This window comes from Leucoraja erinacea, chromosome 2, assembly GCF_028641065.1.
Source record: "Leucoraja erinacea ecotype New England chromosome 2, Leri_hhj_1, whole genome shotgun sequence".
Taxonomy (NCBI): Eukaryota; Metazoa; Chordata; class Chondrichthyes; order Rajiformes; family Rajidae; genus Leucoraja; species Leucoraja erinaceus.
In genome coordinates, this window is record NC_073378.1 from 103,012,131 (window position 1) to 103,113,199 (window position 101,069).

The following is a 101,069-nucleotide window of genomic DNA, read 5'->3' on the forward strand; positions in this document are numbered from 1 at the left end:
GCGTTGCGTTGGGGGAATTGGTGAGTGGTGGAATATTGCCATTTCCACGTTGCCACGCCGACTCACACCCCCCTGCCCCCCCAACTGGGCCGCACATGTTGGGGGATGGGGGCCCAATGGTCCCACGTTACGGGGATGGTCATGGGGGGAACGTGTATGACTTGGGGGGAATCGAGTCAATCAGTCAAGTCTATTCAATGACTGAAAGATTGATTGGCGTTTTACAAAATAATTTCCAGAACTTTCCTCCGATGCTGCCTGCAACCCCCTCCCCACAAGTCAAGCTCATGCTGCTCAGCCCCCCCGCCCCTGCCCCCTCCCCCTGCCCCTGTCCCCGCAACCCATTCCCCCCCACTCCCCCCATCCTGGGGACGATTGATTGCCTCCATAAATTCCAGAATTTTTATTTTGGGGGGTGAAGGGGTGATTGGCTCCAGGGGAACCTGTGTCCAGGGTGAGTGCCGACGCCACACCGACCCCCCCCCCATGTTGGGGGATGGGGCCCAATGGGTCCCACTTGGTCTAGTATCACATGTCATGGGGTTGAAATTGAACGAGTTCATGAAAATAAATTTCTTGGGGTTATAATGGATGATAGAATCAGCTGGAAATCACACATTAAACGTGTACAATCCAAACTGTCAAAAAGCATTTCTGTATTACACAAAGTTAAGCAGGTTCTGGATCACAAATCACTCCGCATTCTCTACTGTTCACTAATCTTACCCTATTTAAATTAATGTGCAGAAGTCTGGGGGCAATAACTATAAAAGTTCACTACATTCATTAACTATTCTGCAAAAAAGAGCAATACGTATTATTCACAATGTCAGGTATCTGGATCACACTAATCCATTATTCTTACAGTCAAAATTATTAAAATTAGAAGATTTGTTTGCATTTAAAACAGCACAGATAATGTTTAGGGCCAAAAATAAAAACTTACCTGGAAATATACAAAAATTATTCAATGAGCGAGTGGGGGGTTATAATTTAAGAAGAATATTTAATTTTAAGGTACAAAGAGTCCGCACGACCAGAAAATCTTTTTGTATTTCGGTCTGTGGAGTAGGATTGTGGAACAGTTTGAATGTGGAGTTAAAGCAATGTCCAAATATGAACCAGTTCAAAATGACACACAAAAACTTTTTTTCACAAGGTACAGGGATGAAGGGGATGGTTGACAAACAGGGGTTAATGTTTATTTATTATTTTATTTATTATTTATTTATGTTCTGTATGCATCTCTAAAAATTGTCTAGGCTATTATTATTAATTAATTAATTATTAAATATGGAAGAAGGGTTTAGGGAGAAGGGGTGAGATTAAATAAGTTATTCTTCTTCTCACTCCTTTTCGAGCTTGTAAAGAAAAAGTGTTGGACATTTAAATTTTGCTTTATGCTTTTCATTGCTTTGCAAATATTGCCTGGAATGTCCAATTGTTTGACTACTTCGATTTTGTTGTTGTTATTTATTCCTATTTATGTCTTTACTTGTTCGGAACAAATAAACAAATAATAATAATAAACAAATAATAGTACTTATTAAAAGTCTGATCTTAAATATGTGTGTGTATATGTGGTTGACTTTACATCTTCGCAAATACACTACGGGGTAATTTTATCATATTCCGATTGACATTTTTCCCGCCGAGGCCTTCACTGAACATTTTATGCTTTAGTTCTCGACATTACTGATTAAAGTTAAAAAAAAATCAAAATAATTTAATTTAAAATGACCAGCTTCGAATAATGATGTCACAATGGCTCGGCTATCAGTGATCAGCTTCACGTGCATTCGGGAATGGCTTGAGTTGGAGGATGTGGCCTTCCTTGGGGGCCACGGGTAGGGAACGGGTGCGTTGGGGAGCAGACCCTATGGTGTTTGGCGTCACAACGGGAACCTGTCAGGCCGCACGTGCGCAGTTTGTTTAAATATTACGTTGGGGAAACGGAACCCAACAGGTTCGCACTTGGTCTACTTTCCGCTAATTTTGCCTTATTCCACCACCTCTCATTCTGTCCACTGCCATTACTGTTATTGAGTGTTGAGATGGAGAATTAGTGTGAAATATTGAAGTGAAATATTAAGTGAGATATGAAGATGTTAAGCGACAATCAGTGTGAGATATTGAAGAATAGCTTGAGTGAAAGATTAAAAATACGAAAAGGAAAACATAGATCTTGAATAGTAAATACAAGAACTTAGTAGCATGATGTTAGGACAATAGCTTCCCCCTCAATGTCAGCGAGGTAAAGGTGCTAGTTATCGACTTCAGGAAGCATAGTGCAGTACATGCCCCAATCACCATAAGTAGTGCCAAAGTGGAAATGCTTGAGAGTTTCAAGTTCCTCGTTAATATTACCAACTATCTGTCCTGGACCAACCATATTGATGCAACAGCCAAGAAGGTGCGGCAAAGATTCTACTTCCTTAGGAGAGTGAGGAAATTCCATATGTCTCCAATGACTTTTACAAACTTCTACAGTTGCATCATAGAAAGCATAGTCATTGAACATATTACGTAGAATAGCACAGCACAGGAACAGGACCTTCGGCTCACATTGTCTTAGATGATCATGATGCCAAGACCAACTCTTACCTGCCTGCGCATAATCAATATCGTCCCATTTGCTGCATATCCATGTGCCTATCCAAAGGTCTGTTACATGCCACTATCATATCTGCCTCTAACACCTCCCTCAGCAGTGCATTCCAGGCACGCAGCACCCTCTGTTGAAAAACTTGCCTCACACATCTCCTTTAAACTTGGCCCCTCTCACCTCTGGTATTTGATATTGCCATCTTTGGAGAAAGATTCTGACTATCTACCCCATCTGTGTCTCTCATAATTTTACACTGGGTTGCATCACAGCTTGGTTTGAGAGACAGCTCTGCCGCAGATCACAAGAAATTGCAGAGAGTTGTGGATGAAGCTCAGTCTATCACAAAGACCATACGTCACACTGCATCGGATAAACAGCCAACATAATCAGAGACGTCCCATCCCGCTAATTCTCTTTTCTCTCTGCTCCCGCCTGGCAAAAGATAGAGAAGCTTGAAAGCTACACCACCAGTCCTAGGAAATACCTCGTTCCTGCCTTCTTCCCATATCCCTTGACTCCGTTATCTTAAAGAGCTCTGTCTAGCTCTCTCTTGAAAGCATCCAGAGAACCAACCCCCACTGCCCTCGGAGGCAGAGAATTCCACAGACTCACAACTCTGTGTGAAAAAGTTTTTCCTCATCTCTGTCCTAAATGTCTTACCCCTTATTATTAAACTGTGGCCCCTGGTTCCGGACCACCCCCTCCCCCCACCCAACATCGGGAACATATTTCCTGCCTCTATCGTGTCCAAACCTTTAATAATTTTATATTTCAATAAGATCCCCTATCATCCTTTAAATTCCAAAGTATACAAGCCAAGCCATTTCATTGAATGTTACTTCATTTTTCTTCAGATTTTATCACTCTTCTTTATCACAGGAGAGTAATAAATCTTTTTGTTAACTAGGTAAAGGAAGTGTGGGAAGCAAAGCAATGGTAAGTTTCAAGGGAGCATGCAAACCAGGGTACTTGCGAGTCAGAAAGGACTGTAGGAACTGGGGCCACAGTGACTTGCAAGCAAGTGTGGAAGAAACCAATAAATATTTGTGGGAGGGAAGAATTGGCATGTTGCATGGGGACAGGACAAGGAATTGAAATGAGTGAGATGGCTTGGCCAAAAGGTGATGTTTTTGAAGCATGAAGGAGTTTTCCATTCTCTTTCTATTATTGTATTATTCTTTGAAATAGGGTCTAATTATTGTGGCTGGAAATGGAATAACAAGTGGAAGCTTGTGCAATTTTAAACCATACATTGGAAGGATATCTGCCAAATCTGAATTCTGCAGCTTACATCTGGCTGAGTCATTTTATGCAATGAGTCACTGAGAACAGAATTTGTTAAGGGTGGAAAACAGACATGTAAAGAAAAATATCTAACAAATAAACTAAACAAAGAAACAATATTAACTACACGAAGCAATAATCAGATCTATTAGACTTGTTAAAGTAAATTAATTACATGGAAGTAATATTTAAGTAATAATATATGCATTAAATAAAAATATAATACAAAATAATAAATAAGTAGAACAAATAGTAAGAAACAAGAAGCAAGACTGATTAATTAAGCTAAATCCATTTAGCTAAGTAAATTTTGATCAAGTACTTCTATTTTATCCAGAGGAAGTGGCTCTGGAAGTAGTAGATACCCTGGTGATCATCTTTCAAAATTCTTTGGATTCTAGATCAGTTCTTACATATTGGATGACAAATATAACCTCACTATTTTAAAAGCAAGGCAGAGACAAATTGTAGTCCAGTAAGCCTAATATCAGTAACGGGAAAAATGCTGGCACCTATTATGAAATCATACAATAAGAGAAAACTAAAACATTAACAGGATTGGACAAAGGCAGAGTAGGTTTATGAAATGGAAATCATGCTTAACAAATTCAATAGAATTTTTGAGGCCAGCTCAATATGTATATTCTACTCTCCGTCATCACCAAAGTGATGGAAGGGATCATTAATAGTGCTATCAAACTTCATGTATAGGAAGAGTTTAGAGGGCTGTGGGCCAAATGCAAGCAAGTGGGACTTTTGCATGGAAGGCCAACTGTTGATATGGACAGGGTGGCCGAAGGATCTGTTTCTGTGCTGTAATGCTCTATGAAGCAATGACTTACTTAGCTGCAACCTGTTCGTGGAATCCCAGTTTAGGATCTGCCAAATTAACCCAGCACCCAACATTATTATTGTGTTGGTATAATCCATAGACAAAAGCGTTGCACTACCAAGGTAAAGTGAAAGTAAGTGCTCTTAACATCAAGGCAGTGTTTGATCAAGTATGGCATCAAGGAGTCCAAGCTAAATTAGAGTTACTAGAAATCAAGGGGAATACCCTCTGCTGGCTGGAATCAAATTTAGCACAAAGGAAGTAAGTTGTGTTGGTTAGAGGTCAATCATCTCAGGTACAGGGCATCACTGCAGAAATTCCTAGGGGTAGTATCCCAGGCCAAACCATTTTCAGCTGCTTCATCTTTGCCCTTCCCTCAATTGTAAGATCAGAAGTATGGATGTTTGCTGATAATTGCACAATGTTCAGCAATATTCCCAACTTCTCACAAAATGAAACAGTCCACATTCAACTACAGCAAGACCAGGACAATACCGACTTCATAGGTGGTAAGTAACATCCGTGCCACACAAGTGCCAGGCAATAACGATATCCAACAAGTGGTAGAGTTCCTTTACAATGCCAGAGACCTGGTTTCGATCCTCGCTTTGGGTGCTGTCAGTACGGAGTTTGTATGTTCTCCCTGTGACTGCTTGGGCTTGCTCCGTAAACTCCAGTTTCCTCCCACACTCCAAAGATGTACAGGTTTGCAGGTTGATTGACTTGATATAATTGTAAATTGGCCCTAATGTGTGTAGGATAGCATTAGAATATGAGGATCGCTGGCTAGCGCAGACACAGTGGGCCGAAGGCCCTGTTTCCGCGCTGTATCTGTTATCTAAACCAAACCCCCTGGCATTCGATGGCATTACCACCACTGTCACCCGCTCCAACGATCCTGTTGCTTTTGCATCTTTCCACAATCCGTCTTCATATCTGTTCATCTATCTCCTGCTGGCTATTGGGAAGCCTATCGTATGAGATGCCACGTCAACATAAATGCTACGTAGGATGCAGTATAAGATGCCACAAAAGATGCCACAAAAGATGCCACATAAGATGCTGTATTGGATCTGAGTTGGATGATCAGCCATGAACATATCGAATGGCGGTGCAGGCTCGAAGGGCCTACTCCTGCACCTATTTTCTATGTTTCTATGTATGATACCACAAAGGATGCCACATAAGATGCATAAGATGCAGTATAAGATGTTTAAGAAGGAACTGCAGATGCTGGAAAATCGAAGGTACACAAAAATGCTGGAGAATCTCAGCGGGTGCAGCAGCATCTATGGAGTGAAGGAAATAGGCAACGTTTCGGGCCGAAACCCTTCTTCAGTATAAGATACCACGTAAGATGAAGTATAAGATACCACGTAAGATGAAGTATAAGATACCACATAGGATGCCGCATAAGATGCAGTACGAGATATCACATAAGATGCAGTAAAATATACCAAAAAGGATACCATATAAGATTGCCACATATGATGCCAGGCACCACATGCAGTGCATCACCTGTGGGAGAGGATGCATCACCTGTGGGAGAGGATGCATCAGCTGTGGGAGAGGATGCATCAGCTGTGGGAGAGGATGCATCAGCTGTGGGAGAGGAAGCATCAGCTGTGGGAGAGGAAACTCCGTTAGTGCTTGGCTTGAGGTGGAAGGAATCCCGGCGGCGGAGTTACAGGTTGCTGGAACGTCACGTGTTCGCGGGACATTGTTGACGCGCGCGTGCGTCAGGGACACACCTGGGCGGCCCGGGGAGAGCGCGGAGGTTGCAGCCGGTGGAGTCGGAGCCGGAGCCGGAGCCACCTCCCGCTGCTGCCACCGCCGCGTAGATAGGTAGGTAGCTGCCAATTATTCGTCCCAACCAATTGTCATGTTGTTGCTAGGGTGGAATTTATTTAATCGTTTTAAACATAGGTCAATTAAAAACAAAATTGCTTGTAGATTTCTCTCCTCCTCTTCTACGTTGACGATGGCAGCATTAGCAAGGGAAGCTCAATGAGGTATGCACTTGAATTGCGAGGCTGCAGCTGACATGTCACAGGCTTGGTGTTTTTCTTTCGTTCGACGCGTTTGACGAGTGACGGGTCGGTTTCCATATGGAAAGGCAGCTCGGAAGAGTGCGGCTGAATTGTGCGTGAGCCGGTGGCGGATGCCTGGGTCTGTATGGTTGCTGTCAAGATGGCAGAAACTCGCATTCCCCCTCCATACGAACTGCTGCATTATCCCTGTATTTCTGACTAGAGAGAGAAGAAAAAATACACCGGCGACTCCGGCGAGAATGTATTGTCAGTGATGAAATTATGCAAAAAAAAAAAAAAAAGCATATCCTTATTGCTAATGAATAAAGGTCTCTATGCAAGATATTTGAAAACTTATTTTTTTTTCTCTGAATGGGGAATTTATAGTGTTAAATTTGCTTTGGTTGTCCATCAAAAGTAACACAGTCGTCAATTTGTAAGCAAAGAATAGCCAGACTCTGAGAAGGTGGTATTTTTTTTAATCAACGTGTTTATAAACATAGCTGGTAAAACATTTTAACCTTGGTAATTTCAAATTGAAAGTATCTGATATTGCTGTATTGGAGAAAAAAAACACAACCATTTGTACAGTGAAAAAATTACATTTCTAATCAATGTTACATGTATTCCTTACATATTAATGGTATGGACTTTTCGTGGGTTTAGTTGTGGTCAGTCTTGTAGTAGCTTATTTTTTGCAATATATAAACAAGCTATAATAAAAATATTAGTTTATATGTGCTTTCCATCAATAATTGGGATTGTGAATTGTTGCGACATCACCACTAGTAAATAAATCTAATTACAATTTGGCAAGTTTATGTCCAGTAGGTTTCATGAACAACTTATAGAGCAGTATATGGAACAGTCTAGCACAGGAACAAACATATTCCTCCATTCGCTGCATTTGTATGTGCCTTATAGCCTTTTAAATGCTTCAAGTGTACCTGCTACATTTGGGGGGGGGGTCTTTCCTCTTGCATCTCCTATCAACTTTCCCTATTCGACCTTGTAGCTATGTCCTCCAGTATTTGACATTTCCATCCTGGGAAAAAGTTTCTGACAGTTTACTCTAACTATGCCTCCATGATTTCTGATGCTTTAATAAGGTATCCCCTCAATTTCTGATGCTCATCTATCCTTTTTCTCCAGAGATGCTGCCTGACCCGCTGAGTTACTCCAGCATTTTGTGTCTATCTTTGGTATAAACCAGCATCTGGTAATCCAGGTAACATCCTGATGAACCCCCTAATGCACCTTCTCCAAAGTCTCTACACCCCTCCTGTAAGAGGGTGACCAAAACTGCACACAATACTCCAGATATGGCCTAACCAAAGTCCAATAAAGCAGCAGAGTAACTTCCTAACTCGTATTGAATATCAGGACAGATGTAGCAAGCATACCTGATGCCTTTTTTTTAAAATCACTATTGACTTGTGTTGCTATTTCATGGAGCTACAGACTTGGTTCCCAAGAACCATCTGTACAGAAGTGCTGTTAGGGGTTCATACCATTAACTATATATATATTCCTCTTATATTTGTTCTTCCAAAGTGCAACATCTCATATTTGCTGGAATAAACTCCATCTGCCATTTCTACGTCCATAACCTAACTGATCTGTATCCTTTAACAGCCTCTTTCACTGTCTGTAGCATGACCAATTTGTGTGCCATCTGCAAACTGTTTTGTCTTCTAAGGCAGTTCCAAATTCCAAGTTACTGTAGATTCCATGCATCTTAATCTTTTGACTCTGTGCACCATGAGGGACTTTGTTAAATGCTTTATCAAAATCCATGTAGACAACATCCACTGTCCCACCCTCATCTACCATCTTTATCTCATGATCAACAATCTCATTCACGTTTGTGAGACATGACCTGCCATGGACAAAGTCGTGCTGACTGTTACTAATTAGCCCATTCTCTTCCAAATGTGAGTAAATCCTATTCCTAAGAATCCTCTCCAATAACTTCCCTACCACTGATGTGAGGCTCACTAGCCTATATTTTCCCAGATTATCCCTATTTCCCTCCTTAAAGAAAATAACATTTGTTACTCTCTATCCCTGTGGCTAGAGAGAATACAAATATATTTGTCAAGGTTCCAGTAATCTAACCTCTTGCCTCTCTTGATAACTCTCTATAATTCATTTGTCAATATTTATAATGAAAACATTAAAATAGGATGTATAAATTTAAAGTTGACAATTTTAATCTGAGTGCCTTTTGTCTAATTTTATGTCAGACTCTGTGTTGCATGAAAACTTGTCCTTGACTTCCTGCATGATGCCTTCAGAGGATCTATACTTTATATTGTGCATGGAAAATGCTTCTCTGCAAATATATTTCCTGATGCTTTTCAGTTGTGCTTTTGTGTCAGTAGAAAAATCTATATTAATGTCCGTAAAAATGTTTCATGATGAATGATTTCATGTTGTAATTACCAAATTTTTGCCAACATGTGCAGGTGATGGTATAACCCACCTAAACCTGACATATTATCCTCCTCCGATGAATATTAAAACAAAATGACATAACACTCTGGTCAGCTCCCCAAACCTTCCCAAAAACTTAAGTATACTTTCCCTTTTTTCCTTGAAGCCTGGACATGGTCCTCATACCAGGCGTGCCCCTGTGTCTCAGCCTAATACGGCACCTCCTGTTTCTCCATATCCTTGGGGAAACCATAGAGGTGGTTCTATGCCTTTCCTTTGTGCCTTCTCTGCTGACTCGTGTTCTTCTATATTAAATTAGTAATTTACTTTTTATTTTATTCATTTTTTTCCCCAAACTTCTGTTCAATTTACCAAGACCGAGACTGTACCTAAGGTAGACTCAGAATGTTTTTCCCATGATGGAAATATCAAATACTAAAGCACTATGCTTTGAAGTGCGAGGGGCAATGTTTAAAGGAGATCTGGGCCATGCTGTTTACAGTGTGGTGAGTGTCTGGAACACGCTGCTGGATGTGGTTATGGAAGCGTATACTATAATGGCATTTAATGAACTTTTAGAATCCTGGATATGCAGGGGATGGAAGGATATGGATCACGTGCACTCAGTTGGTTTTTATCATCATGTTTTGCACAAATATTGTGGGGTGAAGGACCTGTCCATGTGCTTCCCTATGTTCTATAATTGGAGCTGATTTCACCATCAATTTACTTTTTTTCTATTTACTAACTGATTAAATGTGCTCTGTTAAACTGTTGAAACCCCTTATTAATGTATTGATTTGGCCATTGCCCCATTATTAATTCTAATACAGTTGCCTATTACCCCATTAAATTATTGATTTGTTAACCTGCCCTTTAGTCTATTCAGTACTGTCTACTGCTCTATTGATTATATATCTGAATCCACATGGTTCAATGACTTTAGTAATTTATGACTATTCAATTGTGCAATATTTATTGATTTGCCATTTCTTTTTCACTGAATTTATTGATTGATTCAAGTTTGGTTAGTATTGATTTCTTAATAATGTGTTTGTTTCTTTATAATGTAGAGTTTACAAATATCCATCGATATTTGTGAACAAGTGTTTTAGATTGAGATTTTCGTATATACAGTGTAAAAGTAAATTGGTACCATTCTTAGTTGAAATTTAAATTCTCCATTTTATTCTGATCTTTTTGTAATCTCTATGATTGATTTTGTTCACTGTTTTGATGAGTGTGCTCAACACCATCTCAAACAGAATTTTTCAATCAAGATCAGGACTCAGCACTTTCGAGTTAGCCGACTGTATTCGTACAACACAAAAACAGTTCCTTTCGCGTATTGAGTCTGCACTGACTATCAAGCACTTGTTAAACTTATCCCATTATATTCTCTCCGCATTCACATCAACTCCCCTGAGATTCTACCGACTAGTTGCACATTAGAGGCAACTTGTGGCAAATTAACTTACCAACCTACTTATCTTTGGGATATTATCAAGCACCAGGGCAAACCTATGTGGTTATAGGGAGGAGGTGCAAGCCTCTCACAGATATACCTTGAACTAACATGTCAGACATGTGAATCAGTAACTGTACTGGCTGCACCACTGTTCTGCCCCAGTTGAATTGGCTATGTTGCTCCGTACTTCCTATTGGAAACCTGATTCACTTTAAGGACTGGAAGTCTTTTGCATTGAGCCAGTGCATGAAGTGACACACCTGGAAACCCAACTGACTTCCAGGATGGAAGATTGTTGGCTTTTAATGAGGTATGAGGTTTCAATATAACCGACCCTAACAAGTTATACAAAACGGAGATGCATTTCTTCTGGTTGGGATCTAGAGCTAAGATGGTATCGGTCAGGGTTTCAGGGGGGCGATTTGGGAAATGGGGGAATGTCTTCTTCACAAAATCCCTAATCTGGAAAAAACGAAAAAGGTGGGAGTTTGGGAGGCTATAGTTGGACGAGAGCTCCGCAAAAGACGAAAAGATGCCATCCTTGTATAGGTTTTTGATACTACTGATACCGTTGCTATGCCAGGTTTTGAATGCCTGGTCTGTACTTGAAGGTTTAAAGATGTGGTTTTTAAGCAGTGGGGTCAAGATGGAAGAGCCTTGTAAACCAAATTTTTTTCTGAGTTGACTCCATATCTTGAGCGAGAGGGACGCAATTGGGCCTGCACCCACAGATGTTAAAGGAAGGGGGAGTTGGGAGCATAGGAACCCAACTGACTTCCAGGATGGAAGATTGTTGGCTCTGTTGGGACAGAGGCAGCTTACGTGACAATTGCTCAGTTTTGGTGTGTGGAGACTGGAATGTCATGTGGGGAAATGTTAATCCAATTGTCAAGTGATGTTGGCTAGGCATATTACTCAGTGGTGTCTACCTCAGTCCAAAAGTATAATTTAAGGTCCATTTTGTACCATTTTTTATAATCATTTGCTTTTGCAGGTACATATTTCCAGTGAATTTAAGCATTTAACATGTGGTACCATTTAAATTGTATGCTTCATATTTTGTTTGAAATTGTTTTAACATTTCCATATCCTGTTTTATTAATGGTTAGATTTCAGATGTTTTTAGGTCGTGTCCAGAGCACAGCAGCAATGGAATTTTCCTTTAGGAATTTGCATTCAACAAGGTTCTGCATGGTAGGCTGCTCTGGAAGGTTAGATTGCATGGGATCCAAGAGGACATGGCTGAATGGATAGAAATTTATCTGCATGGAAGGGAGCAGAGGGTGATGATGGAAGGTTGTGTTCCAGACTGGTGGCCTGTAACTGCTGGTGTGCCTCAAGGTTCAGTGCTGGGCCCCTTAATGTTTGTCATCTGTATCAATGATTTGGTTGAGATCGTACCAGCAAATTTGCAGATGACAGAAAAGTGGGTGGTATTGTAGAAGTGACGATGGTTGTCAAAAATTAAAGCAGGATCTTGATCGCTTGGCCAGGTGGGCTGAGTTTAATACAGAGAACTGTGAGGTGTTGCATTTTGGAACGTCTAACTTGGGCAGGACCTACACAGTGAATGGCAGGGCTCAGGATAGTGCTGTAAAGCAGAGGGATCTAGGAGTGCAGGAACATAGTTCCTCAAAAGAGGCATCATGGGTAGATAGGGTGATCAAAATGGCTTTTGGCACATTGACCTTCATCAGTCAGAGTATTAAGTATAGACGTTGTGAGGTCAAGTTGCGGTTATACAAGATGTTGGTGAGGCCACACTTCGAGTATTATGTTTAGAGTTTTGGGCACGATATTATAGAAAAGATGTCAAGTTAAATAGTGTGCGGAGACCACTTACAAGGATGTTGCCAGGACTCGAGGGCCTGAGTTTTATAAGGAGAGGTTGAACAAGCTATGATTCTATTCCTTAGCGCACAGGAGTATGAGGGGTGATCTTAGTGGAGTACAAAATAATGCAAGGAATAGATTGGGTAAACACAAAAAATCTCTTGCCCAGAGTAGGGGAATCGGGAACCAGAGGAGACACCTTTAAGGTGAGAGCGGAAAGATTTAATAGGAACCTAAAGGATTACTTTTTTTTACACAAAGGGTGGTGGGTGTACGGAACGAGCTGCGGGAGGAAGTAGTTAAGGCGGGCACTATCGCAATATTTAAGAAACATTTACACAGGTACATTGATAGGTTCAAAGGGATATGGGCCAAATGCAGGCAGGTGCAGCCAGTGTAGATAGGATATGTTAATCGTTATGGGCCGAAGGGCTTGTATGACTATGAATGATCTTGAGCAGAATATTCAAAACTCTGAAGAATCACACCGTTCTTCAGGATCAATATGAAAGGGAAAAAAATAAAAACAATTTGGGGAGGCTTAGGAGCAGTCTCAGGCCAGACAATACTTGACATGGATTGCTTTTCCATTATGGTGGGATAGGATGGGAAGGACTGGGAGAGGGATGCAAACTTTCAGACCCGTTAAGTCGAGTACCAAAGTGGAATTGTAGGTAAACAAGAACATTTTATGTCACAAAATTCTCCAACGCGAGTGAATTTCAATAAAATTAGCGGAAATTTGGTTGCCCATTATAGGAAGGATGTCAACAAAATTGAGGAGATTTCTAGAATGTTGCCTGGGTTTTCAACAACCTGTCTTTATTCTCTGGAGCGCAGAAGTTAAAACCTGCTAGAGGTCTTTAAAATCATGAGAGGGATAGACAGAGTTGATGTGGACAAGCTTTTCCCTTTGAGAATAGGGGTCAAACAAGAGGACATGACAGAATTAAGGGACAGAAGTTTTATGAGGGGGAACTTCTTTACTCAGAGAGTGGTAGCGGTGTGGTATGAGCTTCCAGTGGAAGTGGTGGAGGCAGGCTCATTGGTATCATTTAAAAATAAATTGGATAGGCATATGGATGAGAAGGGAATGGAGGGTTATGGCATGAGTGCAGGCAGGTGGGACGAAGGGGAAAAAAATCTGTTCGGCACGGACTTGTAGGGCCGAGATGGCCTGTTTCCGTGCTGTAATTGTTATATGGTTATATGGTTAAATTGAGGATTTGAAGTTCAATTTTCCCTGTCTATAGAAACGCTGGAAAAATCGTACCGTTTTGGCGGTCGCAACAACGACAACTAAGTTTTATAACTTATTTTATTCTGAAAATAGGTTCTTAGCTCACAGGTTCTTACAACACGTCTGGCCACAATGGTGGTCAGCACTCAACTGCCGTGCGATAGCGAAACCGAGCGAAAAACAGCAGCCCCTCCTGAGTAACGTGACTGCGGCTTCCGAACGCCGGGTTCGATACCTGCATGCGCCAGCAGGCGCCGCTACACCTTTGCCATTCAGGGTCTCGACATTGGTTAGGCCGTACTTGGAGTATCCTGTGCTATTCTGGACTCCACAATAGCAAGGATGTCTTTAAGCTAGAAAGGGTGCAGGAAAGATTCACAGTGATATTGCTTGTATTGGAGGGCTTGTGTTATCAGATTTTAGAAAGGCTGGGCCTGTTTTCCCTGGAATGAAGGAGGCTGAAAGGTTATTTGATAGAGGTTTATACAATTATGTAAGACATAGGGCAGATAGCCAGAGTCTCTTTCTCTTGGTAGGTCAAAAACTAAAGGCATGGGTTTAATATGAGAGGGAGGAGATTTATAAGGGGATTTCAGGGTTAAATTGTCCACACAAAGCAAAGCACAGAGGGATACGAACATTATATAGGCAAATATGATTAGCATGATGATTGACATGGATGCGGTGGGCAGAACGGGTTGTTTCTATGCTATAAAATTCTGACAGAGGAAGTTCTTTTTATAGAAAAATGTTGATCTAATTAGGATTCATAAAAGCTATGTCAATGTTTGATAGGATGAATGTAGATATGTTTAACATGCTGAGTAAGAGATTAGATGTACACATTCAGCAATAAATTCCATTAATGAACTTGGAAGAAACTGATATGCTGGAGCATAATGAGACATCATGCGCAATTTGAATTTGTTTTGTGGGTGTTTGAGGCAAAGGATGCTTTCAAAGGAAGCTAAATAAGTTCATGAATGATTAAAAATAAACTTGAATTTAAACATGAAATGGTGAGAAAGGGAAAATATAGTGCATAAGCTTCAGAATGTGGCTGTGTATCTTCAGTGCTATTGTTCTGTTATTGTGTATGGTATGGTGCATCAAAGACCCTTTATTGTCACGTGTACCAATTAAGGTACAGTGATATGCGAATTGCCATACAGCCATACAAAAAAAGCAACAAGACACTAAACTACACAAGTTAACATGAACATCCACCACTGTTGATTCCCCACACACCTCCCTGTGATGGAAGGCAATAAAGTCTAACCTTCCCTCATTTTTCTCCCGCGGTCGGGGCAGTCGAACCATCTGTCGGGGCAGTCGAAGCTACCGCAGCCAGTGGTCGACGCCCCCGCGTCGGGCCGGTCAAAGCTCCTGCGGCTTGCCGTTCCCGATGTTGGTCTCTAAGCAGACACCGCAGGCTCCATGATGTTAACGTCCGCAGGTTCCTGTGGTAGAGCTCAGAGATCGATCCCTGGCAAAGGGATCGTGAGCTCTGTGATGTTAAAGTCCCACAGCTCCCGCGGTGGAGCTGTCGAAATCGGTCTCCAACAAAGGCCGCCAACTCCTCGATGTTAGGCTTCAGTGCGGACGGAGATACACTACGGGAAAAAATCATTTTCCGTCGAGGTAGGAGTTTAGAAAAAGTTTCCTTTAACCCCCTCCACCAGCCCCCACATAAAACAAGCTAACGAACACTAAAACACACATTTAACACATACTAAAAAAACACCGAAGAAGAAAGGCAGACAGACTGACGGCGAGGCAACCATTGCTGGTGCCACCCAGTGGAAAGACTCCTACTGTTACTGATACTTTTACACTCATTTAAATTATAGCAACCTTTTGTTTTTGAAGTGAAATAATTAATTTTGAACCATAAAAGCATGATTAAATATAAGAAAGTCAAACCGTTCCTGGTTTTTACTTTATCTCTTTCAAATTTAAAATGGAAATCGTTTTGGAAATATTCGCTTATTTCCACAAGTAAAACTGTAAAATTCTGAACATTTAATTAAAAAATTAAAATCTCACATCTCTTTCAGGTTCTGATGAAACATGGACCATCAAAACTAGTAAGTTTTGCTATTTATTGTAATGTCTAAAAAATGTTCTGGAAACGCTCGTTGCCATATTGCTACAAGGCTATGTTCCTGAAAACTGTTCATAATTTGAACTGTTCACAAAACAGAAATATAAGTGTGGGCTAACCAGAGGCAACGTTTAGTTAAACCAGGGCATTTAACTAATTCATTCAGATAATGCCCAGAACTGAGCTCTCACACAAGATACTGGCTGTCATGTATCAACTGGCAAATCCATTCCCCTGGTCTTCCAAATGCTTGCTTATGATGTATGGTTAGGCTTATGTTGGACATTTGTAACCTGGGGAGGACATGTAGTCAGAGAAGAGGATCAAAGAGAAATGGAAATTATCAATTCAGAATCAGAAATGAAAAACGTTGGATTAGTGTCCTCTTTTATCACCTTTTCCATCACTTCCAAAGGCCAGGCTTCAAGGTAGTAGCTGAGAAAAGCAACTTGAAGATACATTACAAGCACAATTATGTTTTAAAATGAGTGGTGTGATTAACTATGTAACTCTATTTATGACATTTCCTTACATGTATCAAAATTAATTGAGTTTGCAATGGTCATTTTAAACAGACGAGGTCCCTTTGCATCGATCTATTGGATTTGTTTTATTTTGGAATCCACCCAATTTTTACTCTTTAAAAAATGTAATAAGGTGAGAATTAGGCTGTTCCCTTTATTGGTGCACAGTTAGTGAGGATGGAATTCACCCCAATTAACTGTTCTATTTGTCAGTAAATCCTTCCTCCTAGAATCTTCAATAATTTGGTATGTATACCATTTATGTCTGTTCAGCCTGCTATATTTGAGCCAAATCATCACTTGCTATCATTTAATCCCTTATGAGAGGCTTATGAGATTCCAGAGATTTAAAAAATCAATTTCCCCAAATTAGATCTTTTTATTTGAAGTGGCCCGAGTCCATGCATTTTCAGAAACAAAGGTTCAACACACTATTGTTGGGATTATCCTTTGTTCCTTATCTAAAGTGTGTCTTGGGGGTATTGCGGTGTAAATGTACCCTGGTATGTCCGGATTGTTCTGTGTGGGACAGAACATTTGTACGAATAGGCTAGCTGGGATTTGGAAGAATGAAAGGTAATTTTATTGAAGCTGAGATTCTGAGGGGGATTTGCAAGGTAGACATAGTGATGTTTTCCCTGACTCAAGTCTACAATGAAAGGTGATAATCTCAGGGGAAGTTGGTGAATATCAGGGTTGAGACGAGGGGAATATTTTACTCCAGAGGATTGTAGGTCTTTTGAAATTCCTGTCAACAGAGTAATCGTTAAGCATACTCGAGATTAAGATCCGTAAAATAATATTAAGATCTCTGGAGAAATGGAATGGGCGACGTTTCAGGTCGAGACCCTTCTTCAGACTGATCATTGATTATGTACTTCTGTTTCTTGTTTTACTTTCTAAATTAATTTACCCAGTTTCTGCAATTGTCACCAGTCTGCTTCCTTGATGTTAAAACTTCCTGATGTTTACTCTAAGGTATGTGACAAGACATAATGTTGTGTTATCACCATATTAGTTTGAAATGTGAAGTACTCAAAGTGATCGATTTGTATCACAAAGCTGTACCTAATCGTTGGTCAATTTGAGCACATGTCATTGTTAGAGCTGCTCCCATATACTTCCTCGTTAGAATAGCTTGACATTTATCCAGGTTAGCGCAAGAAACTGGCAGAACAATGAGATATTTAAGGTGAAATGTACTTTGTTGTTTCACTAATCAGTGGATATGCTCGAGAACTTTATAGTCGATACGTCCGAGACCAGGACAGTTCAGTTGTGAACAAAATGCAACAGAGATACTGGAAAACAAAGCAAAGCCTCATCAAGGTCACTGGGAAGAAAGAAGATGCACATGTCGTGGCATCAGATGCAGACCTGGATGCTAAATTAGAGGTATGTAAAAATACAAAGTGTTATTCTTTTTTTTGAATACATCTAAGTGTTCATTATGAATTAAGATTGCTTTGACCAATTTGTTAAAATACTTTATTTTTCAACTGCTCCCAAAAATGTATTATTTAGAAGTGTCATTTAAAATCCCATAGCCTGCCAATGTTAAGAATAAATGCCAATCAAAGATGGGAAGTTTGGGAGTGGCCAATGTTTGGTTCCAAAAATAAGGTTTTGAAAATTTGTCCCCCCCCATTTGGCTTGAGGGGGAAGATCCCAGTGCATAGATAGCAAAGGTTGTGTGATGGAGTAGGGATGGTTTGATGGGACATAGTGATGTTTTCCCTGACTCAAGTTCTACAATGAAAGGTGATAATCTCAGGGGAAGTTGGTGAATATCAGGGTTGAGACGAGAGGAATATTTTACTCCAGAGGATTGTAGGTCTTTTGAAATTCCTTTCAACAGAGTAATCGTTGAGCATACTCGAGATTAAGATCCGTAAAATAATATTAAGATCTCTGGAGAAATGGAATGGGCGACGTTTCAGGTCGAGACCCTTCTTCAGACTGATCATTGATTATGTACTTCTGTTTCTTGTTTTACTTTCTAAATTAATTTACCCAGTTTCTGCAATTGTCACCAGTCTGCTTCCTTGATGTTAAAACTTCCTGATGTTTACTCTAAGCTATGTGACAAGACATAATGTTGTGTTATCATCATATTAGTTTGAAATGTGAAGTACTCAAAGTGATCGATTTGTATCACAAAGCTGTACCTAATCGTTGGTCAATTTGAGCACATGTCATTGTTAGAGCTGCTCCCATATACTTCCTCGTTAGAATAGCTTGACATTTATCCAGGTTAGCGCAAGAAACTGGCAGAACAATGAGATATTTAAGATGAAATGTACTTTGTTGTTTCACTAATCAGTGGATATGCTCGAGAACTTTATAGTCGATACGTCCGAGACCAGGACAGTTCAGTTGTGAACAAAATGCAACAGAGATACTGGAAAACAAAGCAAAGCCTTATCAAGGTCACTGGGAAGAAAGAAGATGCACATGTCGTGGCATCAGATGCAGACCTGGATGCTAAATTAGAGGTATGTAAAAATACAAAGTGTTATTCTTTTTTTTGAATACATCTAAGTGTTCATTATGAATTAAGATTGCTTTGACCAATTTGTTAAAATCACTTTATTTTTCAAACTGCTCAACAAAAATTGTATTTTTATGAAGTGTCATTTAAAATCCCAATATATTGCACAATGTAAAAGAATAAATGCCAAGTCAAAGATGGAGAGTTTGGGAGTGGCCAATAGTTTGGTCAAAAAATATGTTTTGAAAAGTTGTGAAACAAATTTGGCTTGAGGGGGAAGATTGAGAGTGCAAAGATAGCAGAAGGTTGTGTGATGGAGGAGGGATGGTTGTGATTATACTGGAGTCAGGAAAAACTAAGATTGAGATGAAGAATGCGAGACTTGTGGATTTGAAGTTGCTGGGCAGAGCAAAACTATACAAATAATTGAGAAGGACCAGAACTTCCAAAGTTTTATAATTTAGAAAATGAAATCAATATAGCTGGTCAAGTACTGGAGTGTTGTGATGTTTTTAAAATGTAGTTGGTGAATAACAAGGAGAGTATTGGCTGCTTTAAGTCACCGATAAAATATTTGTAATTGAAAGACAATTGTAATTTTTGGGTGACCCAATTGGATATGAATAGAGTTGATTTCAAATCTCTAATTCATATTAAGGGAGTTGTAGCGGCACCTAGTAGTGTTTGTAGCGGCACCTAGTGGTGGGGTCGGGAGGACAGAACCCTCGTCATTGGTCGGCTTGGTCACGTGATCGCGGGGGTTCGTTCGAGGGCTTTTTATGTAGATCGTCAGCACTACTCCCAGCAACAGGAGCTGTTTTTGCTAGCTGAGTCAGCCACGCGTATTGCACAAGGTTTTGTTCCGTTTTTATTGCTAATAAAAATTACTTTACTCAACCTGCCTGGTCTCGCTACATATTCTCAATAATGCTGACTGGCAACTGTTTTATCCAACCATCAGTAGGTCTGGACACTTGCTTGTTTTGGGGTAGTACTTTCCTTATGTTATGGCATGTGGAAATCCCACAACCTTTTTCATGGCATGCAGGGAAACATTGGCTAAGGTCTGATGCAGTTTTACTGCTGAAGAACTTCTTTAAATAAATTTGTTTAAACATAGAAAATAGGTGCAGGAGTAGGCCATTCGGCCCTTTGAGCCTGCACCGCCATTCAATATGATCATGGCTGATCATCCAACTCGTTATCCTGTACATGCCTTCTCTCCATACCCCCTGATCCCTTTAGCCACAAGGGCCACATCTAACTCCCTCTTAAATATAGTCAATGAACTGGCCTCAACTACCTTCTGTGGCAGAGAATTCCAGAGATTCACCACTCTCTGTGTGAAAAAAGTTTTTCTCATCTCGGTCCTAAAAGACTTTCCCCTTATCCTTAAACTGTGACCCCTTGTTCTGGACTTCCCCAACATCGGGAACAATCTCCCTGCATCTAGCCTGTCCAACCCCTTAAGAATTTTGTAAGTTTCTATAAGATCCCCCCTCAATCTTCTAAATACTAGCGAGTACAAGCTGAGTCTATCCGGTCTTTCTTCATATGAAAGTCCTGCCATCCCAGGAATCAGTCTGGTGAACCTTCTCTGTACTCCCTCTATGGCAAGAATGTCTTTCCTAAGATTAGGAGATCAAAACTGTATGCAATACTTCAGGTGTGGTCTCACCAAGACCCCTGTACAACTGCTGTAGAACCTCCCTGTTCTTATACTCAAATCCTTTTGCTATGAATGCTAACATACCATTTGCTTTCTTCACTGTCTCTGTACTCCCTCTATGGCAAATATGGCTTTCCTCAGATTAAGAGACCATAACTGTACACAAACATTTTCTCAGAATCCCATAATAATATCAGGCCTTTTCCTCTTCAAACAAAAAATGTTTTTTCATTTCTGCTTCCAGTAATCTTCAGACCACCTAATACTAAATCATTCTACATCTGGCATGTTGCACTGGTATATTAGTTTATCAAAGGAAACTTTATCTGTTCCATGTAATTGATGCTGGAGCCTCAATGGTTCCACCCTTTGTGCTGACAGAAGGCAGGCAGAAGGCTCTGCACTTTTGACATTTAAAAGTAAAAAATATTTTTTACACTCGAGGGGATGAAATTAAAAGCAAGGATGCAAAGTTTATGATGTTGGCTGATGATCATGTCTTCTATGTTTCTGATGTTCTTGAAGGAAGGAAGAACATGTGCAACGTGAACCTTAGTTGGGTCGCATGCTTAATCAATGGCGTTTTATCATTAATGTTCTATTATTATTAATGGTTAGTGTTTTCCGAGTCATTCGTAACTGTCACTGTATGTCATGTTGTTACTTGTGGGCGGAGCACCAAGGCAAATTCCTTGTATGTGAATACTTGGCCAATAAACCTACTTACTTACCTCTATATCAATCATCAGATGTGATGATGAAAAACTGGAGGATGTTAGATAATAGGTCTAAGCTCTTCTACAATACAATATGGTGTTATTCCTCTGTACATACAGGAATTATGTTATTGATCAAACAGGCCTACCTACCCTTTCTGAAAAGATTTTGCTGTGCTGTATGATACTTTTTTTTCCCTGTAAAACCAACAAAAGCTGTGGAGGCAGGACTAGGAACGTCCACAACAACCCAATATCCTTAAAGGCGAGCTGGTGATTTTAACAACCTGTTTGCTTTGATGCTCTGCCTTGGTGGCAATGAAGTGAGTTCTAGCTGGAGATCTGTGAGAACTGGACATTCCCAACTGCCCAAGCCCTGTCCTTGAAACCCAGCTGATGTCAGACCTGGCTCGATGGACCCAGACAGGCCCCTCGGCCAATGTTCTGGATTTAGTGTTATGTAATGAACCGGATTTGATAAAGGAACTTGAGGTTAATGAGCCATTAGGAGGTAGTGACCATAATATGGTTGGGTTTAATCTACAATTGGAGAGGGAGAAGGGTGGATCGGAGATGTCAGTCTTACAGTTGAATAAAGGGGACTATGGGGCCATGAGGAATGAGCTGGCCAACGTTGACTGGAAAGATACAGGGATGACAGTGGAACAACAATGGCAGGTATTTTTAGGAATAATACAGAAGGTGCAGGATCAGTTAATACCTAGGAGGAAGAAAGATTCCAAGGGGAGTAAGGGGCGACCGTGGCTGACGAGGGACATCAGGGACAGTATAAAAATAAAAGAGAAGAAGTACAACGTAGCAGAGATGAGTGGGAAGCAAGAGGATTGTGTAATGTTTAAAGAGCAACAGAAGATAACTAAAAAGACAATACGGGGAAAAAAAGATGTGGTACGAAGGTAAACTAGCCAAGAATATAAAGGAGGACACAAACAATCTTCCTGATATTGTAGTGGCCAGAGGATCTGGGGTGACGGAGGAACTGAAGGAAATCTACATTAGGCAGGAACGGTGTTGGGTAGACTGAAGGCTGATGGTCCCCAGGGCCTGATGGTCTGCATCCCAGAGTACTAGAGGAAGTGGCTCTTGAAATCGTGGATGCATTGGTGATAATATTCCAATGTTCTATAGACTCGGGATCAGTTCCTGTGGATTGGAGGGTAGCTAATGTTATGCCAGTTTTTAAGAAAGACAGGAGAGGGAAAACAGGGAATTATAGACCAGTTAGCCTGACATCAGTGGTGGGTAAGATGCTGGAGTCAATTATAAAAGATGAGATAGCTGCACATTTGGATAGGTAACAGGATCGGTCCGAGTCAGCATGGATTTACCAAATGGAAATCATGCTTGACTAATCTTCTGGAATTTTTTTGAGGATGTAACTAGGAAAATGGACAAGGGCGAGCCAGTGGATGTAGTGTACCTGGACTTTCAGAAAGCATTGACAAGGTCCCACATAGGAGATTAGTGTGCAACATTAGGGCACATGGTATTGGGGGTAGAGTGCTGACATGGATAGAAAATTGGTCGGCAGACAGGAAACAAATAGTAGGGATTAACGTAAATAGTAGGTAGTCACCACCCCCACCTACACCCCTCTGCTTCCCGGCTATGTGTGTGACCCCTTCCCTCCCCTTTCCAGCTCCCCGCCCATTGCACCGGCGCAGGGGCTTTGCACTGTTTTCATGTCGGCGATGCCAGCAGGTCAGTGCCAGTCGCTCCATGGCAGTCGCTCCCTGCAGTTTCCCAGGGGGTCGGGACGGGACTGGAGTTGGGAGGGAAAGGTGGGTGGGTTAGGTGAGCAGGAGATAGGTTGTTTGCAGTTGCAGAGGAAGGGGGCAAGGGCGGTACAGTTCCCAGTCTCAGCTCCTGTCCAGGGCAGTGGCCGGAGACGTCAAGACCATGTTGTGACCCCTTCCCTCCCCTCTCCAGATCCCCGCCCATGGCACGGGCGCGGGGGCTTTGCACTGTTTTCATGCGGCACGCCAGCAGGTCAGTGCCAGTCGGCTCCGTGGCAGTCGCGCTCCCTTCAGTTCCCAGGGGGTTGGGGGACTGGGTTGGGACACCGACCACCCAGGCCCACTGCAAGCACGGAGAATCCAGAGACCCGCAGCCAGCAGCAACTGAGACCCTAAACCCCCCCACCCCCACCATTCCCTCCCAACTCCAGTCCCGTCCCGACCCCCTGGGAAACTGAAGGGAGTGACTGCCCCGGAGCGACTGGCACTGACCTGCTGGCATCGCCGACGTGAAGACGGTGCGAAGCCCCCGTGCCGGTGCAATGGGCGGGGAGCTGGAGAGGGGAGGGAAGGGGTCACACACATGGCCGGGAAGCAGAGGGGTGTAGGTGGGGGTGGTGACAGATAGGGCCAACAATGAGTGGGGAAAGACAGAAACACCGACGTGCAAAGGAGACCTACAACAGTGCATGATCTCTCTCGCGTTATGGCAGGTGATTGTCGCTGGGAAACTGAAGGGAGCACCAATCTGCAGCTGCCTGCCCGCTGAGTTAAAGAGTTCCCACGGTAGACTCATGATACACTAAGGTAAACGCATGGGCCACTATGTTCTTACAATGAGTTAAAATGTTTTAATTCTTAACCACAAGAGTAAAATTGTCTCGTGGAAAATTTTAAACATGTTTGATTTTTTGCAAGAGTTGAGAAGTTTCACGAGTACCTGCTGTTAGCGCCACGAGTCTCTAAGTTGTGTCCACGAGTTCCGTACGTTAATGGTACGTTATTACCACGAGTTTTAACTCGGGGTACCTCTTGTGTCAACTCGCAGCGTGAGACTCGGCTATTAGCCTAGGCTGCACATTGGTTCACCAGGAAACTGGTGTACCACAGCAATAAAATAGTAATCTCATTGCTGATGTGTGAGTGTCCTATCCTGAGCCAACATCACCAGTATTGAGGCTATAGTTCTATTCAGTCAGATATGTTTGGCCATGCTGTTTGCATACTACTGAAACCCACTCCATTCTGAGCTCATCCTGGGAAGAGATCACCTGGTGGACAAGACAAAAAGATTCCAGGATGTGCTCAACACCTCCTGGAAAGAAGTGCAATTTCATCACTGATTTATGGGAATCTCAGGCCTGTAACTTAAAATAGGAGTAGGAGCATACCAGGATGGAGCTGATAACCTTATCCATGTGTCTAAAGCATGTAGTAGCCCAGCATTAATGGAGACAAGAACAAGTCACCTCACAAAATAATGTGCACATCAAGAATTGCTCTTGTTTCACTTAAACTTTTTGCTTCTTTTCTAAACTGCTTTGTTAATTGCAATTGCATTTCATCTAAGAGCATTTATTTTTAAATTAGCATGTACCAGAATAACGGTGCTTTTAAATTAAAGGTTGGGGATCTTAACACCTCAGTAAAGAACACAGAATTGAAGATTAGGGTATGTTTCCTTTATCATTGTTACTTTTTTTGCATATCTTTCATTCATTTGTTCTATAACTCTCTCTATCACCATTATCTCACGTTTCCCTTTCCCCTGACTCTCAGTCTGAAGAAGGATCTCAACCCGAAACGTCACCTATTCCTTTTCTCCAGAGATGCTGACCCGGCTGTCTGACCCACTTAGTTACTCTAGCTTTTTGTGTATCTTCGGTTTAAACCAGCATCTGCAGTTCCTTCCTACACATTATTTATTTCAAAATTACTTCCGGCCTGTGACCACCAGATGGCGCTCTTGTAGCATTTTCTTCGCCCCCCCATCCATCGCCAAACTCTGCTTTTAGGCCTTAATTCAGCACGTGGAATGCAGCAATTCCATCGTTAAAATTTCATCTTTGCTGCCCACAAAATCAACCCTCATTTGGTGTTAGTTATCAAGTTCTTAATTTATATAACGAAGCAGCACCTCTGGTATTTATTACAACCCACTTATTGAAGTCATTATACTTTCTGCACAATAGTAATCTAACCTAATTGTGGTTTTGTTATTTTAAATCATCCTCATGCTAATCTAATACAAAATTATATCTGCCATTGATATCCAAGGAATATCTTTTTCTTTAATTGACAGTACCACCTACAGGTTTTTAGTGTTTTAGTTTTAGAGATACAGCGTGGAAACACCAGCCCACCCAGTCCCCACTTTTAGATTAGAAGTCCACACCTTTCGGTCTGAACGAATTCTGTTTCCCTGCAGTCCCTGACAAAAACACCATTAACATTTATCCACCACCTACACATCACTGGAAGGCAAAACAATTTTTGGCTCTTCCCTCTTCTCCCTCTAGGCGCCAAATTAACCTCGCCACAAACCTCCGCTGCCGCCGCTACAGCTTCGGTGCCGAGTCAGGTCTCCGCTGCTGCTGCTGCTGCCGCCACAGTGATCCCTGCAGATTAACATTATCCTACACATACTAGAGACATTTACACTTCTACCTAGCCAATTAACCTACAAACCTGTATGTCTTTGGAGTGTGGGAGGAAACTGGAAAATCTCAGAGAAGACCCTCGGGGAGAACGTACAAACTCCATACGGACAGCACCCATAGTCTGGATGGAACCTGGGTGTCCAGCGCTGCATGCGCTGTAAGGCAGGAACTCTACTGCTAAACCATAGTGCCGCCCTGGAGTTTACTACAAAAGAGTGCTAAGTATTAAATTAAGGTAGCAGTGTGATATTCAGCCATGTAGTATATGACTTAAGTGCATATGCAAACACAAACATTATTAATAAATTATCTTTGTCTTTATTCTTAACAGGTTAAAAAATGCTGTTTCTTTTAGTTCACTTTGTGGAGTGACCAGGATTTTTCAATTGGTCAGGGTCAATAGACAATGGGTCCAGGAGTAGGCTTTTCGGCCCTTCACAGTGATCATGGCTGATCATCCACAATCTGTCCCCTTTTCTGCCTTCTCCCCATATCCCTTCACTCCGCGATCTTTAAGAGCTTTATTGAACTCCCTCTTGAAAGCATCCAGAAAATTGGGCTCCACTGCCTTCTGTGACAGAGAATTCCACAGATTCACAACTCTCTGGATGAAACGGTTTCTCCTCATCTCTGTTCTAAATGGCCTACCCCTCACTCCTAAACTGTGGCCCCTGGTTCTGGACTCCTCCAACATCAGGAACATGTTTCCTGCCTCTGAGGTGTCCAACTTCCCTTAATAATCTTACATGTTTCAATAAGGTCCCCTCTCATCTCTCTAAATTCCAGTGTATAAAAGTCCAGTCGCTCCATTCGTATTCCAAAGTGGATAACCTCACATTTATTCACATTAAACGGCATCTGCCCACTCACCCAACCTATCCAAGTCACCCTGCATTCTCATAGCATCTTCCTCATAGTTCACACTGCCACCCAGCTTTGTGTCATCTGCAAATTTGCAAATGTTACTTTTAAACCCTTCATCTAAATCATTAATGTATATTGTAAATAGCTGTGGTCTCAACACAGAGCCTTGCGGTACCCCACTAGTCACTGCCTGCCATTCTGAAAGGGACCCGTTAATCCCTACTATTTGTTTCCTGTCTGCCTACTCCCATCACATAAAGTAATCCCTACTCTCTGTATTCACTACATCCACTGGCTCTCCCTTGTCTATTTTCCTAGTTATATCCTCAAAAAATTCCAGAAGAATAGTCGAGCATAATTTCCCCTTCATAAAACCATGCTGATTCAGACTGATCCTGTTACTGCTATCCAAATGTGCTGCTATTTCATCTTTTTTATAGTTGACTCCAGCATCTTCCTCAAATAGGAGAGGTGCATGTTTGGGGCCCTTGTAGTACCCTAGAACATGCCAGTGCACATTGCTCTCCAGGAGAAGCGGCCTGCTCAGACAGGCTCTTTAAGTAATACTGAAGGAAATGTGTGCAGCAAGAACATCATGAAAAGCAGCAGGAATTGGCCACCATGCCCATAAAACCTGCTCTGCCATTCAATATCATTATGGCTGATCTACCCCATGCCCCCAATCATAGTCTCTGCCAGTTCCCCATTGGCCCCGTTTCCTGAACTTTGCAGTAGCGGAAGGTTATTCTTCGGATTGGAGACTTGTGAGCAGCAGTGTCACAGGGATCGGTGTGGTCACTGATGTTTTTCATCTAGATTAACTATTTGGATAAGAATGTAGTTAGCATAATTAGTAAGTTGTCAGAAGATACCAAAATTAGTGTGATAGCGGACAGTGAAGAACGTTATTTAAGAGGAAAAATATCTGGTTCAAATGGAGGAATATAGATATTATGAAGGCAGAGGAGATTAGATTACCTTGGCATTGTGTTTGACACCAAAGTTATGGGCCAAAGAGCCCGTTCCTGTGCTGCACTGTTCTATGTTTAATTAGGAACATATTCATTGTGCTACTGTTCTGATGAGGTTAAAAACATGAAACCAGATCTAAAATCAATAACTTGTTCTCATTGCACCGATACTGCTTAACCCGCTAGGTATTTCCGGCATTTTCTAGTTTCATTTCAGATTTGCAACATTTGTGGATTTTTTTTGTTCAACAATTTGAAGCTTGACAGGAGAGAGGATCTCTGTTTCTTCAGTGAAGGCCATCTCGTTATACAATATAAAAAGACTGTTAAATTCTTTGGTTAATTACAGCATTCAGGGCAATGATTGCATTTTTTTTCTCCTCCCAGTTATTAATATCTATGCTAGACTTTTTATTTAGATATACCATTAGACTCCACCACATATAGCCAGGTATTTCATTTGGGCACTGACAACTGTACAGATCTATAAGGTCTATCCCAATGGTAACTACACGTTTGGATTGAGAGGTTTCTCAACAGAATGCATACAGACTTCTGTGTAGTGAGTCTTCTGTCACGTTGGGGCTTTGGGTTGATGCTTATGTGGATTTATAACATGTTTTCTGTCATTCTTCTGCAGAACAATGATGTTAACTTTATTTTGGGACTTGGCTGCCATTATGGGTGTTTAAAGTTATTCCCCCCCCCCCCCCCCCCCCCCCCAATGACCCACCAAAAGTATTGAACTTTTTCATCAGTATATGCAATTACTTTAGTTCTGCTTTTTCATTCTGTTTAGGTATTCCATTCCATTCAAAGAACATGTATGGAACTTCTGAAGGTCATCGAACAGTATCAGAAACGGATTTGTTGTATGTATTTAATGCACGCAATTTAACAGAATATTTTAACAACGCGCTTGTTGGTCTTGCTAATACTGGAATCATAGAGTAATACAGTGTGGAAATCCAACTCATCCACGCCAACCAAGATGCCCATCTAAGATGGTTCCATTTGCCTGTGTTTGGCCCATTTTCTGCTCTGAAAATGTCACACACGTTACCAAATGGCATCACATAAAATAATACATTAAAAAATAAGCGAGTTCGATATTCCGAAAAATGCAAGGAATCATGGGATTTGTCAAAGGTCAAAAGCTATAAATAAAAATCGAACAAAGCACTGTAGATTCAGTGAGTATAGTTTGGGTCTTTTTTCAAGTTTGTATTTGTCAGAGGGGGGCGAGTGGGAGACCGGAGGTGGGGGGGTGAGGGTGAGAGTGAGAGTGGACCGGCTCTCGGCAGCAGCACTCGCACAGAACCGCGCCTCATCCACAGCCAGGATTGAACTTGTGGCCCCAGCACAGCAAGTGCTGCTGAAACGCCACTGGACTGTCCCTGCCTCCCCCCCCCCCCCCCCCCCCCCCCCCCCCATCCCAGGACCAGTGCCAGCGCAGAGAAACGCCAACTTCAGCCCAACCCTGCTCCAACTCCAGAGGAACCCGCTCCCCAATGGGCCGCTACCGCGACAGATGCCAGTTCGCCCACGGCCTGGCCGAGCTGCGCTTCCTCAGCCTCCACCCCAAGCACAAGCCATACCTTGCACACCACCAGCTTCTGCCCCTGCTACCACTTCATCCACAACCCGGTGGAGGAATGAGGGCCTCTGCCTCGCCTGTGCCAGAGCGCCAGCCTGGGCTCAGCCTCCTCCAGCCGGCGCTTGACTGGGCCGTGCTGCGGACGTCCTTCAGCCCCGACCTGGAGTTGGAGCTGGCCCGGACTCTGGGCTTGGGGCTGGGCAAGGGATGGGGAGGAGATTGCTGCTGCCGCCAGCACCACCAACAGCACCAGCAGCTCCAGTGGGCGCCAGGCCTGCCCATGGCCAACAGGAGCCCGTCCGCAGACTCTCTCTCTGACCAGGACGACTCCAGCAGCAATGGCTCCAAGTCGCCCATCTTCGAGAAGGGCCGGCGGCTGCCCATCTTCAGCAAGATCTTGGTGTCGGACTGAGGGGAGGGAGGTGGAGGGCTGCCGGCCAACCCGGCGGGACATGCAGAGCCAAGCAGGAGCCAGCGGCTGCAGCGCCGGCTGCAAGTCCGGGGTAGCCCCACCTCAGCCACCTTCGGACAGGTACGGGACACCGGGGTGGTGACGGCCCAGCAGCAACTCGACAGCACCCGCAGCGACGGAGATCCGGGCCTGACCACGGACGAAACGCAGGCCTGCACACAATGCAGCACCGCTGTTGCCGAGACTGTTTTTCGCTTGTGACCTATGACCTGGGCTTGCGCAGTCGGAATACCGAACTCGCTTATTCTTGTAAGAGATTAATCTTATTCACTGCTATTTTCCTTCCTGTATATTTCTGCTAAAGATATGAACATGCTAGCTTTTTAAAATTCGTAAGAGTTTGTAAGATAAAACTTATGGAAAAAAATGCTTCCTTGAGGTCACACCCGTGACCAGTCATATTTGACCTCTGACCCTAAACAAACATTGTCAGCAAAACATACATTTCACTTGATAAACTTAAAAAAATATATGAATCATATATATAGTACAAAACATAGCTGTAATGTTTTCAAATTTAAAAGATGTATTCCACAATCTTTCATATTTTTGGTCACGTGGCTAAGAATGGGCCACTGACCATAAACCTATGCCTTCTGATTGTTGATTCTCCTTCCCTGTGAAAAGGACTGCAAATTCCCATTATCCATGTTCCTCATGATTTTATGCTCCTCTAAGTTCACCCCTCAGTCTCTTATGCTCCGAGGAACAATGACCCAGCCAAATTCTCCTTATTACTCAAATGCTTGACTGCTGGCAAAATTCTCAAATCTTATTGGCAGTCTTTCCAGTTTTTACTACCTTGTCATTAGATGTAGAATTGAATATTACAAATAAAGTTTTCAAAAATGTTTGTGAAAGTTAGATTTTATTAATGTCATTCAATAAAATCAGTAGTTTAGAAACAAACCTCATTGGGAACAAAAGCTCATTAAGTCCAGGGAGTTTTCCAGTTATTGCAGGTCATGGCTGTGCTGTACATCAGCTCCAGTTTTGTGCAGGTTTTGTCTGGTGCAAAATTTGTATGGAGTTGCTGCTTAATTTTCTAAAGCCCTTGGCTTTCTTCATGAGGTTGGGGGCATTGAATGTGGGAAGTCAGTTCCTGGCACAGATCCTCACAGCAAGACTTGGCCAGCATTTGTGATGATGGAATATTGCAGCCAGGAGGCATGGAGCCACTCGAAAGGGCAGAAGTACCTTGTGAACTAAATCTTTTTTTTAATTAATGAAATCTGCTGACACTGAGATTTGTGAAAAATTAATGATTGGGGGAAAGGACATTATTACTGAGAAATTGTCTTGCATGTTATGAGGCATTCCCTGCAGTCATGCAGCAAGTGCACAGGCCAAGTTCAATTGTTTGTTTATTGTCGTGTGTACCAAGGTACAGTGAAATACTGTAGTAACTCATCAAGATTATCATCACTCATAAGCACAATCCATCAATTATTACAGAATGTACAGAATAACACTGAGTCTGTATGCAACAAGCACTATTATGGCCCAATTTTACAGTCCCAGCTGTATCTGGCCGCAAAGGCTCATTGCAGTTGGCGCCACCATTCCGGTCATCTCGCAAACTGTCATTCATCTCCTTGCACGGCCCTCTTCAGCTAAGTTTGAGGGCGGGGAGGATCTCCCCCCCCCCCCCCCCCCCCCCCCCCCACCCCCCCCCCCCCCACCCCCCCCCCCCCCCCCCCCCCCCCCCCCCCCCCCCAATCCCGGGTGTTCTTATCATCGTCATTTGCCAGCATCCGCCGCCTTCTCCCTCCACCCAATTATTTGGCCTCCACAGCCGTCTATGGCACTGATTTCCACAGATTCACCACCTTCTGACTAAATACATTTCTCATCATCTTTCTAAAGGTGTGTCCTATTCTGAGACTATCCTCTGGTTCTAGACTCTTCAGCTATTAGAAACTTCCTTTCACATCCACTGTATCCCAGACTTTCACTATTTGGTAATGCGGTAACATGACATCCCAGCTGCTATAATCAATGACATAATCAATACTCTGACCAATAAAGGCAAGTGAGCCAAATGCTGCCTTCACCATCCTGTCAACCATTGTTGCCACCTTCTTACAACTATATACCTTTACTCCTTGATCTCCATGCCTTGGATATGGTTGATATTTAGAAAGTTAAAATCTCCCATTAATACAACCCTATCATTCTTGTGACGACCTGTGTTACACCCACTGACTATTGAGTTCCATTGTGCAATCCCATCAAAGCAATCTATCCCTTATTTCCCAATTCTATCCAGATAGCCTCACCGGATGGTACCCCAGGAATATTCTTCCTAAGTACCATCATGATGTTCTCCCAAATCAAAATCAAAATTCCACCTCCTCGCTTCCCTCAAATTCTGTTCATGCTGTGGCATTTGTACCCCGGATCAGTGAGCTGCCATTTCTGTCTCTCCCTCTGCTACATTTCTGTGATTGCTATGGTAACCCACTTCCATGTTCCTTGAGTAGAGTTTAGTCAAGTTTATTAACATATGGACAAGTATGGTAGGCTACAGGTACAATGAAAATAGTGTTTGCAGCAGCATCACAGGGATGTAGTCTCGTACAGCATACCAACCATAGATTATACATGTATTAACACACATTCTACAAGAAAGAAGATTGTGTTTTGCACAATGTAAAGACAAAACAACTCCTCTAAGAGGGATGTAGCTTCTTCCCTAACTATGCCCTGAGTTGAAAGAAATGCAATTTAAGTCATCAGATGTTCCCCGAGCTCCTGCCTGTTCTGTCTACTGAACATGGTCTCTTTAACTTCTGCATTTGCTTCAACATTCTCGTCAGCCTCACTACTGCTTTGGTCATGCCTGCCTTCCAGAATAGTTTTAACCTTACTCCGGGAGTCACATTATAGTAGCTCGGATCACATTATAGTAGCTCATTACTGTGGTAAAAGCGAGGCTGATTGGGAAACGATGGGCTGGGCCACTGGCTCAATCTGCTACCTGACTATGGTTGTATGTTATTGCTTGAGAAAGACAGCCAGTAGCAATTCTGGGTAGTTGTGGTGAGGTTGAGTGGGAGAGATGTTGGTAATGGTAGGAAGTAATTGAAATCAAATAATCTTAGGGCAGTAAGCAGTGACTAATTCCCTTCCATATTTAGTCTGATCCATTTTGGGTTGTGAAGGGAAATCCAGGATGGAAGTTTCATTGTAACTACAAAAGGTTCATCTGTTTAAAGCCATGAAGTTGCAAATAACATGTTTCCACCATGACCATCTATGTAATTTATGCTCATTTTTCCGTAGCAATATGGAAGGAGATAATTCAACCCAGAATCCATTGCAGCCCTCCACACTGAGGCCAAATCTGGAGTATGGTGTACAATTTTGGTCGCCTAATTATAGGAAGGATGTCAACAAAATAGAGAGAGTACAGAGGAGATTTACTAGAATGATGCCTGGTTTTCAACAACTAAGTTACAGAGAAAGGTTGAACAAGTTAGGTCTTTATTCTTTGGAGCGCAGAAGGTTAAGGGGGGACTTGATTAGAGGTCTTTAAAATGATGAGAGGGATAGACAGAGTTACGTGGATAAGCTTTTCCCATTGAGAGTAGGGAAGATTCAAACAAGAGGACATGACTTGAGAATTAAGAGACAGAAGTTTAGGGGTAACATGAGGGGGAACTTCTTTACTCGGAGTGTGGTAGCTGGGTGGAATGAGATTCCAGTGGAAGTGGTGGAGGCAGGTTCGATTTTATCATTTAAAAATAAATTGGATAGTTATATGGACGGGAAAGGAATGGAGGGTTATGGTCTGAGTGCAGGTAGATGGGACTAGGGGAGAATAAGTGTTCGGCACGGACTAGAAGGGCCGAGATGGCCTGTTTCCGTGCTGTAATAGTTATATGGTTATATTCTCAGTAATGCTATTTCCCAAATAAATGTTCCCATAATCTGTTCTCATACAATTTCCCACTACACATATACGAGTCATTTACATTGCAAAATAAACCTGGCAACCAGCATCTCGATTTAACATGAGAGGAAACCAAAACATCCAGAGAGATCCACAGGGAACATACATACTTCACAGACTTTAATCAATGCTAGATCACAAAACATTATGCCAAGTAATCAGATCATTATATTTTGCCCCATTTTTACGTCTCAGTTTATCTCTGAATGGTGATTACCAGGACAGAAGCTTAAGTATCGCATCTCAAAATGTCATTCTTCTACATTTAAGTATCAACATGCTATTTTCTCAGAGGAAAGCATCTTAATTGAGTCCAGTACAGTCTTTGCCCATGGCTGTTTCCCTACACAAAGGCAGATCTGTGGATAACAAATGGGGATAGTGTGGCGGTCCCTGGGGGGTAGGCCACTCCTTGGATCATCCCCCTCGCCGATTGAGGGACAGGGGTGTTGGTCTGCCACGGGGTTTCCCGACGACACTGTCAAGGGTTCTGACAAGGGTGTCGTGGTGTGTACTCTGACTGTTGGATTAAAAAGCTTCTTTTTGAATCCGCCTGGCGTCTGGTCTTTTCCTGACCTTGACCAGGCCACTACACTGGTGACCCCGCGTTGTTCATCACGCATCGTGATGGATGATAACGCTGAAGCATGCGCTGAAGCTCCCAACTCTGTGGACCGAAGAGCCCAAAACCTGGTTCCAGCAGGCAGAGGCACAGTTTGCTGTGAGAGGTATCACGCAGGAAGAGACTAAGTACTATTACGTGGTTGGCTCGCTTGACCAACTAACAGCGAGGCGAGTTAAGCCTTTCCTCAGGGCCCCCCCGGTAACAAATAAATATACTGACCTTAAAGCATTTCTCATCAGGAGGTTTGGCCTGGGTGACGCCGAGCGGGCAGCTCGCATTTTCAGATTGGACGGCCCGGGACGACCGCCGGCCGTCTGCCCTCCTGGAAGACATGCTCACCCTAATGGGGGACCATGAGCCGTGTTTTTAATTTAAATATGCCTACCTGCAGCAGCTGCCTCCCGACATTCGCATGCAGCTCGCCAGGGATCCGTTTACCGACATGCGGGCGCTGGGTGAACAAGCCGACGAGCTGTGGAATTCTCACCATCACAACCTGGAAGCAGTGGACGTCCTTCCCGAGGCGTTTTGGAGACTCGGAGCAGGTCGGGACCGCCATCCACCGCGCCTCCACTGCTCCCAGTCGGCCCCCGCGGCAAAATCCGGCGGCCTTTGCGCATTCAACAGCAGGCACGTCCTTCCAGCACGGACAGCCTGCAGTTCAAACCAATGCCATCAGAGGTCGCTGACGTTCAAACCAGCCAAATTGGCTTGCAGTTTCACCAGACGCCAGCAGAGGTCACTGGCGCCCAAACCAGCCTAATTCGCCTGCAGTTCAACCAGACGCTAGCAAAGTTGGTTGGTGCTGTTACCATCGCCGCTGGGGAGCTGCAGCCAGGCTTTGTCGCCCACACTGTTCGTTCTCGGGAAACTAAAGGGCCGGTTGTCAGTGATTCCTATGGCAGCTGGCACGATTCATCGCGTTTTCGCATGGGATCGCCGCAGTGGGGGACGTTTCCTCGTCGACACTGGTGCGGAAGTGAGTGTTCTGCCTCCCTCCATCGCCGACAACCATGCGGGCAAACAAGGCTCCCTCCTCAACGCGGCCAACGGGAGTGCTATTCGCACCTACGGGTTTCGCACCATCCCCCTCAACTTTGGCCGCAACTCGTTTTCGTGGAGGTTCGTCATTGCAGACGTTTCCCAACCGCTGCTGGGCGTCGACTTCCTTCGAGCCCATTCACTGCTCGTGGATGTCAAGCGGCGACGCCTGATGCACTCTGTCACGCTGGAGCCGGTCTTCCTCCGTACTGGTGATACTGTAGTACACCCTGATGGCCCCGTCATCCGTGGATGCGACTTTCGCGCGCATCCTGGCAGATTTTCCCGGCATTCTCGAACCCCACTTCCACCCCCAAGCACGGGGTGGAGCCCCATATCCCCACTACTGGCCCGCCTGTGCACGCCCGGGCACGTCGTCTCGCCCCAGACAAGCTCCGTCTAGCTCGGGAAGAGTTCCGCCAGATGGAGGCGATGGGCATCGTGCGTCCCTCCGATAGGCCATGGGCCTCACCGCTCCACATGGTCCCTAAGAAGAACGGGGGCTGGCGCCCGTGTGGGGATTACCGTCGCCTGAATGATGCGACCGTCGCCGACAGGTATCCGGTCCTGCACATTCAGGAATTCAATGCCCATCTGGCCGGAGCATCCGTATTCTCCAAGGTGGACCTCGTGCGAGGGTACAATCAAATTCCGGTCCGCCCCGATGATATCCCGAAGACGGGCATTATTACACCATTTGGTCTATTCGAATTTGTGCGGATGCCGTTTGGGTTGAAGAACGCCGTGCAGGCCTTTCAGCGGCTTATGGACTGCGTGTGCCGCGGATTGGACTTTGTCTTTGTGTACCTGGACGACATTCTGGTGGCCAGTCGCTCGCGACAGGAGTACTGCATCCACCTCCGTCAACTGTGTCAGCGCCTCAGCGATTTCGGTTTGGCTATCAACACGTCCAAGTGCCGTTTCGGGGTAACGGCTATCGACTTCCTCGGCCACCGCGTGACTGCACAAGGGGTGGTGCCTCTGCCGACCAGGGTGGAGGCGATCCGCAGGTTCCCCCGTCCGAGCACAGTTAGGGGCCTGCAGGAATTCGTGGAGATGGTCACTTTCTATCACCGCTTCCTGCCGTCAGCGGCCGCAGTCATGCGTCCGCTTTTCCACCTGATTGCTGGTCATTGCAGGGAGGTTGATTGGTCCATGGAAGCAACAGCGGCATTCGAGAGGGCTAAACAGGCACTGGCTGAGGCCACAGTGCTCGTCCACCCACGAGAGGATGCCATGACCGCCTTGACGGTGGATGCTTCTGAGGTTGCGGTTGGGGCAGTGTTAGAGCAGCTCGTTGAGGGTTGCTGGCGGCCACTTGCCTTCTTCAGCAGGCATCTCAGTGGTCCTCAGCGTCGTTACAGCGCCTTCGACCGTGAGCTCCTTGCCCTGTATCTCGCCGTACATCATTTCCGCTATTTTCTGGAGGGGAGACCATTTACTGCATTCACGGACCACAAGCCGCTAACCTTCGCGTTCGCCAAGGTATCAGACCCGTGGTCTGCCCAGCAGCAGAGGCAGTTGGCGTATGTGTCCGAGTACAGCACCTCCATCCGGTTCGTCGAGGGCAAATTCAACAGGGTGGCCGATGCCTTATCAAGACCTGCAGTCCACACGGTTCTCCAAGTCGGTGAGGGGATCAACTATTCCGCCCTGGCAGCCGCTCAGCTTGTCAACGAGGAGATGGCCGCCTATCGTACGGCGGTTTCGGGCCTGCAGTTGAGGACGTTGTCTGTAGTCCTGGGGGTACCACGCTGCTGTGCGATGTCTCCTCTGGAGTTCCATGACCCATCGTCCCCATCGCCTGGGTGGGCATCCCTCCATCAGGGTGACAACAGCCCTGGTAGCCTCCCGCTTTATGTGGCACGGGCTGCGGAAGGAGGTTGGACATTGAGCGCGCACTTGCATCCCGTGCCAGACCGCCAAGGTGCAACGACACGTCCACGCGCCGTTGCAGGAGTTCCCCATTCCTCAGAAACGTTTCGACCACATTCACGTGGACATCGTGGGGCCGCTGCCGTCATCCCAGGGCATAACATATCTATTCACCGTTGTGGACCGCTTCACGCGGTGGCCTGAAGCCATTCCGCTACAGAATTCCGCAACAACCACCTGTGCTTGAGCATTGTTGGCGCACTGGACCGCCCGGTTCGGGGTTCCACTGGACATAACTTCCGACCGGGGGCTTCAGTTCACGTCAGAGCTGTGGTCGGCCATGGCATGCCTCCTGGGTGTTCGTCTGCACCACACGACGGCGTACCACCCGCAGTCGAACGGCCTAGTGGAGCGTTTTCACCGACAGCTTAAGGGTGCCCTGACTGGTCCCTTTCGGGTCTTGGAACATGGCTCGTCGACGTTCGTCCTGGACATGGGGGGTTGGCGTGAGACTGTTTCAGTTGCACGGTTGAAGCCAGCACATATTGATATCGATCGGCCGGCGCTGGTAGCGCTGCCCCGTAAGCGAGGGCGGCCTCTGTCTAGGGTACCTCCTCCTCTGGCTACTTCGTCCCCCGCACTTGTTGATCCGTCGCCTGTTCCGGGGCCGAGCGTTGTGTGCATCCGGGCTGGCCGCCGTGTACGCCCTCCTGTCCGTTTCGTACCTCGGGTACTTGGGGGGGGTCCTGTGGCGGTCCCTGGTGGGTAGGCCACTCCTTGGATCATCCCCCTCGCCGATTGAGGGACAGGGGCGTTGGTCTGCCATGGGGTTTCCCGACGATGCTGTCAGGGGTTCTCTCGAAGGTGTTGTGGTGTGTACTCTGACTGTTGGATTAAAAAGCTTATTTTTGAATCCACCTGGCGTCTGGTCTTTTCCTGACCTTGACCAGGCCACTACACTAGAAATTAGCTTGTAATTTTTCTTTGTCAGTCGAGGATAACTTTGGCCAATATATTTGAATCCCATTCCTTGTCTAGTTGGCTACACATGACTGCAGTGGACAGTGATTAAACCTGGGAGAATTCTGCATTATTCAGAATTGGCCCAAGTGGTGTATATACCTTCCAAGTTAATTCTGACATTTCATAAACAGAAGAAAGACTGTGTTTAGTGTTATTTTTAAACATGCTAAGATTGCACTTAATGGCACTGTATGAGGGGAGGTTTGATTATTTTTGGGGGGAGAGGCTGCTTGGCCTCCTTTCTTATAAAGAGTTTGTAAAGCATAATTTTCTTGAGTCATTAGTTGGGATGATAATACTTCAGGAAGTTGCTCTATTTATTGAAAGTTCCTTGAACACAGGAACCTTTCGCTACTGAAAACATAGTAGACAGAAATGCAACCTCTGTCTTAAAATAGTTGGTTTGACAAATACTGGATGTCATGGATACAGATAAAGGGAAGAACAATGTAAGGAAAAGTAGCGACTGGCAAGATTTGGTTATATTAACTTATAAGCTAATTGAGTAAAAGAGTAGTTGGTTATTTTTAATATGTTTTAATTTTGTTTTACATTTTAGTGACCTGCAGCTTGGAAAATTAGAACCTGGAAAAGTACAGTGTAGGATCAGGCCCTTTGGCCCACAATGCCTGTGCTGACCATGATGCCAAGATAAACTAATCTCATCTGCCTGCATGTAATGCATATCCCTCCATTCCCTGCATATCCATATGCCTATCTAAAAGCCTCTTAAATGCCACTATCATCTGCTTCCACCACCAGCTCTGACAGTGCGTTCCAGGCACCATCTGTGTTGAAACAAAAACTTTACCCTCCACGTCTCCTGTAAACTTTGCTCCATTTCCCTTAAAACTACGGCCTCTAGACTTTGACATTTCCTTCTGGGAAAAATAAAGCCAGAAATTTCATTTTTACCAGTATTTTTGTGAATATCAGTCATTCACAAGCGTTCAACTTGTTCGACACCTTTGTCAGTGTATCCTGGGTTACCCATTCTCAAAGCATTTCTTAGTATGGCAATACTATTTTTAACATATCTTTCCTTTTCAGTTTTGTCTCAGGAAGAAAATGAATTGGGCCGATTTCTCAGATCCCAGGGTTCACAGGATAAAACCAGAGCAGGAAAAATGATGCAAGCAACTGGAAAGGCACTATGCTTCTCCTCGCAACAAAGGTATTCAAATAAATGCCATATTTATCGTAAGATAAGCCGATGGCACCGGACACAGGCAAGTGGAAAGATATCAATTATAGGCAGCATATTTGACACAATTATTATTTACATGCACTAAAGTTCCAATCTATCTGCTTGCTAGTGAAGACAATAAATCTAATATTTTAATATTTACCTCTTCCCTTCATGTGCATGTTGCCAAAGGCCTCTTACCTGTCCAGTGGTCCATTGCAATGAATATGATAAGGAAGGCATAATGTGAGAAATGCACATTTATCTGAAACTAATAATGGTAACTGCAGGTCTCAGTATTTTTCATGGATTCCTAATGAGTTTTTAATTGAGTTTTAAGGATTCCAAATCAATTGCTTTTATTGTAAAATGCTTCGTCATTTGCACCTAATGTTATTTGACTACTTTGCTGGACTTCTAGGGAAGAGAATAGCATCCCCCATTAATCACTCCTTTGTTCACGAGGAGTGAGTGCACACATTCCTTCCAGCAACAGCTTTGCCTCCATATGTCTCTGATCTGGCTCAGTATAGAGCCGACAGATCATGCATGACATCACGAGATGGGTCTTGATCAAGTCTCATACAAGGAAATGTATGAGAATTGGCAGCCGGCTACTCCAGGTTCCCAGGAAATTATGAATATTGGTGAGTGACTAATATTCGCAAAATATTAAAAAACAAACTAATTATGCTATTTGTTTAAAATACTAACTTGCTGTTAATACTTAAAATGAATTGCATTAGGAAAAAAAAATTTAATTCACGGAAATTGCAATTCCCAATCTTTGCTCTTTCTCTCATTCAGCTGTAATTCTGTAATGAATGGAGTCGCTGGAACTCGGCAGATCCAACCCGCTAGTGAACTGCTGGAAATCGGTCCACTGCTGCTTGACTTCATCGGGAAGAGCCAGTTGGCTTACTCCCAATGCTTCCATTTTTAATCTCTTTTTGGGTGTCCAGTGAAGCTCAAAAAACTTGGACATATGCACAGCGAGCTCTGCAGGAGGATACTGTCATAGGATAGTAGCAGAGGAGAATTTGGCTCCAACAATGCAGAATGCAATGGTTGCTAACAATTTTCTTTAGTTCATTTATCTTAGCAATGTTATTTTGGAATCCTTTTACATTTGCTACCGTGAAGTGGAGGTTCCTGCTGTTATAACTATGAATACTATAGAATTACTCGTTAATTGTATATTTTGTTTAAATGTCCTTTTCTCCTTTATCAGTAATTGATGCCTTGGATTAAAAATATACATTACTTGTCTCATTGAACCTGCATTTCACTTCTCCCAACCTGTTTTTTTAAATCACATTAATTCAAACTGATAGCAGATTTCCCCCCTCATTTTTTTCATGTAGACTTGCTTCCAATTGTACACTCCCTCCTTACCCCACCCCCAACTTTAATGTTTGTCCCATCAATCCAATTCTCATGCCAAGGTCTCCTCCACGGCCAGAGTGAGCAACACCGGAAATTGGAGGAACAGCACCTCGTATTCCGCTTGGGGAGTCTGCATCCTGGGGGCATGAACATTGAATTCTCCCAATTTTGCTAGCCCTTGCTGTCTCCTCCCCTTCCTCAGCCCTCGGGCTGTCTCCTCTCATCCCTCGGGCTGTCTCCTCTCATCCCTCAGCCCTCTGGCTCCTCCTCCTTTTTCTTTTTCCCCCCCCCCCCCCCCCCCACCCCCCCCCTTTCTTCCCCCCCCCCCCCCCCCCCCCCCCCCCCCCCCATGTCTGAGGAAGGGTTTAGGCCCGAAACATTGCCTATATCCTTCGCTCCATAGATGCTGCTGCACCCGCTGAGTTTCTCCAGCATTGTTGTGTACCTTCGATTTTCCAGCATCTACAGTTCCTTCTTAAACACTCTCATGCCAAGTAATTGGGTTCTAGTAATTCGGGATACATGGGTGAAATGGGTTGTTTATAAAATATATAGCTGCTTGAGTTTTTCTGACGCAGACTAGCACTCCGTAGTCCTTTATGTCGACTGTACCAGGAAGTGGAAACATTCAGGTACCGTGCCATTTCTGACACCTGGCTGACCGTGAATAGAATGGAACAGTCTCGCACAGAATACCGGGGAGCATTACTGTGGATGAAAGATATTTCTCAGGAGCTGGATCCTGATATGTATAAGCATCTTGAAAAGTTTAGGAAGGTAAGAAATTATAATATGGTATATTTTGTTAATGCTACCTTTTAATTAAAAGTGTCATCAGAATTAAATATTTGTAGTAGTATATTTTATGTTACTACACATAATTTATTATGTTTTGTAACAGTATTGTGTATGCAGGCTTTTTATGCTGCTGCAGTAAGAATGTTGTCATTCAGTTGTTGGTACTTATGGCAATGAAACGCTTGACTCTAGACTGACATCTCTTGACCTTTGGAAACAGATCCTTGAATCATGAAATTGCAGATGCTGGTTTACAGAAAGGCACACAAAGTGCTGGAGGAACAGCAGGTCAGCGAGCATCCCTGGAGAGCAGACTGAAGAAGGGTCTTGACCCGAAACATCACCAATCCATGTTCTCCATTGATGCTGCCTGACTTGCTGAGTTACTTCATCTACACTTTATCTTTTTTTCCATAAATAATGCCTGACATTGAGTTTTTTTTATTATGTTTTATACTTGCCATAAGTCTTTTTTAAAGATGCTTAATGTGAAGTCAGATTTTCCCAGTCAAACTGAGCTTTTTTTCTTGTACATTGGCTTTGCATAATTTAACCTTTTCAACAGCTTCACAATCTTAATTGCATTGTGTGCAATACCACCAACCTAAGGGTCCAAACTATGAGAATTGTGCAAGTGATATATGGCAGTAATTTGATATTTGATAATCCATAATTTCTATAGTTGGACAGTAAATATGCTGTTCAGTAAATGTCAACACCAAATCATTTTTGAAATGTACTGCTGACATTACTAACTTCAAAGAACATAGTTTCTAACACTGGAAAAGAGTGCTAATGTGAATAATGCTATTCCCATTTCCCATTCCTTTATCCTCCACACACCCTGCTATCAAATGTTGTTATCTCCATTTCCATCAAGACGTGTCTAATGTTCTCTGGATTGTACCAAAATGTAAGGGCACACCTATATATCTACAAATATTTTTTTTTTAGTACTACTTAACAAAATGATGCCTGGATTACGTTTGCAAGGAAAGGATTGACAGACTTGGATTGCTTTCTCAAGTCAAGTCAAGTTTATTTGTCACATACACATACGAGATGTACAGTGAAATGAAAGTGGCAATGCTCGCGGACTTTTGTGCAAAAGACAAACAACAAAACAACCAAACAAATTATAAACACAATCATAACACACATATTCTTTTACATAATAAATAATGGAAGGAAAAACGTCCAGTAGAGTTAGACCCTGGTGAGATAGGCGTTTACAGTCCGAATTGCCTCAGGGAAGAAACTCCTTCTCAACCTCTCCGTTCTCACCGCATGGCAACGGAGGCGTTTGCCTGACCGTAGCAGCTGGAACAGTCCATTGTAGGGGTGGAAGGGGTCTCCCATGATTTTATTTGCTCTGGAGTTGCACCTCCTGATGTATAGTTCCTGCAGGGGGGCGAGTGAAGTTCCCATAGTGCGTTCGGCCGAACACACTACTCTCTGCAGAGCCTTCTTGTCCTTGGCAGAGCAATTCCCAAACCAGATAGTAATGTTCACGGACAAGATGCTTTCCACCGCCGCTGCGTAGAAGCACTGGAGGATCCTCGGAGACACTCTGAACACTCCAGAGGTTGAGGGGAGATAGAAGTAGTGAGTTGATGTTCCAGGTTGAAATCCTTTTGTGAGAAAATCTTTTGTGAGGATCTATTAGGATGGGTTTTTTTGCTATTTTCTTTCATGATTAGTAACTCGGGTGGACATTTTCCTTTCCTTCTGCATCATACCTGTTTGCTACTGCTGGATCCACCCTACCCTACAATCTCTTTCTTGATTTCCCATTGTTTCCTTGGACATGAATTAATGCAAAAGGAATGAAAAATACCAAATCATTTGCATGCATAGTTAAAATTGATGTAATTGATTCATTTTATCCAAACAAAATACTAGCCTGTACTCTCACAGTGCAGCCTTAAAAATGCCGTGGGATTCATTTCCAGCTAAAGGGTTTGCAAAATCATTACATCATCGGCAGGGAATGGAATGCTCAAAAGTATTGGCGGGGGAAAAAAACCTTTTGAAATCAGTTGTATAAATGTAAAATCATGTATCCACGGTGTAATTTCTTTGAATTTAATTCCATCATGTTTTTGATGAAAGACATACAATTAAACATATGCCTTAATCTTGATTAGTAATGGTGTCTAGACACCTAGGAGAAACTAGACTGAAGAAGCTCGTAGAACATCTATTATTATAATGCAGAAGGAATTTCTTTACTCCGAGGGTAGTGAATCTGTGGAATTCTCTGTCACAGATGGCTATGGACGCTGTCAATGGATATTTTTAAGGCAGAGAGATATTCTTGATTAGTACCAGGGATAAGGGGTTATGGGCAGAAGTCAGGAGAATGGGGCAAGGAGGGAGAGATAGATCAGCCATGATTGAATGTTGGTGTAGTCTTGATGGGCCAAATGGCCCAATTCTGCTCCTTTCACATGGCCTTGTGACATATGATCCATCTTGTCTGTTGTTGGATAATTTTATAAAAAGTAATCACCAAATTTTATTTTATTTGCATCTTTTAAGTGAAATGTTGTTAAATATCAGTCATTTATTTCTGTGGCAAATACAATTTAGGTGAATTTTCTAATTTCTCTGCTGTAACATTGACACTCAGAAACCTCCGGTAGGCTTCAGATTTCCCACCGAAGTTTCTCAAAAGTTAATCACAAATTAAATTTTCCTTTTACTGCAAAACTTCATTTCAACCTTCTGTAGACAAAAATGGTGGAGAAACTCAGCGGGTGAGGCAGCATCTATGGAGCAAAGGACAGGTAACCTTTTCACACAAAGGGTGGTGGATGTATGAACAAGCTGTAGAGAAGGTAGTTGAGACAGGGACTATTCCAACATTTAAGAAGCAGTTAGACAGGTAGATGGATAGGGCAGGTTTGGAGGAATATGGCCCAAATGCTGGCAGATGAGACTAGTGTCGCTGGAACATGTGTGTGCAAGTAGGGCCGAAGGGCCTGTTTCCATGCTGTATCACTCTGACTCTATCTGTTGATGCTGTCAACAAATGCATAATTTCTGCATGATACTGTTTAACTCTAAAATACCACATTTTCTGTCAAGTATTCAATGCTTTTCCACAATATGCACAGTTTTAACATGGCAATCAGGTATCTAAAACATAGTGGAATTATTTGCATTCTAATTTGCTGTGTAAATACAAGGCTATTTTGTGAAAAGCCTGTGAGTTTTCAGCAAGAGCACGTCGCTTGTGTCCCATAACATTCGTATTTGGTTTGAATTCAATCAGAACAAGGATCTCAACCAGAAACGTCAGCTCTTAATGTTCTCCAGAGATGCTGCCTGACCTGCTGAGTTACTCCAACACTTTGCCTTTTTTTTTTTAAACAAGCATCTTTAGGTCTTGAGTTATATTTGGTTAATTTGAATTTTTTTTTTTAAATTCCATATCTGAACCACAGTTTCTAGATAGAATTTAAATACAAAGTTGCTGGATTCTTTAAATGTTTGTACTTGTATATCTGGCTAAGATGTTAAGAATAAACATATTTGCTTGTACATCTTCCATATGTTAAGTTTTTGAAAGATTAGTTATTGGTAGACTGGAAGCAAACATTGCAGCCAATTTATGTGCAAGCAGACTCAATAAACAACAATGAGATAAATGAGTCTTGTCTGAAGTAGGGTCTTGACCCGAAACGTCACGTTTCTCTCCAGAGATGCTGCCTGTCCTGCTGAGTTACTCCATTATTGTATGTCTACCAATAAGATAAATGATGCAGTACATGGAACCAAGAAAAGTACATTACAAGAACAGGCTCTTCAATCCAGAATGTTTTTTGTGTGGAACATGATGCCTAAATAAACTAATTTCATCTGCTTGCATATGATCCCTATCACTTCATTCCCTACATATCCATGAGCCTATTTAAAAGCCTCTTAAATTACACTATTATATCTGCCTCCACCGCCATCCAATTAACTTTCACCCTTTATCCTACACCTGTACACTGAATGGCTTGACTGTAATCATGTATAGTCTTTTAATTGGTACACGTGACAATAATAAGCTAAACTCTACCTACCATTTGCTCACCTTATAGTCCAGTTCCCACCCCTATGCCACTCTAGTAGCACTGATCAACTCATCTGCAAGGATATTGGTCGTCCTCCAGTTCAGGTGCAGTCAGTCCATCGTGTCAGTCACCTCTGCTGAAGTCCCAATAATCCAAAAATCTGAATCCCTGCCCCCTGCACCAATTCCTAAAGCACACATGTATCTGTCCTATCTTTATATTCCTACTGTTGCTAGCAGGTGGCACCAGGGGTAATTTAGAGATTAACACCCTTGGCCCTTCTTTTCAGCCTTTCCCTAACTCCTTACATTCACTCTACGGGGCCAATTAATTTATACAGTGAGTCTGGTTGAAATTTGAATGCCAGCTGTTACATTGGAAAAGCTGCCTGCTCTTTGAATTGTATTGAAAGTCTGATCTCCTTCTGAACAAGCAGACATATCCTCAATTTATTGTCCTGCCAATAAAATGACACCACCCATTATTTTATACAGTACTGTATTGAAGTTGGCATGACATTTTCAAGTGAGCATATTTCTGTAATTGTCATGCTTTTTTGATAATATTATTCCATGGGCTATCTTTGGCTTCCCTGCTTATCATATCTAAATATATTTGTTACCTCCCTTCCAGTGATTTCCTTCAACTGTCTCACATTTTCCCACAGTTCTTTTCTGGGATATAATGGTGATTTTCTTTCCACTGAATTAATTGCTTAATCGTTCCCTGATGCCCAATTAGGTCTTTGTTTTATGGGCTGATCTTTTTCACTTCCCAGTTCTATGCTCTGACCATTAATCCAGATTGCTTCCATCCTTTCCACACTCAACCTTTGTTTCCTTCCTCTGGTGTAAAAGTTGTGCATGTTGCCACAACCAAAATCACAGAATGGCTTGTACATGGAAGGTGGTCTTTGAGTCCATTCAGGTTCCATGTTAATTTCAAGTTTATATTTATTGTCACATGTACCAATTGGTGCAGTGAGATTTGAGTTACCATACAGCCATACGAATAAAAAGAACACAACACACGACAGAATTTAACTTGAACATCCCCACAACGCAGAATCAACGTTTCCCACTGTGAGGGAAGGAAATAAAGTTCAGTATTCCTCTCTGTTCACCCGTGGTCGGCGCCTTTGAGCCTCTGCAGTCACCGCCACGGCGGCCCAATGTTCAGGCCATCTCGCCGGGATGATTAGAACTCTGACGTCGGAACAGAAGAACATTCTCAGCGGCAATAGAGGAGTCTCCCACCCCTATCTAATTTCCATTACCTTGTAAATTATTTTATTTTGGAAGATTAGATGGGATAAATGTTTCCACTTGGATACAGTATAACTCGAGACCAACAGTTTGATGGTTACTAGGAAATTAGGTAGGAATTCGGAAGCAATGCCTTTACCCAAAGAGTCACAAAAACATGGAATTTAGTGCCAGATGTATTACTTGAAGTGAATGTTATAGTTAATGTTTAATATGAGGAAGAAGTTAATGAAGGGTTGCATCGATGGGTTTAGGTAAATAAAAACAGGAGGAGGCTTGAATGAGCATAAACAACAGCATGGACAGTTTGGTTTGAATTGAATTAATTTGCGTTGCGTCTGCTATGTAAAGTTACTTTGTATCCTGATGACAGGATAGCCCCTGCCACAAATTAAACAGTAAATAAAATTTGTGGAAATTTTACTTTAAAATGACAGCATTTGTATAGGCAACATTAAAAAAAAATCCTTTGCATATATCACCAACATTGTTTGAATGTGCAGTGATAAACGCATCAGTGGTTTAATATGAAGCAAGCTCTTACAAATAGCAGTGGACTGCCAGATCGGTTTTGAGTTAGGTTGGTTGAGGGAGGAATATTGACTAGATGAGTAAATGTCTGCTTCTCCAAATAATGCACTAGATATCCAAAGTCTGCCTGAAATCTAAAACATTAACGGACTGCTGGAAATATTCAGCAGATCAGATCACATCTATGGGAAGTGAAAGGGTGGCATGGTGGCAAAACGGTAGAGTTGCTGCCTTACAACGACTTAGACCTGGCTTCCATCCTGGCTACTGGTGCTGTCGATATAGAATTTGTACGTTCTCCCCGTGACCTGTGTGGGTTTCCTTTGAGAACTTTGGTTTCTTTCCACACTCCAAAGATCTGTTTAGTTTAGAGATACAGTGCGGACGCAGGCCTTTCAGGCCATCGAATCTGCACCGACCAGCGATTCCCACATATTCACTCACACACACACACACACACACACACACACACACACACACACACACACACACACACACGCCCCACCCCACCCCCACCCCACCTACCTGTGTCTTTGGAGAGTTAAACCACAATTGGAGCAAATGGACATCTTAGACCCCTGAGAAAAATGATTTATCCCTCGCATCCAGTTAGCACTACAATTTCCATTAGTGTTCTTGTGCTGGCGAACCGAAGGTCAAACAAGTCCCCTGGTCCAAATCATGTAATATTTACCCTTGCTGAAAGAATGCTTGTGCTGTTTTTGGATACTGAATGAGGACAGGAGTGGCACATAAAGTTGGCCTTCAGCGAATAAATGCCTATTGACGTTGCTGGGTCAGTCAGTGACCTGCAGGTGTGACGGGCCTTGAGGCAGAACTCGCAGACCACAATCCATCTTGCAGACTGCAGACAGTTTCCTTGGCAAACGTGATTTAAAACACAGCAAACTGGTGAATTTGCTTATATATTTGCTATAATTTATATTATAGCAGTATATTTTCTTGGGCTTGTGTGATGGGAAATATATACAACCTGTTTTGGTTGTAGATAGTGGTGTCATTGTATGCAGCCATTCCTGCCATGTTCCCAACATGGATGGGATTTAGAGATGACTAGAAAGATGAAATGAAATTATGGGTTAGGCTGGAATTATTACAAAATCAACCATTTGCTAATCATGACTCCCTCAGGATTTTTCATTATATCTGTACCTCAACGTACTCATCTGAATTACTTACCAATTGGATCTTGCTCTTCCTGCTTCCAGTCATCTGAGCTGACCCTAGCCCAAATTTGCAAACATCTTATCTATATAATTAAAACTCAAATCTTAACCACTTCCTGTTTGCACTGTATATTGATTTTAGAAAGAACGCTACCACTTACGGCTGTGATTTTTGGCCATCTTACTCAGTCCCCTGCCACTGTGCAGGAGAAGAGGATTTTTCTCATCGATGAAAAATAAGACTTATTAATGTATAAAAAATGTTGAGATTATCTATCCTGTTAATCACGCCACAAAGGCCACACCCCTTCCGGTGGGAGGGGGAGGTATAATAAAACCCGGAAGTGTGGGCATTCCCCAGTCTCTGCAAGGCTCAGGATCAGTTCCTGTGGATTGGAGGGTAGTTAATGTTATCCCACTTTTTAAGAAAGGCGGGAGAGAGAAAACTGGGAATTATGGACCAGTTAGCCTGACATCGGTGGTGGGGAAGATGCTGGAGTCAATTATAAAAGATGAGATAGCCAAACATTTGGATAGTAGTAACAGGATCGGTCCGAGTCAGCATGGATTAACGAAGGGGAAATCATGCTAGACTAATCTTCTGGAATTTTTTGAAGATGTAACCAGGAAAATGGACAAGGGAGAGCCAGTGGATATAGTGTACCTGGACTTTCAGAAAACATTTGATAAGGTCCCACATAGGAGATTAGTGGGCAACATTAGGGTGCATGGTACTGGGGGTAGAGTGCTGGCATGCTTAGAGAAGTGGTTGGCAGACAGGAAACAAAGAGTAAGGATTAACGGGTCCCTTTCAGAATGGAAGGCAGTGACTAGTGAGGTACCGCAAGGCTCGGTGCTGGGACCGCAGCTATTTACAATATACAACAATGATTTGGATGAAGGGATGCAAAGTAACATTAGCAAATTTGCAGATGACACAAAGCTGGGTGGCAGTGTAAACTGTGAGGAGGATGCTATGAGAATGCAGGTTGACTTGGACAGGTTGAAGGAGTGCGCAGATACATGGCAGATGAAGTTTAATGCGGATAAATGTGAGGTTATCCATTTTGGTAGCAAAAACAGGAAGGCAGATTACTATCTAAATGGCGTCAAGTTGGGGAAAGGGGAAGTACAACGGGATCTGGCGGTTGTGGGGGGGGAGGCGGCATGCAGCGTCACACACACTAAATATCTCCCCCTCCCCCCCCTACACTCACGCTAATTACCCTCCTTGATATTATATTAATATTATTAATTTGCTCCTTTTACCTCATAACCACCCTATCTACTGACGCATAGCCCCCAACTTGCAGTCACATCTCGAGAGGGGGGGGGGGGGGGGGGGGGGGAGGGTAGAGAGAGAGGGAGCAGAGACACAGAGAGAGGGGCAAGAGGGAGAGGGGGGTGGCGAGGAGGAGAAGAGGGAGGGGGGGTGAGAGAGGGGAAAGGTGGGGGTGGAGGGGGGGGAGAGAGAGAGGGGGGAGAGGGGGGGGGGGGAGGGGAGGGGGGGAGGGGGGGGGGGGGGAAGGGGGAGGGGGAAAAAAAGGGGGGGCAAGGGGCAGGGGTGTGGGGGGAGGGGGGGAGAGGAGAGGGGGGGGGGGGGGGGGGGAGAGAGAGAGTGCCTTTTTATTTCAACCCAAACCCCCCAAACAACCATTTGCAGGCAGTGCTTTTTTACTTTAACCATATTTTCATTTTCAAACCACATTAAGGGTACTTACTCACAGTTGTGTGGACATGTGTTCAGTTTTATTCACAGCTCAGAGAAACGTGACCCTCTGCCTTCCTCCAGCTTGCAGACTAATTGAGGCACACCACTTCCTGGTTTTATAGTCCATCCCCCCTGCCGCCAGCGGGGGCAGCAGAGAGAATGGGGAATTTTGTAAAATCATTAATATCTCTCTCATTTTTCATCGACTGGAAAAATCCTCGGCACACATGGGAGGGGGGCGCTGAGCGAGGTGACCAAAAATGGCGGCCGTAGGTGGCGTGGCGGCGTTCTCTCGGAAATCGCAGCACAGATGGCCAAAACCGGTCAAAAACAAACTTTTAGTAAGATAGATAGATAGATAGATAGATAGAGAGATAGATAGATAGATAGATAGATAGATAGATAGATAGATAGAGATTTAGGTTGGGGTCAGCTCCAGAAATGGCTAAAGACAATGGTAAGTGGTTCACTATTCCCTAGCCAAAACATATGCAGAGTAGGGTAATTTACAAATACAATTAAAAAGTCTTAGTTAATCAAGATAAGCATACGAGTCTTTCTAATCATCTCCACATCCCTTCCAAGTAGGGTAGAATGGCAGAAATGGCTACATACAATGACACCACTATCCCTAGCCAAAACAGAGTGTATAATTTTCCCACCAATCAGGTCCAAAAAAAATATACTGCTGTAAGCAAATTCCAATAACTTTGCACACAATATTATTTTAAGCAACTATCCTTTAGTTACCCTGCATTTTCAAGGAGTAGTAACTCAAATACCAATTTGCTGTGTTTTAAATCAGGTTGGCTGAGTAAACCGTCTGCAGTCTATAAGAGTGAGTGTGGTCTGTGAGTCCTGCCTCAAGTCCCACAGGTCGCTGACTGACCCAGCAACGTCAATAGGCATTTATTTGCTCATATCCTACCACTATGTTTATCTATATATCTGGCCAAATATCTTTTAAATGTTGTAATTGTTCCTGCCTCAACTACTTCATCAGGCATCTTGTTTCGTATACTCACACCCTTCTGTATGAAAAATTATGCCCGCCAGGTTCTTGCTTAATTTTTCCACATTCCCCTTAAACCAATGCCCTCTACTTCTTGATGTCCCTTCCATGGGAAAAAGACTCAGTGCATTCACCCTAGCTACTCCCTTCATGATTTTATACACTTCTGCAACAACCTCTAAATGATCATCCCTTGAGCTCCTATAAAGTCCTAACCTGCCCAATCTCTGCCTATAGCTCAGGCCCATGAGTCCTGGTAACATTCTCACAAATCTCCTCTGCACTCTTTCAGGCTTAATGCCATCTTTATCGTTTTTCAAGTTGATCAGTTTGTGTATTACACTACTCCGTCAATTAGCACCAGAGACCACCACACCTTCTAGAGGAAGGCTTCGGGGAAATGCAGAGGAGATACACAAGGATTTTGCTTAGAATAGTGAGTATTAGCTACAAGGAGAGGTTGGACAAACTGAAAGATGACCTAATAGAAGTCCATAACATTATAAGAGGCACAGATAGGATGGATTGATAGGAAATATTTATCTCAAGGCGGAATTCTCAAATATTAAAGGGTATAGTTAGACATATGTTGTCAAACAAAGTGATCTTTATTCAGTAAACACAAAATAGCTCTCAGAACCACAACACAGGGCGAGGGCTTTACCAGGGGTATAAATACCCCAGGTGGGACCTTTGACCCATTCTTCCCGCCATACCAAATCACGTGACCCAAGCCTCAGTGCCGAGGGTTTGCAACACAAGTGGTTGGCCACCAGGGACCACCACAAGGGCGTAGTATTAAGATGAGAAAAATAAAGTTTAAAGGAGATTTACGAGGCAAGATTTTTATAGTGTGGTAATTGCCTGGAACAAGCTACTGACGAGGTTGCGGTAGCAGTTATAATAACATCCTTCAACAGGCTAGAAACAGTAAGATATAGACTTCATGCAGGCAGATGTGCAGTGTATTATTACCTTTGTGGTCAGTACAGACATTGTTGGTAGCAAGGACGGTTCCTGTGCTGTACTTTTCTACGCAGACAAAAGTAACCGCAGATGCTGGTTTACAAAAACAGACTCAAACTGCTGGATTAAGTGGGTCAAGCAGCATCTCTGGAGAACATGGATAGATGACATTTCGGGTCGGGTCCTTCCTTCAGACCTAGGTCTGAAGAAAGGTTCCGACGTGAGATGTTACCTATCCATGTTCTACGGACATGCTGCCTGACCCACTGAGTTAATCCAGCACTTTGTGTCTGCACTATCTGTACTGTATGTTCTAGCATTCCATTGGCATTTCCTAATGTCTGTTACATTGGTGTGCAGGGGCTTTCTGTGCTTCATGCAGAAAGACCTATAATCTCTTAATGCTGCATCAGATTTTTGTCACTTCATATTTTTGCCACTTAATATTAATTTATTCCAAAAACAACAACTTCACATTTTCCTGCATTATATTTAGTTTGCCAACCTTTTCTGCAACTGCTCTGTAACTGTTTGGATCCTCCTTGAAACTTGCCATCCCCTTTTGTTTGTATTGTCCACAAATTCACAGAGGGTGATGGCTATATGGAAAGAGCTGTCAGAGGAGGTAGTTGAGGCAGGTACTATAGCAACATTTAAAAGGCACTTGAACAGGTACATCGATAGGAAAGGTTTTAGAAAAGGATATAGGCAACGGGCCAAACACTGATCGGGGGGGCGGGGGTGGGTGGGGCAGGAAAAAAGGACGAGTGCCAGATGCTGGGGGATGGGAGGGACAGCAGGGGGGCATAGGCAAAGTTGAGTGCTGTTCCTCCAAGGTTGCTCGCTTGGCCATTCCAGGACAGAGAGGTCCGGAGTCTTTATAAATCAGCTTGGTTATTGCTACCAGCGGAATATTCGAAACTTTCTTTCTCTACCGATATAGATCTGCTGACATCTAGACGCACGCAGTAGAATTAGAAGAGATGCAACCTCCCACCTGGAACGATTGCTTGGGTCCTTGAACGATCAGGTTTGAGGATATGGGCCCCCTTGCAGTCATCTTGGTACATGGGCAAAATTTGACCTTCCCAGAAAACGATCACTTTCCATTGGCCTATTCACTGCTTCTGTGCCAATCTTCTCTCCAAGCCAAAATATTATGTCCTTGTTACTTAGAATTTTGTGAATATCTTGTCAAATGCTTTCTGGGTCAGTTTCATTTGCCACATGTTTCTTAAACACATATTGAGATTTTTATTTTTTGTGGCTTTTGTTCAAAGTTGTCATGACGTATAATTTAAGGTTTCTGTATAATTTAAGGTTCAAGGTCAAGTTCGTCATACGAAGATTCACTTTGACAAAATAAAGAATGACGTGTGCCAGAAAGTAGACTTACTTGGAGCAAGTCGTTGCAATCTTCTTTCACACATTTTAGCAACTTATCAGGTAAAAGCACTGGAGCTTCCTATTCTTATCATGAGAGGTGCTTGTAATAATCAACAAATTCAATGAGCTGCTGAAAAGTAAAATTTTATTACCCTCATCTCAGCCACATTTTATTACCCTCATCTCAGCCAACTTTACTATTATTGTGGAGTGAGAATAATTATGCAACAGTAAAATGCACTGATCTGAGCCAAATTGTATTTTCATCTTCAATAGTTACATTGCCAAAATTAAACTGAAACTTAAATTTGTTGAACTTTTGCATTGTTTCGGGGTTTAAGTAAGTTGTCATTGTGACTGAGTGAACATAAGTAAATGTTCACCTTCATATGATAACTCTATGATTTTAGTTTATGGATGTTGGTCAATTGTAAAGCTGAAATCAATTAAGAAAAATTTGAAAACGTACATTTCAAATTCACAAATTTGGTGACCAATCAGCTTCTTTTAAACTGTAAACCTTAATCTGCACCAGTTGCGACATCATCCATACGTTGGGAATTGGGCTGAATTTTCGGCGTTTCCTAACTTAATGGGCCGGAGTCTAACCGCTGACCTGCTCCAGAGATATGATGCCTCTTTTTGTTGTAAAGCACGAGTTATTTTGCCAAGACACAAAAATGATAACACATGAATGAAGCTGTATTTCTGCAATTTCTGTCCTTAATAAAACTGCATACTTCGTGGATAAATTGTGAAATTTGCTTGTGATATATTGAGACAAATGCTTCAATATTTACATGGTTGGAAATATGTGGGAGGGTTTGATTTGGAGGTGGAGTCTGGAGGCACAGAGGTCCTGCTGAACATATCAATTAAATAAGATTGACGGAGGCCTAACTTGCACAACAGGACAAAGCTTAATGTGGGAATTTGGTCTGATTTTGATTTGCTATTTAAGAATTATTTTTTATTTGGGTTCTCTCAACTGTTATGTGTGGGTTTGATATTGATCCCAAAGTGTTTAGAATTTTAGTGTGTTTGGTTTCCAGGTGAGGCAGAATATGATTATCAATTCAACTGGAAGGGTGTCATGTTAAGAAGACAGGATGTTAGTGGGGTGAAAGAGCAAACAAGGATGTTGTGGAGGAAACAGCCCTTCTCTGCCTTCATTTCCTCAGGAGGCCTTTGTGCCAAGACCATCAGCTGCATGTAACCTTGTTCTTGACCATGAATTTATGACTTCCTTTCATGACTCTTTGACGTGTCTAGTCATAAAGTAATCATTCTAAAGCATGGAAGACGACCCTTTGCTGACCAAGATGCTCATCTAAGCTAGTCCCATTTGCCTGCATTTGGTCCATATACCTTTCTTATCCATATACCCTGTCCAGATGTCTCTTAATTGTTGTTATTTTTACTTGCTTCAGCCACTTCTTCTGAGCTTGTTCCATACACACTCCTTCCATCCTCCATGTGAACCGTTTGCCCATTAAATTTCTATTATATCTTTCCCCTATCACTGTAAAGCTAAGCTTGACTACCCAGCCTGCTATTTACCACGTCTATTGCCCCTCAAGACCTTCGTGATTTTGACAGCTCCAGAGCTAGGAGGGGATAATACCTTAATAATGCTGAAAGAGAAGGAAACGTTGTCTCTGATGGTGGAATATGTCAAAAGAGTTGGAAATTATATTGAAGACTAGACTAAGTGTCTAGTCTTCTAAGTTGGGTCCCAGTCAAACGGGAGGCCTGGTCCCCCAATGCAACCCATTCCCCAATGCAGTATTCCACCATGGTTGGGTGCGTTGTGGTGGGGGGAGGGGGAATATGCGTATCAATTCAACTGGAGGGGGTGTCATGGTAAGAAGGGGATGGTAGTGGGGTGAAAGGGCAACAAGGATGTTGTGGAGGAAACAGCCCTTCTGGGGGTGTGATTTCCTCAGGTGGCCTTTGTGGGGGAGGGGGGGATGGTGTGGGGGGGGACCATGAATTTATGACTTCCTTTGATGGGTGGTGACGTGTGGGTCATAAAGGGGTGGGTGGTGTGGGGGACCCTTTGGTGACCAAGATGCTCATCTAAGGTAGTCCCATTTGGGGTGTGTGGTCCATATAGGGGGATGTGGCATATACCCTATGGGATGCCTCTAAACTGTTGTGGCACCTGCTTCAGCCACTTCTTCTGAGCTTGTTCCATACACACTCCTTCCATCCTCCATGTGAACCGTTTGCCCATTAAATTTCTATTATATCTCTCCCCTATCACTGTAAAGCTAAGCTTGATTACCCAGCCTGCTATTTACCATGTCTATTGCCCCTCAAGACCTTCGCGATTTTGACAACTCCAGAGTTAGGAGGGGATAATACCTTAATAATGCTGAAAGAGAAGGAAACTTTGTCTCTGATGGTGGAATATGTCAAAAGAGGTGGGGTCCAGGGGGGAGGGGGGTGTGTGGGAGGGAGGGGCTCCACACAGCGGCCACCAGCCGTAACACCACACAGCACCTTCCATAGAAACATAGAAAATAGGTGCAGGAGTAGGCCATTCGGCCCTTCGAGCCTGCACCGCCAATCAATATGATCATGGCTGATCATCCAACTCAGTATCCTGTACCTGCTTTCTCTCCGTACCCCCTGAAATCTTTAGCCACAAGGGCCACATCTAACTCCCTCTTAAATATAGCCAATGAACTGGCCTCAACTACCTTCTGTGGCAGAGAATTCCAGAGATTCACCACTCTCTGTGTGAAAAATGTATTTCTCATCTTGGTCCTAAAAGATTTTCCCCTTATCCTTAAACTGTGACCCCTTGTTCTGGACGTCCCCAACATCGGGAACCATCTTCCTGCATCTAGCCTGTCCAACCCCTTAAGAATTTTGTAAGTTTCTATAAGATCCCCCCTCAATCTTCTAAATTCTAGCGAGCGAAATTCTCCGACTCCACACAGCGGCTTTCCCGACTCCACTCTTGCAGACTCAATCAGCACGGCTGGTTTACTCTGCCCTGCCTCTGGGGCTTTATTCTCCAGCGGGTGCCGGAAGGGGCTTTACCTTCATGGTGACTGACAGGCGAGAAGACCAATCTGCTGATCCTATGATTTTTTTAAACCTTCATAACTTTACTCATATTTCACCGATCGGAACAAAACGTGGTGGCTTGGAGCAGAGGAGAACGGTGAGTGACGTGGCGAAGCAATCCTAGCGATATTGGGTAGTTTTTTTGCACAAATGTAATTACAATGCAGACCAGAAGTGGTCAAGATGAGAGTTATAGATAGATAGATAGATAGATAGATAGATAGATAGATAGATGACCTTTTGAATTTGGAGGCTGATGGGTGGAAGGTGAGTATAAAGGGAATCCTCTCCTTGCTCTGTATGAAGGGGAAACAGTGAGCATACGAATTACAGATGCAATTGAGAGCCCTATCATCTATGGTGGAGGTGAAGCCATTATCACCTGTTATAGACTCTCTCACAAACTGAAACAATATCTATGCGTTTCCCCTTGTCAGGACCCTTAAGAATCTTGCATGTTTCACTCAAGTGTTCATTTACTCTGACGAACTCCAGGGCAGACAAGCTGATAAAACCCACCTAGTTCTGAAGAAGGGTCCTGACCTGAAACGTCTTCTGTCCAATTTCTCCAGAGGTGCCACCTGACCTGCTGAGTTACTCCAGCAGTTGTGTCCTTTCAGTTCAGATATTATTGTGGTGAACCTTCACTGAACTGTATTCAAGACATTAACATCATTCTTTAAAGAAGAAGCTCAATGCTGTACACTGTACTCCAGATATATAAACCAGTAAATGGCAAAGTGTTACAGAAAAGAGATCTAGTAGTACAGGTGCATGTTTACATAGTTCCCTGAAAGTGATGAGTCAAGTGGACAGTGTGGTGAAATAGCCAATTGTTATGCTTACCTTCATTGGGAAGGGTATTGAGTACAAAACTTGGGACATCATGATACAACGTACGTACTAGACCACACTTGGAGTGCTGTCACAGGAAGCTTGTCCTTAAGTTGGAAAAGATGCAGAAGAAATGCATTGGGATGTTGCCTGGACATGTGATCTTGAATTGCAGCGGAAGGTTGGATAGGATGGGACTTTTATTCTTTGGAACATGGAAGGCTGGAGGTGAACTTATTGATCATAAAACCATGGATAAAGTCAATTCTCGATCTTCTTCTCCATATACAAGGTTATAAAACTAGAGGACATAAACTTAAAGCAAGAGAGGGGAGATTTAAGAGAGACTTGGGCAACATTTTCAATCAGAGGGCAGCCCATATCTGGAATGAGCTTCCAGTGGAAGCTCTAAAAACTGATACAATTGGGACTTTCAAAAGGCATTTGGACAGATATAGGGATAGGAAGCGTTTAGCAGGATATTGGTCAAATGCAGGCAAATAGGACGTCCAGAATGATGACTTTGTTGACATGAACAAGTTGGGTCAATGGGCCTGCTTCCATACTGTATAGCTCTGACTCTATAGTTCTATGTACTGTGTTTTCACCAATGCCCAATGTAGTTCAAGTGTAACCTCTTGGACTTTGAATTCAATTTCCTGACCATTAAGTTATAACGTTTGGCTATCTTTTCTAATTCCTTGTACTTGCATACTAGCCTCTTCCCTGCAACGTTATCATCTACGTGAGATCCGTCCCGTTGTCAGCGTTGACAGCGTTAGAAGTCGCCTTTTTATTTGACTCCAGCGATTAAATTGTCCCGCGATTTTTTTTTTTTTTAAACTTCCGAGAACGCAAGTCGGAATAATTTTTCAGCATCAGCTAGCAGCCCAAGAAAATATATCTCGGACAGGCAGGAGAAAACGGCATTTTAATCTCCCCCCCCCCCCTCAAAGGCGCCAAAGTCGCGCACACAGCCAGTGGCAGAACTGCAGCACCGCTGAAGGTAAGTATTGTGACATGCCTGCACGGGGAATATGCAAACTGCACACAGAGTACACCGAAGACATTGCTCGAGCTGTCAAGCAAATTTGCTTCTTCCATACTATTAATCCAAAAATCTGAAAGGGGTGGCTGTCAAAAACTTGTGTATACTATTTTACTCTTGAGTTTGATTTGCAACTTACCCGTTACTGAATTAAGCCAAAGGGGTATTTGGAGATCTGTGACTTTCAAATCCTGTACATTATATATTCAGTACTTGGCAGATAAATATGTAGTGAAAACATTAACAATGATACTACATTAAATGTTTGCTTTTTTTTCCTGATTCAGACGACATTACTGCATTTTTGGGAAAAGACATCCCACACCATGGCAGCTATTCATGAAAGTTTCAAAGGATACCAACCATACGAGTTTGCAATGTTGAAGGTAAATGTCTATTTACATTTGCATGTTCATTATTGTTCTACGAAAACTTTGGGGGAAAATCTGTTAACTTTTCCTTGTTTCGTTTTCTCTTCCCTATAGTGAAAAGTGTCTCCAATGCGTTTGAGATTATTAGAACTACATTTATGAGTAAACATACTTGGACTGCAAGACATTAACAAAGCAAATATTACAATACCATAGAGAGAAAAAGACACGAGGAACTGCAGATATTAGGAGCTTAAGTAAAACACAGTGTTTGAAGAAGTCAGCTGGTCAGGAATCATCTGTGGAGGGAATGGAGGGACGATGTTTTGGGTTTTAGTTTAGTTTCATTTATTGTTGTCACCTGTACCGAGGTACAGTGAAAATCTTTTGTTACGTGCTATAAGAGTCAAAGAAAACACAAGCCATCCACCTTATACAGATAAAAGATATAGGCTACAACATTTAATGCAAAATAAAGTCCAATAAAGTCCGATTGAAGATAGTTAAAAGGACTCCAATGAGGTAAATTGGAGGTCAGGATCACACTGTAGCTGGTGAGAGGAAGGTTCAGTTGCCTTGTTACAGCTGGGAAGAAACTGTCCCTTAATCTGGAGGTATGCATTTTCAAACTTCTATACCTCGTGCCTGATGGGAGTGGGGAGAACAGAGTTATTGGGGTGAGACTGGTGCTTGATTATGCTGGTGGGGCAGCGTGAAGTGTAGATGGAGTCAATGACAGGGAGGTTGGTTCATGTGATGCTCTGAGCTACGGATCCTTCATCAGACTGGAACACCATAGAGTAGTGCCCAGAATATAAGGAAAAAGTCATTGTACCTTTTGTGAAAATCATTTATATATTTATATATATATCACAAACAACAAAGTTCCTAACACTAATGCTTAGGAAAGACAGTCAGAATAACACTCCTTCATCAGTGTCCTCAGTCTGCTACGGCCAAGCTCATTTGGAATCCAATCTTTTAAGACTCCATGGATCCCATGTGCCTTTATCTTCTGGATCATTCTATCATGCAGGACCTTGTCTAAAGCTTTACTAAACTCTGTGTTCATAACCTCCATTACCTATCGTCATCAATAATAACTGTTACCTCTTCAAAATCAATCAAGTTCATAAGACGTGACCTCCCTTGTACAAAATGTGAGATGTGACAATCCCAAAAAAGTCTGTTGTTTTCTATGTGTGAGTAGATCCTATCCTTAAGAATCTACTACAATAATTTTCCAATCACCGATAGAAGGGTCACAAGCCTATAATTTCTTGAAAATGAATGTGGAAAAATAAATGTTTGGGAAAGGTCTAGATTTCCACCACTGTGTGAAGACCCAGGGCTAAGTTCGACTGATCTTAGAGCCTCAGGCTAGGTATCCTAGATTTGCTGCCACTAGTTAGAGATGACCTGGTTGACAGGTTCCAGTGGATTTGTCACTCTGCACAGTTGCTGGATCCCATATGTTGCAGCGGAGCCTGAACAAAGGTAAAGTTGGTAACAGTGGGGGGGGGGGAGATTTCATTGCTTGATAGCTGGGGAACAATCTGGTGAAGAAAGATATTGCATTGCTCTGGCTGTGCACAACATTTTCCAGGGCCCCTGTGCTGCATTATTTTTGAACATCTCCGATGTTTCTAACATGTTTTGCCAGACTAAGAGACCTTCACTCCTTTGGTATTTTGCAAAGCTGACCACAATTTACAAAGACACAACAGTTAGTCCACCCGATCATTGTTGATTTGTCCTATTTTTAATTCAGGCCGGCAACTGCATCGGCCAGATTTGAGCTGTACACTGGAAACATTCCCAACCGCGCTCCATACGCATCAGCAAATGTCTCTTTATTCAAGAACGCACAAAGTAGGAGCTGGGGGAGAAGAATGTTGCACAGAACAATACTGTTTCCAGGATGGAAAGCATTTTCTTTGATGCTCTGGTAGTTGTCACTGAGATAATATTTGGGGTTGGGGACAAACCCAGGATATTGAAAGCGTCAAATCTGGCTTTTGTCATCAAATGAACATAATGTAGGCACAAATGTGTTATCAGTATATATATATAAACACTAAGCCGAACAATACAGACATCAAGAGAATGTCAGTAAAGGCATGGAGATATATTTAAGAATATTTTAGCAGCAGAGCAAAGGGAGGGTGAGAGGTTTAAGGCAATCTTGGATAATTTTTAAATGTGCAGATCAAGCAACAGGTTAGGTGGAGTAATATGGTCTAGGTCGTGGAGCTATGTAGCACAGAAACAAGCCATTCAGCCTTATTCGTCCATGCTGACCAAGGTGGAAACCAAGATGGAATATTTGAGTAAATAACTCAATATGATTATTGTGCAAGATAAAAGGGGTGACAGTGGACTCATAAAATGCCACTTTCATGCCCCTTCTCTCGAGAGTATATTCTATTATGAGATGTAGGATCATTTAATTGACCTACAAAATATAGTCAATTTATTTGATTGCAATTAGATAGATCTTCATGCAGCAACACTTTAAATGTGCTGAAACTATGGTGAATGTATAATATTCGGTGAATCTCTTTTTTTGCAGATTTTACAAGGACCTGTAAATAAATTGTTGGAACAGGTATCACAAGACGACAATAATGCAAAGAATAATGCAACAAAGGACGCATCTGATAAAGATGATGAGTAAGTTAGGCGGCCTTGTATAGATTTTAAGGAAAAGGAGTAGAATTCAGCTGGACAGGTTGAAAAGAACTTGGTTTGCATACTCACACCATTCTTGCTGTAACTGAACTTCCATATAACGAATAAGATTCAGTCTTAAATATTTCATACCATCGAGCTGTAACTTCCACGTTGAATTGGAGCAATTGCAAAGCCAATATGACCTAATAGGTATTTGTACCTGTGTATTTCACTTTTTGCTAGCTTTTCTGAATGTTGGTGGTGCACTCCCAGCCTGATTTACAAATGATGGGATTGTTGAAATACGAGGAGGGCTGGGTTTCCTGAAAAACATTGGAATTGCTCTTTGCCATGGTTTCAGAACCTGTATTGAATACCTTTGCTACTTTGCTGAGGTCCTGAGATCCTTTAGTGGTGAGCGTTCAAGTTAGCAAAAGCATCTGGTACAATGCTGCCGGAGCTTTTTGGTGTTCCTCTACGGCTCCATGGGATATTCCATGGAGTCCAGTAGGGTGAACTTAGTCGGACTCTTTAGTAAGAGGGTGGTGAATCTGTGGAATTAATTGCCATAGACGGCAGTGGAGGTCAAGTCAATGGATATTTTTAAGACTGAGATTGACAGATTCTTGATTAGTAAGAGTGTTGGATTATGGGGAGAAGGCAAGTGAATGAAGTTGATTGAGAAAGATAGATCAGCCATGATTGAAGGCGGAGTAGACTTGATGGGCCAACTGACCTAAATCTGCTCCTAGAACCTATGAACTTCTGAAGAGTTTGCAGCTCTCAGGCCGTGCCAGTACACAAATCTGCATGTGTACATCCTTGAGGAATGAGGGAAATTATAACAAGGAGAAATGACATTTTTGCATCTGATTGCCATTCCTCCAAGTTAGGATTGTGAACGCAGAAATATAAATGTTGCTGTTGCAGGAGGACTTGTGTTGTCTTTTGTTCAGATTTGGAATGTGAGTAAATATAGCAGAAACTGAAACCTTCCCATCCTGGAAATTTGAAGTTGGATCCTTTTCTTCACACAGATGTCAGGTCTGCAGCAAAAGCTGTTATCCCAATTGAGAAAGAAGTTCAATAATTCAGGAGGTTTGCCACAAAAAGGGTGTTGTATATATTTTCTAAGGAGTGCTTTGTTATGCCATGGCTGCTACACACAGACAGACTACCTCCATGACCAGCATGTGCCTTCGACTAGAAATTCTTTCATGTTGCACAACACATTTTTGTGATGCTCAAAGCAATTTAATATGATACCCAGTTGCTAAATAATAAACAGGTTCTATGTGTGCGATTTGCCCACTTATGAAGATTTGTTCTGGGTACTCAACTGGTGTGTGACATTCATATGGCCAGAGATTGTTATTCATGTTATGTGGCATGCACTGTGTTTTGCTTCATTTGCTTAAAATTCATTTGTACACATATGACTCGCAGATGGTGCCGGTCTCTCATACAGAAACAGTCATTAAGTGAAGAGTGGAGGTTTGCTTCTATGTTCGTTAATGGGAACCAGGTCAGACTTAACCAGTTCAGGGCTGAAATCTGATATTCTAGTAGATGGATACACAAATATTGTTATGTGCTGTAATGGTGGGCAATTGGGAGCTTATGGCAAGCTTTCGAGTGAAACAATATTGTTTCAATTAGTGCAGGAAAGAAAACTGAATTAGTTGTAATAAAACAGGAAATGTTGAAATGCTCAGGAAATTAAGCTTTTATGTGTGAAACAAAGAAAACAGTTGATATTTGAGGTTAAAACTTTTCCTTTGAATACGAAAATGTCAATTATAACCAAATGCTCTTGGAGGGAAAGTTGATAAAGGGGATATTAACTTACCAAAGTGATGAAGAGGTGGGACAAGAGGAGACATTAACTTACCAAACCAAAAGAGGTGGGACAAGTAGAGGAACAAAGGTTCAATGTGGAAAGAGTGTAAATAAAAATAGAATTGTTTCCAATAATTTACTGAACAGAAGAAAAAGATGGTCTGTATATAAGGTTCATAAATTGTTTAAAAACTTGTCAAGAAGGCTGTAATAAAATGAAATGTTTAAGCATGAGTCACGCTGCACTGAAGCTATAGTTGGATGAGGACAGGTTTTCCACATTACATTCGGCCTGCATCTAGCTGCTGATATCATGATGCTGAACCAACTCTCATGGTGTGTTCAGTAGATGACCTACTGAATCAATTGGATCCCTTTTGCAAACAATCATGGTGCCACCAAGGAGACCAAGCACAACCTTGTTCCATTGGGACAGTTTGCATCTAATACTCCGATCTCTGGTCTGTTTCATGGTTTTTGGTACGTTGTTTGTATAATGAAGTAGCTGCTGTTTGTGTCACTCCCAAGAGAATTGGTGCAGCAATGATTGCAATGGTGCTTGTAATATTTTTTGTCAGATAAAGAAATGCACAAATTTTAATGTCTAAATTCTAAGATTTGTTTGTTTTTGTTTATGTTTTGATAGTTTTAGTTTTAATTGCTTCAACTGGTTGTCATTTGTTGTAACATGGAGTATTACATAGTTTGCTTCAAGCCAACTGTTTTTAAATCTCTTTATCATGGTTCTTTACTAAGTTGTTATGTGTATGATCCAATGAAACCATTTTCTCAGAATAATATTTAGATCTTAAAATATTCTTGTGGAATAGCATGTATGCGGATTATTTTTGTCAAATGGTTTGTTTATTATGGTTATCTTGCTGGTAACATTGCAATGGATCAAGGCACAGTTTAACACTAAAATTTAAATTTCCACTTACCAGAGAGATTTCTCAGCAGACGTTGCATTGAGAAATTGGAAATGCATAATTTAAATAGTTTACAATGAAAACTGCTGCATTATTTATGAAGCAGAAATGAATAATGCATTTTATGTTTTTATGAATATTTTACAAAGTATTTGAAAACAATGTTTGACAGAAAATTGAACAAAACAAAACTTTATTTCTTCACATTTTTTGCAATGCATTGTGCTTTATTGCAACACCACAGATTAAAAGTTGGATTGGAAATATCCCTAAAATGGAATTTGTTAAAAGGCATACTCTCTGACATAGCTGGAATACTGTCCTTACATGGTGGCAAATCTATATTTGCTTGTTTGCCCACTTTCATTTACACTGATTCTTCTAAAAGTAGTGATTGAAGGCTCCAAATATACCAGCAGTCTTCACTCATCTAAATGGAAATTAGTGTCAGTTGAAATGATGAGAGCCATCACAGCTCAGCTGTACTGGGGACTTGTTCTGGGGACGCTCTACGTAGGATTTTCTGTCTGTGTTTTAAGAAGGAACTTTTAAAATCTCTCCCTTACCTTTTCTCGTCGGGTTTCCGTTTTTGAGGCCGCAACGATTCCAACAGGAAGAAGCCGGGGACTCCACTCACCGTCGCCCAATCATTTAGAGCGCTGATGCTGCTGCTGCTGCTGCTGCTACCGGAGAGTCGGAGGCTCCAATGCTCCCTGGAGGGAGACCGCTTTTCGGGGCTCCTGCAATGTTGTTGCGTCATAGCTGGAGATTAGCCACCCAAATTTTGCGAGCGCACGCCGGGGGCTCGGTGTGCGACCTGACTATGCCGCGGGAATTAGCTTTGACTTTGACTCTACTGCATCACACTATGTGAGAGTTCTGTTAAATAAATGTGCATGTGCAATCTTACTTCAAGATTAAGTCTTTCTTTGGGATCATCCTACAACTAGAAAGTGATGAAAAGCTGAGATTAGCCACCCAAAATGATGGCAGGACTACTGCTGCATTTTAATTACACTTTGACTGTTTTGTATCATAAATTTATAATAAATGTGTGCTGCAACTTAATTACATTTGACTGTTTTGTAATAAATTTATAATAAAATGTGTGCCAACTTTACATTGTATGCAACTGAGCTTTGCTCGTCCTTCATGTAAAAAAAAGGACACATCCTTGTATTGTATCTCCTTACATTTGTGCCTTTTGGAGACTTGAAGTCCACATAGTGTTTGAGTGGGAGTCATCAAACTGCAATGTTAACGGCTTCTCTCCATAATTTTGTCTGATTTGTAATTGTTGTACTTGGATTTCCAGCATCCACATTATTTTGCTTTTATCTGCGTTGCCATTGAGCGGGGAATGGCATAATTACACCTTTTGTACAAAGCCCTGAAGCATCAAATATGTAAACTGAAATTACCCAATTTGTGTCCCATTGGGGTGGAGCAAAGAACTAGCCTCCTGATTTTTCCCAATTTTCCCACCAATCTTCCTTGCAATATCTTAACATCTGTAGCTGATTGGACAAGCTTCAATTTCATGTTATTATGTCAGCGTCCACAATGTTATGTCAATTTCTGACTAATTCCTCATCAGCAGACCACAATCTTGCAGCAATACTTCCTCCTCCAAAACCATCAACTCAGGAGCACCAAGGCATCATGCTCAGTCGTCTGCTCTATACCCATGGCTGCATGGCCAGACACAACTCCAATACCCTTTAAATTCGCTGATGATTCTACTATTGTTGCACGAATAATGGGTGATGATAAATCAGTGTTTAGGAAAAAGATTGAAAATCTGATTGAACGTGCCAGAATGTCAATCTTGCTCTGAACATCAGGAAAACAACGGACCTGATTATTGACTTCAGGAGGGAAAGCTGGGGATCCACAAACCTGTCTTCATCGACAGGATGGCTATGGAGAAAGTGAAGGATGCCATGAAACTGGAAATGGTACAGAGGAGATTTACAGGGGGGGGGGGGGGGGGGGGGGGGGGGGGGGGGTCTCCCCCCTGGAATGTAGGAAGTTCAGGAGATTACTTTATAGAGGTTTAGAAAATCATGGAGGTTGTGGATAAGGTTAGTAGCCATAGATGCTTCTCCGCCTCCCATATTCAAAATGAACACGAGGGGCAACTTTTCCACACAGGGTAGTGCATATTTAGAACAATGTCAGAGGAAATGCTAGAGATGGATACAATTACCATTTTTTAAAGTTACATGGTTGGGGAAAATAACAGCATGAAATTTACCCATTGGTGTTATCCACAAACCTATGCTACATTCATTTCCCAATTGTTAATATAAAGAATGAACAACGGTGAACCCAGTACCGATCCATGTGTCACGACTTTGATTTTCCTAATCATCCTCAAGGTCTTGACATTCTAAAGAATGGTTCTGATAAACTGGCCCTACATATATCTTGCACGCATCATTGTTTATAATAGATGGCAGCTTTACTACAGCGTGTAGACTGCACTTCTGTGGAATGTGTCTGTTGTCCGTGAATTGCCTTTTATGACAAGTGACCGTCAATTACATTTCGATTTTGATAGCTTTTGGATTGACCAATATCCTATCCAATTTTGGATTGAAGGGAGGGATTCCAAAAGGGGAGTCTCCAATACTCTACTGCAAGGAGGTCCATGGCATTGTGGACAGTAGTGTTATCCTTTCCCCCGTAATCTTTTGCATAAGCTTGAGGATAGTCAGAAATCTGCCACCTTTACCTAGTCTGACCTATATGTGATCCCTAAACCACCAACGTAGTCACCCTTAACTGATTTTCAGTTCATGGAAAATTAGGGATATTGAAAATTGCCTAATGTCTTCCTCATTCTGTTAAAATACATTTTTAGAAGCTGAGAATTAATGCATAGTTTTTAAATTATGGAATTAATTTCAAGTTAATAAATTATACTTTTTTTGTTATTTCATCTGACAGGCTTATCTCATTGAACGAAGATAAGGGAAACAAGGAATCTGACAGTTCAGGTATAGTTTTATATCTTGAAAAGCTTACTTTGTAAAACCAGCGACATTCATGTGCATCACACAGGAAAAGGTTATGCTTTACCTTTCAGCATTTCTGCAAATAGGACTGAAGGTTATTGTGCTGAAGGAGGTTTCAAGCTCAGAAAGAAATGCTTTATCAGCCCACTGTGCATCTCTTCATTCATGAGAAATGCCCACTGTGCATTTCTCTGCATCCCCTTGTATTGCTTTTTAAATATTTATTTTACTCCTTTAAGTCATCTTGTAGGGTTTTGTTTTCCCTCTACACCAAATGATCAATAATTTGATGTTCCAATAATTTTCTTTGGGGATGGGGGATGGGGGAGGGGGAATACAAGATTTCCACAAGCTTTTCAATCTCCTTGTACAAATTTTATGTTACCAGCCAATCAACGATCAGGAACTATTACTAAATCGCTAGATGTTTCTTTATTATTTATTTCTTATAGTCATTTGGGCAGAGAGGATATTTTGTATTGTTGTTCTTAGAGTTTTCCTTTCCCTGATTAGTTTGCTAAGCCACACAAGGGGGCAGTATTCTCACTTCCTCTGTTCTGCTTGCAAGAGAATCATTGAGCCAGATCCGTCTGATGAGTAGCCTGTGGTTGCATGGAGAATTCCCTGCTGGCTGCAGCGTGCAGGTCTTTTCTCCTAAATCTCCACGTTGTTGCAGTCCAGCTCATGATAAGCTGGAAGAATGCCATTTTACCTTTTGACTTGCAACATCGGGCTTTCCAAACTCGACACTGAATTAAAACATTTCGGATAGTGATTTTAATTTTCCATTTACAATGACTCCAGACTTGTCTTTTCTTTCTTGTTCCATTACAATCCCTTTTTGCTTTGTAACGATTAATCTGGCTGTCTTCCACCAGAACAAAGAAGTTCCCTGTTGTTCTTTTTAAGCTTTGTCAAGTTCTTTGCAACTAATAACTTGCATCAAAAATGGAAAAAGTCAGAAATAAAATATGATCCTTAACATAAAAAATGATCTGCATTGCTGTTCCCTAGACCCTCCCATGTTTAGTTATGGAAGGAGATGTTGTAGCCAGCTTCTGGAAAATTATTATTTTTTGTCGTCTTACAAAATACATTTTATTTGTCATCTTGCCTTTCTCTGTAATTTCAATCAATTCCAGCATATGTTCTTATTTTTTTTAAATAGTAACCCCCACGATTTAGTTATTGGTGTCCATTAGAATGAAATTCTGTGTCTGTTCTGGTTCCCCATTAACTTATGAAAAGCTACCAGTGCAGCACGAAGAGTAATGTTTTAAATAGTGCCACACACAATGTGTTAAGAGTTACATTGTACACTGAGTAAAGTTGAAATAAAGAAATGGAATTTCATTGTTTAAACATTTATTAATTTGGGATATAAAATATTTTTAGTTGAACTTTTTTAGTTATCTTGATGGTAGTTGATCTTTTTAAAATTTTCTCCCTAAACATTTTGTATAACCTCAGCTTCAGTAGTTTCAGAGATAAATGCACTTTTCAGGTGAGTAACTGTAGTTTTGGAAATCTGAATTTCTATTTGTTCCTTTTCAGATACTTCTCTGTCTCCTGCAATGGGAAACAATACCTTTTCAACTTTGGAACCAATATCTTCAAATAATCAGCATAAATCAGGTAATGTTTTCAGTGCATTTATTGTCAGGCATTCCTTTCTCCTTTCTCTTGTTGAGATCTTTGACGGTGTTAATCGTTTCTAAAACTTTCCCTCAGCAGAATCCATAGATGATTTGTTAGATTTGAAAAAGGAAGAAAAGGCAACACTGTCTCTGAGTGGTGAGTGCAAAACAAAAGCCGCAACTTATCTGAAGTAATTGATTTAGCTGAAAGTGAATTAGTCATTCATCAGTTCAAAGTAGTGTTTTTTTTCAAAAAATGTTAACTGTAAGATGGCTATCTTTATACGATTCAATTCAAGGTTGGGTGCGATCCTTTACATTTAATTTACGGAAGAGATATGGTGAATTCATCTGCATCTGTTTATCTTCATTGAAGGATTATTACAGATGTGTATACTGTCATTGCTTTCTCTAAACATTCTTACAATGCTCCAGTGTTCTCAATTGATTGCACATTTTCCCCTGTCAACTAATTTATAGCCATAGAGATACATGAACTGCAGATGCTGGTTTACAAAAATGACAGTAAATGGTGGAGTAACTCAGCAGGGCATGCAATATCTCTGGAGGACAAGGATTAGGTTGGGATTCTTCTTCAGACTAAAGATTAAATATATATAAACATATATTCGTTCACAAGCATAGATTTCTAATATGTTTTCACTCTTGAGGAACCACGCTCGGGGAAATATATAATAGGAACCTAAGGGGCAACATTTGCACACAGAAGGTGGTGAGTATATGGAAGGACCTGCCAGAGGAAATGGTTGAGGCATGTCTATAAGCAACATTTGTAAGATATTTGGATAGGAACATGGATGGGAAATGTTTAGAGAGATATGGATCAAATGCGGGCAAATGGGACTCGCATAGATGGGCCATCTCGGTCAGCATGGACAAATTGGGCCGAATGGCTTGTTTCCATGCTCTATGATTCTAAAAAGCAAAAATCTCAGGAATATGCCATGGTATGTATAATTTACCAACAATAATAAAGCAATTTGCCCTCCATGTTAATCTATGGCACAACCTCTCCATTGATGTACCCAGTTTTTAAACTCTACCTTTTGGTGTTGAAACACTGCTGAAGAGGAGCTGCAACGTGATGCAGCGTAATAGCTTTCTTGGTCATTAAAGATGTTTCCAATATAATAACTGGAATCAAAGCAAGCTCTATTTACCAAAATATGTGACCTAAACTTTAGTCGCAGGATTATTTTTGTACATTAAATTTATGTCGTAATGTTAACTAATGCATAAACTTTGCACCTGTCCATTTTCAAGTTGTAGTTTACATTTATTGTCACATGCACCAATTGGTACAGTGAGATTTGAGTTACCATACAGCCATACGAATAAAAGAACACAACACACAATAGAATTTAACATGACAATCCCCACACAGTGGAATCAGTGTTTCCCACTGTGAGGGAAGGCAATAAATTTCAGTCATCTTCCTCCTTGTTCACCCATGGTCGGGGCCTTTGAGCCTCCGCAGTCGCCGCCACGGCAGCCCAATGTTCGGGCCCTCTCGCCGAGATGATCGGAACTCCGACGTCGGAACACTCTCAGTGGCTTGGAGTTTCCGAATCGGCCACTTCTTACTGGAGACCGCGGCTCCTGAAGTCCACAGGCCGAGCTGGGTGGAAATTCAACACTGGCAGCCCTCGGCAAAGGATCCCAGGACTCCGCGATGTTAAAGTCAGCGTCGCCCGTGGCTAGAAGCTCCACAACTACAGCTCCATGATGTTAAAGCAGCAGGCCCAACACTCCGTAGATTCAACACGGTGATCCCCAGTAAGGCATTGCCCGCTCCGTGAAGGTAATTCAATGCTGTGCCGCTACTGAAGCTCTGGTCGGCCCCCCGCAGGAAATGCCACGCCAATCCAGATGGTGGGGGCGGGGGGCGAAGATGCCACTCGGAGAATAGATGCATCCTTGACCAGGAAGTGACTGAGAAACGGTTTCCCTTTGCTCTCCCCACCTCCCCCTCATAAAAACATATAAGATTAAGACCCTCCAAAACCATACTTTTAAACGGACTAAAAATAACAAAAGGACGAGAAAACAGACAGATTGTTGGCAAGGGTGCCAATCGTATGTTGCCCCTGGTGGTCAATAAAGTTGAATCGCAACCCTGATTTCAATAAATGAATAACTTGATCACAAAAACAGCCAGCTATCTGAAATGTTTGGTTGTAAATTAGGAGGAACATGATAATGTGCTTGTCCTTCCTGACACTTTTATGAGTAGAGAGCAAAATATGATACAGTCATGTGGCTAGTAATTAGATTGTGAAGCACAGATCTTATTTAAACATGATGTCCCCATCTGTTTGTTGTTTGAATTACAATTCACAACTGCACTATTTCAACACTCATGGTGCTACTCACTATGCAATTGCTTAAAGTACTCAGTAATTACTTCAATACCTGCCATGCTGAATCAAAAACTTGCACCTAACACAGTGTGTGGATTATGATGAGAACATCGTATCTGTACTGCAAGCAGCAGCTCCATGCACTATTTAAATTAATCCATAATCATTTACGAGTATATCTAGGTGTTCGCTTGGAGTACAGCTCATTTTGCTCATCTGGCCTGAACTTGTGAGCTGATAACATTATAGGTATAGATTTCCCATACTGGGCTGTAATATTTTGAGATCAAAGCAATGCCTTTTTAGCAGGACTGTTGCACCTCACTTTGAGCCACTCTACCTGAAATCAAGGGCATCACTTACTTTGTATTGCCACAGCTTAAACAGCTTCAAAAACTCTCACCATCCTGACCTTGAATTATATCACAGTTTCTCAATGACTGAGCTGTCCACATAACAAAAATCGAATTCGGCAGTCTAAAGAATTTTATACAACAAAATAGCGTAACAAATATGGATTCGATGATGAAAAAGCAACCTTCTGGAAGAATTCAGTGGGTTGCAAAGTATCTGTGGAGGCAAATGTATGCTGGGCATTTTAGGTTAAGACCTTGCATCAGGACTGAGGGGATGGAGGGAACATGGTCAGTATATACACAATGGAGAGGGTAGGGTGAGTCAAAGGATAATGGGTCAAGGGTGGAATCAGATGGGGGCGCAGGGGAAATGATGGAGGGTGGAGCCGAGGAGGAAGAGGATAGGAAATGTTGCCATGGGAGGAGAAACCCAAGTAGATGGGTGTTTGGATGATGGGCAGATGGACCCAGGTGGGGAAAGGTGAAGAGTGTCGGTAACCAGAGGCGAGGAGCAAATGGGAAAGGTGAACACAAGTAGAGAGTACCTGGATGGATTGCTCATTTTCCTCCACAATTGCTGCTCGGTTTGCTTTGTTATTCCAGGCAGTTTGTTTTTCTCTGCAGGTTCTAGCATCTGTAGCCCATTTTGTCTCCATACAATCATTCAATATATTCCCTTATGAAATCCTTACTCCCTGTACCACTTGCGAATGTCCAGAATTAGAAAGAAAGGGCAAACGGACACAGATGGAGAAGTGGTGGAGTAGAGCATGCTTTAGGTATCTGAGACCTACAGACATCAGATGGATTGCACCTCAGTGGGGTGGGGACCAATATCCTCACTGGGGATATTGGGAAGGTTTTAATCTAGCTTGGCACTTCAAAGGGAATTCTATGGAGAGAAATAAACCATTAAATGAAAGTTAGAAATGTAGTGAGCAAAGTAAATAAATAAATGGACAACAAAGACACACAGCAAATGGGGTCAATGAAAGAAGAGTAAAAGCACGAATCGAAGCATCATAGACGAAGCATCACACAGCACAGAAATGGGCCCTTTTGGTCAACCTTGTCCATGCTAACAGCGATACCTACCTATGCTAATCCTATTTGCCTGTATTAGGCCCAAATCCCTCTATTCAAATCTCCCTATTCAAGTATCTATGCAAATGCTTTTTAGCATTGTAATTGTATCTGCCTCCAGGACCTCGTTGAGCAACTCGTTCCAGATACCTACCACTTTCTAAAGGGGAAGAAACACTCTTTACACCTCAGATCTTCCTTAAATGTCTTACCTTTCACGTTAAGCCTGTGCCTACTAGTTATAGACTCCCCCGCGCTGAGAAAAAGACCCTGACTATCTGTCGCTCATAATTTTATAAACCTCTTTAAACTCACCACTCGGCCTCCTATGTTGTGAGAATAAACCCAGACAATCTACTCTCAATTTGTAGCTACAGTCTTCTGTTCCTGGCAAGTGCAGACTGACCAATGTTTACAAAAATAAATGGTGTATTCTAATTATGATTAGATAAAATCATAATTACATGATGACCATAGCAGGGGTTCCAGGATATTTGATGCCTAGGAAGGACAGGCAAAAGGAAAATGAGATGGTATAGTGCTATCAATAAGGCAGAGAGATAGGACATGTTCTTGGCTTAGCAGATTTCCATGTAGAATTAGAATCTATTTGGGTTGAGCTCAGAAATAGCAAAGAACAGGAAATATTTGTTTGTTCCTGAGTCTTTGGGTTTTGGGTGAACAGCCACTTGGAACAGACAACTCACAACCAAAACTGTCACTGGTCCTATTGTTGCAACAACTATTCATTGCACTCTTGGGTGCACTGAAATTTCTAGGCCATGTCAAATAATCTATGTTTAGTTTAGTTTGGTTCCTTTAGAGATACAGCGTGGAAACAGACCCCTTGACCCAATGAGTCCACACCGACCAGCAATCACACGTACTCTAGTTCTATCCTACACACTAGGGACAATTTATGGAACCTAATTAACCTACAAACCTACACGTCTTTGGAATCTGGAGGAAACCCACAGAGTTACAGGGAAAATATAGAACTCCATACAGACAGCGCCCTTCTTCAGGATTGAACCCATGCCTCTGGCTCTGCCGCTGTGCCACTGTGCCACCCCATTCTTCGAGTTCATTAAAGGCTTCATTGATTATATTAAATATATGCCTTGTAAGAAAGTGTATAGGCAGGAACAAATTACAAAGATGTGAGAGTATCCTTTAATAAAAATTATTTATCATCTCCATCCCAGTTAATTTAATCCTGTGTTCCAGTTAGTGAATTGTCAGATGGTTCCCTTGTCAATTAGTCCTTTGCCATTCCTGAGATTGTTGTGGATATTTGCATCAACAGAAACTGGAGGGGTGATGACAGCTTTTCTTTAAATGAAGCCTCGCCATCTGGTTGTCACTTCTGCCACTTCCCAGCCCAAGTTCCCTACTCTTCTGGCACGTTACCCCGAACCAGAAAGTGTAATTACTCGTCTGTTAATGTTTCAAAAAAAAAAAAATACAGGTGATCCCTGGATTGTGGTTGTGGGATTGCATGCGTAGAAATAGGGTCATAACCCAATTTTCGGTAACATTTGCGCATGCATCAAGATATGCGAGTTGTAATGTGACTTGATTATTTACTTTATTATTTATGCAGGTTCTGTGAGATAATGTTATTGCATTCTGTAAATTTTGGAGAAATTATTTCTGAATTGTTTAAGAGCAAATTTCCATTAACCCGAATGGCTGTAAAACAGGGGTCACCTGAACAACGCCTTGATATATTTTTTATTCCGGACCTTACAATTTTTCACATAATTCTAGTTATTCTACCTGTCATGCGTTTGCCTATTCGTGTACCAGATCTCTGTCTCCCTGAAGCCAGTCTGCATCTTTCTCATTGCTCACAGTACTATAAAGCATTTAATTATTTTAAAAAATGTATACATTTCACTTGGTCTCCTCATCCAAATCATTGCTGTAGACGGTGTGCTGTTTGGCCTGTAGTACAATCTCCTGATGACCACTCAGTCTTCCAACTTTTCTATTCTGCTGTCTTTATCCATTATGAGTCCATGCTAATATATTACTCCCAATACAGTGTGCGCTAATTGCGATTAATAATTTCTGGTGTGGTTATGAGAAAAAAAATTACTGGAAGTCCAAATATAATTCCTCATTTATTTTCATCAAAACCGCAAAAAAAAAAACATTTGCCTAAAATTATTTTCCTTGTATAGAAAATTTGAATCTGCCCTAAGCTATTATTATTTGTTGAGTTCCCTGTGTGATCACCTCCTTAATAATAGATTTCAGAATTTTCTCTACCACTGGTATTGTGCTCACAGGTTTATGGCTGCTTATCGTTAGTTTGCCCTTACTTTTATAAGAGGGTCACATACAGTATGCTATCTTACAATCTGTGGGTACTCCTCTAGGGGCGCTTCCACTAGGGGCGCTGCCCTGGCAGCAGCCTCTACCTACAGCCTGTGTGTAATTTCTATCTTTTTTATTATTTTTAGTTAGTCTTAAATCTGTTTCAGGGGGAAACTTTTACTTTTCTATGTGGGGGAGGGGGGCAGGGTAAGGGGGAAACCGTTTGACTATTTCTCCGAGTCGCGACCTTACGCGGCCTACCAGCTGGATCGGAGGGCCTTTCCTGCCGGGGACCGGAAACCGGACCAATGCTACAGCGGCGGCGCAGCGATAGTCACCAAAGCGGGCGATGCTACCTGGGTCGTCGTTTGGACCTCCGGAGCACTGTTGTCCACATCAATGAAGCTCTGGTGCGGAGAGCTTCCAACGCGGGCGGCGCTGAACAACAACGAGGAGTCCTGGGGCGCCTTGTAGACGGTCTCCAGCAGCAGTCTCCACCCGGTGCGGCTACGGACCTTAGACTCCAGTAGGGAGGGCGCCGAATCTGGTGTCACGCCCAGTACGTATTTTTTGGACACGCCCGTGTTCAACTTCTCTGAGCCTCTGACTTTGGTGCCTTCCCACACAGCTTTGTTCCTGTGTGGGGATGTTTGGTCAGTCCTTTGATTGTATGGCTGTACATTCATTCACTGTTTATTAAATTTATCTTGTATTTGTATCTTGTACTAGAATCTGTGATATTTTCAAAGGTGACAGCTATTTCACCCACTATGTCCACTTCAATACTGTGGGAAACAAGTCATCAGTATCTACAGAGTTTATCGGCTTTTAGTCCTATTATTTCTCCAGTACTACTTTTTACGGTGTTCAATTCTCTGAGCTCCTCATTCACACTTGTTCCTTGGTCACTTTGAAATTACAATTATTTTATCATATTTATTACTAGCCTGTGCATGAACGCTGCATGTATTTAAATAAAGATACTTCCATTTTATCTTTTCCCTTGCACTGACTCAAATTGAAGAAAATAAAAATGGTCACCTTACCAATCGTGATACCCTGCATTATGCTTTGTAATTTCTCTTAAACTTCTTCAATTTCCCTTCAACACATGCTACTCTCTGCTAATTAGGTGATAACACCTTTGTATTTCTGTTTAGTAATTGGACCCTAACTGCTCATATTCTTTTGCATTGTGTGCGTGCGTGATTCCAGCATCGGCCATGACAATTACATTTTCCTCTGTAGCCTGAGAAGATGTCCTTAAACTTGGTGCCAGGCAAGTAACTCAGCCTTTGCAACTTGCACTCGACGCTGCAGAATTGATCTCTCTAAATTATTTGTTCCCTCAATTCTAGCATTACAGATAACGTAACCTTTTTTACTCCAAACCATCACTATCAAACCTTGTACTCTTGCCTGCTTCAATCCTATCTGTCTGTCTGTCTGTCTGTCTGTCTGTCTGTCTGTCTGTCTGTCTGTCTGTCTGTCTGTCTCTATCTATCCATTTTCTAACACATTTTACCATCCACGCCATATTCAGGTTAATTTAAGATTTCACCCTATATTTCACAAGTTATTCATGATTGAAGTTAAAAAACAAGAAACCAAAAACCACTTCTCACAGATAGCCTTTTTCCAGCAGCTTCCAGTGATGATGTCACAATGTCGTGTCACAGATGTCCAATCACATCCGGTGGCGCTGTTGATGGCTGCCTCCGCCTATAGTCTGGTTATCTTTTTTATTTTTTGTTATGTTTAAGTATGTTCTTGTTTTTTTTTAGTATTTTATGTGGGGGGGAAGGGGATATGGTAAGGGGGAAACCGTCCTTCAGTCACTTCCTGGCGAGTATGCGACTATTATCCGAGTCGCGCCCTCGCCCTCACGGCCTACGAACTGGATTGGCGCAGCCTTTCCTGCCGGGACCGACCAGAGTTTCAGCAGCAGCGGTGCAGCGCTGAATACATCACGGAGCGGGCGAGGCCTTATCTGGGATCGCCGTTTGGAGCTCCGGAGTGTTGGGCCTGCTGCATCGACATCGCGGAGCTGTGGACTCCCAGCGCGGGCGGCACTGAGCAACATTGCGGAGTCCTGGGACCCTTTGCCGGGGGTCGCCAGCGTGAATCTCCGCCCAGCTCGGCCTGTGGACTTCGGGAGCCACGGACTCCGGTGGGAGGTGGCCGATTCAGAAGTCCAGGCAGCTGAGGTTGTTCTACCTTTCGACGTCGGGATTCCATCGTTCCCGGCGAGAGGGCCTGAACATCAAGCCGCCCGTAGCGGCAACTGCGGAGGGCTCGGGAGGCCCCGACCACGGGTGAACATTGGGGAACATCAGTGAGGAGGTTGACTGGACTTTAGTTCCTTCCCTCACAGTGGGGAAACTTTGGTGCCACTGTGAGAATGTTTGTGTAGTGAACTACTGTGTTCTGTGTTTTGTGTTTTTTTTATTTGTATGACTGTAAGGAAAATAGCATTTTGGTGTCTCTTAATTGAAGACAATGACAATAAATCAAATCAAGCAATGGCTCTCATTTACAAATGTATTTGTAATACTCATTTGTTCTGTATTGGGATGAAGTTTTCAATATCTTCCCACTAAACTGCTAACCAGTCAACTTCCTTTTTTGAATGTTTTCTTCACAGATACCATTTATACTTTTCCTACTTTGGTACAACTTCATCCCCTTCAAATCTGATTTATCCATATTCTCTTTACCTCCCTCCCACAGACACCCTCCCACCACTGTATAGATCCACCACTGATTTTCTGGGACCTTTGGTTCTAGAGCCTTTCTGGATTATCCATTTTGCTACACCAACAGAGGTCATGGCCTCCGAGTGGAGTCCAATGGAAGTCCGTCTAGGCCGCATTCAGCCCGGGGGCTGTAGGTTGCCGACCCCTGCTCTAATGTCTCTACATTGTTCAACTGTGGGTCCGCACCCATTTGCCTACAACAACTTCCCTTTGCATTCTCATACCATTACATCAGGAGTCCCGGAGGGAATTATCGTTAACTCCTATTTTTCATTTGCATGCCGAGTCTTAAAAATATTCAAAGATAGAGCATCAGTTACCATGTGTGCACCAACAACACTAGTTTTCCCATCGCCTCTCCTGACAGCCCTTCTGTCTCTAAATTGTCAGTAAGTTTGTTCTCGGCTAAATACAGGAAGTCCAAATTATTATTGTTATATTTCTCCGCCAGAAATTTGGTTCTCTCGGCACCAGCTCCAACATTTTCTGTGATGAAAGTTTGAGATGTAAACTTAAGATCATCTGAAACTCTGCTGCTAATGTGCTAACCTGCACCGTCTCCATTGCCCACTATTGTGCCATTGTTCACCTACATTGGCAACACCTTGACTTTGACACATCCATTGATTACAAAATTCTTCTGGTCTGGGTTTCTCCTGAGCTCTTTAACTACTTCTCACTTTGCAACCTCAGAAATTCAGGCTTTCTCTTATACATTTTGTTTTGGCTTTCTGCCACATCAGAGCCTGTGAGAACAGTCCCCACCACCTGTTCACGGAAAGGTATGGCAATGCCTGCAAATATGATTCACAATATTTTGATGCGTAGCTATGGCGAAAGATGACTGTGAGATTTATATATTGACAGTGAGATGTTCATAATTTCAATTTAATTCGGGCCCTTTAAGTAATAATCTTCCAAGGCTTGTTTTGAAGCGTTACAAGAGTTAGAGGTTGTCACAATTCCAGGTTTTTGAGAAATTCAAATGGATCCATTCAAATTATTCCTGTCAATTTGTGTGGGGTGAATAGGGGCTTAATACTTGCATCACATTCAAAACTCTCCCATTCGTGAAAGTGATCCAGTGTGCTCCAGTGGTGTTGTTAGAGCTTCCAAGGTAACTATACTGTGATTGATTGGAGTGTTTCCAGAGAACAAGCCAGCTGTACAATTAGTTAGAGTTGTTCATGAGCCTGATGTCATACCCGACATCGACAATTGATGGCTTCACGTGCAATAGTCTCTGCTGAAATGACTTATGTAGTTGTGTCTCTAAAATGGATACGAGTTGGTGGGGTGGGGGTTGGGGTGGGGGAGGTGGGTTATGGATCTACAAATGTGCTTGATCAAGCTGGTATTTCTCTGCTGCCTTTATCCACTTCTTCAAAAGAGTTTGCATGTGGAGTGACAGTGGCACAAATAAGAAAAACTGAGTTGGGAGATTAAATATCAAGATATATTTGTCAGAAGGAAAATGAAATATAAATGTTAATACAGAATCAAGGCAGGAATGTCCTTCAAATCTAACTGCCTTGTACATTTTAAATGAACCTTTCATCCACTTGTTTCTTTCACAACTGCTATATTATTATGTATCAATGTGGTCAGAGAGTGACATTGTTCGGTATATGGCTAGAAGAAAATAAAATTATGTTATAATAACAGCTGCCACATAAATGAAGATCCTACATATTTCTGTTGACATAATGATTGGATGGAGTATTGTTGCAACCAATTTAGTTGCAAGAGTAGATGAACTTCATCTTTTCTGATAATGCTTTTGTTCTAATATTTATGACATAAATTTTTCATTGGTTTCCTATAATTGTTTCCAAAATGTAATTCCACCAGTGGGTTTTGCACAATATATCTAAATGCCTTTGCGTCTGCAACCATGAATATTTTAAAGCCCCATGCTCTGAAGTTCTGATGGATACTTTGTATGTATCAAGTATGACATAACTAATTCCCATTCTCACCTCTTGTCTGTGTTTGTTCTCAGAGCTACCCATTAGTTGTTACACATAACCAATCTAACTCAAATTGAAAAATATAATAAAAATGGAAATGGGTTAGAGTAGGCCCATCAAGGTGACAGGTTTGCGACAGCTTGTTCGAGCTTGGCCTTTCTGATTTCCCAGGCCCAATTCATTGTTTCCTTTGTATTTACAGAAAACTCCGAAGCAGTAATAGCAGGAGAAATTTTTATTTTGGAATTAAAAATACTTTAAATTTACTTATTTCTAATCATCGAAGAGAAAGTATTTACAAATTAGCAGTAATTTTATTAACGCTTATGACCTTCCAATCATACTCCATCATAACTTTGTTGAAAATCACCCAGCAGGACCAGAAGCTGGGTCACACAAAGGTATACTTGTCCATCGTGTGGTCATTTGTGTAAACTGAAATGTGGATTAACACTTGGTGCATTCCAATGACCACTTTTGCATTTGTTAATCTGATCCAGTCTTCTGTGCTGAACAAGTTATTTTTTGTGGACCTTCTAAAGTAAAGGCAGAAGTTCTTTCATTTAACAAAGTTGTTACCAATTGGCCTTCAGTCCTTAAAGAAAGATTAACATGGAAGGCAAATGCAGGTGAGATCAAAAGCTATGTAAATAGCAGTCTCCTCCCTTGGATGGTAAATCAAAAACTTAGGGTGGGAGATGAAAATTGCATTCAAATTAAATTTAAGGCCTGAACAAATAACTAGTGGGAGACTCTCGGGCCAGAGGGCATAGCCTCATGATGAAAGGACATGCCTTTAGAAAGGTGATGAAGAGGAATATTTTTAGTCAGAGGGTGGTGGATCCATGGAATTCATTGCCATAGATGGATGGAGAGGCCATCATTTGGCATCTTTAAGGCAGAGATTGGCAGATTCTTGATTGGTAAGGGTGTCAATGGTTATGGGGAGAGAGCAAGAGAATGGGATTGAGAGGGAAAGATAGATCAGGCGTGATTGAATGGCAGACTACACTCGATGGGCCAAATGGCCTAGTCCTGCACCCATGATTTATGAACTTATCTGAGCAAATAATTTATGAAGCTTCTGGAGGGTACCAAAAAGCATTTTATTTCTTCAGCAATTTTGGCAAAGGATCAATGATGGACCAGCTAGTTTCAATCGTTGTTTGGGTCTGAATATTGGAATTATTGGTGAAAGGTTAGGATTCTTGCTGTGAGACTTTAATGAAACTGTAATACACGGAAAAAGCCCATTTGGTCCACCTTGTCCATGCTAGGTTGGCATTGTGTCTATCTATCAGATCTATGCCTCTCATAGCTATGTAACCTCTATAGAATGATAGAGCAATACAGCATAGTCACAGGTCCTTTGGCATAACGTGTTCATGCAGGCCATGTTGGCATATTGGACTAGTCTCATTCAGCTGCATTTAACCCATAGCCCTCTAAAGCCTTCCTTATCAATATGTGTCCAAATGTCTTTTAACATTCTTCATCGTAACCACTTGTATAGTGGCTTCTGCCAGCTCATTTCAAATATGATCTACTCTCTAGGTGAAACAGTTGCTTCTGAGATCCCTCTTAAATCTCTCCCCTCTCACCTTAAGCCTCTAGTTTTAAAGTCCTCTACCTTCGGAAAATATTCTGTGAGCATTCCACTCTGGCCACAAACTCTTTGAAGTACTTCCCCCTGGGAGGCTACTCCGGACTAGCAATGCCGCCAAAGCCAGATAAAAACAGCAGTAGCTTTTTTCCACGAGCAGTAGCTCTACTCAACAGCCAAAAATCTGTAGCCTCTTTTTACTCTGGTACTTTATTTTCACGTTTAAATTATAGTGTTTTATTTTTAATTGTCTACTGTATATCGTGTTTTTATCCTTGCGAGCAAAGCATCAAGGCAAATTCCTTGTATGTGAATATACTTGGCTAATACATTTTTATTCAATTCATTCAGTTTATGCATGCCCTCATGACCTTGTAAACCTCAATAAGGTCACCTCTCACCCTCATACACTGAAATAAAAGAGTCCCAACCTCAACAACCTCTCCCAATAACTTCACACAAGCCTTGGTAACATCCTGGTGAATCTCTTCTACATCCTTCCTGTAGCCAGGTTACCAGAACAGCACACAGGACTCCAAGTGTGGTTTCACCAACAACTTGTATAGCTGCATCATGATGTCATTTTCTCAGCTAAATGCTGCCTTCACTACACTGTCTACCTGACTCACCACTTTTAAGTAACCATGTGCCTGTACTGCCAGATATTTCTGTTCCACAACATTTTCCAGGGTTCTAACATTTACTGTGCAAGTCCTACCCTGGTCTGATATACCAAAATGCAGCACCTCACCCTTGTCAGAGTTAAATTCAATTTGCTATTCCTTGGCCCACCTTCCCAGCTGATCTGCATTTGTTGTAAACTTAGACATACCTTCCTCACTGTCAACAGTATCACTTCTTGGTATAATCTTCAAATTTACTATCAACATTAACTACATTGTCATCCAAATCCTTTAATCTATTGAACAAACAGAAGGGGAACCAACATTGACCCCACTGGTCATAGGCCTTGAATTTAAAAAAAAAACAACCCTTCACAATTGCTCTTTCATATTAAGCCAGTTTTGAAGTCAGTCAGCTACTCTCTCCTTAGATTCCATGCACTCTAACATACCCTGTTGGACCTTGTCAAAGGCCTTGCTAATGTCCACTGCCCTGCCTTCACAACCCTCTTGGTGACTCTTTAAAAAAAATCTCCCATCAGATTTGCAGGGCATGAACAAAGCCATGCTGACTATTCCTCTTCAGTCCGTGCCTATCCAAATGCTGGTAGATCCTGTCCCTAATAATCTCCTCTAACAACTTACCAATTAGTGATATCAGGCTCGTTATAGTTCTCTGGCTTCCCTATCGGTCCTTCGTAAATAATGGTACAACATTAGCCATCCGACAGTCTTACAGAATTTCACTTGTGGCTGAAGATCGGTAACTCGTATATGATCTAAGATAACACAATTCCTATGTCTCAACTCATTAGCTTCCATTATCTTTTCAGTAAACATGGATGAAAAGTATTCATTTAATATCTTCCCCCATTTCTTGTGGTTCTACACAGACGGTGTGCAGTTGTGGCTGATTATACACCAGAAGTGCCTTTGTGCAAATCTGTTGATCTTTCCCTTGCTTCTGCTTCACTGGATTCAATTGCAGATCATTTCCAAGCGAGTAACACTGGCCAAGTCGAGAAGATTACAGATTTAAACCACATTATTTAACGAAAACTGGTTCTAAACTTTTCTGAAAGTTTACTGGAAATACAATGGAAAATCAAACCCCAGAGAGATGACGTGTGAAAAGAAAAATGAATTGTTAGTATGGTTCTTGAATGTGTTTGGAATAAATATTATTTTTTTTTCAAGAAACAGACATTGAAGAAATTGCTGCTGTTTCATTGCAACATTTTTCATACCACATAAGTTGAAACACGTATGGCAAATGAATGATAATTATAAAGCTTTTTCTCCAAAATTAAGCTTTCCTTATAAATGAATGTTGTTTTAATTTTATGCATCACAAATATGCCGTTCTGTAATACCTGAGAATGAGATTTCATTTTTCATTTTGCTTCTACATTTTCCAAATTTTGGTGTTTTGTTTTTCAATTTTAAATTTAGCTCCAACAGAACTACTAATCAACTCCATGGAACCACAAACAAATGACAAGGATGAAATGGCTTTGCTGAATGAAATACTAAATGGGACATCACTGGAAGAGGGTGACTTCGGCAGGGAATGGCAAGCAGTATTTGGAGAAGACCTGAGTTCACCCAACAATCTAATGGCTGGTGAATCGGACCAATCTCCCTCTCCTTCAGGCTTCCTTCCTTCTCAACTGTTTGACAAAAGCTTAGGAGATGCATCATTTTCAGTTACAGGTAAGCATGGAAAATTAAGGATAATAACTCCTAGTATAACTTTATATTATAGACAATAGGTGCAGGAGTAGGCCATACGGCCCTTCGAGCAAGCACCGCCATTCAATATGATCATGGCTGATCATCCCCAATCAGTACCCCGTTCCTGCCTTCTCCCCATAAACCCTGACTCCACTATCTTTAAGAGCCCTATCTAGCTCTCTCTTGAAAGTATCCAGAGAACCGGCCTCCACCACCTTCTGAGGCAAAGAATTCCACAGACTCACAACTCTCTGTGTGAAAATGTGTTTCCTCATCTCCATTCTAAATAGCTTACCCCTTATTTTCTTAAACTGTGGCCCCTGGTTCTGGACTCCCCCAACATCGGGAACATGTTTCCTGCCTCTAGCGTGTCCAAACCATTAATAATCTTATATCTTTCAATAAGATCCCCTCTCATCCTTCAAAACTCCAGAGTGTACAAGCCCAGCCGCTCCATTTTCAGCATATGACAGTCCCGCCATCCCTGGTATTAACCTTTTAAACCTATGCTGCACTCCCTCAATCGCAAGAATGTTCTTCGACAGGACCAAAACTGCACACAATACTTCAGGTGTGGTCTCACTAGGGCCCTGTACAACTGCAGAAGGACCTCTTTGCTCCTATACTCAACTCCTCATGTTATGAAGGCCAACATGCCATTCGCTTTCTTCACTGCTTGCTGTACCTGCATGTTTATTTTCATTGACTGATGAACAAGGACCCCCCAGATCCCGTTGCACTTCCCCTTTTCCCAACTTGACACCATTTAGATAATAATCTGCCTTCCTGTTTTTACTACCAAAGTGGATAACCTCACATTTATCCACATTAAACTGTACATTACACATTATATTGATAATGTTGCCTAAAATTAACATTGAAATTTTTTAAATCTATATGAAGTTTTTCAATTTAATTTGTGGTTTCCAATTGTATTTACTAGTTAGCCTTGATCCATCTTCATGGGTTAGCATGGGGTAAGATCCCCCCTCAATCTTATAAATTCTAGCGAGTACAAGCCGAGTCTATCCAGTCTTTCTTCATATGAAAGTCCTGACATCCCAGGAATCAGTCTGGTGAACCTTCTCTGTACTCCCTCTATGGCAAGAATGTCTTTCATCCATCACGCCTTCCATGAAGTCAATTTTCTATCCAGTCAACAAGCTTTCCTTGGATCCCATGCGATCTAACCTTCCAGTGCAGCCTACTGTGTGGAACCTTGCCAAATGCCTTGCTGAAATCCATATGTACATCTACAGCTCTGCCCTCATCAACCTATTTGGTCAAACCTTCAAAAAACTCAATAAGATTTGTGAAACACATCTCCCACATACAAAGCCATGTTGACTGTCCCTAATTGTCCCACGTCCATCTAAATGCATGTATATCTTATCCCTCAGAAAATTCTCTAGTAACTTTTCAACCACAGATTTTAGACTAGAAAAAATAATTTTCATCTGCATCAGAAATGCCCTCATTCTTCAGGGAACGGGGGTTCCCCCCCCCACTAAAGATGAGGCTCTCACCAGGGTTTCTTCAATACCCCGCAACACTGCTCTCTCTCCCCATCCCCCCACTCGTAACAAGGGCAGAGTCCCCCTAGTCCTCACCTTTCACCCCACCAGCCGTCACATACAACAAATAATCTTCCGTCATTTTCGCCACCTCCAACGTGACCCCACCACTCGCCACATCTTCCCATCTCCCCCCCCGTCTGCTTTCAGCAAAGACCGCTCCCTCCGTAACTCCCTGGTCAATTCTTCCCTTCCCACCCGTACCACCCCCTCCCCGGGCACTTTCCTTGCAACCGCAAGAGATGCTACACGTGTTGCTTTACCTCCCCCCTCGACTCCATTCAAGGACCCAAACAGTGGTTCCAGGTGCGACAGACCTGCATCTCCTTCAACCTCATCTATTGCATCCGCTGCTCTAGAAGTCAGCTGATCTACATCGGTGAGACCAAGCGTAGGCTTGGCGATTGTTTTGCCGAACACCTCCGCTCGGTCCTCAATAACCTACCTGATCTCCCGGTGGCTCAGCACTTCATCTCCCCCTCCCATTCCGAATCCGACCTTTCTGTCCTGGGCCTCCTCAACAGACAATAGGTGCAGGAATAGGCCATTCGGCCCTTTGAGCCAGCACCGCCATTCAATGTGATCATGGCTGATCATCCCCAATCAGTACCCCGTTCCTGCCTTCTCTCCATATCCCCTGACTCTGCTATTTTTAAGAGCCCTATCTAGCTCTCTCTTGAAAGCATCCAGAGAACCTGCCTCCACCGCCCTCTGAGGCAGAGAATTCCACAGACTCGCCAATCTCTGTGAGAAAAAGTGTTTCCTCGTCTCCGTTTTAAATGGCTTACTCCTTATTCTTAAACTGACGCCTGGTTCTGGACTCCATCAACATTGGGAACATGTTTCCTGCCTCTAGTGTGTCCAAACCCTTAACAATTTAAACAGTTTCAATGAGATACCCTCTCATCCTTCTAAACTCCAGAGTGTACAAGCCCGGCTGCTCCAATCTCTCAGCATATGACAGTCCCACCATCCCGGAAATTAACCTTGTAAACCTACGCTGCACTCCCTAAATAGCAAGAATGTCCTTCCTCAAATTAGGAGATCAAAACTGCACACAATATTTCATGTGTGGCCTCACTATGGCTCTGTACAACTGCAGAAGGACCTCTTTGCTCCAATATTCGATTCCCCGTGTTATAAAGGCAAACATGCCATTCGATTTCTTCACTGCCTGCTGTATCTACATGCTTACTTTCATAGACTGATGGACAAGGACCTCCAGATCTCGTTGTTAATTCCCCTTTTCCTAACTTGATGCCATTTAGATAGTAATCTGCCTTCCTTTGTGTCATCTGCAAATTTGTTAATGTTACTTTGAATCCCTTCATCCAAATCATTGATGTTTATTGTAAATAGGCCCGGTCCCAGCACCAAGCCTTGCGGTACCCCACTAGACACTACCTGCCATTTTGAAGGGGACCAGTTAATCCCGTCTCTTTGTTTCCTGTCTGTCAACCACTTCTCTATCCATGTCAGCACTCTACCCCCAATACCATGTGCCATAATTTTGCCCACTAATCTCCTATGTGGGACCTTATCAAATGCTTTCTGAAAGTCCAGGTAAACTACATCCACTGGCTCTCCCTTGTCCATTTTCCTAGTTACATCTTCAAAAAATTTCCAGAAGATTAGGCCAGCATGATTTCCTCTTCGTAAATCCATGCTGACTCGGACCGATCCTGTTACTGCTATCCAAATGTTCGGCTATCTCATCATTTACAATTGACTCCAGCATCTTCCCCACCACCGATGTCAGGCTAACTGGTCTATAATTCCGTTTTCTCTCTCCCAGCCTTTCTTAAAAAGTGGGATAACATTAGCTCCCCTCCAATCCACAGGAACTGATCCCGAGTCTATAGAACATTGGAAAATTATCACCAATGTATCCACTATTACTAGAGCCTCCATGGCCTAAAGCCCCTGTCCCACTTCGGAAACCTGAACGTAAACCTCTGGTGACCTTGCCCGCGACCCAAGGTTTCCATGAGGTCACTCTCCCTAATGGTCGAACGTTGTTTCCGTATGTCGAGGCTTCTTATAGGTTGCTTCGATTATTTCAACAAAATCAAAACCGGCCTCGACTAAAAATAGGTTGTCGTTTGGTCGAAGCCAGTGGAGTGGGGTCGCTATTTACTTACAGGCAGTCGAAGGCCATCTCCTTAGCTGACTGGTCATTTTGACTGGCTCATTGGAGGTTCACGACCTAGAAGACCCACCTGTAGGTAAAATGCCCACTAACTTTATTGAACTTCTTACAACTGTCTCCACTCCTTCTTCCCCCACCCCCCCCCCCCTCCCCTTCCACTTCTCCCCCTTCTTTCTGCTTCTCTCATTCTCCGCGCTCTCTAAAGGACTTACCGTGCTCTGTGGCAGGTCTCTGCATCGCGCAGACAGCGCTCCTCCGCTCTCCATGGCCCTCACCTTCGCGATGTGTTTGTGCGTGTGCGTGTGTGTGTGTTTGTGCGTGTGTGTGTGCGTGTGTGTGTGGTCGGGAGATGCAGCTCACGCTTCGGTCGATCCAGCTTGAGGCTTTTCAGGCGAGTGACCAAAACCTCTGGCGACCTCATGGAAACCTTGGGTCGCGGGCAAGGTCACCAGAGGTTTCCGTTAAGGGTTTATTAAGTGGGACAGGAGCAAATGTGAGCACCACTGGAAATTGGAGGAGCAGCACCTCATATTTCACTTTGTTTGTACCCCAACGGCACGAACATTCACTTCTCCAATTTTCGGTAGCCCTTATTGTCTCCTCCCCTTCTTAGCTCTCCCTCAACCCTCTGGCTCCTCTTCCTTTCTTTCCCCGCCTTCCCCCCCCACCCTACATCAGTCTGAAGAAGGGTTTTGGCCCGAAACGTTGCCTATTTCCTTCGCTCCATAGTTTCTCCAGCACTTTTGTCTACCTTTGATTTTCCAGCATCTGCAGTTCCTTTTTCCGGAAGTGGTGGCGCTGTTTTTTTGTCCCAGTTGGAGCACAAAGATAATAAAGTGTAAAAATGGAGCAAAAATGAGAAGTGACAAAAATAGAGACATGGAAAGCTAAGAGAGATTATGATAGTTCAGTCCAGAATCCATGTCATGTCAAAAGTGAATTGGAAAAATAAACTATTTGCAAGTGTTAATAGACCCTTGTTGTGCATTCCCAATGATAGAACGTTCTTGATTTGGGCTATGCTATGTAGGGATCAGAAAAGAGCTGACTTGATCTAATCTTTTCATTAACGTCAGTATATCATTTTAACTAACTTAATTTGTTTTGTTCATCAAAAATTGAGTTCATATTAAGATATGGAAGGAAATATTCATCTTACCCATTTATAAGTCTGGGGGAGTGGGGGGGGGAATGTTTTTTGTGGTGATAAATATCCACTTAAAAAAAAGTATTGTGGTGCGTGGGTCTCAAAAGGAGGCACGGAGTCCAGTGTTTGAGGAGCCGCCACAGTATAATCAATCACCTGGTAATGTCAGTAGTGTTTAAACATTTCACCATTAATTGAGGTTATTCCCAAGTATGAATTTAGTAATATTTCATTGTGCTTTTCAAAATTGGATTCTCCATTTTGAAAGAAAAATGTGTGATCGGGGGCCTGCTCTGATTTCTGTCGGGCTGTATGCATGAGTTTTATTTGCATACAAATTTCAGGTCAGTGATTGATGTTGACATTTCTCATGGCCGTCTCACTACCAGGAGGTTTGCAGTTGGTTGACCTTGGTTAAATAATTTAAATTAATATATTGCTTGAATACATACCATTCACCTGGGAGAAGTTGAGTGCGATTGAAGGAAAAACTAAATATAATTTGGTGTTGCATTCTGTCCTATACATTACGATGAGAAAAATGAATTGTTCAATGAGAAAACATTGAGTTAAGCACAAAATGTTTTTTGAAAATATTTCTGATGCATAGCATGGCACAGTTCATGTTTTTATAGGATGGTGAACCTGAGGTTTTTGTTTCTATTTTATTCCTTTTCCACTTTCAGAGTCAGAGCATGGAAATGGGTTCTTGCCAACTAGTCCATGCAGATCAAGATGCCCAACCTAAGCTGGTCCTGTTTGCCTGTGTTTGGCTCATATCCCTCTAAACCTTTCCTATTCGTGTACTTGTCCATGTGTCTTTGAAATGCTGTTATAGAACCTGCCTCAATTACCTTCTCTGGCAGCTCGTTCCATATACCCACCACCCTCTGAGTGAAAATGTTGCCCCTCAGGTGCCTATGAAATCTTTCCCCGCTCACCTTAAACATATGTTCCCCAGTTCTTAATTCTCCTACCCAGGGTAAATGCATTGATTTGATCTATTCCCCTCAAGATTTTATGCACCTCCATAAAATCACCCATCAGCCTCCTGCGCTTCGTCCTAGCCTTCCCAACCGTTTCCAATTGCTCATGCCCTGGAATCCTAGCAACTTACTTGTAAATATTCTCTGCACTCTTTCCAGCTTAATGACATCCTTCCTAAAGCAGACTGACCAAAAATTTGCTATGTATGTGCTTGGCAATTCTATGAAGTCCTTGAGCTAAGCATGTCAAATGCAACTTGTAAGTTATACTGTTAACACATTAATAATAACATTAATATTAATGTGTTAACATAGAAAACGTCATTGTAATCACAGTACAACGAGAGAAAATAGCGTGACCTTTTAGCAAAACGGCAAAAAAGGCTAATTTAGGCACGATCATGAAAAAGGCAGGAAGGCATTTATGGCAAAATCCTGGCTCTAGTTATCAGTGATGAATGGTACCAAATCCACTATTTTAAACAGTGGTAGTCCGTTGTATGTATAGCCAGGTCTATGATGACCCAGAAATTGGAAGCTGCTGCGTCTGACTTCCCCTTCTGGATTCATCAGAGACCCCAGAAATGATGCATTCTGAGTGCAGTAACAGGACATTATAGATCAGAAAACTTGGAGCTCATGCTAAGAGAGAGCCTCCTACTTTTGGTTCACATTAGCTAGGGTTCATAGCTGGTCTTGAACTCGCAGCCGCATGTGATTCTTCAGCGTCAGCAGTGATACAGATGATGGCACTATCATCTTCGAGTCAGAAAATTCTGTGCCCCACCCTACTTGAGAGATGGAGCATTGAAATCAATTGGACGCACCGGTTCAGCACTGAGTGAGTGTTATACTCTCGGAGTTGCCATCTTTCAGGTGCAGTGTTAAACTAGGGCTTCGCACAATCTCTATGCAGACATGCAACTATTATTTCAAAGAAGAACTGAGACGTTATTCCGAGTGTTATGAAAATATTTATTTAATTTGTGATATTTATTAAAAAAATTATCTGGTTTCTGGATGTTTAGTCAGTGCTCCAACCCAACTGCCAACAATGAGTGCAGCTCAAAAGTACTAGCGGGTAATTGGTTGTCTGTGTGGACACCACCCTGTAATATATGTGAATCAGAATACTAAACACAAGTCTTTCACTGCATGCAATCAAACTGTAACAAGATCAGAAATGCATAATAGTTGTTCTATAATAACCTGCTTATTTGTGGTTCTGTGGTAATAATTCACAATAGTGTGTGTGGTAACACTAACCTTAATATGGTTGGTTAATACATTTTCTTTACAACATCTATTCAAAAATGTCCTCAATAATTTGTAGTGGTTTAAAACATTTCTAGTCATTTTAGACATGAATAATGCTTTGCTTGTTTCTTTTTAAGGCTGGACAGCAGCTGGTCTCAGTCTTCAACCTACATCTCAATCAAAAGAGCACCAAAATGGATTCATTGACAATATGAGTAAAAATCCATTTAAAGGTAATTGTCCAGGGAGGGAAGGAGGAGGGGGGGAGGAGAAAGAGGGGGGGGGGGGGGGAGAGAGGGGGGGAGGAGGGGGGTGGGGGGAGGGGGGGGGGGGGAAGAGGAGAGGAGGAGGGGGAGGAGGGGGGGGAAGAGGAGGGGGGTGGGGGGAAGAGGTGGGGGGGGGGCAAGGGGAGGAGGGGGGGAAGAGAGGAAGGGGGGGGGGGAGGGGGGGGGGGAGAAAGAGGAGGAAGTGGGGGGAGGAGGAGGAAGGGGTGGGGGAGGAGGAGGAGGAAGGGGGGGGGGGGGGAGTGAAGTGGGGGGAGGGGGAGGAGGAGGGGGAAGGGGGGGGGGGGGGAAAGGAGAAGGGGGGGGGGGGGAAGGGGGGAGGGGGAGAGGAGGAGGGGGGGGGGGGGGGAGAGGGGGGGAGAGAGAGGGGGAGGGGGGGGGAGAGGGAGAGGGAGAGGGAGAGAGAGAGAGAGGTATAGCAACAGGTGTTGCATCTTCTGTGGTTGGGGAAGTTACCTGGGGAAGGGGTGGGAAGGGATGAGTTAACCATGGAGTTGCGGAGGGAACGGTCTCTGCGGAAGGCAGAAAGTGGTGGAGATGGGAACATTTGGCTAGTGGTGGGATCCCGTTGGAGGTAGCGGACATTTCTGCGGATTATGTGTTGTATGTGACGGCTGATGGGGTGGCAAGGATTAGGGGGAGCAAGGGAAAGCTGCAGGGTACCGAGGAGACACGAGTGAGGGCCTCATCTATGATGGGAGTTCCCTAGAGAATGAGGACATCTCAGCTGTTCTAGTATGTCTTTACTGCAAGATCATTTGTGTATAGGAAGCAATCCTTGCTGTTTCTGTCATCACCCTTTGGCCCTTGCCACCGAGCCATTTTCAGATCCAATTTCCCACTTTTCCATAGCCAATGAACTGGCCTCAACTACCTTCTGTGGCAGAGAATTACAGAGATTCACCACTCTCTGTGTGAAAAATGTTTTTCTCATCTCGGTCCTAAAAGACTTCCCCCCCTTATCCTTAAACTGTGACCCCTTGTTCTGGACTTCCCCAACATCGGGAACAATCTTCCTGCATCTAGCCTGTCCAATCTCTTAAGAATTTTATAAGTTTCTATAAGATCCCCCCTCAATCTTATAAATTCTAGCGAGTACAAACCGAGTCTATCCAGTCTTTCTTCATATGAAAGTCCTGACATCCCAGGAATCAGTCTGGTGAACCTTCTCTGTACTCCCTCTATGGCAAGAATGTCTTTCATCCATCACGCCTTCCATGAAGTCAATTTTCTATCCAGTCAGCAAGCTTTCCTTGGATCCCATGCGATCTAACCTTCCAGTGCAGCCTACTGTGTGGAACCTTGCCAAATGCCTTGCTGAAATCCATATGTACATCTACAGCTCTGCCCTCATCAACCTATTTGGTCAAACCTTCAAAAAACTCAATAAGATTTGTGAAACACATCTCCCACATACAAAGCCATGTTGACTGTCCCTAATAGTCCCACGCCCATCTAAATGGAACAATTTTCTGTGGGTTCCATGGGCTTTTCAAATGAACCTGATCTATAGGCCCCGATTAAAAAATCTTGCTGAAATCCAAATAGATGACAGCAATTGTACAGTCCTGACTGACTCTTCTTGATCACGGTAATTTGAAGAATGTATTCTCCTTGGGTAAATCTATTGTTAAATTTAGCATGTAATATAAACAAGTATTACATTTTAATCGTACTTGGGTAAATGTATAGACTGGTCTTATCCTACAATTAAGATATTTTAACACCGTAATTCATCAACGGAATATTTAATGTGTATTGTCAGAGTGATTACACACAATTATTTCATGTGCTTACAGCTACTCAGAAAAATTCAACTGACCTGACGACATGGTTTAACCTTTTTGCTGACTTGGATCCATTGTCAAACCCAGATGCTATTGGACGAACTGATAAGGAGCATGAACTCCTCAATGCATGACACACACTTGGACAAGCTGTAATCATAACTATAACATTGTAATCTTTGGTAAATCTATTGAATGCTGAGTACTGGAGCCTAATTTTCTAATATTTCACTCATTATAAACTGCTGAAAAAACGTTTACTCATTTTAACAGCACAAAGGATGACAATCTGTAAATGTTGCTGTCTTGTTGCCAAATGAAAGAGTCGAGAGTAGAGATTGTTCAATTAAGCAAATGTTTTCTATATTACTTTCTACAACCATCAACAAATCTATTACATTTCTTGAGAGATGTGGCAAAACATTTCACCCAGTGAAGCTCATTCATTTCATCGTGCTGCCTTCTATACTAAACATCTTTCGTTATTCAATTATTCTCAGTAAACAAGTCAGACATCACTTTGAGTTGGGTAGGATAAAAATACTCGTCACTCCAAAATTTACCTGCCCCCCTCAACTTTGTCAAAGAAACATCGCCAACTCCACATGGGTCTCCTTCTGAATGCACCTCCATTCATATACTCTCAAATTATGTACAATATAACTTTTATTTTTGTTGTTGATATGATTTCCATTGATGTACTCTGTTCATTTGTAAAACCTACACAGTAACACCAATTGCCATTCAATTATCAGCATTACCAACTATACATGATGGTCATTGGACGGATCAGTAACCCTCACAGCAATGTGGAATCAGTAAACATCTCTGAATCATAGATGAAGGAAGGACTAATGGATTTGGACTGGCAAGCATGACTGTAGCAAGTTCAGCTCTATAGTGGTCAATCTATTCTTGGCAATTATTTCAATCCCATTCTGTCCATTCCTCAAATGAAGGGTTGAAATTGTACCTCATTGTGCCCATTGTGTCCTGGGGAAAATGGGCAAGGAGGACCAATTTTAAACTGACATCTTATACCGAATCATCTGCCCAGCAGACATCTGGAGTAGTTAATTAAAATGTATAAGCTACATAGAAGCCCCAATACATACATTAGGTCATTCTGCAGAAACTGGCTACTGTACACCAAGGCATGTGCCTGGCCTGCAAACTAGGCTTGGTCGTTACCAATGAAGAATTTTTGAATGACCAGTTTTCTACATACAAGTTTGTTCATGTTCACAATAATTGCTGCTCCACACCCCTCCTGGCACTTAGCATTGGCCTACCTCTGCCACTAACTACACATGCAGTCCCCTCACTTGAAGAAAATGATGAGACAGATCCAAATTATTGATACACGGTCAGGTCCAATTTTGGACCATTTTTTGTCTTAAAAGTTGGGGCAACATAACAGGGGGAAAGTAATTTCCAACATGATTTTTTAAAACTAGATTTCAACTACAACAATTTTTAAATATCAAAACTTGTTTGGTAGGACCAAAATCAAGCTGTCTTAACAACTTCTAAATCATCTTTACCATGTTGTAAATTAATCAATTGTAACAACATTATCTTTTTAAGAGCAAGGAAAATGCATGGTATTATAACCAAATTCAACAGAAATAATATCTTTACCTACAACCTAGCCTAACCAACCTAAGGGAATCTTAGTCAATAATTAGGCTAATGATCAGCTAACTCCACTAATGATTTAAGTACTGGTTAAAATTTGGCCTGTATAATATTTTCTTACCGGAAAACTGTGTTCTTGCTTTTATTTTAGTGCAAAATATTTGTAACATGATCTGCCGTTGGTATCACAGAGAACATCTTGTAGACTCGATTAATCATTCGACCCAAAATTTGATTGGTGTTTCTGGGGATTACTGCCATTCAGTTCTTGTGCTTATCTCTTTTCTTCCAAACAGTTATTTATGCCTCTTTCTCTGCAGGTCTGCTATTTTTAAAGTAAATATCCTGTCACATTTTGCATGATGCTATTTAATCTATTTCCGCCATGCTTTGATTTAGTATTTTCCTGATCATAGCAATGTGCTTTACATTCTCATTGTCCCATTGTTCCTCCGGTTATTACGTTTGTGACCTTCGATTAAAGACGACTGATAATTTATTTTTATGAAACAAAATCTTCTTCATTTTGAATTTTTCTAATGATCTCCCTTAAATTTCTGTTCTAATGAAAACAATTCCATCTGCACCACGAGGTTAGCATTGAGACCTTTCGTTTGTGATTAACATCCAAGCATAGCTCCTCTGTCCTCCAAGGTCCAAACAACCTCCTTTCAGTGTTCAGAAATGTGCATGGTATTCGACCCGAGGCATTATCACAACGTGTAAAGGTTTAGCATAAATTGTTGTACTCTAGTCCTTGAGAAAGACAAGGATCCTTATGCAATTATAACAGCTTTCTCAATTGGTCATAGCACCTGAAAATATTGTGAATCCTCTTGTTCCTGCATTCAATTTGAAACTATAATTTAATGTTATATTGCTTCTTGTTCTTTCTGCATTATTTTGAGTGAATAGGACTTGTATTAGATGAACCATATGAATTCACGATGCACGCCGACTGACTTGAAAGAGCACATTAACCCTTGCATGGGCGGTTCTCATGTTCTAAGAATAAAATGTTGGGCTGCATCCAGTTTGGGCAAGCACCAGGAAAGAAATGCAGCACAAAACAAGTCAGTGTGGTCAACAGAGGCTGCCAGGTGCACTTTTACAGTATTTTAGAAATGCCACGTAAACACAAAAAAAGGACCTTTCAGCCGGCAGCATCTGAACCTGCTCAGCTCACTATAAAACATTTCAGAGGGAGGATGGAGAAAGCCCTCGCACACTGCCTGAGATGATGACAAATTGACCCAATTTGGATTGGATAATTTGGGACAAGTTTCATGATGATAGTTCTCTAAATTAGTCTGGTTGTGTTAGTTTCGCCTTATGACTATATCCATCCCAGCAGTTCAATGTATTTCGTACATCGCAAATAAATTAGAAAAGTTAATTCCTTGAAAGAACATTGAATCAAATCTCTAAGCCATAATCTCTCTAAAATCTAGAATTCAAAATAAAAACCTATATAATCATTTAACTCCAGATTTTAAATGTAAATTTGGATGTGTGGGAATATGGACTTGTGAAAACAAATGCAGTGACTTTTCACTGAGTACGTTTAATTGATGTTGACAGAGTTTTTGTCTCAGGCCCTGAGCACTGTCTCTGGCAAGTTTCAAGCAACGGCAGTGCAGCTCCAGGGACCCGGTTCTGATCGATACCTGGGGGGCTGTCTGTGCAACATTAGCACATTTTCGTTGTGACTGCCTGGGTGTCCTCGCACATCCCAAAGAAGCAGTGGTAGGTTAATTGGTTATGGTAGCTTGCCACTAGTGGGCAGCAAGAGAATGGAGGAGGGGGTCGATGGGACCCACAATAGAGAATAGGTTGCAGGAAAATTAGTGGAGAATGAGAACGTTCTAACAGCAAACCTAACAGCTGAATGGCTGTCTCCTATCTTATGGAAAAAAACAACACAACTGAGCTAGCTAGACATTCGCCACCATGATGTCTAGCTGATGATTGGAATGGAAAAACTGACCTTTCCTTGCCTACCTTCAGGCACAAGCAAATTCTAATTTTGTTACAACAATCTGACTGTGATTGGCTGACAGCACAGACCAGGAATCAAATGTGGGGTCTTCTTGTCTGAATTCTTCACCACACACAGCAGTAAACTAGATCATGTCAATTCCCAAACACTAATTAACCCTCCTTTGACAACAGGGTCATTTTCTAGAAGTGGTATTATATTATTATTTTAATGTCAGAGTAGCTAATAGAAGAATTTAATTTCACAGCTTTCATTTTTTCTATTATATCTCACACAATTGTTTAAGAATTTGAAATTAAACCTTGCAAAATTTTCTTAAATTAAAATGGTAAAGATTATATTGAATTTAGCAGTTTTATTTTACGTTTCCATGGGGTTTTTTTTTTTTCGCAATTTGTCAGATGGAATTAATTTTTATCTGAAATCTCTTTCCATTTGGTATACGTGCATTGTTTAATTTCTGAATACATTTTCAAGGTTGTGTGGAATAGCTAAGCAACTAAAATGGTTTCAAAAAATCACATCAGTAAGAGCATCCTAAATTGTGCAATGCTACTTACTACTAAACTGTTTTTACAAAAAAAGACAATACTTAATATATCACAAATTATTGGTCTTTGCTTGAAATGGAATTTCATCCTGTGGTTTTTTTTGCTGTCGTGAAAATAAAATTATAATATTTACATTTCTTTTTTGCCATCCTGCTTTTTATCTGTTTCATTACTCTCAAGATGGCTGATTCCATGCCTGAATGATCAGTTGTCAAGATATTGATTCCTCTCTCAAACATAGTCCCTCATCTCCACTGAACTCCGGGCTAAAGTGAAAAACATCTCAAGCCTTCATGGGTCAGTCTTGACAGTCTAAAGCGAGGGACAGGCACTGGATGGAAAAAAAAAATATTCTATCAATTGTTGTCTCCCATACAGAGCCTTCACCAATAAAAGTGCACACCAACCAATTTCAGGTACAGTCCTAACAATTTTGCTGTCTATTTTGCCATTATAAACAAGACTTTAGAATATCAATCAAAGTGCTTCTAGGAATTTGAGATAAAATGAAAGCATCACACAAGGGTCTTCAAGTAGCTATGCCTTTTGTGCAGCAATTCAATCATGCATGTCTTGGACTTGCCTAATTAATGATCTCAACTTGCTGCTTGGCAACCTCTCAAATGACTGCACAGAACTGCTGATGCTGTGCTAACAGACTGCCAATGCCTGTTCTCTCCACGTGCCTTTGAATAAACTTCAAAGGGTGCACACCCTAAAAGCTTGCTTGGGAACACATTCAATATTCAGAAAAGTGGTCCCATATCCTCCATCACTGCTCCCTACTTAACATCAAGCCACACACAATTGTTTCTGTGGTTGGCCAAAATTTAAGGGTCGTTATCGATTCAGAGATCTGCCAAAACATCCAACGTTTTCACTTGCCATTTAGCTGTAAAATGTTTCAGCCACTTTTAAACCACACGAATTTCAGAGACTTCCAGGCACAATTTTTAAAAGATATGTTTTTGATTGCAATAGCAAGCTGAGCAACTATTTGATCAAGATTAAAGGTATCTCCCTTGAAACTATTTAATAGTTACTTAGTTTATAATTGTGACTACCTAAAAAAATAACAATCATTCAAGATTCACTACTCAGTTTTCTTAATTTGATGAACGTTTATTGGATGTTTTATTTTTTAAGTTTTCTCGAAGTTAAACATGCCAAGTTTGCAATAATCCATGTCAGTTATACTTCCTCTGATAAATATATCGAGGATTCATTTTAAAATAACCTGAATGATGATTTCAATGAATAAATAATTTTCAGGCAGGATTGTGTAATTGCAAAAAATGCTGCCAGTGTGGTAATATCATTGCCTCTCAGTGCGCTGAATGCAGTTATTTTGCAATGTCACAGTTAGCTAATATTCACTATCATTAAGAAATTATACTCAGAGCTGTTCAACCAAATTATTAGCACGTTTTTACACACAGAGGATATTATCTTTAGGTTTGCAGAACACAATAAAGAAACTCCTGCATCAAAAGTGCATGGTTGTTAAACTGTAACTAATCAGATTGTAAATAGACTGTAGGAGTTTCCAAGGAAGATTCTGTATTCATTTTTAAATCTTAATAAATACTAGACTAAGAGGGACACGTTGGGTCCCAGTCACATGGGAGACCTGGTCCCAAACGCAACCCATTCCCCAACTCAATATTCCACCACTCACCTGTTTCTCAATGCAATATTCCACCACTCACCCATAGCCCCTAACTGCGCAGGCGCGGCTCATTTCCCCTCATCCCTGAGCACTCCCTGCCCCTCCTCTTCATGTGTGGGGGGGGGGGGGGGGGGGGGGGGGGGGTGTAGTGTGTGGACGGGGGTGGACGTGTGGCAGAGAGGGGTCTATGGGTGGGGGGGAGAGTGTGTGTGGGGGGGGGGGGGTGTGCGGGGGTGTGTGTGGGCGGGGGGGGAGTTGTGGGGTGACAGGGATGTGTGGGCGGGGGGAGGGAGGAGGGTCAGGGTGTAAGTTCGGAAAAAAGACGGAAGAGCCAAGGGGGAGAGGGGGTATCACGGGTAGGGGCTGGAGCTGGCGGCGTGATTGGGACTTACAGCGGGTGCTGGTCGCTGGTCGTTCTCCTTCGCCAGGATCAGAGTCTCCGCTTTCTGTTTGGCGACATCTCCGACTCCGGGCTGGGCTGGGTCTCCGACGCTGGGCTGGTTCGGGCCCCTCCAAAAATTGTGTCCGGCTCGAAACCTCCGCCACCCATCGTCAGCTCCAGTAAAGACACAATGACGCAGGAAGGAGCGGACCGTCCCGGGGAGTGACAGAAGAGACTAATCCGCGCAGCGCCGACTGGCAGAAGAGATCGATCTGCGCAAGCGTGTTTTTTAAGATTGTTAAACCTTGCTAACTTATCACATTCAACCAATCAGAACGTAACTCGCAGCACAGGAGAACGGTGTGTGAGCTGGCGAAAAATTGTAGCGTTATCGCGTACCCTTGTTGCGCAAATAGAAAGACCACCCAAACCAGATGATAACAAGATCAGGGTTTTGGTTATTGATATGGATAGAATATAGATAAAAGATAGATAACAGCAGAAAACAATATTACACAGCCTATCCATCATAAAGCACAGTATTCTGTGTGGATTTCTATATAAAGTCAGGAAAGTGATAAATCTGCTTGATTAAAAGATACTGAAGGCAGTTAATGTGCTACTTTACCGTTTCCAAGGCATTGGTCAGTTGTTGACCAATCATATGCAGATACAACAGACATCAAAGCTGTTCAATCTCTGTGATGGCCACCACGTAACTACTGTCCTCAACAACCCAATCTGGTCTCTGACACACTCCAGGCCCAAACCTGAGCATCTGACTTTTAAATGCTCACTCAAAAATACTCAAGTAGCTTCTGTAACAATACAAATGAAACAGCAGGAAGCCACAAATGTATTTCCTCATCTAATTGACCTTGCAAAATCCACAGACTAAAAGAGCCCAAGATAGTTGTACTAATACAATCACTTGCCACAACTGATTACCCTAATTTCTGCGTATATCCTATCCCACCATTAAAACAGATTAACCTGAAGTGCCCATATCATGATTTTATATTGGCAATAGTGATTGGTGATGGGTTCCCAGTATTGACTTTACCACATCCCATCTTTAGATCAAACAAGATTAAATTTGCAATTATTAGATCAAATGTGATTATATTTGCAATAGTGATTGGCCCTGGGCTACCAGCATTGACTTTGCACATCAGATCAAACATGTGCAAGGAAACTCATAGTTCAGTAACTCAAGAAACTTAATACCTTCCAGAATAAAGCAACCTGCTTTACACCAATTCACACCAATCCAACAACCTGAATATTCACTCAATGAGCAGTAGGCATGTGGTAATCACCATCTGCAAGGCCTCACATTCACTGGCTATCCTGACTAAATAACTTATCAATTAACATAACCGTGGCTAGGTTTAAATCCTGGAACTCATTCCTCAGCAGAAGCATTGAAGTACCTTCATCAGAAGGGTTGCATGTGTTGAAGATCATTCACCACCACTCAAGTTTACTTAGAAATGTGCTGGCCCAAACAATGAACGAATGAAGAAAACTTCAAGGGGCTCCTGGTTGGCTTCCCATCTTCATCCTTCTAAAGGTCTAGCTCATCCCAAACTCTGCCGTTCACAACCAAAATTCCGTAGGTTTGATGATTCTATTTGACCTAATAGGTGGAAAGGGTACAGAAGAAATTCACCAGAATGTTTACCTGGGCTTGCAGGCTTGAGATACAGGGAGAAGTTGGGGAGGCTGGGATTTATTTATTTGGAGTGTAAGAGGCCGAGGGGTGATCTTATTGAGGTATATGCGGTCATGAGGGGAATGAATAAAGTGAATGCTCACAGAC

At 42.3% G+C, this 101,069-nt stretch overlaps 1 protein-coding gene across 6 annotated transcripts; it reads left to right on the forward strand.

The window, feature by feature from the left end:
• Positions 1-6,129: 6,129 nt before the first annotated feature.
• Positions 6,130-93,208, forward strand: ica1 (islet cell autoantigen 1). Of its 6 annotated transcripts, none has more exons than XM_055662078.1 (16): positions 6,130-6,573; positions 7,907-7,982; positions 15,789-15,818; positions 17,583-17,754; positions 28,287-28,359; positions 39,126-39,249; positions 41,226-41,424; positions 53,502-53,627; positions 58,815-58,913; positions 61,471-61,571; positions 67,292-67,341; positions 68,914-68,994; positions 69,094-69,153; positions 83,543-83,803; positions 91,075-91,170; positions 93,021-93,208. In XM_055662078.1, the coding sequence occupies exons 3-16, from the start codon at positions 15,802-15,804 to the stop codon at positions 93,140-93,142; spliced, it is 1,581 nt and encodes a 526-aa protein (XP_055518053.1). In that variant the 5' UTR covers positions 6,130-6,573; positions 7,907-7,982; positions 15,789-15,801; the 3' UTR covers positions 93,143-93,208. The 6 variants fall into 6 exon arrangements, with proteins under 6 accessions (XP_055518053.1, XP_055518031.1, XP_055518022.1 ...); XM_055662056.1 differs by having other exon boundaries at positions 6,130-6,569; XM_055662047.1 differs by lacking the exon at positions 7,907-7,982.
• The last annotated feature ends 7,861 nt before the right edge of the window (positions 93,209-101,069 follow it).

Bases quoted from the DNA above. Each gene is read 5' to 3' on its own strand.
- ica1 (XM_055662033.1), top strand. From the start codon at position 18,657: ATGTACTTTGTTGTTTCACTAATCAGTGGATATGCTCGAGAACTTTAT. The intron at 68,995-69,093 runs GTAATGTTTTCA...TTCCCTCAGCAG, and splicing joins AAATAATCAGCATAAATCAG to AATCCATAGATGATTTGTTA. The intron at 91,171-93,020 runs GTAATTGTCCAG...ATGTGCTTACAG, and splicing joins GAGTAAAAATCCATTTAAAG to CTACTCAGAAAAATTCAACT.